The sequence below is a fragment of the Myotis daubentonii genome, chromosome 5 (genome assembly GCF_963259705.1).
Source record: "Myotis daubentonii chromosome 5, mMyoDau2.1, whole genome shotgun sequence".
In the NCBI taxonomy this organism is placed as follows: domain Eukaryota; kingdom Metazoa; phylum Chordata; class Mammalia; order Chiroptera; family Vespertilionidae; genus Myotis; species Myotis daubentonii.
Window position 1 is genome coordinate 28,264,935 of NC_081844.1, and position 144,179 is coordinate 28,409,113.

At 39.8% G+C, this 144,179-nt stretch overlaps 11 protein-coding genes and 1 pseudogene across 12 annotated transcripts; 4 read left to right on the plus strand and 8 right to left on the minus strand.

Moving 5' to 3' along the window:
- The first annotated feature begins 5,610 nt into the window (after window positions 1–5,610).
- Window positions 5,611–6,597, plus strand: LOC132234190 (olfactory receptor 7E178-like). The gene has a single exon (XM_059695232.1). The coding sequence runs from the start codon at window positions 5,653–5,655 to the stop codon at window positions 6,595–6,597; it is 945 nt and encodes a 314-aa protein (XP_059551215.1). The 5' UTR covers window positions 5,611–5,652.
- An 8,548-nt stretch (window positions 6,598–15,145) lies between these two features.
- LOC132234535 (olfactory receptor 7D4-like) lies at window positions 15,146–16,087 on the minus strand (annotated as a pseudogene).
- An 8,182-nt stretch (window positions 16,088–24,269) lies between these two features.
- On the minus strand, window positions 24,270–25,208 carry LOC132234191 (olfactory receptor 7D4-like). The gene has a single exon (XM_059695233.1). The coding sequence runs from the start codon at window positions 25,206–25,208 to the stop codon at window positions 24,270–24,272; it is 939 nt and encodes a 312-aa protein (XP_059551216.1).
- Window positions 25,209–33,804: 8,596 nt separating this feature from the next.
- Window positions 33,805–34,743, minus strand: LOC132234192 (olfactory receptor 7D4-like). The gene has a single exon (XM_059695234.1). The coding sequence runs from the start codon at window positions 34,741–34,743 to the stop codon at window positions 33,805–33,807; it is 939 nt and encodes a 312-aa protein (XP_059551217.1).
- An 8,589-nt stretch (window positions 34,744–43,332) lies between these two features.
- Window positions 43,333–44,271, minus strand: LOC132234193 (olfactory receptor 7D4-like). Its single transcript, XM_059695235.1, has one exon. The coding sequence runs from the start codon at window positions 44,269–44,271 to the stop codon at window positions 43,333–43,335; it is 939 nt and encodes a 312-aa protein (XP_059551218.1).
- A 6,277-nt stretch (window positions 44,272–50,548) lies between these two features.
- Window positions 50,549–54,942, minus strand: LOC132234194 (olfactory receptor 7D4-like). Of its 2 annotated transcripts, XM_059695237.1 has the most exons (2): window positions 54,008–54,942; window positions 50,549–50,570 (listed from the first exon to the last, which is right to left on the minus strand). In XM_059695237.1, exons 1-2 carry the CDS (start codon window positions 54,940–54,942, stop codon window positions 50,549–50,551), a joined length of 957 nt encoding a protein of 318 aa, XP_059551220.1. The 2 variants fall into 2 exon arrangements, with proteins under 2 accessions (XP_059551220.1, XP_059551221.1); XM_059695238.1 differs by lacking the exon at window positions 50,549–50,570 and having other exon boundaries at window positions 54,004–54,942.
- Window positions 54,943–62,394: 7,452 nt separating this feature from the next.
- Window positions 62,395–63,033, minus strand: LOC132234195 (cysteine-rich PDZ-binding protein-like). The gene has a single exon (XM_059695239.1). The coding sequence runs from the start codon at window positions 62,982–62,984 to the stop codon at window positions 62,667–62,669; it is 318 nt and encodes a 105-aa protein (XP_059551222.1). The 5' UTR covers window positions 62,985–63,033; the 3' UTR covers window positions 62,395–62,666.
- Window positions 63,034–71,048: 8,015 nt separating this feature from the next.
- LOC132234536 (putative gustatory receptor clone PTE01) lies at window positions 71,049–77,901 on the plus strand. Its single transcript, XM_059695484.1, has 2 exons — window positions 71,049–71,077; window positions 76,953–77,901. Exons 1-2 carry the CDS (start codon window positions 71,049–71,051, stop codon window positions 77,899–77,901), a joined length of 978 nt encoding a protein of 325 aa, XP_059551467.1.
- Window positions 77,902–84,334: 6,433 nt separating this feature from the next.
- Window positions 84,335–85,261, plus strand: LOC132234196 (olfactory receptor 7E178-like). The gene has a single exon (XM_059695241.1). The coding sequence runs from the start codon at window positions 84,431–84,433 to the stop codon at window positions 85,259–85,261; it is 831 nt and encodes a 276-aa protein (XP_059551224.1). The 5' UTR covers window positions 84,335–84,430.
- Window positions 85,262–106,321: 21,060 nt separating this feature from the next.
- Window positions 106,322–107,254, plus strand: LOC132234197 (olfactory receptor 7D4-like). Its single transcript, XM_059695242.1, has one exon. The coding sequence runs from the start codon at window positions 106,322–106,324 to the stop codon at window positions 107,252–107,254; it is 933 nt and encodes a 310-aa protein (XP_059551225.1).
- Window positions 107,255–109,581: 2,327 nt separating this feature from the next.
- LOC132234410 (olfactory receptor 7E178-like) lies at window positions 109,582–110,526 on the minus strand. Its single transcript, XM_059695398.1, has one exon. The coding sequence runs from the start codon at window positions 110,524–110,526 to the stop codon at window positions 109,582–109,584; it is 945 nt and encodes a 314-aa protein (XP_059551381.1).
- A 22,854-nt stretch (window positions 110,527–133,380) lies between these two features.
- On the minus strand, window positions 133,381–134,361 carry LOC132234198 (olfactory receptor 7E178-like). Its single transcript, XM_059695243.1, has one exon. It carries the CDS (start codon window positions 134,323–134,325, stop codon window positions 133,381–133,383), a length of 945 nt encoding a protein of 314 aa, XP_059551226.1. The 5' UTR covers window positions 134,326–134,361.
- Window positions 134,362–144,179: the final 9,818 nt, after the last annotated feature.

Below are 144,179 nucleotides of genomic sequence, written 5' to 3' on the forward strand. Positions count from 1 at the left end.
TGGATGACATGAACACATTCCTAGAAATGTACAATTTTCCAAAACTTAATTAGGAAAAAGAAATCTGAATAGACAGATTGCAACTAATGAAATTGAAGCAGTAACCAAAAACTCTCAGCAAACAGAAGTCCTGGACCGGATTACGTCCCAAGTGAATTTTACCAACTGTTTAAAGAAGAATTAAACCAATTCTTCTCAAATGATTCCAAAAAATTCAAGAAAAGAGAAGACTCCCTAGCTCTTTTAAAGAGGCCAGCATTATCCTGATTCCAAATCCAGATAAAGACTGTACAACGAATGAAAATTATAGCCAATATCCCTGATGAACAGAGATGTTAAATTCCTCAACAAAATATTAGCAAATGGAATTCAGAGACACATTAAAAAGATTATGCACTCCAATTTAGTGGAATTTATTCCAGGGATGCAAGGTTGGTACAACAGTCAGAAGTCAATAAACCTGGGACATCATATAAACAAAATGAAGGATAAAAACCGCATGATCCTGCCAATAGGTGCAGAAAAAGCATTCGATATAATGCTGCACCCTTTTATGACAAAAACTCAGTAAAGTGGGAATAGAGGGAACACACCTCAGCATGATAAAGGTCATAAAAACAAAAGAAATTTGCCGTAGCTGTGTGATTGAGTTGTTTGGAGCATTGTCCCATACACCAAAAGGTTGCAAGTTCGATTCCCTGCCAGGGTACATACCTAGGGTGTGGGTTCAATCCCTGGTCAGGGTGCATGCAGGAGGCAACCAACTGATGTGTCTCACATCAATGTCTCTCTCACTTTTTCCTGTCCTCTCTCTCTAAAATTAATAAAAATATACCATTGGTGAAGATTTACAAAAAACAAACAAGGAAGTTTTATCTCTTATGACAGAATGGATGAACCTGGAGAGTACTTTTTTTAAGCTTTTCCCTTTATTTTCTTTTATTATATATTTTTTAGCCTGGAGAGTATTATGCTATGTGAAATAGGTCAGTCAGAGAAAGAAAACTACCACATTATTTCACTTATATGTGGAATCTAATGAACAAAATAAATGGAAATAGACTCATAGATTCAGACGACAGACTGAGAGCTGTCAGAAGGCAAGGGTTTGGGGGGCTGTGAAAAAGGTGAAGGGATTAAGCATAAAAACCATAAATTAAAAAATAGAGAAAGAAAAGACAAGATGACTGCAGCCCTACATGCAGAACACAGACATCTGTGAAAACCCCCATAGGATTTAAGAAAATTGTCTATTTGGTATATCAAAATAGATGGTTGTCTAATGTACCAATATGCATAAATTCCACAGAAAAAGTAGAACTTTGATTGTCTTTCTAAATAACAAAAGAAAAAACACATCTGAACACATAAAATCCACAACCCCAAAGCTAGACTATAGAGAAAAAAGGAAGTTTCTCTTTAGGGGCATAAATATTAAATGAGAAAATAGAAATGAGATCATATTCTTGGTATAGAAAACATAATTATCCTTCCATGGAATGGTCAGTTCAATGAATGTGCAGACATACAAGTCACACATTGCTGCTTTTCAATTGAAAAAAATTGTTTAAATTTATAAAATTCCTGCAACTTGGAAGTGAGAAATACAGGGGAGCTTTCTCCTGAGAACAGGAAGGCCTCAAACCTGAAAAACTACATTCCCTTTTTCTCTACTATTAACAACAGCAAGTCCTCAGACATTGGGATAACTCGGACCCATTTGACTAATTATGAGCTCTGGGCATTGAGCTCCCAGGGCCATGCAGCAATAGATAACCAGCTGTGCCTCCAGCCCTTCAGGTTCCTGTCTCAGTCCAGGGGGCTTCACATCTGAGTCTTCTCCTCTCGCATCCACTGCATCAGGAGCCCATGACTAACTCTGACGTCCTGATGGAATCTGAACCTTCATTGCATGCCAGGCAGGACAATGGCAGTGGATTCCCACTCCTTGGTCAGACTCCAGCAGAGACAGAACTGCCCAGTGAGTACTGTGGAGGCGCTGGATGGAGAAGGGACTGTCAGGAGCTTTTCTTTTTTTCATCATTAGGACAAACAGGAGAGTTGGGACAAACAGCTGGGAGGGCACCAGTATGGAACGTTTCAGATATTTTTGTCCTTAAAAGGGTAGAATCTGAATAGCTGGAGGGAAACATCTGAGTCTCATTGTTCTGATCCCCCAGGGCCTATACTCTGTGTAGCAGAGACAACAACAGCCTCTGCTAAATACTGAAGAGACTCTTCCTTGGGTCTCAGAAACAGAGCGTGGGCGATAAGGCTTCCACAGCCCAGTGCTTTCTCTCCTGTACTCTCCCCCCTTCCAGCAATGCCTCCTCTCCTGGGGCTGGCAGAGGAGAAAACAGTGTTTGTGTGCATCTATGTGCAGATTTTCTAAGAAAACTTTCATTTCCATTTAGTAGAATCCACAGATTTAAATACAAAGAGAAATGGTGGAGATTTTCATAAAAATGAAAAAACAAAAAAAGAGAGGGAAAGAGAAAGGGAAGGAAATCCTGTTGTGTGGACTGAGGCACATTTCAGGATGTCCACTCATTCCATGAGTGAGTTACCTGGCACATGATAGGCTTTCATCTCTCTCTACCGTATCATAGAATAAAATGTCGTCCTTCAGTCTTTCCTGGGGTTGATTTTCATCAAAAAACCCACTCTTCCAATCTGATTTAAAGACCATCAGCGAATGTCTATAAGGGCAAACCTCTCTTTGGCACCACACATTTCGCAGAGACGGGTGCTGTTCTCCCATTTCTATGTAAGAGATACCAGCACAGACAGGTGGAAGGACTTATCCACACTTCCCATTTGTGGTGACAGCTGTGAGACTCAGACACAGGTCTCCTGATTCCCACCCCAGGCTCTGTCCCCTCCACTGCAGCACAATGATTGTTTCTTTCCAAACCAGCTTTAGTCTCAGATGAGCAAATGAAGGCATAATCAGCAGTTCTTTCCCTTGGGATTTGATGAGTTCATCTGTGAATTAGCAAAATGCACCAAGTGGTTTACTGGGACCTTTAATACATTAATGTTGTGGATCATAGGTTTCCTAGGAGGAGCAATGCATTTCTCAGCATATTTTGTTAAACCGAGATAAGAAAACGTAATTCCCTGTACAAGATGCGCATTTTCCTGGGGCTCTATCATGAAAACTCTTGCTAGTCAGACTTCAGGAAACTTTCTAACTTTATACCTTGGCAATCAGAGCATGTAGTTGATTTTGTCTCATTCTTCTATTGGGAAAACAAGTATAGGTAATTAATTGCAAAATGGCACATATATCAATTTTTACAACTCACTCAATTATATGTTTTTAAATATATCTTTAGAAAATTCTCACTTGTTTGATGTGGAAAGGAACTTAAGAATATTCTTAGCCCTGGCATAATAAAAAATTGAAAAAGAAAATGATTATCCATCAGGTAATACTAATCATCATTTAAAGTGCTGAAAGTGATGTATGCATTTCACAGAGAGACCTGAAATGCAATGCTGTGGTAAAAATGAAAACTCAGGGAACAATATGTGTAACATGAGAGTATTTAGATAAGTTTTAAAGGAAACTGCTTATGTATACATAGCATAAGGCTAACATCATAAAATATTGAAAAGATAATGCATCCAGCAAATCCATGACAATGTTTCCCTTCAGACAACTAAGTGCAGGAGAAGACCATGCAGAAGTAGCAAAATAACTTCAAGTTTTATCAATAATAAATATGAGTTCTTCAGCATGTATTATTAAATATTCGTATTTTCATATGGGTAATGGGTAAAATGGTATTGATAATAATTGATAACCTAATACAACATTTATAAATAGCCTGGCAATAGTTCCCTCCACGGGCTATATGTTAATATACCCAAAATACTTATGTGTAGAAATTCTGATTTATTTGGTTCTAGGTTATGGCCAGCCCATCATTAAGCTTAAAAGATCGATAGGTAATTATAATGATCAACTTGCATTGATAACCAGTGTTTAATATTTTATATTTATAATTCAGTGTTATTTCTTACAGCAACCCTATGAGGTCAGTTTAATTAATATACCCCTTTTACAGAGGAGCAAACTACCCAGGTGTTGGCAATAGTGGTCTTTGTTCTTTTCCCTTTTGATCATTCCCAAGTTACATCATTTTTTAATGCAAAAATAGTTTTTTATGATATAGTGAATGTAAATTTAGGCAGTGTTTATAAAATAGAAATGATCAGTTATACACATAGGAATCTAGTATGTCACAAAGGAATAAATATTGCGACAAAATAGCACTTCTGTTTTGACCTGTCAAGAGAAATGACCTGAGTTGCCTTCCGGGGACTAATTTAGGAGAAATGCAATCCCTCTGTAAGGGAGAACTGACTTGGAAAGCTCTGAAGCTGGTATAAGAAAGCCAACTTAAAGTTTAAGGAAACTTTGCCCTAAATTTCTCCACTGTTCATTGGAGGGTTGCTTTTGATGAGAAATTAACCCGTCACAAATGTTTCTGATTAGAGACAAATTTAAGAAGTGTTACCCATCCACTATAAAACTAAACAGTAAAGTGCAAACTGAACCTCAGATGTTTTTCTTGGTTTGTGTATCACTGTTAGAAAATAAATTTTCAAAAAAGAAAAGTAAGCAGAGTATTCATGAAAGTTAGTTGTTATTTAATCATTGGTGCATTGTAAATTACTATCATCTTCAGGATCAGTGATGTTGTATGATTTTGTTCACTTAACAAAAACATATTTTCCCCCATAGTTGGTTTGGCTTAGTGGATAGAGCATTGACCTGCACACCGAAGGGTCACCAGTTTGATTCTGGTCAAGGGCACATGCCCAGTTTGTGGTCTTGATCCATAGTAGGGGGTGTGCAGGAGGCAGCCAATCAATGATTCTATTTCATCATTGATGTTTCTATTTCTCACTCTCTCTCTGAAATCAGTAAAAATATATTAAAGATAACGAACAAAACAAAACAAAAAACACACATCTTTTTCAAAATATGTGGTCTACCAGACCAAATATTTATATATGATTTATATTTGAGGGACTTTTGTCAGACAATCCACCCATTTGAGTGAGCACTTATCTCCATGAAAGATGGATGTCAAAAAACAAATAAAGATGAAAACCCTTAAAGATATTTGCCATGTCAAAATGCTATCTCATTATGAACATTTTATTTTAGGTTAGAATAGAGTTAATGTGGTTTTAGCTCTTTCTAGACTACATTTTAAAATAAGGAAACTTCTTATACTGCATTTGGGTGAGATAAAGTACTTTCAACTGCTTCTTAGTTTCTTTCAATTATAATATTTGTCTTATAAAATAATATATCTCATTTCATGTCATTTTCTTCAAAAGTTGAGGGCTGATATTTTGATGTGCTCATGGACTTGTTACCTCAACATGTCCTTTCTTCTCTAATATTCTTTGACCCACTGACTCTAAAGTGTTTGTATATAGAAACAGATGAATAGCCCAGACATCAATAAGGAAAGAGTTCTAAAAAGAGTTCACAACTTAGTCATGTTGCTGAAGGTAATGAGTGAGGAGGTTCTATGGTCCTCAAGTGTAACTATTTGTGAATTGCTTGAATCCAAAATATGGGTGCCTCTACACTTGCTTCATTTATTTAGCGCTCTCTTCTTTTTCAAAATGTGTCCTATAGGCATAGAACCACAGAATCAAACACATAGCTCAGAATTCTTCCTCCTGGGACTCTCAGATGATCCAGAACTTCAGCCTCATCTGTTTGGGCTGTTCCTGTCCATGTACCTGGTGACCATGCTCGGGAACCTACTCATGATCCTGGCTGTCATGTCTGACTCCCACCTCCACACACCTATGTACTTCTTCCTTTCTAATTTGTCCTTGGCTGACATCAGTTTCAGCACCACGACAGTTCCCAAGATGCTGGTGAACCTCCAGACACACAGCAAATCCATCACCTATGCAGGCTGCCTAACTCAGGTTACCTTTTTTTCTCTTCTTGCATGTTTGGAAAGTCTACTCCTGGCTGTGCTGGCCTATGACCGGTTGGTGGCCATTTGTCAGCCCCTACACTACCTGGTCATCATGAGCCCCCGCCTCTGTGGCTTGTTGGTCCTGTTGTCATATTTCTTCAGCCTTTTGGACTCGCAGCTGCACTACTTGATGGTGTCACAACTTAGCTTCTGTGCAGATGTGGAAATCCCTCATTTCTTTTGTGACCCTTCTCAACTGTTCAACCTTGCCTGTTCTGACACCTCCACCAATGACATATTGATCTACTTTATTGGAGCCATCTTTGGTGGTGTCCCACTCTCAGGGATCCTTTTCTCTTACTATAGAATTGTGTCCTCCATTCTGAGAATCCCATCAGCAGGTTCAAAATATAAAGCCTTCTCCACCTGCGGCTCTCACTTGTCAGTTGTTTGCTTATTTTATGGAACAGGCCTTGGTGTGTACCTCAGTTCCGCTGTGTCATCTTCCCCATGGAGGGATGCGGTGGCCTCAGTGATGTACGCTGTGGTCACCTCCATGCTGAACCCCTTCATCTACAGCCTGAGGAACAGAGACATCAAAAGGGCCCTAAGGAGGATGATCAGAAGAATAGTCTGATCTCTACACGTGTGCTATTATTTTTGGTTTATAGACTGGAAAAAGCAGCAAAATCATACATGTGCAACCAGATATTCTGAATCTGCAGTCACACAATTCATAAGTATCTATATGGCTTTCTGCTTTCTGCTCACACAATGTTCCCTCTTAGAACAGCTATAATGGAATTGAGAGATTGTATTGGACTCGCAAATTATGTCATAACCCCTTCAGGATTATACATCATATTTCAGTCTACCCCTCTTACTTTTCTTATGCATTACCCAGGATTCTTGGTCATGAGCAGTCTTGTTTCTATTCTTAAAAAACAATGATAGCTCTCTCTTTGTTGTTATTTATTCTTTTTGTACTTTCCCCATGATTCTTCTCTATTTTTCCATATACTTCCTGATTCATGACCTTGGCCATATTTTTGAGAAAATAGGTTACCATTCAACGTCTTATCCATACAGGGTATTTTGAAATTTTAATGGGATGGTATTGATACTGAGTTTGAATAAGTAGTTACCAACTGGGACTTTCTTAGGATAATTGGATGTATGATTCTCAATTATCCAGATAATTTTTTCCATTCTATGTAACATCTCCTCCATCAAGTACATAGACCAAGATGAAAGGACAAATACTGTATAATTCCACTTATATGAGGCACCTAAAGTAGTCATATTCATAGAGACATAAAGTATAATTTTGGTTGCCAAAGGTGGGGGGAAAAGGGATAGAGAGTTAGTGTTTAATTGGGAAATAAAGTGTTTTATTTTGCAAGGTGAAAAAAAAAAGTTCTGGAGATGCATGTTGGTGATGGTTTCACAGCACTGTGAATGTACTTAACTTCTGAACTCAACACTTAAAATGGTTAAAATGGGCAGTAGCTGGGTTTACTCAGTGGATAGAAAATCGGCCTGCAGACCAAAGGGTCCTAGTTTGATTCTGGTCACCAGCTTGTACCTTGGTTGCAGGCTCCACCCTGGCCCGAGGCTCATGCAGTAGGCAACCAATCAATGTGTTTCTCTCACATCAATGTTTCTCTCTGTCTTTCTCTCTCTCTTCCACTAAAAGATCAATGGAAAAATATACTCTGGTGAGGATTAACAACAACAACAACAAAAATGGTTAAGATGGTAAATTTATGTTATGTTATTTTACCACAATAAAAAGAAAAGATATCCTTTTAGTTATGAGGGACATGTTGGTCCAAGTGTTTGGTGTACCACTTAGCCCTCAGCATCAGCCCCCATAGGGACCGGTCTCAGCTGCAGAGAGCCACGGTAACCAAGGTCATGCCTCCTTCTGAAGCATCTCACATGCCATGACATTTGGCATCTGGTCACCAATACCAGCCAACTCTAAGGGATCATCCTCAACCCAGACCTTCCTGGTGATTTTAGGAGGCCTTTGAGGGGCTTCAACTTGGCTTGACTTCATCCACTGCCCTTCCTTGTTACAAAGAGTTTGCATAAGCACAGCGTGTGAGGGAACAGTCCCTGCAAGACTGTTTTGACTTAAGACACCAGCCACAAGTTCAGAAGTCCCCAAGGCCACCCTCACTTCAGACCAGTAAGCCACAAACTCAGGGTCTCCTTCATATTCTATAATTTGCTCGGGTGACTCAGAATGAGGGCATTTCCTCAGGTTGAAGAATGACCAGCATGAGCCACAGAACTTAGGACAGTGTTGTATGTATGGTTACAGTTTGATTACAGTAGAGAAAGATAAATATCACATGATTTCCCTCATTTGTGGAATATGATGAACAACATAAGCTGATGAACAAAAACAGATCCAGAGACAGAGAAGCATTGATCAGAATGTCAAACCTCAGAGGGAAGGTAGGGGAGGGCGAGGGTAAAGAAGAGAGTTCAATCAAAGGACTTGTATGCATGTATATAAGCCTAACCAATGGACACAGACACCAGCAGGGGTGAGGGCATGAGAGGAGGGGTGGGGGGCAATGGGGGAATAAGGACACATATGTAATACCTGAATCAATAAAGAAAAAAACTTCATAAAACAAAACAAAACAAAAATGAATACAAATTAGGACTAGTGAAAAGAAGATAGACGTAGGGAATCCTGAAGCATTCCATATGTAAAGCCTCTTGTCCTCTCCCCATGAAGTCTGACACACTGTGACACAATACTCAGAGTCTTGCCAACCAGGTAGCACACCTGAGCTCCAGTATCCAGAGTTTTTAATGAGGCTTTGTTACCTAGATGTGATAAATTGAATTATTGCTCATTTGGTTGAACACAGTTTCCAGCTTTCCTCCACAGTGGGCTGACATCATTTGGCTTAAAGCCCTACCTCTTGATTTACCTGGTTAGTCTTTTTTGGCATGATCAATCTCCTTCTTTGATGACCTCATTAGCATAAATTATCATGTATGGTTGATCAGCTCCACCACAAATGTCCAATCAATGCTATCACTAGAGAAATTTAAAGGGCTTCATCATTTTGTTCCACTTAACATGTTTATTGTGGCTAAACTTATCTATATATATAAAAGCCTAAGCACTGTTATGACTGAGCGGCCAGAACAACTGGAACAACCAGTTGACAGGTAGCTATGATGCACACTGACCACCAGGGGACAGATGCTCAATGCAGAAGCTGCCCCCTGGTGGTCAGTGTGCTCCCACAGCCAACCTCCCATGGCCGGCTGGCGGCATCGATATCTGGCATCTGTTCCTGTCCCACCTGGCCCAGCGACTGTTGCCTCCTCTTCTGACCCTACTCGGGGTTGGGACTAGAAACCAGGGGTGGGTGGCAGCAGACACAACCCTTTACCCAGGGGAGCCAAGGGCTGGCTCCCCACATCAGCCCGGCCGTGATCACTGGCCTGGCCTAGGGATCCCCCCTCCCCCCGCCCCCGGCTGTGCAGAAATTCATGCACTGGTCCTCTAGCATATCATAAAATGTACTGTTACCAGTTTAAAAGTTAATGTGACCAACACTTCATAAGGCCAATATTCAAAATGACTGAGTTTGGAGTTAGGAAAGGTTTATTGATCAAGATGGTGCCCAATTGAGAAGATGGGGGCTTTAGAGGTTCCTCAAATCCATCCTCCCTCAGCCCCAAGTTGAGGCTTCTTTTAAATCAGGGAAGGGAAAATGGGGATAGGAGGTGATTGATGGCAGCAGGCATCTCTGGGCGCCTGCAGGGATCTGACTGAGAAAGAATAGAATCTCTAAATTTCTCTGTTGAGTCCTGCTGATGTTTGATAAACATTCACTATTTGGCACAAACTTCCCCATCTCCTTGGGAGAGGCACTTTCTGGCAAGGGACTATTCTTCCAAAAACTCAAGTCTCAAGCAGAATTCCTCTAATGAATTAGAATATCTATAGCAGGAGCTATTAGCCTGAAGACCATGGGGAGAAATGAAGGCTGAAAGGAAGACAGCCTCAGAAACCAAGTATTTTACTTTCTTACAGTAGCATTTTAACAATTTTTAAGTGTACAGTTTATACCCTTGGCATTAAGTACATTGGCAGTGTTATGTAACCATCACCACCGTGTGTCTCAAGAACTTTTTCCATCTTCCCAAAGGGAAACTCTGTACCCATTGAACACTAAGTTCCCATTCTTTCACTCTTTCAGAACCCTGACAAACTCCAGTCTACTTTCTGTGAATGAATTTTACTGCTCTTGGTAACGTATGTAAGTAAAATAATATAGTATTTATCCATTCAAAATGTCTCCATTTGGACATTTCAAAATGTCAACTCCTAATGTTCTCTTTCCTTCCCAATTTGCTCCACTCACAGACCTCCCTGTCTCAGTGGGTGCAATTCCATTCTTCCAGTTGATCAAACCCCACACCCTGGAGGCATTCTCGGCTTTTCCCCTCTCTCACACCCTGACTGACAACAAATTCTGGTGGCTCCTCCTTCAAAATGTAGCACAACTGACCACTTCCAACCCTTACACTACTATCCCTACCCTGGTCCTAACAACCGATATCACACCTGCATAGCATAAGCCAGTCCAAGCAGTCTGCCTCACCCTACCGTTCATGCTCAACCCAGCAGCCATATGATTTTTTAAAATCTTAAATCATCTTATGTGTCTGCTCAAATCCCTGCAGTGACTCCCCAGTCACTCAGAGTAATGAAGACAAAAGCCCTTCAGTGGCAGAGAAAGCCTCACAGGAAGACCCCTGATGCCTGTCCTCCTCTGAGCTGCTCTGCTCCCCTCACTGGCTATGCTGCAGCCACATTGCCTCCAGGCAACCTCCCACCTCAGGATCTTGGTATTAACCTCACCCTCTGCCTGGGGCACTGTTTCCCCAGATGTGTACTCACCTAAATCATTCAGCATCTTCACAAATATAACTTTCTCAGTGAGGTTTATGAAGACCACCGGTTTTAATATGACAGCCTCTCCTTCCCATACCCCTGATTCTCTTAATCCTGTGGCAGTTGAGCCCAAAATAATGATGGACACATAGTAAATAATCAGTAAATATAGGTTTGGTAAGTTGAGTAAACAAATGTGGTTCTGAAGGGTCTACCAGTAACATTGTCTCCTCACCACAGTATATTACTCAACGTGCAAAGAAGACATGCCTGTGTCAATTAGAATCATTTTCTAAGTATTTTTTTTTAACACAAAGGAGCTTAAATACATCTAGTCTCTATTAAGTAGTGAAGTTACCAGATGTGAGTAGTGAGAGCACCTGTTTCCCAGTCTCTTTTTATGTAGAGGTAACCAGTCTGAGAAAATAAAGCTGATAATCTGAAAGGAAACCCTCATGGTGTTTGAGACGCTGTGTGCAGTTGTGCCAGTGCACAGCTGAGCCTCTGCTCCGCTAGGTTCAGATGAATCAGGAGATTCTCTATCTGTCACTTGCCACCAAAGCTCACCTGTCCAGTGCGGCCTCATCTCCATGTGAGCCAGTAGCAGGAGATGGTCATGTCCAAGGAAAATCAGCAAGAGAGCTTTTCCACCTTCTCAGCTCAATACTTATGGGTCAAATGTTGGGAAATTTTATTTCACACACATGTCCTGTCATAGGTTGAATAACCTCCCAAAGATTTTCATGCATTAAGCTCTGGAACCTGTGAATATGTTAGCTTGGATGGGAATAGGCACTTCACAAAAGTGATTTAGTTAAGGATCTTCTGATTGGGAAAGTATCATGAATTATCTGAATGGGCTCAATGTAATTACAAGGGTCCATATCAGAGGAAGTTAGAGGGACTAGGGAGAGATTTGATGATGTTCTACTGTTGAGTTGAAAGATGGAGGAAGGCATCACAAGCTAATGAATGCAAGAGATTTCTAGAATTTGGAAAAGGCAAGGAGATTCTTCTCCAGAGTTCCCAGGAGGAAAGCAGCCCTGCTGATACATGTTACGCTTCTGATCTCTAGGGTTGTAAATCCTTTTAAGCCACTAGACTTATGGCAATTTGTTATAGCAGCAATAGGAAACCAATACACCTCTCTAAAAAATGTATGCATCTCATTGCCACTGGCTTAGATCAGCTCCTTATCATCTCTCTCCAAGACTATTTCAGTAGCCTCCTTATTGTTTCCTATACCTCAAATTTCTCCCAGTCAGGGAAATGATAAAGTCCTCACATTATACTAAAGATGATGTGGACAAAAGGGGCCACATGCTAACCTGACGAGTTCAGGGAAGGCCTGCATGGTGGTCTTGCAAACTCAGAGAACTAAAGTAACCACAAAGGATGGTCTGAAACTAAACTAACTAAAAGCAGTTATGGTGGGTAGTTACATTCTAGGCTGGTATCTACACTGACAAGGTCAACCTTTACCTTAACAGTCTACCTGTCTTTTTGCATCTATAATAACATACCCTTGAAATGTCTGGGTAACTTGTAACTTCCCTTTTTCTGGACCCCTTTGCCCAACCTAATGTGCCTGGGCGCCAGGACAAGTAACACAAATTATCATGTTAATTGTTCCTGCACTCACCTAAGTATGTGTCTATTATTTTGCTTTTTTATCCAATCTCAGGGGTTTCCCTACTTCACTTTCTCCCACCTCTCTAGTCTATCACCAATGGATTTCATGTAACCCACCTACATTCCTTCCTTTGATTGCAATGTATAAATACAGATATAACCCACCATTCTCCGGAGCATTAGCTTAATCTGTTGAGGTCCTGTTTCCCAGCAATTTTCAACAGTTTGGCTCAAATAAACTCACAAAAATTCTTTACAGGTTTGAATGTTTTTATGTTAACAATGACAACATAGCCCTGGTGCTAAATCTATATAATAAAAGTGTAGTATGCAAATTGTCCCCTCAACAGGGAGTTCTTCTGGGAGTTCTACCAGGGGGCAGGGCCGGCCAAGGGAAGGGAGGGAGGCCCTGGCTGGCAGCAGGAGGTCAAGGGAAAGGGAGGGAGTACCTGGCCAGCAGCCGGCAGCTGCTAGTGACCCTACCAGTGCACGAATTTAGTGCACTGGACCTCTAGTTTGCTTATAAAATCCTTAGTAGGTCAAATTATACTACTAACAGTCTGCCTCCCATCTATGTATCCAACCTTTTTTTTTTTAAAATATATTTTATTGATTTTTTACAGAGAAGAAGGGAGAGGGATAGAGAGTTAGAAACATCGATGAGAGAGAAACATCGATCAGTCGCCTCTTGCACACTCCCTACTGGGGATGTGCCCGCAACCAAGGTACATGCCCTTGATCAGAATCGAACCTGGGACCCTTGAGTCTGCAGGCTGACGCTCTATCCACTGAGCCAAACAGGTTAGGGCTCCAACCTTATTTTTAATAACTGACCTACAAGTTCCATATATTTTCTGATTTGCTTCACTCTTGAATGTCTCTTGAATATGACCCAAATCTATTCTTCATTAAATTTCTACTCATACTCTATTATTCAACATTCCAAGCATATTCTCTTAGTAGAATGTTTTCCTTCATACCAAGTGTTGGCAAAGATGTGGAAAAACTGAAATCTTCACACATTCCTGGTGGGCATATAAATTGGTTCAGCCACTTTGGAAAATAATCTGGCAGTTTATTTTTTTAAATATATTTTTATTGATTTCAGAGAGGATGGGAGATGGAGAGAGAGAGAGAGAGAGAGAGAGAGAGAAATATCAATGAGGAGAGAGAATCATTGATTGTCTGCTTCCTGCAGGCACCCTACTGGGGATCAAGCCCGCAACCCAGGCATGTGCCCCAGTAGGGAATGGAACTGTGACCTCCTGGTTCATTGGTCAATGCTCAGCCACTGAGCCATGCCAACTGGGGCAGTTTGGTAGTTTTTAAAAGTTAAATGGAGCTCCAGAGCACATGTCTGATTTTCCTGCTTGATCCCTGGCAGGGGGCCTGTACGAGGCAGCCAATCAATGATGCTCTTCCATCATTTATGTTTCTATCACTCTCTTCCCATCCCTTCTTCTCTGAAATCAATTTAAAAAATGTATGCTATTAAAAAAGAGCTTTCTCTGACAGGACATATTTCCCTGTCACTTCTACTACCATATATTGAAAAAGTAAGTTCCAGCTGGCTGGTGCTGGATGTTGGAAGTCATGCAATAGAGATGGTGAGAGAATCCCAGCGAATGTGGGGGGACTGTTGGCAGCATGTACTCCTCCATGCTTCCTTGCCAATTCAATTCTATCAACATTTCCCCCCCAAAGTGAATTAGGTTCTAAGCATGTTCCATATATCTGTAAGTAATATTCCTGAGGCACCACAAGAAAGTTCCAGAAATAAATTAAATCCCATGAGAAAACAACTCTTATTTTACTGTGTTCATTATTACTTGATTTTGGATCTTATAGCATGTATCTCAAAATTGAAATAAAGGAAAATATGTCATATAAAAAAGAAAAGGAAGGATGATGGATGGGAAGAATAATCACAAAGTATGACACATCTCAGTTTTTGAGGCAGGAAATACCTATATGTCATCTGAAGACAACATCTTTCAAATCTAGATTTCTACTCTGAACTTGAAAATCACATCACAGTTCCTGTGTAAGGTAGGATAGTGAAGTCAGTTTTCTAGGTTGTAGTCCAACTCAATCTCAGCCTCATTTTTATTTTTTTTTTTGAAAAGTGAAGTGAGAAAATAATCTCAAAGAAATGTTTTCAAAATGAAATTAAGTCATTCATGTGAAGAAAAAAGTAGAGTCCTGATATCATAAGCAGGTTGTTCTGATTACCGTATGATTTTAATATATTTCCTTCTGGAAAAAAAACAAGCAAACAACCCAATTAAGGTGAAGATCAGCAACATATGAAGACAACTTTTTGGGAAACTAAGTCAGCGCTTGATATGATAAGTGCTTTAAGTTTAAGAATTGCTGCAGGAATGCTGACTAAACATGGACATTGTGCACACCATATAGGGAAGAAAAGTAAAAAAGGAATTCACAAGGGAGTTGTTGAAAAGAAACTAATGCAAAAACAAACAAATGTAAAATTACACATGCTTTGAAAATAGAAGAAATCAAGCTTATTGTTGAGGAGTGAAAAAGAGCTAGGTATTTAAATTTGTAACATTTACCTTTGGGCACACAATGTACACTTAGTTCTAAGGCCAAAGCACTATCTCAGACAAGATGCTGCTAGTTTTAGGAGCCTTCTCAGGGCCCCTTTAACATCCTTGTTCCTCAGGCTGTAGATGAAGGGGTTCAGCATGGGGGTGACCAGGGTGTACATGACTGAGGCAACTGAGTTGTGTAGGGAAGAATGGGTCAGAGCAGAACTGAGGTAGACCCCCAGGCCTGTGCCATAGAACAAGGAAACCACAGAGAGGTGAGAGCCACAGGTGGAAAATGCTTTATATTTCCCTCCTGCAGAGGATAGTCTCATTAAAGAGGAGACAATCTTAGAGCAAGAAAACAGAATTCCAGTAAAAAGAAACACAACCAATAAGACAGTAGCTACCTACATGAAAATGTTATTGATGAGGGTGTCAGAGCAGGCCACCTTGAGGATCTGAGCCAGTTCACAAAAAAAATGTGGAATTTTTGTGCCCACACAGAATGTCAGCTGCCTCATCAATAGAATATGAAGGAGGGTGTCCCAGAACAGGATGAGCCAAGACACAAGAACCAGAAAACCACAGAAGCGTGGGTTCATGATGACCATGTAGTACAGAGGTTGGCAGATGGCCACATACCGGTCATAGGCCATCACAGTCAGGAGGAAGTTGTCCATTCCAGCAAAAATCATAAAAAAATACACCTGAGTGAGGCATCCGATGTAGGAGATGTTTTTGCTCTGTGCCTGGACATTCACCAGCATCTTTGGGACCGTGGTGGAGGTGAAACAGATGTCCACAAAGGACAGGTTGGTGAGAAAGAAATACATGGGCGTGTGGAGGTGGGAGTCAGAGCTGATGGCCACAATGATGAGCAGGTTTCCAAGCACAGTGAACAGGTACATGGACAGGAATACTCCACAGAGGAGGGGCTGCAGTTTAGGGTCATCTGAGAATCCCAGGAGCAGGAATTGTGACATTTCTGTGTGGTTTTCTGCTTCCATGCAGCTGTTGTGTCTTATAAAGAAAAAATCCAAGGCAACATTCAATAAACAGCCAAGTGGCATCTCCGTTATTCATCACATTTTGATTTCACCTTTGCATGAACATCTTACATGATCTAGTAGTCATTCCTATGCCAGTGATTCACTCATTTAAGTGGTAACCCATTTTTATGTAAAATTGTGTAATTACTCAAACTTTCTTAAATTTAGCAGAAATCTTTCTCTCTCTCTTCATTTTCTCCTCACTAATTCTATTTATGGACGTATACCAATTTCTTCTTTCATATGAGCCTTACAAAATAACTGAAGGCATTTAAGGTCTTTTCTTTCATAATATCTATATTTCTTTCATTTTGTAATAGTGATTAAAACATGTGTTTTCAACTCATGTAACCTTAATTCTGTAACTTGATGCTTTATATTGATGTCACAATTAACTCTATATGTACTTTCCTGTGTTTCTTTTTAAAATGTGGTTACTGCTATTACCATCTTTCTGAGGTATGAAAATGCCTTTAATCACAGTAAAAACTTGATAAAGTATAGCTGTTATTATCATTACTAGAGGCCCAATGCACGAAGATTCGTGCAAGAATAGGCCTTACTCCCCCTGGCTGCTGGCACCTGCTTCTTTCCGGCACCCAGGACCCAGGCCTTCACTCTGGCCGCTGCCTTCCACCTTCCCTCCAGGCTGGAGCTGCCTCCTGCCTGCTTAGGCCGACTCCGTGGACACCGCCCAGAGGCCGGCCCTCGGCAGCCGGCCAGGGCTTGCGGGAGGCTTGGCTTCCTTCATCGCTGGGGTGATGAAGGAAGCCAAGCATCCTACCCAAAAGAAGCCAAGCATCCCCCCAGCTCCGGCCAGCTCCATGGCTCCGGCCGGCACCGCCATCTTTGTGGCTATGAGCGCCGCCATCTTTGTTGTGGAGTGATGGTTAATTTGCATATTACCCTTTGATTAGTATAGATGGCCAGTGTACTTCGCGACAGCTCCTGCATTGAGCATCTGCCCCCTGGTGGTCAGTGCACATCACAGCTACTGGTTAGACAGATGGACACTTAGCCTTTCATATGTATACATTAATCCATTCCTTCATCTCAATTATTATTTCTTTGTTAAGCCTCATCTGAGGATATTTTTTCCCATTGATTTTTAGAAAGAGTAAAAAAGAAGGAGAGAGAGAGAGCAAGAGAAAAACAACAATGTGAGAGAGACACATTATTTGGTTGCCTCCTGCATGTTCACCTGCAACTGAGGTTCATGGCCTGGACCAGAATTGCACCCGTGACCTTTTAGTCCATTGGCCAACAATGTAATCATAGCCAAACTGGTGAGGGCTCAATTATATTTGATATATAACTCTTCCAAAGTACAGTATAAAGCTGTGATTTAGAAAGTAGGATCTTGAGTCAGAATTTGTGGAATAGAATTTGGTCTACCATGTTATATTTCTGTGACCTTGACAAAGTTATTTAATGTCTTTTAGCTACTGATACCTCACCTACACAATGACATTAGGAAATATTTTCCATATTGTAAGACAGATGAGTGATTAAATGAGGTGGTACATGTGTATAATTTTTCTAGTGTAGTCTCTGTGGCATACAGTGGACACTTGATAAAAGTGATTTCTGTTGTTAACATCACCATAAATCTGTCTTGCATGGTCACCATTTTTAGTATTTCTCTTAAACTGGGCAGTCATCATTATAAAACAACAGGTCTGCTATCTTTTTTTTTTTTTAATCACCACACAACACTTCTAATTAATGAAGATCCTTATGGCTTCTTATTTCAGAGACTGCCTGCCAAGTAGATTCTTCCAAGAAGAGGAAGATGCATACGGACTACATAAATACTAGGGAAGAACAAAAGCACACTACCTTAAAAAATAGAAAGCATGTGTGAGGTCATGTGTGCATGTGTACATGCTCTCAAATGGAGATGTGTTTATTAAAATCAGTGGAATTGAAAAAATAATGTAATTCATGTAAAAGTATTCAAAGTGCCTATACATGAAATCACCCTAAAAATTGAAAGGCAAATTTAAGATTTGAAAATAAAAGGCCATAATGATGAGCAGGTTTCTACCAGTCAAATGGTAGAAAATATTTGCAAACAATGCCTCCACTAAAGGGGCTAATATCCAACACATATAAAGAACTCATTCAACTCAACTATAACAAAAAACCCCCCAAGCAGTTCAATTAAAAAACTGGGCAGACAATTTTCCCAAGAATACATGCAAATAGCCAACAGACACATGAAAAAAATGCTCAACTTCACTAGCTAATGGGGAAATGCAAATAAAATCCACATTGAAATATCACCTCATACCTGTTAGAATGGTCATGATCAATAAGAAAAGAAATACATTTTTAAGACCATGTGGGACTTGGTATCAGAAAGGGTTTGAGAGAACCATGAGATTGAGAACAGGTCATTAGGGTCAGGAGGTACAGAATGTGTGAGTCCCACAGTTTGAGCATTCTATAATATTCCTTAAAGTGCCTCTCAGGTTGGTAATTTTAAGTTCATTTGTGGGTTATAAGTTGTAACTATTTTTGCTCACCATTGTCCTTTTAGGGGTCTATCTGGTGCCTGGCACATAGTAGGTGCTCAGTGTGTTAGATGTATAATAAAGTTTGAGACCAAAGTGTCAACTATAACACAAAAAGGAAATCTTCCAGTTCATCATGTAATTAATTGGTTTCCTCCTGCTAAATGAGGAAAACAGTGGCAATTTCTTAACTCAATAACAGCTGTTTTAAAACTGCAGACAATAGAAATCAACAGATAAAGAAACAAAACAAACTTATAAACATGGACAATAGTATGGTGGTTATCAGAATATTCTACATTAACTCACTAGAATAGTTGTGCTGAATTCATGAACAGACTAATGCAGTAAACTTCATCTTCAATCAGTTGATATTCTGCTGTACATCTAAAGAGATTGGTAAAATGAGGGGGAAAACTTGCCTGAGTATTGAATATCAGAAATAATTATATTAATTGTAGCTAATATTGTGGACACTAAGGTGAAACAACAATAACTTCAACAGAGAACTACTAAGTGATGTCAGTGAGTCAGATCTGCTGCAAAATAGATAAGTAATACATTAAAGAGACTCACTCACATTAGGAACAGCGTAGATAACACCTCATGCATAGATCTCCAGTGAGCATTTAATGAATAAATGGTTGAACACGGAAATCAAGAAGAGCCTACAATTATGGGAAAGATTAGAATAAAGCTGGAGATACTCGGGAAAACAATTCTCATTGTGGAGATCTCGATTCTGAAGAGAGAGAAGGAAACAGGCCAAAAGCTGGAAAAGACAGGGTTCAGTGGAAACTAAAATATCTTCAAAGTACAGCGACTTCATTGTAGTAAGCTAAATAATATAGGACTGTCCCAGTCTAATTATTCCAGAGGTAAAGCTCAGTACCCACTTGTCTCATTTCCTTTTCATTCCAACAGCCCTCACTGGAATACAAGGACCTTCTCTGCAGGATACTACTGATGCCTTCTGTTCTCCAAGGTCTGTCCCTGGGAAGCCCAGTTGAGTTTTTACTTGCCTGGGTTCAGAGAATTAAGGAACACAGCAAAAGGTACAAGTTTAAAATTTCCAGTACCTCAAGGGTTGAATTCTCAGAGCTCCTCATTAAGAAAATTGTTCTATTGTTGTTTCATCCTCCAAACAATTCAGATCCCAGGGGGAGCAAAGATGAAAGAATGGAAAAATTTTCTCTGATGCTGTGCCTGTACAAGCATCAAAGGGGGGAGATTACATTTATTATCTCTGAGGAGAAACACTTCTTTCTTTGATTTGACTGAAAAGTGGCAAGCTGTCTCCTAAGGAATGTTTAATGGTCTCACACACCAATTTTCTCTGATGTTCTTCCTTTGAAGAACATTTGGAGTTTCATGGATTACTTGGTGTCCACAATATCAACAAAGCAAAGAGGTCCTTTCAAAGGAGAAGCAGAGTTGTAAAATAGTTTGGTTCTGTGGAAAGGACCAGCCAAACAAGGACTGAAAAATGTTCTTGGCATTTCCCAGTGAGATGGACCTTCTGTGGACATTAATGAGGGCTCCACTTACTACCTCTAGAGAACCAGAGACAGAAACAATCCAGGTAGAGGGGTTTGAAGAGTGAGAATTGGGGGGAAATAGGTGACAAATATAAACCACTTATCATGTTTGTGGGAATGGGAGGAGAGAGTATAAAGCACAGTGTAAAGGCAGTGTGGAACATGAGAGGGTTTAAGAAAAATTTAACGGAACAGGTTCAGCTTAAAACAGAATGACCAAATTTAGTGCAGGCATTTGAATACACAGAAAGTGCTGACTACATAATCCACAGGATGCAGTCAATAGAAGTCACTGACAATCATAGTGTGCGTCCTCTTTGATTTACTTGGATCAACTTCTTGCATAAGTTTTTGAGAAGCTCTTCCATGGTTACAGTAGGTCTCTTTTAGGGGAGAGGTTGAGTGAGATGCATTAAAATACAGGATGATCAGTGGAAAGAATTATAGTTTCTGCTATTGTAGGGGGTATTAAAGCCACACTGATACTCAGTGTCTCTCTCCTCTGCTATCCATTCTCAACTCTCCTCAGCCTTGATTATTAATTGTGTTATGAATGACTTACCCGGTGGGGTGATCCTAACACTCACCCCCTAGGGTTAACAAGTGTCACCCTCATAAATTAAATTTAGAAAATTATTCATATACTTTTTATTCTTTTTGTTGAAATGACAAAAGGAATTGCTGTTTTTCATTTCATTCTCTTTTTTTGGTATGATCCCATTTATATGAAATGCCCGGAATAGACACAACTATAGGCAGGGCGCAGATTAGTGATTACCAGGGCTCCGCTCAAGGAGGGTGCTGGGAGTGACTGCTTCACTCCTGGAGTTTCCATGTGGGGTGATGTGGGGTGATGAAAATGTTTTGGAACTAGACAGAGGTGATGGTTTTATAGCACTTAAATGTACTAAATGCCACTTAATTGTTCACAACTGTTCATTTTGTTATTTAATTTTACCTCAATTAAAAAAATACAGGATTATAAAAGTTTCCAAACACTATCTTCTCACCAGGCCCCTGGGTGGTTTTCTTCCCTTCCACCCAATTCGAGTAGGCAGAGTAGGCCCCGCTGTTGGGGAGGCTAATCCAAGGCCCTGTGATGCCGATGCTGGTGTCCCCATTGTGGTCGTCACAGAGCCATCTCCTGAGCGGTAAGTCGTCCCCCAGGCTTCAGCAAGCTTGCTCATGGTGCTGGAGGTCATGGCACTGTCCCTCTCTGAAGACACATCCGCCCGATCTTTTTCTTCATTTCTTCATTTCCTTTGCATGTTGTTTGTTTCAGCTGTCAATCTTCATCTTGCAGGACATTATTTCCCATCTCAACTGATCTGTTATCCATTTTCCTACCATAGCTTTTAACACTTTTTGAAATTCTTCCTGCCTGCTCTTAAGTTGGCTTAACTGTTCCTTCTTGTCTATCTATAAACCTATCACGGTCGCAGCCATCGAAGTATCGCCGTTCTTGAACGCAGTTGGCGCAGATGAGCCGCCAGCAGGTGGCTTGCACAGCGGACACCGCTCCACCACGTACAGTCCCTCTGTGTCATCCACTGAGTCCACCAGGTACCTGGAGAGCAGTCTGAGCTGCAGCCGGGAGCCTCTGGCACCCTGTGTCCCTTCCCACTGGTAGAGGCCATGATAGCCTGAGAGCGGACTAGTCACTCATTTCCTTTTCTAATGTGTTATTATTAGTAAACTAGAGGCCCAGTGCAGGAAATCATGCAAGAGTAGGCCTTCCTTCCCCTGGCTTCCCTCTGGCACCTGGACCGGGCTTCCCTAGCAGCCCTGGTTTCGTCCAGAAGGATGCCCAGTCTAATTAACATGTTACACTTTTATTATTATAGATTAGAAAGCAATAGATTTTTATACATTGGTTTTATATCCTGCAAATTTACTGTATTTGTTTGTTGTTTCTAAAAGTGTTTGGTGGAGTCTTTAGGGTTTTTAATGTACAGAATCATGTCATCTGTAAAGTGTGACACTTTTACTTCTTCCTTTCCAATTTGGATGCCTTTTATTTCTTTCTCTTGCCTGACTGCTCTGGCTAGGACTTCTAGAACTATGTTGAGTGAATGTGGTGAGAGTGGGCATCCTTGTCTTGTTCCTGGTTTTAGAGGAAAAGCTTTCAGCTTTTCACCATTGAGTGTGACATTGGCTGAAGAGGTGCCATACATGGCCTTTATTATGTTCAGGCACGTTCCTTCTATTCCAATTTTATTTAATGTTTTAATTATAAATGGATGCTTTACCTTGTCAAATGCTTCTTCTGCACCTATTGATAGGATCATATGATTTTTATGCTTGGTTTTGTTATTGTGTACTACTGATCAATTAATGACAATGTTTGCTTTTGGGGGACAAGTATACAGGGCAATGACATCATACAGGGATTTAAGGAAAACAAATTCTAAAGTTTTAAATCTCTATAAAACATGAATTTGGAAGAAAATAATGTTAAATGCTCATATTTTAAATATTAATGATAGTTATAAGAGGTAAAGGTTAATTGAACAATTTCTAAATGCCTTGCAGTATTCTAAGGCAGTGTTACTACCACTAAGAACTATAGAAATTATTATTTAATTGCTTCTAGGCTGTGACGAGGCATCAGTACATTTTACAATATTCACAGGTAAACATGATAACCAACTAGGAATGAAATCTACTTGTTCAAATATTTTAGGTTTAATTTAATTTAATTTCTTAAAACAACCCAATAAGGTAAGTTCAATTATTATCCCCACTTTACTGATGTAGAAACTCCCTAGGTGTTTGTTACATCAATTTATTTTTCTCCTTTGTATTTTGTCCAAAATTAAATCATAGTGTGACCTGGCCAGAGAAATAAAGATCAGAGTTGGCTTTAGAGAGCTGATTTAAGGAAAATTGTCTTTAAGAAAAATTAATTTAAAATAGAATTGGGTTAGCACTGGCTGGTGTGGCTCAGTTGGAGCGAGTTTCATCCCAGACACAGAAAGGGTGCTAGTTGGATCCCAGTCAGCGGAAATAACCAGGTTCTGGGTTGGTCCCAATTCGGGTGCATGGGGAAGGCAACAGATCAACGTTTTACTCTCACATTGATGTTTCTCTCTCTCTCTCTCCCTCTCCCTTCCTCTTTCTCTGAAGTCAATAAAAGCATGTCCTTGCAAACTCAATTTATTAACATTCTTCCCCCAAGTGATTTAAGTTCAAAACATGTTCCACAAATGTGTAACTATTATTTCTAAGGCACCCCAACAGAGTTCCAAGAAAATTAAATATTGAGAAAACAACTCTTATTTTATTGTACTCATTATTACATGGGTTTGGATCTCAGAGGGTCTATCTCAAAATTGCAATAATAGGAAATAATGGTCAAATAGCAAAGAAAGGAAGGACGATGGATGGAAGGATCACAATGAATGACACATGTCAGTTTTCAAGGCAGTAAATTCCTAGCTGTCATCTGAAGACAACATCTTTCAAAGATTCCTACTCTGAAATTGAAAATCACACATCACAGTTCCTGTGAAAGGTAGGAGAGCAAAGTCAGCTTTCCAGGTTGTGGTTCAACTTTAATTCAGTCTCTTCTTTTGAAAAGTGAAGTGAGAAAATAATGTCAAAGAAATGTTTTAAAGATGAAATCAACTCATTCATGTGAAGAGACAAGTAGAGTCTTGATATCCTAAGCACATTGTTCTAATTACTGTATGATTTTCATATAATTTCATCTGAAAACAATAACAACAACAAGCATACAATCCAATTAAGGTGAAGATAAGCAACAGATGACACCAGAGGACAACTTTTTGGAAAACCAAGTCAGCACTTGATATGATAAGTGCTTTAAGGTTAAAGTTAGAAATCTTAAGAATAGCTGCAGGAATGATGATCAAACATAGAACATTGTGGAAACCATATAGAAAAGAAAAGTCAGAAAGGAATTTCTGAGAAAAAGTAATACAAAAACAAAAGTGAAATCACACATGTTTGGAAAAAGAAGAAATAAGTCTGTCTTTAAAGTGTAAAAAAAGAACCAGATATTTAAATTTGCAACATTTACCTTTGGCTACACAATGTACACATAGTTCTGAGGCCAGAGCTCCATCACAGACAAGATACTGGTAGGTTGAGGAGTCTTCTCAGGGCTCCCTTCACATCCTGGTTCCTCAGGCTGTAGATGAAGGGGTTCAGCATAGGGGTGACCAGGATGTACATGACTGAGGCAACTGAGTTTTGTAGAGAAGAATGGTTCAGAGCGGAACTGAGGTAGACCCCCAGGCTTGTCCCATAGAACAATGAGACCACAGAGAGGTGAGAGCCACAGGTGGAAAATGCTTTATATTTCCCTCCTGCAGAGGATAGTCTCATTAAAGAGGAGACAATCTTAGAGTAAGAAAACAGAATTCCTGTGAGAGGAAGCACACCCAGGAGGGCGGTAGCCACATACAAGACGATGTTATTGATGAGAGTGTCAGAGCAGGCCACCTTGAGAATTTCAGCAAGTTCACAGAAGAAATGTGGGATATCAGTACTGACACAGAAGGTCAGTTGCCTCATAAGAAGAGTATGAAGCAGGGAGACCCAGAACATGATGAACCAAGATATCAGAACCAGAATGCCACAGAAGCGTGGGTTCATGATGACCATGTAGTACAGGGGGTGGCAGATGGCCACATACCGGTCATAGGCCATCACAGTCAGTATGAAGTTGTCCATTCCACCAAAAATTATAAAAAAATACACCTGAATGAGGCATCCAATGTAGGAGATGTTTTTACTTTGTGCCTGGACATTCACCAGCATCTTTGGGACCGTGGTGGAGGTGAAACAGATGTCAACAAAGGACAGGTTGGCGAGAAAGAAATACATGGGGGTGTGGAGGTGGGAGTCAGAGCTGATGGCCACAATGATGAGCAGGTTTCCGAGCACAGTGAACAGGTACATGCACAGGAACACTCCACAGAGGAGGGGCTGCAGTTTAGGGTCATCTGAGAAACCCAGGAGCAGGAATTGTGACATTTCTGTGTGGTTTTCTGCTTCCATGCAGCTGGTTTATCTTATGAAGAAGGAGACAAAGCAACATTCAGTAAACAGCCAAGAGGCACCTAAGGGAGTCATCAACTTTTGATTCCACCTTTATGTGGACATCATTCATGATCTAGTAGTCATTCCAATGGCAGTGATTCACTCATTTAAGTGGTAACCCAATTTTATTTTAAATTGTAGTAATTATTCAGACTCTCATTAAGTTAACAGAAACTTTGTCTCTTTATGCTCTACAGACTGGTTCTAAATAAAAAGGCAACTTATCTGAATTTATGGACATTAGCCAATTTCTTCTTTAATATGAACCTTTCAAATACATAAATACATTTAAGTCCTTTTCTTTGATAATCTCCATGTTTCTTTCATTTCATAATAGTATTTAGAACATGTCGTTTCAACTCAAACATCCTTAATTCTGTGTGATCTGATGCTTTGTATTGATGTCACAGTTAATTCTCCATGTGCCTTATTGCATTTTTTCAAAAAAAACGGTTACTGCTCTTACCACTCTGTGTGGTTCAAAAATGCCTTTAATTTTCGTATGTTCTCTCTAAATACAGTAATTGTTATCATTTTAGTTTAATCTTTCATTACAATTGTTTTTTATATGTAACTTTGTCTAAATACAGTATAGAGGTGTGATTTAGAAAGTTGGATCTTGAGTCAGATTTCCTGGAATAGAATTTAGTCTACCATGTTACACATGTGTGACCTCGACAAAGTTATTTGATCCCTCTTACCTGCATATACCTCACTTACACCAGGGGAGTAGTAAATATTCCCTGCAATGTAAGGTGGGTGAGTAATTAAATGAGATGATGCATGTAATTTTTCTATTGTAGTTTCTGTGACATAAAGTGTACAGGTGACAAAAGGGAATTTCTGTTCTTAACATCACAATAAATCTGTCTTGCATGGTAATCAGTACTAGTATTTCTCTTAAAGTTTGGCAGTCATCATCATAAACTTAACTGGTTTGCTACCTTTATCTTTTATTGTCATGCAGGGCTTCTAATTAATGAAGATCCCGATGGCTTCCTCTTTCAGAGACTTCATGCCAAGTGGAATCTTCCAAGAAGAGGAAGATACATATAGACTACATTCATACTAGGGGAGAACAAATCACACTACCATTTTAATAAAATAGAAAGCATGTGTGAGGGCATATGTGCATGTTTAAATGCTCTCAAGTGGAGACGTGTTGCATTATAATCAGTGGCATAAACTTAAAAAAATAGGCTTCATTTAAAATTATTCAAAGTGTCTATAAAGGAAATTATCCTAAAAATTGAAAGGCAAATTTAAGATTTGAAAATAAAAAGGCAACTAGTATAATGGGAGAAGATATTTGCAAATAATACCTCTGATAAAGGGGCTAATACTCAAAGTGTATAAGAACTCATACAATTGAACAACAAACAGTACAATTAAAAAATGGGCTGCGGACCTGAACAGATACTTTTCCCAAGAAGACATAAAGATAGCCAATAGATATATGAAAAAATGCTAAACCGCACTAGCTATAGGGGAAATGCAAATAAAGTCCAAATGTGATACCACCTCATACCTGTTAGAATGGCTATTATCAATAAGAAAAGAAATAAGTTTTTGAGATGATGTGGAGAAAAGTGAAGGTTTGTGGGAAGGAAAATTGGTGCAGCTTCTATGCAAAACAGTAAAGAGATTTATAAAAACTATAAAGAATAGGTTACCTTATCACCCTGGAATTCCTTTTCAGAGTATCCAACTGAAAAAGTTGAAAAACATTTATTGATAAAGATATATGTATGTAGCTTTATGTTTATTGCAGAATTATTCACAATAACCAAGACATGGAACAACCTTAGTTTCCCTGGGGAGATGATTGGGTAAAGAACACGAGGTGCATATACTTCTCAGACATTAAAACTATGAAATACTGCCATTTGTGCCAACATGCATGGATCTTGAGAGCATCCTGCTAAGTGAAATAAATCAGATGGAAATCAACAAGAACCATGTAATTTACTCCTATGTTGAATATAAAACAGAAATCAACAAATGAACAAATAAATCAAACTCATATTCATAGATAGCAGTATGGTGGTTACCAGAGGAGGAGGAGATTGGGGGCAGGGGGGAATAAAGGAAGTAAAATGGAGACAAATATTTGGTGATGGACGGAAACTAGACATTGAGTGGTGAACACACAAAATAATATACAGATGATGTATTATAAGTTTTACACCTAAACTTATGCATTGTTATTAAGCAATATTATCACAATATTTTTAATTTAAAAAGTAAGTAAATGTATCTATTTTCAATGATAAAGGTGTTCCACTATTACTAACGTCTTGAGGATGCAGATTAAATAAGGAGAGAAAAAATATTACTGAGGATGCATTGAGTCTGTGGAGATGGGTAGAAAAGGCTTCCCTAAAATGCAAATACTTGAACCATTAGAGGAAGGATGGATAATTGTGAATGAGGAGAAATTCAAAAAGCACAAGCATTTTGGACTAAGAGAACCAAATTTCCAGTTGCACTTGGGTCAGTGAGCTTGCTAACAGAAGGGATTTGAGAGACCAGTGAGATAGCAAACAGATAATTGGGGTCAGGGAGGGCAGAGTGTGTGAGGCCCACAGTGGGAGTATCTTGTACTATTCTTTAAAGTGCCTCTCATGTTGGTCACTTTATGTTCATTTGTAGGTTATAAGTTGTAACTGTTTTTGCTCACCATTGTCATTCCAGGCACTTATCAGGTGCCTGGCACTTAGTAGGTGCTCAACATATACAAATGTTTGATGCGTAATACAGATTGAGACCAAAAGCATCAACTACAACACAAAAAAGAAATCTCCAAGCTCATCATATAGTTGGTTTCCTTTTGCTAAATGAAGAAACCAATGGCAATTTCTTAATTCAATAAAGAACAGTTGTTTGAAAGCGGCAGAGAACATGATATTATACATTAACTCACGAAAATATTTTTGTTAAGTTCACAAACAGACCAATACAGCCAATTCCAAATTCAATTATTTGATATTTTGCTGAACATTTAAGGAGAGTGGAAAATTGAGGCAAGGAAATTAGCCTGAAAGCTGAATGACAGAAATAATTATATAATTTGTAGATAATATTGTGGGCACTGAAGTGAAACAACAATAACAACGATATAGAACTATTAAGTTTTATCAGTAAGTCAAATCTGCTGCAAAATAGATAGGGAATGCAATAAAGACACGCAATCATATTAATAACAAAATAGACAATACCTCAGGCATAGTCGATCTCTGGTGAGTAGTTAATGAATAAATTGTTGAACATGGAAATCAAGAAGAGCCTACAGTTATGGGAAAGGGTAGAAAAGAGGTGGAGATTCTTCGGAAAATAATTTTTATTGAGGAGAGGCCCTGGGCTCCAAAGAGAGGGAGAAGAAATGAGAACAAAGACTGTACAAGAGAGATTTCATGGGAAACTAAAGTACCTTCAAAGTACAGGGACTTCATTGTCATAAACTATATAATACAGGACTGTCCCAGTCTAAGTAATCCAGAGGTAAAGCCCAGCACCCACTTTGTCCCATTTCCTTCTCAGCCCACCAGCGCTCTCTGGAATACAATGACCTTCTCTGAAGAATATCACTGAAGCTCTGTTCTCCAATGTCTGTCCCTGGGAAGCCCAATTGCGTTTTTATTTGGCTGTGATCAGGGAATTAAGGAAAGAGGAAAAGGGAGCAGGTTTAAAGTTTCTAGCATCTCAAGGGTTGAATTCTCATAGCTTCTCATTAAGTAAATTGGTCTATTCTCTGCACTCTCCAAACTTTTCAGATACCATGGGGCGCAAAGGTTTAAAAAAAAAAAGGAAAAACTTTTCTCTGATGCTGTGTCTGCATAAACAGCAAAAGCAGAAGATAAATTTATTTCCTCCAAGGGAAATCTTCTTCCTTGGATTTGACTAAAAAGTGACGAGGTGTCTCCTAAGGGATGTTTAATTGCGTCACGAACCAAAGTCAGAAACCAACTGTCTGTGATTTTCTTCCCTTGAAAAACCTATGAGGGCTCATGAATCACTTGGTGTCCACAGTGTCACCAAGGCAAAGAGGTCCTTTCAAAAGAGAAGCAGAGCTGTTCAATAGTTTGGTTCTGTTGAAAGGACCAACCAAATGTGGGCGCTGATTTTCACAGCCAGGTGTTATGTGTGCACCTCTTCCCGGCTCTGGCTCTCTGGGCTGCAGAGCCTGGCATGGGGTTGAGATCCCCATGATCCTCAGCAGGAACCTCCGAAGCTGAGAATTCCCTCCCAAATCTGAGCCTTTTCCCTGAGTGTGAGGACAGCCATTTTCCTGTCTCCACTCTTTTTCCCCAGTCTGGATGGAGCTTGTTCCCCTAAACCTTTGGTTATCAGACTTCTGAGCAGCTACACTTCAGGTGGTTATTCAAGTTGATTGTTTTCTATTTTAGTAGTAATTCCAGTCTGGTCCTGGGAGGGGGTGAGTGTACCTTGCACCTACTCTGCCCCCACCTTGACCCGATTACATTTTCATGTACCTCTTGTCCATCTGTATGCCATCTTCAGAAAAATGTCTATTCAAATCCTCTGCCCCTTTTTCAATTAGATCGTTTGGATTGTGCTATCAAGTTGTATCAGTTGTTAACATATTTTGGATATTACCCTCTCATAAGATATATGATTTGCAAATATATTCTCCTATTCTGAAGTTTCCCTGTTTATTTGGTTGAAGGTGTCCGTTGCTATACAGAAGATTTTGGGTTGGATGTGCTCCAATTTATTTATATTTGATTCTTTTGTTTTTGCTTGAATCAACTATTTTTCGTATAAATTTTGGAAGAACCACTTCCGTGATTTTTATTAGTCTTTTACAAGGGGAGAAGGTGAATGAGGTGCACTAATAAGAGGAGGATCAGTGGGACAATCTATAGCTTCTGCTTCTGTAGGTGGTCTTAAGGTCACAACTGATACTCAAATGTGCATTATATTATCCTAAAAGCAAAACCACTCCTGGAGGAAAACTACTCATCTCCATTATCGAGATGATCCAAAAATGGAAAATGCAGATAAAAATGGAGTGAGGGTGCCGGGAACCAATTCCAGCATGTCATAATTTCAAGAGTTTCATCAAAAGGTTGGTGGACTTGGGGACTCAACAGGGTTGAGTCCCACATGTAGTCAGCTGTGGGAATAGCTAAAGGCATTCCTCACACCTGAAAAGGGATTATAGATTGTGGCTGCCAGACAGTTACAGGACATCTTAATCTACATGTTATTGCCTCCTATTGGCCAAACTCCCAAATAGCCATAGGCTAATTCTCCCATTCTGACAATGTTTCTGTACCCTTTGAAGTGTGTATCCCTGTCTCGCCTCAGGACAAGTTGTTAATAAAAAGCATGGGGTCCTGGGGATGGGGAGAACCTAAGACCTTAGACTTAAGATCTTGGATCTTAGCTCCTTTAGCTAAGCTCCTCTGACCCTCAATGCCTTTCAAAATTATATTTCGTCTCCGGACTCTTTATTAGTCCCCAGATTCCTAGGTCATCTACTTATGGCCTTCTCCAGATTCCTGAACCCTCCTAGATGCCGGAATAAGAACCCCGGCATGAGGGAAATACCCTGGTTTTCCTCAGGTTCAGAGAAAATGAACCTAAACAGCAACCTCTAGTCAAGAGAGTCTTTGCATGGAGAAGAAGGCCTTAGGGCTGGGAAAGAAGCAATAATGTCATTTGTTGTATAAACAAATGAAAAAATTATAATGACCTCAATGGTCTGATGTCCATCTATGTATCTAACCTATTTCTAGTAACTCAGCCATAGCTCCATATATCTCCTTATTGTCATACTCTTGAATGTCTCTTGAATGTTACCTAACATATCTGCAAGTTACACTTCTTCTCATTTTTATTCATTGCTCAAGCATATTCTTCTATTAGCAGTTTTTCATGCATACTAAGTATTGTGAAGATGTGGAAAATATGAAACCTTCATGAATTCATCATGAGAATTTAAACTGGTGTAGCCACTTTAAAAGGTACCATGGTAGCGTCGTAAAACGTTAAACATGTATTTACCGTATGACCCAGTAATTGCACTCCAAGGTATCTACCCAAGACAAATGAAAATGTCCAATGTTCACAGCAGCATTATTAATATCTCCAAACTGGTAATACCTAAATGTTCATGAACTGTAAATGGAGAAGCAAAATGAGGTATAAACATACAATAGAAGCCTATTCTGCAATAAAAGAAATAAAATATTGACACATACTTCTACATAAATGACCCCAAGAATTCACAAAACAGAAGAAGCCAGATACAAAAGGCCACATATTTTTATGATTCAATTTATATAAAATATGTAGGAAACACAAATGTATTAAGACAGAAAGTAGCCAGGGATTTCCTAAGGCGAACGTGATCGTGGTAATTAACTTTAAATGGGTAAAAGGTTATTTTTAAGGTGATTAAAGATTGTAAAACTGAATTTTGTTAATGATTATATAACTCTACAAATTTACCAAGATAATTGAACTTATTACATCAATTGAAGAATTTTATGTGTGTAAACTATATCTCAATAAAAATATTAACACATAAATGTTAAAGAGTTATTCCTAGAATTACTCAATGTGAGTTAAAAACTTTTCTTTTAACTGGACCTGATACGCAGCAACATTCTTATGCTCACCACTCCACAGTGCAATCATTTGTATCTCTCTAGTTCCTCCCTCAATTTGTAAAGTAGACAATAAATACACATTGGATTAAATTAAATGAAGATGAATTAAGTCTCATCAGGTAAGTCTTTCCTCTATATATAACAAATTATAGCTTTTGAGTAATTTTACAGTCCTTCCTGAATCACCAACAATTAGTTTCTGTTTTTTCTCCAAAGTCCCTAATTTCTTTCATGATATTATCTTAATTGATCACATTATTATCCCCTGTGTTGATTATTGTTCACGCAGAAAGCAGATGCTGAGTCAAGGATTTATGGCAAACATTTTATTGGAAGGAGCCAGGAAGATAGATGAGAGAGAGGGGAACTGATACACAAAAGAAAATACATCAAATTATCAAAAGAAGCTTGCATATAACACCTACCACTGTAAGTAAGCAGAGATTTCATCTTCAGGGGAAATTCTGGTAAATGGTAAAAAAAACAAACATAAACCTCAGCATTATTCCAGATAAAGGAGGAAAGACATGCTATACTCTACACCTCTCCATCAAGAGCTGTCTCTGATAGGACATAATTCCCTGTCAGTTCTGCTACCACATATTGGGCAAAATAGGTTCCAGCTGGTACTGGATGTTGCCAGTCATGCAATGGAAATGGTGAGAGGATCTCAGGGAATGTGGGGGAAATGTTGACAGCATGTACTCTTCCATGCTTCCTTGCAGACTCAATTCTGTCAATATTCTTCCCTTAAAGAATTAAGTTCCAAACAAGTTCCACTTAAGGGTAACTCTTCTTCCTGAGGCACCCCCACAGAGTTCCAGAATAAAATGAAATCACATGAGAAAGCAACTCTTATTGTATTGTACTCATTATTACACGGTTTGGGATCTTAGAGGTCTATATCAAAATTGCAGTTATGGGAAAATATAAGTCAAATAAAAAAGGAAATGAAGGAAGATGGATGGAAGGAAGGATAATAAAGAATGACACTTCTCAGTTTTCCAGGAGGTAAATTCCTATAGGGTATCTGACGAAACCATCTTTCAAATCTAGATTCCTACTCTGAACTTGAAAACCACATCACAGTTCCTATGTAAGGTCAGATAGCAAAGTCAGCTTGCCAGGCTGTAGTCTAACTTCATTGCAGTCTCTTCTTTTGAAAAGTGAAGTGAATGAGAGAAAATATCTGAAAGAAATGTTTTTAAGATGAAATTAAGGCATCCATATGAAGAAACAAGTAGAGTCCTGATAACATAAGCATGTTGTGCTAATTACTGTATGATTTTCATATAATTTGATCTGGAAAAATAGGCATACAATCCAATTAACTTTAAGATCAGCAACATATGAGGACAACACTTCAGGAAACTAAGTCAGCACTTGATATGATAAGTGCTTTAAATTTGAACTAATAATTCTTTTTAAAAAATACACATTTTATTGATTTCAGAGAGTGGAAGGGCAAGGGAGAGAGAGGTGGAAACATCAATGATGAGAGAGAACCATTGATTGGCTGCCTCCTGCACGCCCCCTCCGGGGATCATGCCCACAGCCTGGGCATATGCCTTTGACTGAGTTCAACCCTGGGATCCTTCAGTCCGCAGGCTGATGCTCTATCCACTGAGCGAAACCTGCTGGGGCTTAAAATTAAAAATCTTAAGAATAGCTGAAAGAATGTTGATGAAACATGAAATATTGTGGTCAGCATAGAGGGAAGAAAAGTAAAACAGGAATTTTTCAGGGAGTAGCTAAGAAGAAACTAATACAAATACAAACAAAAACAAAATCACACACGTTTTGGAACTAGAATAAAACAAACCTGTCTTTTACAAGTAAAAAAGAACCAGATATTTAAATTTGCAACACTTACCTTTGGATACACAATGACACTTAGTTCTGAAGCCAGTGATCCATCACAGACAAGATGCTGGTAGGTTGAGGAGTCTTCTCAGGGCCCCCTTCACATCCTTGTTCCTCAGGCTGTAGATGAAGGGGTTCAGCATGGGGGTGACCACGGTGTACATGACTGAGGCAACTGAGTTGTGTAGGGAAGAATGGGTCAGAGCGGAACTGAGGTAGACCCCTAGGCTTGTCCCATAGAACAAGGAGACCACAGAGAGGTGAGAGCCACAGGTGGAAAATGCTTTATATTTCCCTCCTGAAGAGGATATTCTCATTAAAGAGGAGACAATCTTAGAGTAAGAAAACAGAATTCCTATGAAAGGAAGCACAGCCAGGAAGGCAGCAGACACATACAAGACGATGTTATTGATGAGGGTGTCAGAGCAGGCCACTTTGAGGATCTGAGCCAGTTCACAGAAGAAATGTGGGATTTCAGTGCTGACACAGAAGGTCAGTCGCCTTATTAAAAGAGTATGAAGCAGAGAGAACCAGAAAATGATGAACCAAGATATCAGAACCAGAATGCCACAGAAGCGTGGGTTCATGACGACTGTGTAATACAGGGGGTGGCAGATGGCCACATACCGGTCATAGGCCATCACAGTCAGAAGGAAGTTGTCCATTCCAGCAAAAATCATAAAAAAATACACCTGAATGAGGCATCCGATGTAGGAGATGTTTTTGCTCTGTGCCTGGACATTCACCAGCATCTTTGGGATCGTGGTGGAGGTGAAACAGATGTCAACAAAGGACAGGTTGGCGAGGAAGAAATACATGGGCGTGTGGAGGTGGGCGACAGAGCTGATGGCCACAATGATGAGCAGGTTTCCGAGCACAGTGAACAGGTACATGCACAGGAACACTCCACAGAGGAGGGGCTGCAGTTTAGGGTCATCTGAGAAACCCAGGAGCAGGAATTGTGACATTTCTGTGTGGTTTTCTGCTTCCATGCAGCTGGTTTATCTTATGAAGAAGGAGGCAAAAGCAACATTCAGTAAACAGCCAAGAGGCATCTAAGGGAGTCATCAACTTTTGATTCCACCTTTGTGTGGACATCATTCATGATCTAGTAGTCATTCCAATGACAGTGATTCCCTCATTTAAGTGGAAACCCAATTTTATTTTAAATTGTAGTAATTATTCAGACTCTCATTAAGTTAACAGAAACTTTGTCTCTCTTTTTATGCTCTACAGACTGGTTCTAAATAAAAAGGCAACTTATCTGAATTTATGGACATTAGCCAATTTCTTCTTTAATATGAACCTTTCAAATACATAAGGACATTTAAGGCCTCTTCTTTGATAATCTCCATGTTTCTTTTATTTCATAATAGTAATTAGAACATGTCGTTTCAACTCAAAAATTCTTAATTCTGTGTGACCTGATGCTTTGCATTGATGTCACAGTTAATTCTCCATGTGCCTTATTGCATTTTTTTCAAAAAATATGGTTACTGCTTTTACCACTTTGTGTGGTTCAAAAATGCCTTTAATTTTCATATGTTCTCTCTAAATACAGTAATTGTTATCATTTTAATTTAATCTTTCATTACAATTGTTTTCGATATGTAACTCTGTCTAAATACAGTATAGACCTGTGATTTAGAAAGTTGGATCTTGAGTCAGATTTCCTGGAATAGAATTTAGTCTACCATGTTACACATGTGTGACCTCAACAAAGTTATTTAATCCCTCTTACCTGCATATACCTCACTTACACCAGGGGAGTAGTAAATATTCCCTGCAATGTAAGGTGGGTGAGTAATTAAATGAGATGATGCATATAATTTTTCTATTGTAGTTTCTGTGACATAAAGTGGACATATGACAAAAGGGAATTTCTGTTCTTAACATCACAATAAATCTCTCCTGCATGGTGATCAGTACTAGTATTTCTATTACAGTTTGCCAGTCATCATCATAAACTTAACCGGTTTGTTACCTTCATTTTTATTGCCATGCAGCGCTTCAAATTAATGAAGAACCATATGGCTTTCTCTTTCAGAGACTTCATGCCAAGTAGAATCTTCCAAGAAGAGGAAGATACATATAGACTACATTGATACTAGGGGAAAACAAAAACACACTACCATTTTAATAAAATAGAAAGCATGTGTGAGGGCATGTGTGCATGTTTAAATGCTATTAAGTGGAGACGTGTTGCATTAAAATCAGTGGCATAAACTTAAAAAAATAGGCTTCATTTAAAATTATTCAAAGTGTCTATAAATGAAATTATCCTAAAAATTGAAAGGCAAATTTAAGATTTGAAAATAAAAAGGCAACTAGTCAAATGGGAGAAGATATTTGCAAATAATGCCTCTGATAAAGGGGCTAATATTCAAAGTGTATAAGAACTCATACAACTGAACAACAACAAACAAACAGTGTAATTAAAAAATGGGCTGCGGACCTGAACAGATACTTTTCCCAAGAAGACATAAGGATAGCCAATAGATATATGAAAAAATGCTCAACTGCACTAGCTATAGGGGAAATGCAAATAAAGTCCAAATGTGATACCACCTCATACCTGTTAGAATGGCTGTTATCAATAAGAAAAGAAATAAGTTTTTGAGACGCTGTGGAGAAAAGTGAAGTTTGTGGGAAGGAAATTTGGTGCAGCCTCTATGCAAAACAGTATAGAGATTTATAAAAACTGTAAAGAATAGGTTACCTTATCACCCTGGAATTCCTTTTCAGAGTATCCTACTGGAAAAGTTGAAAAACATTTATGATAAAGATATACGTATGTATCTTTATGCTCATTGCAGCATTAGTCACAATAACCAAGACATGGAACAACCTTAGTTTCCCTGGGGAGATGATTGGGTAAAGAACATGAGGTGCATATGCTTCTCAGACATTAAAACTATGAAATACTGCCATTTGTGCCAACATGCATGGATCTTGAGAGCATCCTGCTAAGTGAAATAAATCAGATGGAAATCCACAAGAACCATGTGACTTTACTCCTATGTTGAATATAAAACAGAAATCAATAAATGAACAAATAAATCAAAATCATATTCATAGATAGCAGTATGGTGGTTACCAGAGGAGTAGGAGATTGGGAGTGGGTGGGAAATAAAGGAAGTAAAATGGAGCCAAATATTTGGTGATGGGTGGAAGCTAGACATTGAGTGGTGAGCACACAAAATAATATACAGATGATGTATTATAAGTTTTACACCTAAACTTATGCATTGTTATTAACCAATAGTATCCCAATATTTTTAATTTAAAAAGTAAGTAAAGGTATTTATATTCAATGATAAAGATGTTCCACTATAACTAATGTCTAGAGGATGCAGATTAATTAAGGACAGAAAAAATATTACTGAGGATCCATTGAGTCTGTAGAGATGGGTAGAAAAGGCTTCCCTAAAATACGAATACTTGAACTATGAGAGGAAGGATGGATAATTGTGAATTAGGAGAAATTCAAACAGCACAAGCATTTGGGACTAAGAGAACCAAATTTCCAGTTGCACTTGGGTCGGTGAGCTTGCTAACAGAAGGGATTTGAGAGACCAGTGAGATAGCAAACAGATAATTGGGGTCAGGGAGGGCAGAGTGTGTGAGGCTCACAGTGGGAGTATCCTGTACTGTTCTTTAAAGTGCCTCTCATGTTGGTCACTTTATGTTCATTTGTGAGTTATAAGTTGTAACTGTTTTTGCTCACCATTGTCATTCCAGGCACTTATCAGGTGCCTGGCACTTAGTAGGTGCTCAACATATACAAATGTTTGATGTGTAATACAGATTGAGACCAAAAGCATCAACTAAAACACAAAGAAGAAATCTCCAAGCTCATCATATAGTTGGTTTCCTTTTGCTAAATGAAGAAACCAATGGCAATTTCTTAATTCAATAAAGAACAGTTGTTTGAAAGCGGCAGAGAACATGATATTATACATTAACTCACGAAAATATTTTTAAGTTCACAAACAGAACAATACAGCCAATTCCAAATTCAATTATTTGATATTTTGCTGAACATTTAAGGAGAGTGAAAAATTGAGGCAAGGAAATTAGCCTGAAAGCTGAATGACAGAAATAATTATATTATTTGTAGATAAAATTGTGGACATTGAGGTGAAACAACAATAACAACTATATAGAACTATTAAGTTTTATCAGTAAGTCAAATCTGCTGCAAAATAGATAGGGAATGCAGTAAAGACACCCAATCATATTAATAACAAAATAGACAATACCTCAGGCATAGTCGATCTCTGGTGAGTAGTTAATGAATAAATTGTTGAACATGGAAATCAAGAAGAGCCTACAGTTATGGGAAAGAGTAGAGAAGAGGTGGAGATTCTTCAGAAAATAATTATTATTGAGGAGAGGCTCTGGACTCCAAAGAGAGGGAGAAGAAATGAGAACAAAGACTGTACAAGAGAGATTTCATGGGAAACTAAAGTACCTTCAAAGTACAGGCACTTCATTGTCATAAACTATATAATACAGGACTGTCCCAGTCTAAGTAATCCAGAGGTAAAGCCCAGCACCCACTTTGTCCCATTTCCTTCTCAGCCCACCAGCGCTCTCTGGAATACAATGACCTTCTCTGAAGAATATCACTGAAGCTCTGTTCTCCAATGTCTGTCCCTGGGAAGCCCAGTTGCGTTTTTATTTGGCTGTGATCAGGGAATTAAGGAAAGAGGAAAAGGGAACATGTTTAAAGTTTCTAGCATCTCAAGGGTTGAATTCTCATAGCTTCTCATTAAGTAAATTGTTCTATTGTCTGCACTCTTCAAACAATTCAGATCCCATGGGGCACAAAGATAAAAAAAAAATGGATAAACTTGTCTCTGATGCCTTGTCAGCATAAACAGCAAAAGCAGAAGATAAATTTATTTCCTTCACGGGAAATCTTCTTCCTTTGATTTGACTGAAAAGTGACGAGGTGTCTCCTAAGGGATGTTTAATTGCGTCACGAACCAAAGTCAGAAACCAACTGTGTGTGATTTTCTTCCCTTGAAAAAATCTTGAGGGCTCATGAATCACTTGGTGTCCACAGTGTCACCAAGGCAAAGAGGTCCTTTCAAAAGAGAAGCAGAGCTGTTCAATAGTTTGGTTCTGTTGAAAGGACCAACCAAATGTGGGCGCTGATTTTCACAGCCAGGTGTTATGTGTGCACCTCTTCCTGGCTCTGGCTCTCTGGGCTGCAGAGCCTGGCATGGGGTTGAGATCCCCATGATCCTCAGCAGGAACCTCTGCAGCTGAGAATTCCCTCCCGAATCTCAGCCTCTGCCCACGAGTGTGAGGACAGCCATTTTCCTGTCTCCACTCTTTTTCCCCAGTCTGGATGGAGCTTGTTCCTTAAACCCTTGATTATCAGACTTCTGAGCAGCTACACTTCAGATGGTTATTCAAGTTGATTGTTTTCTATTTTAGTAGTAATTCCAGTTTGGTCCTGGGAGTGGGTGAGTGTACCTTGCACCTACTCTGCCCCCACCTGACCCAATTACATTTTCATGTACCTGTTATCCATCCGTATGTCATCTTCAGAAAAATGTCTATTCAAATCCTCTGCCCATTTTTCAATTAGATCGTTTGGATTGTGCTATCAAGCTGTGTGAGTTGTTAATATATTTTGGATATTAACCTCTCATAAGATATATGATTTGCAAATATTTTCTCCTATTCTGAAGTTTCCCTGTTCATTTGCTTGAAGGTGTCCATTGCTATTCAGAAGCTTTATGGTTGGATGTGCTCCAATTTATTTAAATTTGATTATTTTGTTTTTCCTTGAATCAACTATTTTTTGGTATAAATTTTGGGAGAACCTCTTCCGTGATTTTTATTAGTCTGTTATAGGGATAGAAGGTGAATGAGGTGCACTAGTAAGAGGAGGATCAAAGGGATAATCTATGGCTTCTGCTTCTGTAGGTGGTCTTAAGGTCACTACTGATACCCAAATGTGCATTATATTTTCCTAAAAGCAAAACCACTCCTGGAGGAAAACTACTCATCGACCATGACCAAGAAGATCCAAAAATGGAAAATGCAGATAAAAATGGAGTGAGGGTGCCGGGAACCAATTCCAGCATGTCATAATTTCAAGAGTTTCATCAAAAGGTTGATGAGACTTGGGGACTCAACAGGGTTGAGTCACACATGTAGTCAGCTGTTGGGAATGGCTAAAGGCATTTCCCCAGTTCTGAAAAGGGATTATTGATTGTGGCTGCCAGACAGGTACAGGGCATCTTAATCTACATATTATTGCCTCCTACTGGCCAAACACCTGAACAGCCATAGGCTAATTCTCCCATTCTGACAATGTTTCTGTATACCTTTTGAAGTGTGTATCCCTGCCTCGCCTCAGGACAAGTTGTTAATAAAAAGCATGGGGTCTTGGGGATGGGAGAACCTAAGACCTTAGACTTAAGATCTTGGATCTTAGCTCCTTTAGCTAAGCTCCTCTGACCCTCAATGCCTTTCAAAATTATATTTCGTTTCCGGACACTTTATTAGTCCCCGGATTCCTATGTCATTTACGCACGGCCTTCTCCAGATTCCTGAACCCTTCTAGATGCCGGAATAAGAACCCCGGCATGAGGGGAAAACCCTGGTTTTCCTCAGTTTCACAGAGAATGAACCTAAAACAGCAACCTCTAGTCAAGAGAGTCTTTGCATGGAGAAGAAGGCCTTAGGGCGGGGAAAGAAGCAATAATGTCATTTGTTGTATAAACAAATGAAAAAATTATAATGACCTCAATGGTCTGATGTCCATCTATGTATCTAACCTATTTCTAGTAACTCAGCCATAGCTCCATATATCTCCTTATTGTCATACTCTTGAATGTCTCTTGAATATTACCTAACATATCTGCAAGTTACACTTCTCATTTTTATTCAATGCTCAAGCATATTCTCCTATTAGCAGTTTTTCATGCATACTAAGTATTGTGAAGATGTGGAAAATATGAAACCTTCATGAATTCATCATGAGAATTTAAACTGGTGTTTCCACTTTAAAAGGTACCATGGTAGCCTCGTAAAACGTTAAACGTATATTTATGATATGACCCCGTAATTGCACTCCAAGGTATCTACTCAAGACAAATGAAAATGTCCAATGTTCACAGCAGCATTATCAATATCTCCAAACTGGTAATATCTAAATGTTCATGAACTGTAAATGGAGAAGCAAAATGAGGTATAAACATACAATAGAAGCCTATTCTGCAATAAAAGAAATAAAATATTGACACATACTTCTACATGAATGACCCCAACAATTCACTAAACAGAAGAAACCAGATACAAAAGGCCACATATTTTTATGATTCAATTTATATGAAATATGTAGAAAACACAAATGTATTAAGATAGAAAGTAGCCAGGTATTTCCTAAGGCGAACGTGATTGTGGTAATTAACTTTAAACGGGTCAAAGTGTATTTTTAAGGTGATTAAAGATTGTAAAATTGGATATTGTTAATGATTATATAACTCTACAAATTTAAGATAATTGAACTTACTACATCAATTGAAGAATTTTATGTGTGTAAACTATATCTCAATAAAAATATTAAAACATAAATTTTAAAGAGTTATTCCAGGAATTATTCAATGTGAGTTAAAAACTTTTCTTTCAACAGGACCTGCTACATACCAACATTCTTATGCTCACCACTCCACAATAAAATCATTTGTATCTCTCTAGTTCCTCCCTCAATTTGTAAATTAGACAATATATACACATTGGATTAAATTAAATCAAGATGAATTTAAGTCTCATTAAGTAAGTCTTTCCTCTATAAGAAATTATGGCTTTTGAGTAATTTTACAGTCCTTCCTGTATCCCCAACAATTAGTTTCTGTTGTTTCTCCAAAGTCCCTAATTTCTTTCATAATATTATCTTAATTGATCACATATTATCCCCTGTGTTGACTTTTGTTTACGCAGAAAGCAGATGCTGAGACAAGAATTAATGTGCTAACACTTTATTGGAAGGAGCCCGAACCATAGATGAGAGAGAGGGGAATTGATACACAAAAGAAAATATATCAAATTATCAAATGAAGCTTGCATATGGCACCTACCACTGTGAATAAGCAGAGATTTCATCTCCAGGGGAAATTCCGGTAAATGGTAAAAACATAAACCTCAGCATTATTCCAGATAAAGGAGGAAAGACAAGCTATCCTCTACACCTCTCCATCAAGAGCTGTCTCTGATAGGACATAATTCCCTGTCAGTTCTGCTACCACATATTGGGCAAAATAGGTTCCAGCTGGTACTGGATGTTGCCAGTCATGCAATGGAAATGGTGAGAGGATCTCAGGGAATGTGGGGGAAATGTTGACAGCATGTACTCCTCCATGCTTCCTTGCAGACTCAATTCTGTCAACATTCTTCCCTCAAAGAATCAAGGTCCAAACATGTTCCACATAAGTGTACCTCTTCTTCCTGAGGCACCCCCACAGAGTTCCAGAATAAAATGAAATCACATGAGAAAGCAACTCTTATTGTATTGTACTCATTATTATACAGTTTGGGATCTTAGAGGTCTCTCAAATTGCAATAATGGGAAATATTAGTCAAATAAAAAAGGAAATGAGGGAAGATGGATGGAAGGAAGGATAATAAAGAATGACACTTTTCAGTTTTCCAGCGGGTAAATTCCTATAGGGCATCTGAAGAAACCATCTTTCAAATCTAGATTCCTACTCTGAACTTGAAAACCACATCACAGTTCCTATGTAAGGTAGGATAGCAAAGTCAGCTTGCCAGGTTGTAGTCCAACTTCCTTGCAGTCTATTCTTTTGAAAAGTGAAGTGAATGAGAGAAAATATATAAAAGAGATGTTTTTAAGATGAAATTAAGGCATCCATATGAAGAAACAAGTAGAGTCCTGATATCATAAGCATGTTGTCCTGATTACTGTATGATTTTCATATAATTCGATTTGGAAAAATAAGTGTATAACCCAATTAAGGTGAAGATCGGCAACATATGAGGACAACTTTTTGGGAAACTAAGTCAGTATTGATATGATAAGTGCTTTAAATTTAAACTAATAATTCTTTTTAAAAATATACATTTTATTGATTTCAGAGAGTGGAAGGGCAAGGGAGAGAGAGAGATGGAAACATCAATGATGAGAGAGAATCATTGATTGGCTTCCTCCTACACGCCCCCACCTGGGATCAAGCCCACAGCCTGGGCATATGCCTTTGACAGGATTCAACCCCGGGATTCTTCAGTCCCCAGGTTGACCCTCTATCCACTGAGCTAAACCTGCTGTGGCATAAAATTAGAAATCTTAAAAATAGCTGAAAAATGTTGATGAACCATGAAACATTGTAGACAGAATAGAGGGAAGAAAAGTAAAAAAGGAATTTTTCAGTGAGTAGCTAATATGAAACTAATGCAAATAAAAACAGAAGCAAAATCACACATGTTTTGGAACTAGATAAAACAAACATGTCTTTTACAAGTGAAAAAGAACCAGATATTTAAATTTGCAACATTTACCTTTGGGCACACAATGTACACTTAGTTCTGAGGCCAGAGCTCTATCACAGACAAGATGCTGGTAGGTTGAGGAGTCTTCTCAGGGCCCCCTTCACATCCTTGTTCCTCAGGCTGTAGATGAAGGGGTTCAGCATGGGGGTGACCAGGGTGTACATGACTGAGGCAACTGAGTTTTGTAGGGAAGAATGATTCAGAGCGGAACTGAGGTAGACCCCCAGACTTGTCCCATAAAACAAGGAGACCACAGACAGGTGAGAGCCACAGGTGGAAAATGCTTTATATTTCCCTCCCGCAGAGGATATTCTCATTAAAGAGGAGACAATCTTGGAGTAAGAAAACAGAATCCCTGTGAGAGGAAGCACACCCAGGAGGGCGGTAGCCACATACAAGACGATGTTATTGATGAGGGTGTCAGAGCAGGCCACCTTGAGGATCTGAGCCAGTTCACAGAAGAAATGTGGGATTTCAGTGCCGACACAGAAGGTCAGTCGCCTTATTAAAAGAGTATGAAGCAGAGAGTCCCAGAACATGATGAACCAAGATATCAGAACCAGAATGCCACAGAAGCGTGGGTTCATGACGACTGTGTAGTACAGGGGGTGGCAGATGGCCACATACCGGTCATAGGCCATCACAGTCAGAAGGAAGTTGTCCATTCCACCAAAAGTCATAAAAAAATACACCTGAATGAGGCATCCGATGTAGGAGATGTTTTTGCTCTGTGCCTGGACATTCACCAGCATCTTTGGGACCGTGGTGGAGGTGAAACAGATGTCAACAAAGGACAGGTTGGCGAGAAAGAAATACATGGGCGTGTGGAGGTGGGAGTCAGAGCTGATGGCCACAATGATGAGCAGGTTTCCGAGCACAGTGAACAGGTACATGCACAGGAACACTCCACAGAGGAGGGGCTGCAGTTTAGGGTCATCTGAGAAACCCAGGAGCAGGAATTGTGACACTTCTGTGTGGTTTTCTGTTTCCATGCAGCTGGTTTATCTTATGAAGAAGGAGACAAAAGCAACATTCAGTAAACAGCCAAAAGGCATCTAAGGGAGTCATCAACTTTTGATTCCACCTTTGTGTGGACATCATTCATGATCTAGTAGTCATTCCAATGACAGTGATTCACTCGTTTAACTGGTAACCCAATTTTGTTTTATTTCTTTTAAATATATTTTATTGATTTTTCACAGAGAGGAAGAAAGAGGGATAGAGAGTTAGAAACATCAATGAGAGAGAAACATCGATCAGCTACCTCCTGCACACGCCCTACTGGGGATGTGCCTGCAACCAAGGTACATGCCCTTGACCGGCATCGAACCTGGGACTCTTCAGTCCGCAGGCAGATGCTCTATCCACTGAGACTAACCAGTTAGGGCCCCAATTTTATTTTAAATTGTAGTAATTATTCAGACTTTCACTAAGTTAACAGAAACTTTCTCTCTGTTTTTAATGCTCTACAGACTGGTTCTAATTCACTTATCTAAATTTATGGACATTACCCAATTTCTTCTTTAATATGAACCTTTTGAAATACATAAAGACATTTAAGGCTTTTTCTTTGATAACCTCCATGTTTCTTTCATTTAATATTGGGAACTAAAGCATGTATTTTCAACTCAAACATACTTAATTCTGTGTGACCTGATGCTTTATATTGATGTCATAGTTAACCCTCTATGTGTCTATTTCATTTCTTTCTAAAAATATGGTTACTACTCTTATCACTTTGTCTGGTGCAAAATGCCTTTATTTTAGTAAGTTCCACTAAATACAGTAATTGTTATCATTTTAATTTATTCTTTCATTACAATTGTTTTTGATATGTAACTCTTCTAAATACAGTATAGGGCTGTGATTTAGAAAGTTGGATCTTGAGTCAGATTTCCTGAAATAGAATTTAGTCTACCATGTCAAATATGTGTGACAAAGTTATTTAATCCCTCTTACCTGCATATACCTCACTTACACCAGGGGAGTAGTAAATATTCCCTGCAATGTAAGATGGGTGAGTAATTAAATGAGATGATGCATATAATTTTTCTATTGTAGTTTCTGTGACATAAAGTGAACACGTGATGAAAGGGAAATTCTGTTCTTAACATCACAATAAATCTGTCTCACATGGTGATCAGTACTAGTATTTCTATTACAGTTTGCCAATCATCATCATAAACTTAACTGGTTTGTTACCTTTATTTTTTACTGCCATGCAGCGCTTCTAATTAATGAAGATCCCGATGGCTTCCTCTTTCAGAGACTTCATGCCAAGTAGAATCTTCCAAGAAGAGGAAGATACATATAGACTACATTGACACTAGGGGAGAACAAAAACACACTACCATATTAATAAAATAGAAAGCATGTGTGAGGGCATGTGTGCATGTTTAAATGCTCTCAAGTGGAGACATTTTGCATTATAGTCAGTGGCATAAACTTAAAAAAATAGGCTTCATTTAAAATTATTCAAAGTATCTATAAATGAAATTATCCTAAAAATTGAAAGGCAAATTTAAGATTTGAAAATCAAAAGGCAACTAGTCTAATGGGAGAAGATATTTGCAAATAATACCTCTGATAAAGGGGCTAATTTTCAAAGTGTATAAGAACTCATACAACTGAACAACAACAAACAAACAGTGTAATTAAAAAATGGGCTGCGGACCTGAACAGATACTTTTCCCAAGAAGACATACAGATAGCCAACAGATATATGTAAAAATGCTCAACTGCACTAGCTATAGGGGAAATGCAAATAAAGTCCAAATGTGATACCACCTCATACCTGTTAGAATGGCTGTTATCAATAAGAAAAGAAATAAGTTCTGAGATGCTGTGGAGAAAAGTGAAGGTTGTGGGAAGGAAAATTGGTGCAGCTTCTATGCAAAACAGTATAGAGATTTATAAAAACTGTGAAGAATAGGTTACCTTATCACCCAGGAATTCCTTTTCAGAGTATCCTACTGAAAACGTTGAAAAACATTTATTGATAAAGATATATGTATGTAGCTTTATGCTTATTGCAGCATTATTCACAATAACCAAGACATGGAACAGATGATTTGGTAAAGAACATGAGGTGCATATACTCCTCAGACATTAAAACTATGAAATACTGCCATTTGTGCCAACGTGGATGGATCTTGAGAGCATCCTGCTAAGTGAAATAAATCAGATGTAAATCAACAAGAACCATGTGACTTTACTCATATGTTGAATATAAAACAGAAATCAACAAATGAACAAATAAATCAAACTCATATTCATAGATAGCAGTATGGTGGTCACCAGAGGAGGTAGAGATTGGGGGGGGGGGAGATAAAGGAAGTAAAATGGAGTGAAATATTTGGTGATGGATGGAAACAAGACATTGAGTCGTGAGCACACAATATGATATACACATGATGTATTATAAGTTTTTCACCTAAAACTTATGCATTGTTATTAACCAATATTATCCCAATATTTTTTTAATATATATTTTTTTATTTTTTACAGAGAGGAAGGGAGAGGGATAAAGAGTTAGAAACATCAATGAGAGAAAAACATCAATCAGCTGCCTCCTGCACACCCCCCACTGGGGATGTGCCCGCAACCAAGGCACATGCCACTGACTGGAATCGAACCTGGGACCTTTCAGTCTGGAGGCCGACGCTCTATCCACTGAGCCAAACCGGTTAGGGCCCAATATTTTTAATTTAAAAAGAAAGAAAATGTTTATATTTTCAATGATAAACATGTTCCACTATTACTAATGTCGGATGCAGATTAAATAAGGAGAGAAAAAATATTACTGAGGATCCATTGAGTCTGTAGAGATGGGTAGAAAAGGCTTCCCTAAAATACAAATACTTGAACTATGAGAGGAAGGATGGATAATAGTGAATTAGGAGAAATTCAAACAGCACAAGCATTTGGGACTAAGAGAACCAAATTTCCAGTTGCACTTGGGTTGGTGAGCTTGCTAACAGAAGGGATTTGAGAGACCTGTGAGATAGCAAACAGATAATTGGGGTCAGGGAGGGCAGAGTGTGTGAGGCCCACAGTTGGAGCATCCTGTACTATTCTTTAAAGTGCCTCTCCTGTTGGTCACTTTATGTTCATTTGTGGGTTATAAGTTGTAACTGTTTTTGCTCACCATTGTCATTCCAGGCACTTATCAGGTGCCTGGCACTTAGTAGGTGCTCAACATATACAAATGTTTGATGTGTAATACAGATTGAGACCAAAAGCATCAACTACAACACAAAAAAGAAATCTCCAAGCTCATCATATAATTGGTTTCCTTTTGCTAAATGAAGAAGCCAATGGCAATTTCTTAATTCAATAAAGAACAGTTGTTTGAAAGCGGCAGAGAACATGATATTATACATTAACTCACGAAAATATTTTTGTTAAGTTCACAAACAGAACAATACAGCCAATTCCAAATTCAATTATTTGATATTTTGCTGAACATTTAAGGAGAGTGGAAAATTGGGGCAAGAAAATTAGCCTGAAAGCTGAATGACAGAAATAATTATATTATTTGTAGATAATATTGTGGACACTGAGGTAAAACAACAGTAACAACGATATAGAACTATTGAGTTTTATCAGTAGGTCAAATCTGCTGCAAAATAGATAGGGGATGCAATAAAGACACGCAATCATATTAATAACAAAATAGACAATACCTCAGGCATAGTCGATCTCCGGTGAGTAGTTAATGAATAAATTGTTGAACATGGAACTCAAGAAGAGCCTACAGTTATGAGAAAGGGTAGAAAAGAGGTGGAGATTCTTCGGAAAATAATTTTTATTGAGGAGAGGCTCTGGACTCCAAAGAGAGGGAGAAGAAATGAGAACAAAGACAGTAAAGGACAGTTTTCAGGGGAAACTGAAGTACCTTCAAAGTACAGGCACTTCATTGTCGTAAAGTATCTAATACAGGACTGTCCCAGTCTAAGTACTCCAGAGGTGAAGCCCAGCACCCACTTTGTCCCATTTCCTTCTCAGCCCACCAGCGCTCTCTGGAATACAATGACCTTCGTTGAAGAATATCACTGAAGCTCTGTTCTCCAATGTCTGTCCCTGGGAAGCCCAATTGCATTTTTATTTGGCTGTGATCAGGGAATTAAGGAAAGAGGAAAAGGGAGCAGGTTTAAAGTTTCTAGCACCTCAAGGGTTGAATTCTCATAGCTTCTCATTAAGTAAATTGTTCTATTGTCTGCACTCTCCAAACAATTCAGATCCCATGGGGCGCAAACATTTTTAAAAAAAAGAAAAAACTTTTCTCTGATGCTGTGTCTGCATAAGCACAAAGGCGGGAGATAAATTTATTTCCTCCAAGGGAAATCTTCTTCCTTTGATTTGACTAAAAAGTGACGAGGTGTCTCCTAAGGGATGTTTAATTGTGTCACAAACTAAAGTCAGAAACCAACTATCTGTGATGTTCTTCCCTTGAAAAACCTTTGAGGGCTCATTAATCACTTGGTGTCCACAGTGTCACCAAGGCAAAGAGGTCTTTTCAAAAGAGAAGCAGAGCTGTTCAATAGTTTGGTTCTGTTGAAAGGACCAACCAAATGTGGGCCCTGATTTTCACAGCCAGGTGTTATGTGTGCACCTCTTCCTGGCTCTGGCTCTCTGGGCTGCAGAGCCTGGCATGGGGTTGAGATCCTCATGATCCTCAGCAGGAACCTTTGCAGCTGAGAATTCCCTCCCGAATCTGAGCCTTTTCCCTGAGTTTGAGGACAGCCATTTTCCTGTCTCCACTCTTTTTCCCCAGTCAGGATGGAGCTTGTTCCCCTAAACCTTTGGTTATCAGACTTCTGAGCAGCTACACTGCAGTTGGTTATTCAGGTTGATTGTTTTATATTTTAGTTGTAATTCCAGTTTGGTCCTGGGAGGGGGTGAGTGTACCTTGCACCTACTCTGCCCCCACCTTGACCAGATCATATTTTCATGTACCTATTGTTCATCTGTATGTCATCTTCAGAAAAATGTCTACTGAAATCCTCTGCCCATTTTTCAATTAGATCCTTAGGATTGTGCTATCTAGTTGTGTGAGTAGTTAACATATTTTGGACATTAACCTCTCATAAGATATATGATTTGCAAATATTTTCTCCTATTCTGAAATTTCCCTGTTCATTTGCTTGCAGGCGTCCATTGCTATGCAGAAGATTTTGGGTTGGATGTGCTCCAATTTATTTATAGTTGATTCTTTTGTTTTTCCTTGAATCAACTATTTTTCCTATAAATTTTGGAAGAACCTCTTCCATGATTTTTATTAGTCTTTTACAAGGGGAGAAGGTGAATGAGGTGCACTAATAAGAGGAGGATCAAAGGGATAATCTATGGCTTCTGCTTCTGTAGGTGGTCTTAAGGTCACAACTGACACTCAAATGTGCATTATGTTTTCTTAAAAGCAAAACCACTCCTGGAGGAAAACTACTCATCTACCATGACCAAGAAGATCCAAAAATGGAAAATGCAGATAAAAATGGAGTGAGGGTGCCGGGAACCAATTCCAGCATGTCATAATTTCAAGAGTTTCATCAAAAGGTTGTTGAGACTTGGGGACTCAACAGGGTTGAGTGACACATTTAGTCAGCTGTTGGGAATGGCTAAAGGCATTTCCCCAGTTCTGAAAAGGGATTATTGATTGTGGCTGCCAGGCAGTTACAAGGCATCTTAATCTACATATTATTGCCTCCTACTGGCCAAACTTCTGAACAGCCATAGGCTAATTCTCCCATTCTGACAATGTTTCTGTACCTTTTGAAGTGTATATCTCTGCCTCGCCTCAGGACAAGTTGTTAATAAAAAGCATGGGGTCTTGGGGATGGGAGAATCTAAGACCTTAGACTTAAGATCTTGGATCTTAGCTCCTTTAGCTAAGCTTCTCTGACCCTCAATGCCTTTCAAAATTATATTTCATCTCCGGACTCTTTATTAGTCCCCGGATTCCTATGTCATTTACGCACGGCCTTCTCCAGATTCCTGAACCCTTCTAGTTGCCGGAATAAGGACCCCGGCATGAGGGGAAAACCCTGGTTTTCCTCAGTTTCACAGAGAATGAACCTAAAACAGCAACCTCTAGTCAAGAGAGTCTTTGCATGGAGAAGAAGGCCTTAGGGCTGGGAAAGAAGCAATAATGTCATTTGTTGTATAAACAAATGAAAGAATTATAATGACCTCAATGGTCTGATGTCCATCTATGTATCTAAACCAGTGGTTCTCAACCTTCCTAATGCTGCAACCCTTTAATACAGTTCCTCATGTTGTGGTGACCCACAATTTCATTGTTACAAATTGAACATAATAAGCATAGTGATTAATCAGTAAAAGAATATGTAATTATATATGTGTTTTTTGATGGTCTTAGGCGACCCCTGTGAAAGGGTCGTTCGACCCCCAAAGGGGTCGCGACCCACAGGTTGAGAACCAGTGATCTAACCTATTTCTAGTAACTCAGCGATAGTTCCATATATCTTCCTTATTGTCATACTGTTGAATGTCTCTTGAATGTTACCTAAACATATCTGCAAGTTACACTTCTTCTCATTTTTATTCAATGCTCAAGCATATTCTCCTATTAGCAGTTTTTCATGCATACTAAGTATTGTGAAGATGTGGAAAATATGAAACCTTCATGAATTCATCATGAGAATTTAAACTGGTGTAGCCACTTTAAAAGGTAGTATGATTGCCCTAACCGGTTTGGCTCAGTGGATAGAGCGTCGGCCTGCGGACTGAAAGGTCCCAGGTTCGATTCCAGTCAAGGGCATGTACCTTGGTTGGGTGTACATCCCCGATAGGCAGCTGATTGATCTTTCTCTCTCATTAATGTTTCTAACTCTCTATCCCTCTTTCTTCCTCCTTTAAGAAATCAATAAAAAGTATTTTTTTAAAAAAATAAATAAATGAAGGTACCTGGCAGTGTCATAAAAAGTTAAACATATATTTACCATATGACCCAGTAATTGCACTCCAAGAGATCTACCCAAGACAAATGAAAATGTTCAATGTCCACAGCAGCATTATTAATATCTCCAAACTGGGAATATCTAAATGTTCATGAACTGTAAATGGAGAAGCAAAATGAGGTATAAACATACAATAGAAGCCTATTCTGCAATAAAAGAAATAAAATATCGACACATACTTCTACATGAATGACCCCAACAATTCACCAAACAGAAGAAGCCAGATACAAAAGGCAACATATTTTTATGATTCAATTTATATGAAATATGTAGAAAACACAAATATGCTAAGACAGAAAGTAGCTAGGGATTTCCTAAGGCTAATGTGATTGTGGTAATTAACTTTAAACGGGTAAAAGGGTATTTTTAAGGTCATTAAAGATTGTAGAGCTGGATTTTGTTAATGATTATATAACTCTACAAATTTACCAAGATAATTGAACTTACTACATCAATTGAAGAATTTTATGTGTGTAAACTATATCTCAATAAAAATATTAAAACATAAATTTTAAAGAGTTATTCCTGGAATTATTCAATGTGAGTTAAAAACTTTTCTTTTAACAGGACCTGCTACACAGCAACATTCTTATGCTCACCACTCCACAGTGCAATCATTTGTATCTCTCTAGTTCCTCCCTCAATTTGTAAAGTAGACAACAAATACACATTGGATTAAATTAAATCAAGATGAATTTAAGTCTCATTAAGTAATTCTTTCCTCTATAACAAATTATGGCTTTTAAGTAATTTTACAGTCCTTCCTGTATCCCCAACAATTAGTTTCTGTTGTTTCTCCACAGTCACTAATTTCTATCATAATATTATCTTAATTGATCACATTATTATCACCTGTGTCAATTTTTGTTCACAAAGAAAGCAGATGCTGAGTCAAGGATTTATGTGCAAACACTTTATTGGAAGGAGCCAGGAAGATAGATGAGAGAGAGGGGAACTGATACACAAAAGAAAATACATCAAATTATCAAATGAAGCTTGCATATGGCACCTACCACTGTGAATGAGCAGAGATTTCACCTCCAGGGGAAATTCTGGTAAATGGTAAAAAAAAAACCGCATAAACTTCAGAATTATTCCAGAAAAAGGATGAAAGACATGCTATCCTCTACACCTCTCCATCAAGAGCTGTCTCTGATAGGACATAATTCCCTGTCAGTTCTGCTACCACATATTGGGCAAAATAGGTTCCAGCTGGTACTGGATGTTGCCAGTCATGCAATGGAAATGGTGAGAGGATCTCAGGGAACGTGGGGGAAATGTTGACAGCATGTACTCCTCCATGCTTCCTTACAGACTCAATTCTGTCAACATTCTTCCCTTAAAGAATCAAGTTCCAAACATGTTCCACATAAGGGTAACTCTTCTTCCTGAGGCACCCCCACAGAGTTCCAGAATAAAATGAAATCACATGAGAAAGCAACTCTTATTGTATTGTACTCATTATTACACGGTTTGGGATCTTAGAGGTCTATATCAAAATTGCAATAATGGGAAATATAGGTCAAATAAAAAAGGAAATGAAGGAAGATGGATGGAAGGAAGGTTAATAAAAAATGGCACTTCTCAGTTTTCCAGGAGGTAAATTCCTATAGGGTATCTGACGAAACCATCTTTCAAATCTAGATTCCTACTCTGAACTTGAAAACCACATCACAGTTCCTATGTAAGGTCGGATAGCAAAGTCAGCTTGCCAGGCTGTAGTCCAAATTCCTTGCAGTCTCTTCTTTTGAAAAGTGAAGTGAATGAGAGAAAATATCTGAAAGAAATGTTTTTAAGATGAAATTAAGGCTTCCATATGAAGAACAAGTAGAGTCCTGATAACATAAGCATGTTGTGCTGATTACTGTATGATTTTCATATAATTTGATCTGGAAAAATAGGCATACAATCCAATTAAGGTGAAGATCAGCAACATATGAGGACAACTTTTTGGGAAACTAAGTCAGCACTTGATAAGATAAGTGCTTTACATTTAAACTTAGAATTCTTTTTAAAAAATATACATTTTATTGATTTCAGAGAGTGGAAGGGTGAGGGAGAGAGAGATGGAAACATCAATGGTGAGAGAGAATCATTGATTGGCTGCCTCCTGCATGCCCTCTCCTTAGATCAGGGGTGGGCAAACTTTTTGACTCGAGGGCCACAATGGGTTCTTAAACTGGACCAGAGGGCTGGAACAAAAGCATGGATGGAGTGTTTGTGTGAACTAATATAAATTCAAAGTAAACATCATTACATAAAAGGGTACGGTCTTTTTTTTTTTTTTTTTTTTTTTTTTTTAGTTTTATTCATTTCAAACGGGCCGGATCCGGCCCGCGGGCCGTAGTTTGCCCACGACTGCCTTGGATCAAGCCCACAGACTGGGCATATGCCTTTCATGGGAACCAATACTGGAATCCTTCAGTCTGTAGGCTGATGCTCTATCCACCAAGCTAAACCTGCTGTGGCATAAAATTAGAAATCTTAAGAATAGCTGAAAGAATGTTGATGAAACATGAAACATTGTGGTCAGCATAGAGGGAAGAAAAGTAAAACAGGAATTTTTCAGGGAGTAGCTAAGATGAAGCTAATACAAATACAAAGAGAAGCAAAATCACACATGTTTTGGAACTAGAATAAAACAAACATGTCTTTTACAAGTGAAAAAGAACCAGATATTTAAATTTGCAACATTTACCTTTGGGCACACAAGGTACACTTAGTTGTTCTGAGGCCAGAGCTCTATCACAGACAAGATGCTGGTAGGTTGAGGAGCCTTCTCAGGGCTCCCTTCACATCCTTGTTCCTTAGGCTGTAGATGAAGGGGTTCAGCATGGGGGTGACCAGAGTGTACATGACTGAGGCAACTGAGTTTTGTAGGGAAGAATGGGTCAGAGCAGAACTGAGGTAGACCCCCAGGCCTGTGCCATAGAACAAGGAGACCACAGACAGGTGAGAGCCACAGGTGGAAAATGCTTTATATTTCCCTCTCGCAGAGGATATTCTCATTAAAGAGGAGACAATCCTAGAGTAAGAAAACAGAATTCCCGTGAAAGGAAACACGCCCAGTAGCACCGTAGCCACATACAAGAAGATGTTATTGATGAGGGTGTCAGAGCAGGCCACCTTGAGGATCTGAGCCAGTTCACAGAAGAAATGTGGGATTTCAGTGCCTACACAGAAGGTCAGCCACCTCATCAGTAGAATATGAAGCAGAGAGACCCAGAACATGATGAACCAAGATATCAGAACCAGAATGCCACAGAAGCGTGGGTTCATGATGACCATGTAATATAAGGGGTGGCAGATGGCCACATACCGATCATAGGCCATCACAGTCAGAAGGAAGTTATCCATTCCAACAAATATTGTAAAAAAATACACCTGAATGAGGCAGCCAATGTAGGAGATGTTTTTGCTCTGTGCCTGGACATTCACCAGCATCTTTGGGACCGTGGTGGAGGTGAAACAGATGTCCACAAAGGACAGGTTGGCGAGAAAGAAATACATGGGCGTGTGGAGGTGGGAGTCAGAGCTGATGGCCACAATGATGAGCAGGTTTCCAAGCACAGTGAACAGGTACATGCACAGGAACACTCCACAGAGGAGGGGCTGCAGTTTAGGGTCATCTGAGAAACCCAGGAGCAGGAATTGTGGCACTTCTGTGTGGTTTTCTGCTTCCATGCAGCTGGTTTATCTTATGAAGAAGGAGGCAAAAGCAACATTCAGTAAACAGCCAAAAGGCATCTCAGCTAGTCAGCACCTTAAGTTTCCATCTTTGTGTGGGCATCCATCATGATCTAATAGTCATTCTAATTCTGGTCATTCACCCATTTAAGTGGTTACCCAATTTTATTTTAAATTGTGTAATTATTCAGACTTTCTTTAATTTAGCAGAAATCTTTCTCTTTTTATCTTCAACTCACTGAATCTAATTCACTTATTAAAGTCTATGAACATGGCCGTAACCGGTTTGGCTCAGTGGATAGAGCATCGGCATGCGGACTGAAGGGTCCTGGGTTCGATTCCGGTCAGGGGCATGTGCCTTGGTTGCGGGCATATCCCCACTGGGCAGTGTGCGGGAGGCAGCTGATCGATGTTTCTCTCTCATCGATGTTTCTAGCTCCTTGTCTCTCTCCCTTCCTCTCTGTAAAAAATCAATAAAATATATTTTTTTTAAAAATCTATGAACATGAAGAAATTTCTTCTTTCATACAAGCCTTCCAAAATAACTAAAGACATTTAAGGTGTTTCTTAATCTCCACACTATTTTCATTTCATAATAGTGAAGAAAACATGTGTTTTCAACTCAAACAACCTTAATTTTGTGACCTGATGTTTTATATTGATGTCACAGTTAACTCTCTTTGTGACTTATTGTGTTTCTTTCTAAAATGTGATGACTGCTATGACCATCATTGTGAAGTATGAAAATGCCTTTAATCACAGTAAGATCTTTCTAATTTATAGCTATTATTATCATTATTAATCTATTCTTTCATCACAATTATTTTTGCTATATAACTCTTCCAAAGTACAGTATAGAACTGTGATTTGGAAAATAGGATGTGAGTCAGACCTCCTGGAACAGAACTTGGTCTACCATGTTACATCTCTGTGACCTTGAAGAAGTTATTTAATCTCCCTCAGCTACAGATACTTCACCTCCACAATGAGAGCATTAAATATTCCTTACATTGTAGGACAGATGTGTGATTAAATGACATGATGCATAACATTTTTCTAGTGTAGTTCCTGTGATATACACTAGACATGTGATAAATGTGAATTTCTGTTCTTAACATCACAATACATGGTGATGATTTTCAGTATTTCTCTTAAACTTGGGCAGTCATCATTATAAACACAACAGGTCTATATATATTTTTTATCACCACACAGCACTTCTAATTAATGAAGATCCTTATGGCTTCCTATTTCAGAGACTTCCTGCCAAGTGGATTCTTCCAAGTAAAGGAAGATGCACATTGACTACATAGATAATAGGGGGGAACAGAAGCACACTACCATCATAATAAAATGGAAAGCATGTGTGAGGGCATGTGTACATGCTCTTGAGTGGAGATAGTTGTATTAAATTTAGTGGCATGAAATGAAAAAATTAATATACTTTATTAAGAAATATTCAGTGTCTATACATAAAATCATCCTAAAGCTTCCAATGAAGTGCTAATATCCAAAATATATAAAGAACTCATACAAATAAAAAACAAACAGTTCAATTAAAAAATAGGTAGAGAACCTGAACAGACACTTTTCCCAAGAAGACATACAGATAGCCAACAGATATATGAAAAAATGCTTAACTTCACTAGCTCTAGGGGAAATGTAAAGAAAATCCACAAGGAGATATCACCTCATACCTGTTGGAATGGCTATTATCAATCAGTCAAGAAATAAGTTTTTGAGATGATGTGGGAAAAAGGGAACCTTTGTGGGAACAAAAATTGTTGTAGCCTCTGTGGAAAACAGTATGGAGGTTCATAAAAAAATTAAGAATAGATTACCTTATCACCACTGTCATTTGCTCACCACTGTCATTCCAAGGACCTATCGGGTACCTGACAAATAGTAAGTGCTCAACATACAAATGTTAGATGTATAATAAAGATTGAGACCAAAAGAGTAACTATAACACAAAATAGAAATCTTCCCATTCATCATATAATTGGTTTCCTCTGGTTAAATGAGGACACTAATGGCAATTCCTTAATTCAATAAATAACAGTTATTTTTAAACTGCAGGCAACAGGATATTCTACATTAATGCACTAAAATATTTTTGTTCAATTCATGAACAGACCAATGCAGTCAACGTTTACTTCAATCACTTGATATTCTGCTGAATATTTATAGAGATTGGTAAAATGAGGAAAGAAAATTCTCCTGAGTACTAAGCATCAGAAATAATTATATTATTCACAGATAACATTGTGGACACTAAGGTGAGAGAACAATAACATCAATATAAAACTATCAAGTGTTATCAGTGAGTCCAGTCTGCTGCAAAAGGTAGGAAATAAAAAACCCAACCACATTGCCGAAACCGGTTTGGCTCAGTGGATGGAGCGTCGGCCTGCGGACTGAAAGGTCCCAGGTTCGATTCTGGTCAAGGGCATGTACCTGGGCGGAGGGCACATCCCCAGTAGGAGATGTGCAGGAGGTGGCTGATCAATGTTTCTCTCCCATCGATGTTTCTAACTCTCTATCTCTCTCTCCCTTCCTCTCTGTAAAAAATCAATAAAATATATTAAAAAAAAAAAAAACCAACCACATTAGGAACAACACAGGCAATACCTCATGCATAATAGATCTCCAATGAACAAATTGTTAAACATGGAAATCAAGAAGAGCCTACAATTATAGGAAAGAGTAGAAAAGAGGTGGAGATTCTCCAAAATACAATTCTTATTGTTGAGATCTCTAGATACCAAAAAGAAGAGAGAAGGAAACAGAACAAATACTGGAAAAGACTGGTTTCAGTGGAAACTAAAATACCTTCAAAGTACAGGGACTTCATTTTCATAAACTATATAATACAGGATAATCACAGTCTAATTATTCCACAGGTAAATCCCAGTACCCACTTTGTCTCATTTCCTTTTCACTCCACTGGAATACGATGACCCTCTCTGAAGGATGTCGCTGAAGCTCAGTTGAGTTTTTATTTGGCTGGGATCAGAGAATTAAAGAAAGGAACAAAGGAACACATTTAAATTTTCCAGCATCTCAAGGGTCGAATTCTCAGAGCTCCTCATTAAGTAAATTGTTCTACTGTCTTTTCACTCTCCAAACAATTCAGATCCTCTGGGGTGCAAAGATTTAAAAAAATGGAAAAAGTATGATGCTGTGACAAGCATCAAAGCGGGGAGATACATTTATTTCCTCCTAGGAAGAACACTTGTTCTTTGATTTGACTTAAAAGTGACAAGGTGTCTCCCAAGAAATGTTTAATTGTCTCAGAAAGCAACTTTCTGTGATGTTCTTCCCCTGAACAAGTTTGTAGGTGTCATGGACCCTTGGTGTTTACAGTGATACTGAGGCAAAGAGGTCCTTTCTAAAGAAAAGCAGAATTTGGTTAAATAGTTTGGTTCTGTTGAAAGGACTAACCAAATGAGGGCTGAAAAATATTATTGACATTTTCTGGTGAGATGGATCCTCTGTTGACATTCATGGGGGCTCCACTTATTACCTCTAAATAGAAGAGTAGAGGCAGAAACAATCCTAGTAGAGGGGGTTGAAGAGTGAGTATTGGGGAAATATAAGTGACAAATATAAACTACCTATCATGACTGTGGGAAGGAATAAAAGGCATATTATAAAGAGAGTGTGGAACATGAGGGGGTTTAAGAAAAATTTTAGTGGAAGATATAGCATAGGTTTAGTTTTAAAGAGAATGACCAAGTTTAGTTCAGGCTTTTGAATACACAGGAAGTGCTGTCTATATAATCCACAGGATGCAGTATCCACTCCAAGTCACTGACAATCATAGTGTGCTGTCTCTTTGATTTATAGAATATTTTGTCCATAAATCAAGGGTTCAAAGTAGAAGTGGCCCCTTCTAATGGCACTTCCATTGAGCCACTTGGGAGTTCATGCTTCAGGTCTCCACAGCTCTCGCCTCTGCCGTCTTGACATTTAAAGAGATACACTTCCAGACATATGGCAAAAGTCCCATTGAACTTCAAGATCTACTGCTGCCTGACACTTCAGGTCCTCATGGCAAGAAGAGGATTCACCATTCTGGGAGGTGTAAGTGATCCTGGTCATCAGTGTCATTGTGTGACCAGGGCAATGGGCATGCACTGGCTTCTGCTGTTCTCAGTGAGTGGTTGGGAGCAGCTCAGGAGCAACCACAGTGCACATACAGTGGTGAATGAAATGTCAAGAGATTTGAGTGAGGCAGCTTCTTTCACTGATGGGTCTTTGCAAAGAGGCCTGAATGCTGTTAGATGGCTGCCCTCCCTGCACCTACATCATAAGCCCTTAATTCTGAAGGGGGATATGGGCAATAAGCATAGCATTCTGTAGTCCAGTGGTACTCAACCTGTGGGTCGCGACCTCTCTGGGGGTCGAACGACCCTTTCACAGGGGTCGCCTAAGACCATCGGAAAACACACATATAATTACATATTGTTTTTGTGATTAATCACTATGCTTTAATTATGTTCAATTTGTAACAATGAAATTGGGGGTCACCACAACATGAGGAACTGTATTAACGGGTCGCGGCATTAGGAAGGTTGAGAACCCCTGCTCTAGTCCATCCCTAAGGACATTTGAATCAACCTTTTTGTTTTTTAAGCCTCAACAGATTTTTAATAATTCTTTAAGCCATTCAGAGAAAGATAAGTATCACATGATCACACTCATATGTGGAATCAAATGAACAAAATAAACTGATGAACAAAGTAGATCCAGAGACACAGAAGAATGGAATAAACTGACGAAGAAATTAACCAAAGATCAATTTATGTGCATATATGCTTAACCCATGGACACAGACAATAGTGCAGTGAGGTCAGGGTGAAGGGGGTCAATGGGAAAAAGAAAGAGACATCTGTAATAGTTTCAAAAGTAAAGATAAATTTTAAAAAACGGCATTTGAAGAAAATAAAATAAAGCATTTTTTTGCAGAAAATTAGATTAGATTAAATTAGATTTTATATGTGTTTGTTCATACTGTATTTCTAGACATGTATTGTCAATGCAAGAACCACCAGCTACATGTAGCTTTTGAGCACTTGAAATGTGACTAGTACAAATTGCCATGTGCTGTAAGTATAAAATACACATTAGATTCTGAACTTAATATAAAACATCCATGAATAAATTTTATATTGATTACATGATAAAATGATAGTATCTGGATACCCTGGGTTAAATAAAATAAAATATATTATTAAAATTAAAAGAAATTTGTTTTTAATTTTTCCATTACAGTTAACATTCAATATTATTGTATATTAGTTTCAGGTGTATGGCATAATGATTAGACTTTTAAATAATTTATGAAGTGATTCACCTTATTAGTTTAGTACCAACATGGCACCATACATACTAGTAATTATTACAATATTGTTGACTATAATCCATATGCTGTTCTTTACATTCCCGTATTTTTTTCAAATATATTTTATTGATTTTTTACAGAGAGGAAGGGAGAGGGATAGAGAGTTAGAAACATCGATGAGAGAGAAACATCGATCAGCTGCTTCCTGCACACTCCCTACTGGGTATGTGCCCACAACCAACGTACATGCCCTTGACCGGAATCAAAGCTGGGACCCTTCAGTCTGAAGGCCGACGCTCTATCCACTGAGCCAAACCAGTTAGGGTATTCCCGTATTTTTTAACTACTAAGTTTTACTTCTTAATTCCATCACCTTTCTCATCCAGTCCCCGAAGTCCCCCTCTTATGTTGCAACCATCAGTTTGTTCTCCATATCTACGAGTCTGTTTCTGCTTTGTTTTTGTCTTAATTTTGTTTAGATTCCACATGTAAGTGAAATATGGTATTTGTCTTTCTCTGGCTGGCTTATTTTAGCATAATACCCTCTAGGTCCATGCATGTTGTCACAAATGGTAAGACTTCATCCTTTTTATGGCTGAGTAATATTCCATTATATATATATATATATATATATATATATATATATATATATATATATATATATATATATATATATATATTTTCACTTCTTTATCCAGTATATATATCATCACTTCTTTAATCATACATTGATGGGTATTTAGGTTTATTTCATATCTTAGCAATTGTAAATAATGCTGCAATGAACATAGGGGGTACATATGTCTTTTCGAATTAGTGTTTTGGGATTCGTAGGATATATTTCCAGAAGTGGTATTGCAGTAAAAAGGCAGTTTAATTTTTAATTTTTTGAGAAACTTTCATATGTTTTTTTTTCAGTGTCTATACCATCTATATTCCCACCAATAGTGCACTAGGGTTCCTTTTTCTGTACATCCTCACCAGCACTTATTGTTTGTTGATTTATTGGTTGCATCCATTTGGCAGGTGTATTCATGTCTTTTGACCATTTTTTAAATTGGATTATTTGTCTTCCTGGTGTTAAGTATTATAAGTTCTTTTTTTCACTTTTTTTAAAAAATATCTTTTATTGATTTTTTACAGAGGAAGGGAGAGGGATAGGGAGTTAGAAATATTGATGAGAGAGAAACATTGATCAGCTGCCTCCTGCACACCCCCTACTGGGAATGTGCCCACAACCGAGGTATATGCCCTTGACTGGAATCGAACCCGGGACCCTTGAGTCCGCAGGCCGACGCTCTATCCATTGAGCCAAACCAGTTAGGGCAGTTCTTTATAAATTCTGAATATTAGTTCCTTCTCAGATGTATCATTGGCAAACTCATACAGTGGGTTCCCTTTTCATTTTGTTGATGCTTTCTTTTGCTGTGCAGAAGTTTTTTTTTTTTTTTAGTTTGATGTAACCCCATGTTTATTTTTTGTTTCCCTTGCCCTAGAAGATATATAGGCAAAAATACTGCTATAAGAGATGCTTGAGATTTGACTCATATTTATGTTCTCCTCTCCTCCTCTTTTTCTTTCTTTTTCTTTTTCTTTGTTTGCTTTGAGGGGAAGGTTAAAGAAGTTTCATTTTTGCTTCAAAAACTTTCCCAAAGAGTAGTGATTCATTTATATTATACATCATCATAATGAACACTGCTCTTCTGGCTTTCATAATAGTGTAAATTCAAGGTCATGTGTGTAACATGTGTTTTCTGAAATCCAGTGTATTCATTTGGATATGTATGGGGTATCCCTTGTGTTCTTATTCTCATATGAAGGTACTAGCACTATGGCTTCAATAACACATTTTTTTAAATCATAAATCGAACTTGTGTTTGATTTGGGTCTTGGTTAATTTCTAAGGAACCATTCAGCAATTGTGGCCTCAGATAATTAAATACCCGGTGAAGCTGCAATTAATTAAAGGCCTGCTGATTCTAAGAACAAGGGAATGAGGGGGAAGTTACAAATCCTAATGCCAAGTTCTGAGGAAATATCAATAATCCCCTTTTCACTTTTGCAATATATATGTAAGTATAAAGTAGAGGGAGAGGATAAGAATTATATGAATATTGTTAAATAAAAAGTGCTACAGAACTGGGACAATATTTTGTTGTTAAATTTGCCTCTTATTCTAGTTCAGTAAGATGCTTGTAAGGCAGATTAGTTCCATTGTTGCTATTCAAAACTGCTAGAGAGCAAAAGAATGAATCAACTTCCCTGGTTTAACCTTAATAGTCTTAAAGCATGTTAATTTGTAACTTGAACATCTAGGATATGTCTTGAAAATATAAAGCAGAAATCAAAATCATACAGAAAGACAGAATCCTCATCAATACATATAGACAAACATTTGCTTGTAGTTTTTGGTATCCCATACCTTTTCCCCACGCATTGCACAGATGCCCTTTTTGTACGCACAGCTCTGGAAGTAATTAGAACCTGGTTGGTGCACAGAACTTTTGAAAATTCTGCAAGTGAAGAACTTATTCTTTCCATGTGGATCGAATCTTGCTTTGTGTGTGTGTGTCAAAGCTTTATTTTCATTCAGTTTTCTTCCACCACTTTCTGTGGTATTCCTTGCACCATCTTCCCATGTATCTGGAGTGATAACAGTACCAAGTTTCTTTTCACATTTTTCGCACACCATCCTTCTGTGATGGTTCCCTTAGATGCAGTAGCAGGAGCAGCTTGAAAACAGCAATCTCCCCCTCTTTTTCTTAAAGAAGTCCCTTTAACATTTCCTGGAATACTGATTTGATGGTGATGAATTCTTTTAGATTTTTCTTGTCCGGGAAGCTCTTTATCTCTTCTTCAATTTTAAATGTTAGCCTTGCTGGTTAGAGCAGTCTTGGTTTAGGTCCTTTCTTTTCATTAGTTTGCATATTTCTTGCCAATCCCTTCTGGCCTGCAAAATTTTTGTTGAGAAATTAGCTGATAATCTAATGGGAGCTCCCTTGTAGGTAACTAACCACCTTTCTCTTCCTGCTTTAAGATTTTCTTTTTAGTCCAGCTGGATTTAGCTCAGTGGTTGAGCATTGACCTATGAACCAGGAGGTAGGTCACAATTTTATTCAAGGTCAGGGCACATGCCTAGGTTGTGGGCTCAGTACTCAGTAGAGGGTGTGCCGGAGACAGCCGATCAATGACTCTTTCTCGTCTTTGATGTTTCTATCTTCCTCTCCCTCTTCCTTCCTCTCTGAAATAAATAAAAATATTTTTAAAAGATCTTAACTTTAACATTTAGCATTTGAAAAATATAGTAGCACTTATTTTTATTTATTTTTAATTGATTAATTTTAATGAGAAAAAGGAAGGGACTGAGAGATAGAGATGACAGATAGATGATACATAGAAAGATGATAGATAGATAGATAGATAGATAGATAGATATTGATTTGTTGTTCCACATATTTATGCATATTTATGGGTTGATTCTTGTATGTGCCCTGACCCAGAATCAAACCCACAATCTTATTGTATTGGGGTGAAACTGTAACCAACCTTTGGCTTTTTAAAAAATGTATCTGGGTGTGAGCTTGTTTGGCTTCCTCTTTTTGGGACTTTCTGTATTTACTCAACTTTATGCAGAACCTTACCTGTCTGACACTTTCAATAATAACATAGTCATGCATTTTGTTGCTGCCATCTCTGGTTTTCTCCTTATCTCAATTATCTTTTTCTCTTTCTATCATCAGGTGGGAAGTATAAAGCCTTCTACACTTGTGGGTGTTACCAGTCAGTTGTTTGTTCATTTTATGCAACAGGCCTTGTGGCTACCTCAATTCCACTGTTTCACTTTCTCCAAGGAACGATGTGGTGGCCTTGGTGGTGTACACTATGGTTACCCCCCTATTGAACCCCCTTATCTACAGTCTAAATAATAAGGATATCAAAGGGACCATGCAGAAGCTCCTCAGCAAAATAATCTGATTTCAATATTTGTGCCATCCATTTGAAGTGCAGGCTGGAAAATGCAGAAAAACTAAACATCAAGACCTGCAAATCCTACCTCTCTTATCACCTCACTTTTGTGCCGCTTATGGCTTTTATTCCTCTCCTTGCTTAACATCTGAATATTGCTTGTTTTGGTATGTCTTTAATGGGACTTGGAAGCATTCTGGAATCCTTTGTATACCATAATCACTGCCTGACTGCATCTTATTATATAAATGGAGACTTCTATAGTTTAACATTGGTGACTCAGGCATGCCAGAATGATGAACAACTCGTCAATATATGTAAAATTTACATCTTTTCTAAAGCTCTGTGTATATTCCATACAAATTTATCATCTATCAATCCTGTTTATGAAGGTGTGGGTGAGATGCCTGCCTTTGGTTTTCAACCTTAGCTTTTATTGAAATCATCTGAGAAGCTTAAAACTACTAACTGGGTCTCATCACCATTTTTCAATATATATAAAAGCCTAAGCAACCATCTGATCTTTCAACTGGTAGCTGTGACATGAAATGACCACCAGAGTGCAAATGCTCAATGTACAGGCATGGAAACATGGAACAGACTGATGACTCTCAGAGGGAAGGGGGAGGGGGGAGGATGGAAAGAGATTAACCAAAGATCTTACATGCATACTAGAGGCCTGGTGCATGGATTTGTGCACCAGTGGGGTCCCTCATCCTGGCCTGCAGGGATTGGGCCAAAACTGGCTCTCTGACATTCCCCAAGGGGTCCCGGATTGCGAGAGAGCGCAGGCTAGGCTGAGGGGCTCCACTGGTGCACGAATCTGTGCACTGGGCCTCTAGTTCTGATATACAAGGGTGGGCAAAAGTAGGTTTCTAGTTGTAATACAAATAAATAATACAATAATTAATAAATAATAATACAAGAATAAACTCTGTTTCTCATACTCACAATTTTGCTCTCCCCTATAACTGGACTGGGATATGGCCAGAGCATGAGGATTTTTAAAAACATCCTGGTGGTGGTAGTGTTCAGCCCACTTTGAGAACTACTGATCTGAATCTGATCTTTCTTTCAAAAATGGCCTTTATGGCTTAGGTTCTAACTGCTCATGGATAAATGCTGAAGATCCTAAAGAGATCAGAGCTCAAAGGGGTGGTGGTGTGAAAGATACAAAAAGCCCACAGTAGCAATAGGCAATGTGTTTTTCCAGTTATTACTGATAATGTTTCTTCCAATACTCTCTCTCTATTCCATACAGCTGGGCATATGAGCTTATTATGAAGCTATTTTCTCTCTGCTCCAAACTCACAGTTTTATGCTTTCTGATGCTGAAATGAGGCTCTTGAAATTGCTGCACTATTTTCCATCGTGTTCATCTTCTATACTTTCAATAGTGGTTGCAAAAGTGAGTGTGTTCTAAAAACTCAGCTTTCCAACTTCCACTGGACAGAGAGGCCCTATAGCCTCAGAGGCCAACCCCAGAACACTGCCACCCAGAGGCTGACCCACAAACTGACTCTTTGCTAAACACAAAATAAGGCAGTCTGGGAAATAAATGCGGCATGCTTTAAAATAAGGACTGTGGTTTACAACACAGAGGAACAGTATATCGCAGGGAAACTCAACACTCTCCTGAATACCTGGAAGGTCTAAGGCGAGCCACACTGAGGAATAGAAGAAATGAAGGACCTTCACTACTGCAATTTTTTTTTCTTTTTTCACTTTTTAACTAAGAAACCAATTTTTTTTTCATTCTTTTTTTTCTGTTATTTTTATTTATTTTTTTTTTCTTTCTTTTCTTCTTTTTCCATCACCTGATTTTACCCTTTTAATTACTACCTTCTTATTTTTAACCAGTATTATTACTGCTACCATTTTACCATTTTTTAAAGTGCCATTTTATTTTTTTCTTTATTTTATTTTGGGATTAGTGTTCACCATTCTATTTTCATCGTTATATTATTGGTTGTTTCTAGTTTGCATTCATATCCAGGGATCTGTTGCTGGAATTTGTTGGGATTAATGGCTGTTCTATAGGAGTATTCTCCTCATATAAAAAGTCTCTTCCCTCTTCCACTTCATTCTCTCTTTTCGCTCTTTTTTTTTTTTTTTTCTTTTCTCGCTTTTATTTTCCCCCTTCCTTTTTCCCAATTTCATTTTTGCACTCCCTTTTTTTGGTCCCTACTTTTCTTTTCCTTTTTCTCTTTTATCTTTTTCTCTTCCTTCTTCCTTATCCCCTAATTCTCTTAATTCAGGTGGTCACCTTTAATTGGGGTTATTAATATTGTGAATATATTTGTGTATAGTGCCTGGTACGTGGTGCCTTGTTGTGTTGTATTTTGTGCCTTTAAATCAATGCAGCAGATCCAAGCAACAGCAACCTCCTGAGCACCTCATCCTCTGCTGAGGAACAACAGCTGTACGTGAAACCTCGCCCCACCAGCCGGAAGAGCCACCACAGCTGTGAACAGCACCCACCAGAGGAGCTGCTGACAACTGAAGAGCAGCTGCTACCGCAACCGCCCGAAGAGCAACCACAGACCAAGGAGTCACTGCCACCAAGGGAGCAACCACTGAACAACTCAACGTCTAGATATGTCAGTGAGATCAAACATGGGTAGACAAAGAAACCCCCAAAGGAAAGAGAAGGAGGACTCTCCAGAAAAGCAGCTAAGTAATACAGAGGCATGCAACATGACAGATAAAGAATTCAGAATAAGGATCCTAGAGTGCATAAACCGGATGGAGGAAAAAATCGACAACCTCTGCAAGAAGCAAGAAGAAACAGATGAAAAAATCGATAACATATGGAAGAAGCTAGAAGAAACAGATGAAAAAATCGATAACATATGGAAGAAGCTAGAAGAAACAGATGAAAAAATCAACAACCTAAGTAAGACCCAAGAAGAAATGAAGAGTGATATAGCTGCAATGAAAAACTCCATTGAAAGTATCAACAGTAGACTAGGAGAAGCGGAGGACCGAATAAGTGAATTAGAAGACAAGGAAGCAAAACACACCCAAAATGTACTGCAATTGGAGAAAAAAATTAAAAGACAGGAGGAGAGCCTAAGGGAGCTTTGGGACAACATGAAACGAAACAACATACGAATAATAGGAGTACCAGAACAACAGAAGGATGAACAAGGATTAGAAAACCTACTCGAAGAAATAATATCAGAAAACTTTCCTGAGGTGGGGAAGAAAAAAGTCACACAAGCCCAGAGAGTCCCAAACAAGGTGAACCCGAAAAGACCCACACCAAGACACATCATAATCACCATGGCAAATGTTCAGGACAAAGAGAGAATCTTACAGGCTGCAAGAGAGAGACGGAAAGTTACATACAAGGGATCTCCCATTAGATTGTCAAATGACTTCTCAACAGAAACACATCAGGCCAGAAAAGAATGGACTGAAATTTACAAAGTGATGCAAAGCAAAGGACTGAATCCAAGAATACTCTATCCAGCAAGGCTATCATTCAAACTTGAAGGGGAAATAAGAAGCTTCACAGACAAAAAAAGACTAAGGGAGTTTGTTACCACCAAGCCAGCAATGCAAGGAATGCTAAAGGGACTGGTATAAAAATAAGAAATAAAAAGCTCAGAAAGAAAACAGCCACACAAAAAAAGAAATGGCTACAAACAAGTACCTTTCAATAATAACTTTAAACGTAAACGGACTAAATGCTCCAACCAAAAGACATCGAGTGGCTGAATGGATAAAAAAACATGACCCATACATCTGCTGTCTACAAGAAACCCACCTCATTAGAAGGGACTCACACAGACTGAAAGTGAAAGGATGGAAAAATATCTTTCAGGCAAATGGAAAGGAAAAGAAAGCTGGGGTAGCAATACTTATATCGGACAAAATAGACCTCAAAGTGAAGGCCTTAACAAGAGATAAGGAAGGCCACTTCATAATACTAAAGGGATCAATACAACAAGAAGATATAACCCTGGTAAACATATACGCACCCAATGTAGGAGCACCCAAATTCATAAAAAAAACTCCTGGAAAATATCAAAGGAGAGATCGACAACAATACAATCATAGTAGGGGACTTTAATACACCATTGACAGCACTGGATAAGTCCTATAGACAAACAATCAGTAAAGATACAGCAATCCTAAATGACTCACTAGATCAGATGGACTTAATAGACATCTTCAGAACACTTCACCCCAAAGCCAGAGAATATACGTTCTTCTCAGGTGCTCATGGGACATATTCAAAAATAGACCACATATTGGGTCACAAGCAAAGTATCCCCAAATTCAAGAAGATTGAAATCATAAAAAGCGTCTTCGCAGACCACGATGGCATAATATTAGAAATAAACTACAATAAAAAAAAATAATAAAATAAAAAAAAATAAAAAAATAAAAACTCAGCTTTCCTTTAACATCCCTTAGTGTGGGGTACCACCTTGGTGTGATATCTTTGTACTTCACCTGTGATTGTTATGTTATTGGTTTTGTTTTCTTTGCCTTCCAGTCTTCTAATAATTACTGAAGCAATTCCCTATATTAAATTTTCTTCATCAGAATGCCTGATTGGTTTTTATTTTATTGACTGAACCCTGACTGGTATTGTGGTATGGGGTATAAAAGTATTTTGTGAGTTGTCTGCAACTGGAAGATTGCAAAATGTGCTTAGGAAGAAAAGGGTTTCTAAATGAAGTGTCTTGGCTATGGATTTACAACTGGAAAATCAGTGGTGATAACATATTTATAGTTGCCGTGTTCTCTAGTGGTGCCTGTGGATCATGGATTCAACAAGTCATCACATTACATTATCTTCTTTTACATTAGAGTTGCAAAGGACCATGTTGACTACAAAGGGGAGTTCTCTTCTCCCCCTAGTAATGGTCTGGTTAAGACTTCACTTTATTACCATGCTTCCCTGTCTTCTGTCATAATAACCCAGTCTTTGGATCTCTTTTGAATTCTACAAAATAGTATCTACAGTTTTCTTTATATCACTTAACAACAAACCAATCTCCACATTCCTCACAGAGAGATCTCTGAATCAGGAAGCCTGCAGGATGGAATTTAGAAGGCTACAACACACTTCTATCCACATAGATCCCACTCTACCCACTAGGGAAAAAAATGCAGAGAGACACCAGAACCACATTTTATTATAGTTTTCAAGAGATGAGAACACAAAGAAATACATAGAGAATAGATCTGGAGTGAGTGTACTCATTTCTAGTAGTAGCATCAGCACTGCTGGGACATGGTTAGTGTGGCTATAGAATGGGGCTGTGATTACTGTGGCTGTGGGATGGGGACGTGGTTAATGTGGCTATGGACAGCTGTACGTGGGCCTTATGCTGATGGAGAAGCTCTCCTGGTGGAACAGAAACCAAGGGTACGCTGGGGATTGTGTGACAGAAGGAGTAGATGAGGTCTGCTGAGGTTTCTAGTGGAGAGGAAGTTCTACCCCTTTGTCAGGTTGTCTCCAGTGAATTTTTGTTGAGTTTTTGTAGTGTGATGAATTTGGGGCCATGCTGGAAAGCAGATGAACATGGTCTGAGTCTGGAAGAGCCTGAGCACAAAGCCCTTATAGAGATGAGGCGTATGTGGTGGGCAGCATCTGAGAGGCTCCCAATGACCCCCAAATCCTGATTTCCATGTGCTTATCTATTTCCTCCCATGGAGGTTGACCTGGACATAGAGACTTGCTTCCAACAATGAAAATGTGAAAAAATGATGGAAAGTCACTTTTGAAAAAGGAGTGAAAAAAATCTGGCTCTCTTCCTGCTGCCCCTCTTTTGCTCTTCAGGTTGATGGAACCCAACTACCATGCTGTGAGCTGCACTGTCAAGAGGCCCACTTGTCAAGGAACTGAGGAGTTTCTCTGGCCAATAGCCTGCAAGCACGGGAATTCTACCAACAGCCTTGTGATTGAACTTGGAATTGGGCTTGGGCCAGTCAAACCTTGAGATGACTGCAACCCTTGGCGAAACCTTGATTAAAACCTTATAAGAAGCTCCCTGAAGGAGTTAAGTATTAGTTAGGAAATAAATATATAAAAATCAATAGAATCATAATATATTAATATGAATCAATCAGAGAAAAAATTAGAACTCACTCAATTTAGCAAAAAAAACAAAATAAACACCCCCTAAAGAAAAACCAAAACACCTGTAAATCTCCAAAATACAAAATGCCAACCAACAACCAGGCAATGAAAATAAGAAGCTGTCCTTAGAGACAAATGTTAATTGATAAAATGGAAAAAGTATCACATACTTGGTATAGAAGAGCTAGTTCTGTATAGGTTTCATGATTAATACAATGCATTTACAGGTACCAAAATCACACAGTAAGTGGTTAAATAAAAAAAAAAGTTTGAATTTTAATTAAGATCCTGAAACTTGGAAGTAAGAAGCAAGGAGTACAGGTGACCTTCCTTCTCGGGAGAGAAAGGACCAAGATCCTCCAGGGACATTCACTTTTTTTCCTTTTTTCCCTTCCATTAATACTGGCAAGTATCCAGAGATTAGGACAACATGGACCAATTGGCTAATTAGGAGATCTGTGCAATGAGCCCCTACGATCATAACATAGTAAATAATTGGCTGATTCCTCCAGCCCTTATGGATGCTAATCCTACTGGATTGGCTACATATCTGTCTCCTTCCTTTGTGGGCATATACATCAGAGGGTCCCAGCCTGAGTCTGTTTTCCTGCCACCCCTGAGGAGAAACCCCAAGCCCTTGTCACACACAAGGCAGGAGAGGGGCAGCAGATCCATTGATACTCCTTGTTCATGCTCCAGCAGAGATGCAGCTCAGCCCAGTAAGTGCTATGGGAGATGGTGATTGCAGAAGGAACAGATTGGAATAGATTGATGAGAGGGCACCAATATGCAAAATTTCAGATCAGAACCCTACGAAGTTTGTGTTCTTGGTTCTGGTGGGGGTGTGAGACTTTCAGAGTTCACCTTCCATCCTCATTGGTTCTGGCTCTGGTTGGCATCTTCCTCAGCATAGCAGAAAGTGAATCTCTCTAAACTTGCCCCTGAGCACCCCAAAAGGATCATGAAGGTGATGATGAGAAGGATGACATTAACCATAACATCAAGCACTCTTATTGAGGGCTTCCTAAGTGCCAGGCTCTGAAATATATGTTTTATGTATTTTGTTTGGTTTCATCTGTATAATCTCTTCTGAATTATAAGTGCAAACATTATTATTCTTTTACATAGAAAGAAAGGAGCATAGTGTTTTATGTAACTCGAAACAGATCATGAGTTAGTCAGAACTGCAGCCAGGTTTGTATCTGGGCAGTCTGACTCCAGATTCAGGACACCTGGCCAGTTTTCTCCTTGGCCAATCCAAACAGTCCTTTCATTTCCTCTCAATCCTGACAGGAACCCCCTACTTACTATTATCTTCCCTGTGGAGTCTTCTGGTAGGCCACAGTGGAGAGCAGAGGCCACATTTGCTGCATCAACTATAAACAGGATGGCTGAGACCACAGGCAAAGGTCATAGAAAGAATTGACACATGATAATTTAGGGCAGACCACTGTCTTGTCCTTGCTCCTGGATTTCACGTCAACTGTCCACTTCTTCCTCCATTCTTATAATCAACCTATTCAATTTCAAAAGGAGACAAAATCAGAGTCTTTTTAAAAACATATTTTTATTAATTTCAGACAGGCAGGGAGAGGGGAAGAGAGATAGAAACATCATTGGTGAGAGAGAATCATTGATTGGCTGCCTCCTGCATGCCCCCTACTGGGGAGGGATTGAGCCGGCAACCTGGGCATGTGTCCTTGGGACCCTTCAGTCTCTATCCACTGAGCAAAACTGGCTAGGGCCAAAGTCAGAATCTTTGGGTCCATTCCTATTCAGGATACTCAAAGCAGTTCAAAATGTACCTCAGAGGTATCTGAGGTTAAGATCTCTGTAACTCTGCTTAAAATTTCAGAAAGTTGGGACACAATGAAGTTTAGTGCATGAGACTTCAGAGACTAATAATTTAATTTTGAATCCCTTCTGCTCTACTAATTATTAGTGTGCTATGGGGAAGGTTCTTAATGTCTTTGAAACATGGGATTGTCCTCTGAGTTGATTCTCAGTTGACACAACTTCACTAAGGATTAAACAAATAATTGATGCCCTCTATGTAATAAATATGTGATGGATGCATACAGTAAGGGTGAGCTGAAGTTATGATTTCCCTACATTCCTGACATGACCTTTCATTTTTGTTTTTACAAGTACATCCTTAGTATATTGAGGGAAGTGACTGTGTGTCATTTATTTCTGATCCTCTACCCCAAGCTTATACCTTGTTGGCAGACAGGAGGCATCAAAAACAAACAACCTCACGTAAACATTGAATAGATTCTTCTATTATTTATAGAAACAAAGTGGTCAATATGAATTCCCCGCATTTGACCATACATGCCAGTGTTTCCTTCCATTTCTAGAATGTCCCATAGGTATAGAGAGAAGATAAAACAGTGTTTGTTTGTGTCTATGTCATGGGCTTTTTATGACACCTGTTAATTTCCATGTAATAGTATCTATAGTATTCAAATACTGAATATGCATTGCAGTGGGTTTTCATAAATATAAAAATAGAGGCGGGAAAGAAGGGGGAAGTAAATCTTACTGTTGAGCTGAGGTACATTTCAGGATTTCATGTCATTCCATGCTCTAGTGCCTTGATTGAGACAGAAGTTTCACCCTTTCCATCATAAAATGGCATTACATTTTTGGAATTGTCTTTTATTAGTCAGCACACTATCCTAATAATGATTGAAATTCTTTGTTAAAAAAATGAACAAATCTTTCTGGAGTTCCAAACTCCTCTTAGGTTCCATACATGGTCTAGAGATGAATGTTAGATGGGCCATTTCCAAAAAGGAACACAAGCACAGAGATGCAGAGATTTTCATGCACTCTACATGGAGGGCATGAAAGATTCAGGACTCAAAAATCGATCTCCTTATTCCCGCACCAGGGCACTGTCACCTCCACGTTAGCTAACGAGTGATTCTTTCAAACCTACTTTGGTCCCAAATGGGAAATGGAGGTAGAAGAACTGATTTATCCCCTTTTGGTTCATTGAGTTCACCTGTGAATTAGAAAACGTGTCAGCGATTTACAGGGGCCATAATGTCACAAACATTGTGGATTTTATGGTTTTTCTATAAATAGTCATGCATTGTACAGTCCAGTTTTGAAATCCAAAGTGGAAAATAAATTGCTAGGAAGATGACAATTTCATGTGGAGTTCTCATGGAATGGTTATTATAAAACAGATTTCAAGAATACTTTCAAATGCCTACCCTTTTAATAAAAGGATGTAGTTAATAGAAAATTGTTTTTGTATTGGAACAAGAAATATTGTCAATTAGGCATTAGTAAAATTGCACATGTACCAATTTGTAGGGGAGCACAAGGGACTTGGTTGGAAAGTTGTAAGGAGGGCCTTCTGATAAAAGGGACGTGTGTGGAAGGCCGCCTGCCCTGTGTATTGGAATTCTGACTTAAGGGAGACTTAGGAGAGTGTGGAAGGTGCCCCTAATTATTCCTTGACCTTTCCAAACAAGTCTGTGTACGTGAAGACCCCCGGATGTTTACTGGAATCCTTAATCTTAATCCCTGGATGCCCTTGCCTAGAGTACAATGTAAACACATGTGTCCTCCCAAGATTACTCACCCTACTGCTTGTATCTAAAGATAAAAATTCCAATAAAGGCCTAACGAGGCAGGCAACAGAGGCTGCTCTGGCCACTAGAGCCAGGGAGCCCCTTAGCCCTCTCTTTCATAGTCAAACTGTGTCAGAGTAATCTGTTCATCCGTTGTTCAGGGGCTGCTGGTCAGCCCGGCACCAATTTTCAGAAGTTGAAATATTAATCACCATTAACTTATCAATACAAATTCTCACTTGTGTGAAATCAAGAGAGGTGCAAGAATTTTCATGAAATTGTGGTATGGAGAAACTGATATAAATAATAATATAATATAAATATTAAATATATAATGTAAAATAAATATTTAATATGAAAATAAAATACATTACATTATATATATATTTTACATTTGTCAAATTTATACTAAAGTATATAGATATAAATTTATAAACCAAATAAAATGAAGTCTTCCCTCACATAATAATGTGCATTAGTAAAATGTTTAAGGTCAGTGTATGTACTGCATAAAGAGACTTAAACACAATGTTGTGGTAAGGAAGTACTTTTCAGTGATAATGTATATAGTATACTGGTTAGGCAAGGTTTTAAGAAAACTGCTTATGGATACATAAGTCAACATTGACAAAAAAACATGCCCACCAAATCGATGACACTGGTTGCCTTTGGGCAATGAGTATATATAGAAATGGGATTGAATTAAGATGCCAAGAAAAAATCAAAATTTATCAGTAACGTTTCAAATCTCTCTACAACATGAGATCTGAAGGAAACATTGTTAAATGTTTATATTTTTAATGTGGGTGGTGGGTATTAATGACAGAAATAATAGGTAATATCAATGGAGTTTTACCTAAGTGTTGGGCAGTATTGTAAGGCAGTGTTTCTCAATCCCGGCTACACACCAGGACAACCAAGAATCTCACATGTAGAGATGCTGCATAAATTGGTTCTAGGCTGAGACCACAGTATCTGTATATTTTAAAATAACCACAGGCAAACATATCAGTCAGCTGGAAATAAGAATCACTGGTTTAAGCAACTTAAGTGATTTTTTTAAAACTTTCTTACAATAATCCTTAAAGGTAGCTTCAATTATTATCTCAATTCTACACCAGAGCAAACTGCCCAGATATATTTACATTGTCCTATTTTGCATTTTTCCTCAATTAAATCATAGTGTGATCTGCCAAAATAATAAGCTTTCTGGTAGCTGAAGAAAGAGAATTTCAATCACTGTGTCAGAAAGGATTGATATGAAAATCTATTACGCACTAGAGGCCGGTGGGGTCCCTTGGCCTGGCCTGTGGGGATCTGGCCAAAACCAGCTCTCCAACATCCCCAGAGGGGTCCCAGATTGTGAGAGGGTTCAGGCCAGGCTGAGGGACCCCACCGATGCATGATTGGGGCTAGAGAGGGACTGCAGGAGGGCTCTAGGGTGTGTCTGGCCCATCTCACCCAGTCCGGATCGGCCGGACCCCAGAAGTAAGCTAACCTACCAGTCAGAGTATCTGCCCCCTGGTGGTAGTGCGTGTCATAGTGACTGGTCGAATGAACAGGCGACACTTAGTATATTAGGCTTTTATTATACAGGATAAGATGTCTCGGTCTTAAACCTGGCAGTGGGACTTCCTCAATGCTAAACTCCTCAACTATAAATAGGAGGGATTATGATCAGAAAAACAAAACTAATAGTCATATATGAAAAGGTGCTCAATATCACTAACCATCAGGGAAATGCAAATAAAAATCACAATAGTACAATCATCTCACACCTATCAGAATGGCTATTATAAAAAAGAAAAGTCTCATATGTGGTATCTAATCAACACAATAAACTGATGAACAAAATAGATCCAGAGACATAGAAGCATGGAACAGACTGATAAATCTCAGATGGAAGGTGAGGGTGGGTGGGGTGGGTGGGGAGAGATTAGCCAAATAATGTATATGCAAATATGCATAACCTATGGACACAGACAACAGTTCAGTGAAGGCCTGGGTAGGGGGAGAGGGGTCTGGGGAGGAGGGGGTAAATGGGGAAAAAAGGGTGACATTTGTAATACTTTCAATAATAAAGATAAATTAAGAAAAAAAAAAGACACATGTTGGCGAGGATGTGGAGGAAAGGGAACCCTGGTACACTGTTGGTGTGAATGAATATCCTTCAGGCATTATAATCAACAATATGGAGGCTCCTCAAAAAATTTTAAACTAGTACTAATTGAAAAAGAACTTCCAAATGACTTTTGAAGGACAACTCTCATGCTTGAGTAATCACTTATTTCTATGAAGGAGAGACAGAAAACCAAAAAAAAAAAAAAAAAAAAAAAATGATAAAACCCATGAAGATAACTATCACATAAAAATATTTTCTGATTATGAATATTCAATTTTCATTTAGAATCCAGATTACACAATCCTGTCTTTAATACAGTGCTGAAAATACTCTAAATAAAGGAACTATCTAGTTAGCATCGTATTTGAATAAAAGAAGGTATATTTAGCTATTTCTTAATTTCTTAAAATTAGAATGATTTTTTCCTTAAAAGGGATGGGTGTTTCTTATTCTATATATATTTTAAAGCAGTAGCTGTGTTTTCCTGTGATTATGGCTTTGTTATCTCTAATGTTCTTGCTCCTCTAATACTTTTCAATGGAGTTTCTGGACAATAAAGTGTATATAGAAAGAGGTGAATAACATGGAAACCCAATAAAGAAAGACAATAGTGTGGTGAAGGCCTAGGGCTGGGGGCGGGGCAGGTTGGAAGGGTCAATGGGGTGGAGAGGGTAAATCTATAATACTTTCAACAATAAAGGTACATTTGAAAAAAAAGAAAATAAAGAAGAGAGAGTTCTAATTAAATAGGATTTGCCATACTGAGAAATACTGGTAAAGGTACTGGGGTATATGACCTCATGGGTGAACAGCTTGAATACAGAATATGGATACAATGCTGTGTGCTCATTTACTTATTTTCGTTTTGCCAATCCTCTTCTAAAGGTGTCTCAGCCCCATGGAACTAAAGAATCTAACACGTGTCTCAGAATTCTTCCTCCTGGGTCTCTCAGATGACCTGGACCTGCAGCCTCTGCTCTTGGGGCTCTTCCTGTCCATGTACCTGGTTGCCGTGTTGGGGAACATGCTCATCATCCTGACTGTCAGCTCTGACTCCCACCTCCACACCCCCATGTACTTCTTCCTCTGCAACCTGTCCTTGGCGGACATCTGTTTCATTTCTACCACTGTTCCAAAGATGATTGTGGACATCCAGACTCACAGCAGAGTGATCTCCTATGGGGGCTGCCTGACACAGATGTCTTTTTTGATCCTTTTTGGATGTATGGATGGCATGCTTCTGACTGTCATGGCCTATGACCGGTTTGTGGCCATCTGTCACCCTCTGCACTACTCAGCCATCATGAACCCATGCCTCTGCTGCTTCTTAGTTTTGATGTCATTTTTCATCAGCCTTTTGGACTCCCAGCTGCATACTTTAATTGTGTTACAACTTACCTGCTTCAAGGATGTAAACATTTCTAATTTCTTCTGTGATCCTTCTCAACTCCTTCATCTTGCCTGCTCTGACACCTTCACCAATAACATAGTCATGTATTTTGTTGGTGCCATCTCTGGTTTTCTCCCTATCTCAGGGATCTTTTGCTCTTACTATAAAATAGTTTCCTCCATTCTGAGAGTTCCATCGATAGGTGGGAAGTATAAAGCCTTCTCCACCTGTGGTTCTCACCTGTCTGTTGTTTGCTTATTTTATGGAACAGCTATTGGAGGTTACCTGGGATCAGCACTGTTGCCTTCCCCCAGGAAGGATGTGGTGGCCTCAGTCATGTACACTGTAGTTACCCCCATGCTGAACCCTTTCATTTACAGTCTGAGGAACAGGGACATTAAGAGTGCCCTATGGAGGCTCTACAGCAGAACAGACTACTCTTAATATCTCTGCAATCCCTTTTGGAGTGTAGTTGGAAAATCTAGCAAAACCAAACATGTAGACCAGTGACTACTGTTTCCTTAATCATATTGTGTTTAGTTTCATGGTTTTCATTCCTCTCCATGCTTCACATATGAACTTTACTTCTTTTGATTTGACATTATTTGAATTGGCAGAGTAACCTGGGGTCCTTTGTGCATCATCATAATTCCATAATAAATGCATTTACTGTGGTATCCAGATGAAATGTACAATTCTCTTAGTACATACTTAAACTTTATATCTTTCCCCATGGTTTTACAGTAATTTCCATACACATTTTGCATTTGTCAAATCTATGTATTCAGGTAATTTCTGAGGGTGCAGTTCACTGGTTTTTAATTGTGGATTTTATTGGAACTCTCTGGGGAGTTTTATAAATACTGATGACTGGGTCAATTGAAGTTCATCAAGATGTGACTGCCAGTGGACCCAAGAGCTGGGCCTGGGGAATCAGAGACTCCTACCCTTCCCCTGTCCTTGGAATGTTCATTTCACTTGCCTACCCTTCTCTAGAAGCTGGCCCAAGGATATGCCCTTAGCTAGTTATGTTTTGTTGAAACCATCTAGATGTTATACATCACTGAACCCAGTTAAGGCTTTTATTGTATACTAGAGGCCCGGTGCACAAAAATTTGTGCACTGGGGGGGGGGGATCCCCTCAGCTCGGCCTATGCCCTCTCACAGTCTGGGACCCCTTGAAGGATGACCACCTGCTGGCTTAGGCCTGCTCCCCGGGGGATTGGGCCTAAGCTGGCAATCAGACTCCCTCTGGCAGCCTGGCAGCCCTTGGGGGATGTCCACTTGCCAGCGGGGAGCAGACCTAAGCTGCAGTCAGACATCCTTAGAGCTGCTGAGGAGGCAGGAGAGGCTCCCATCACCACCGCTGTACTGGCAGCCATCAGCCTGGCTTGTGGCTGAGCAGAGCTCCCCCATGTGGGAGGGCACTGACCACCAGAGGGCAGCTCCTATATTGAGCATCTGCCCCCTGGTAGTCAGTGTGTGTCATAGTGACCAGTCATTCCCAGTCTTTCTGCTGTTAGGGTCAGTTTGCATATTATCCTTTTACTATATAGGATAGAGGCCTGGTGCACGGGTGGGAGCCGGCTGGTTTGCCCTGAAGGGTGTCCCAGATCAGGTGGGGGTTACGCTGGGGTGCGTGGCCAGCCTGGGTGAGGGGCTGATGGCTGTTTTCAGCTGGTCACACCCCCTTCAGGGTGGGGGTCCCCACTGGGGTGCCTGGCCAGTCTGGATGAGGGGCTGATGGCTGTTTTCAGCTGGTCACACCCCCTTCAGGGTGGGGGTCCCCACTGGGGTGCCTGGCCAGCCTGGATGAGGGGCTGATGGCTGTTTTCAGGCTGGCCTGTGACTGAAGCTCCCAGCTTCTCCTTTTTTTCTTTTTCTTTTTTATTTTGGGATTTATTTACCTTCTATAATTGAAACTTTGTTGCCGTCACTGGAGCTGAGAGCCGGCTTCAGCTCCGTGGCCACGGCAGGCTGAAAGCAAGTATCTGGGGTTTGTTTAGCTTCTATAATTGAAACTTTGTTGCTTTCGGAGCTCAGAGCCAGCCGCGGCAGGCAGGGAATCTTGGCTTCCTCCATCACTGGAGCAAGCAAGCCTCCTGCTCGCTTCAGCTGCGTGGCTGCTGGCCGCCATCTTGGTTGGGTTAATTAGCATATCGCCCTGATTAGCCAATGGGAGGCATAGCAAAGGTATGGTCAATTACCATGTTTGTCTATTATTAGATAGGAGGATAAACTTTTAAGATTTGGTAGGCAGGTGTATTGATCTACTTGTCTTATGGCCGCCCAAGACAAGCCTTACTATAAATTCACTGGTTTATGAAAACTGCCACCTCCTGATCTGTAGTGAGCTTCTTTTGGTCTCTCCCTGCTTTCCATGAATGGAGGGCTTGTTCAGATTTCACCTGAAAGTTCCTTAGATTGAGAACCAATGGAGTCTCCCTTATCAAATATTAGTTGCCTGTGTATGCAGTGGTTTATTTCTGGGCTCTTGATTCTGTACCATTGGTCTCTTTGTCCATTTTTAATTCATTCCTACATCCTATTGTGGCAATCCATTATCTTATTTTTTGCTTTTAGCTGTGTCTTTATGTCTAAGCTTTGCCATTCTCTGTGTGGAGTGAAAATAAAACAGGTCTTTCCTAAGAGGCACTAAAAGCCTTGGTAAACTAGTTGCTCACTCTACTCTCCCTCCTTCCACCAGGTTAACAACTCTTTCTAGCTTGGAGTTTCCTGTTGTTGCTGAGTAGCGAGGCCTGGGCGATGGCATGATGCAGGAACTATGAAGCTGGTCTTTGTTCCTTTTGTGTGGTTCTTCTCAGGTGTTTTGTTCCACTGTGTTGCTGACGTTCCATAAGTGGACTCTTGAGCTCTCCCAGAGCTGTTTTTGTTCATGGATGTAATTGTTGATCTTTGTGGGGCAACAGAAGTTGGTGTCTCCTACATCACCAACTAGGTTTTGCCACATTTTTTTCCCTATCAATTAATGACAGACCGATCTCTAAATTCCTCATCCAGAGTTGTCTGAGGCAGGAGGACTGCATGAGTAGGATGTGGGAGGTTGTGAAGTACCATCATTCCCATACTCACTTTATCAATTGGAAAAAAAACAACACAACAACACGAAATAGGCCCCAAACACACTTATTTAAATTTTAGGATCTGTGGACACAAAGCTAAAGGAAAATTCATCCTGGAATAGGATAAGCTCTTTTCAAGGACAAAAATCAGAAGCCATTGGAGACATTTGTTGAATCTGGGCACAGAATGGCTGCATCTTGATGTGAGGGATCCTGGTGATGGCAGGGAAACCATGTTGGCTTTTTTGGACTGTGTGTCCTGAGGGAACATGGTAGGGCTTGCAGAAACACCAAAATAGAGGCAATTTCTACTCATATGCCAGTATATCCGCAGGGAAATTTTGCTAAGAGCGTTGTGGTGTCATGGATTGCGGGTGAGGCTGGGAAGCAGAGTCATTTCTCCAGGGTTGTGGTCCTTAGAGACCAGTGTCCTGAGGGAGGGTGAGGCCTGTATGGTGGGCAGATTCCAATATGCTCCCAATGACCTCCGCTCCTGTATTCAAGCTATTGTGGAGACCCATCCTCTGGAGTGTGTCTTGGGCCTACTGACCTGCTTCCAACCAACACAATATGGCAAAACTGATGAGATGTCACTTCTGATATGAGGGTGCCAAAAGGCTTTATATTCCTGGTCCTTTTCTCTTGTTACCTGTCCTATGGGAGCCACAGCCATGCATTAGCTTGCCTGTGAGAGGCCCATTAGGCAGAGGAGTGAGGAAGGCCTCTGGCCAACAGCCCACAAGGAACTCCCTCCTTCCAAAAGTGAGTGGGCTTGGAATAGGTCAACCCCAGTCAAACTTTGAGGGGGCTGCAACCCTAGCTAACACTGTTGGGTACCCTTCTTAATTTAAGAGAAAGTCAGTAGTTTTTTAGTGTACCCAAAACATCAATGAACGAGAAAAATCAGAACTTGGATTGTCATGTAAATAGCCAAAAAATCCCTTACTTGACTTGGGGTGCTGAACGCACAATACAAGATACAGGTGACATATTATAGAATAGTACATCTAAAACCTATATAATTGTATTAATCAATGTCATCCCCAGTAAGTTCAAGAAAAAAGAAGTGAAAAAAGAGATCATAAATATATAGTGCTGCAAAGAGCACCTTGCACACAGTAAACCCTCAATATACAATACTTATGTCTATTAAAAATAAAACCTAAAAAAGGGAAATAGACTTTTCCCTTTAAAGACAGAAGTCTTAACAAAGAAAATGGAAATAGTTATAGGTTTTTGTCAGAGATGTCTAATTGCCCCTAATTCACATGATTAATACAGTGATTTTGCAGATGTCAAACTCAAAAAGTCATAACTTGTGAAAAGACTGCATTCTATGTTAACATTCTTGAAACTGGAAGTCAGAAGCAAAGTGTACAGATGCTCTTTCTCCTGAGAAGAGGAAAGTCCCAGCCCCTTCTAAGTACATTCACTATTCTCTGTTTCCTCTTCTGTTAATATTAGGAAGTCCCCAGAGGTTAGGAAAACATGGACCAATTTCACTAATTATTAGCTCTGTGCATTGAGCTCTCAAGGCCATACAGGCTGCCAGTCCCAGTCAAGAGTCATATGTGTGGCTCTTCCTCCCAGAATTGAGACCTGCATCCAGAGATCCATGCCTGAGTCTGCCTTCATGCCAGTCCTGAGAACAGAGCCTCAGCCTTCTCATTACCAGGCAGGAGAGGGCAGTGGATCCAAACTCCTAGGTCATGACTCAGCGGAGAGACAGCACAAACCAGTGAGTGGCAAAGGATATGGTGGATGGAGGAGGAATTATGGAGAAACTGGTTTTCTCATTATCAAGGCAGCAGGACAGCTGAGATAGCCAGATGGGAGGGCATTGATAAGCAAAGTTACAACTCAGAGGCTTATGAAGTTTATGTTATTTTTTCCATTGGGGATTTTAGAACTCTCATTCGGAATTCTGCTCTTCTCCACTACCATTCTTACCTTCCAAAGTCATTGCCCATACAAGAGCGGGAACCGGACTTCTTCATTCCCTTAGCATTCCAATAGGATCATGAATGCTATGGTTATGGTCATGACAGTGATGAGGAGAGTAACCATAATATTACAAAACTCCACTGAGGGTTTTCTCATGCCAGATTCAGAGCTCTGTGTTATGTAGCTTCCATTTTCACCTGCAGAATGCCCTCAAGACCAGGGTAGACAACTAGTGTTATTTTAGAGTTGAGGAAAGGAGCAAAATATTCCTATTTAATTTGTACCCAGGTACTTGGGTAAAAAGGGTGGAGTCAGATTTGGATCTGAGCAGTGAAACGCTATTCACAGGACACAGGGGGCAGAACAACGTCTTTCCATACTACTTAGGTTCACATGGCTATTGAGCTCTTGAGATGTGGCTAGTCCGAACTGAGATGTGCTGCCCATATAAAACACCAGATATTGAAGACGTATAAAAAAAGATCATAAAATATCTCAGTTGTGTATATTGGCAAAACTATGTTTTTGGTATAATGGGTTAAATCAAATATGAAAATTACAATAAACCAAAAAACTTCCCAGCCAACCTACTCAGTCTGTCCTTTCTCTTTCCAGGTAACCCCAGGCAGCAGGCCTGTGGGGAAGCAACTGAGTCTCATTTATTTCTGATTGCCCAGCACCCACACTGTGGTTGGCACAGAGTAGGCAACTAAAACAAACAAAAACATATATGCACTCTCTTACATATTGATTACAAGTTGTTAGTGTATAATAACACAGCATAATCCATATGGCTGACCCACACTGGCGGTTTTTCTGCCTGGGTTTTCATCACTTCCAGGGATGTTGTGTGACTAAGGAAATGAATGAGATTCATCATTTTCCTCCAAGCACCCTTCCCTGAATGGCTAATTGAAACTGATGATGGGGCTTTGAAAACTGATTTGTGGCTAAGTTGGACTGAAGTCTGTTTTTATTTTGTTTGTTTGTTTTGCTCTTTAGATTCTACATACTAGTGAAATCATATGGTATTTGTCTATCTCTGTATGACTTATTTCACTTAGTATAACTCACTCTAGGTCAGTGGTTCTCAACCTTCTGGCCATTTAAATACAGTTCCTCATGTTGTGACCCAACCATAAAATTATTTTCGTTGCTACTTCATAACTGTAATGTTGCTACTATTATGAATCGTAATGTAAATATCTGATGTGCAGGATGGTCTTAGGCGACCCCTCTGAAAGGGTCATTCGACCACCAAAGGGGTCGTGACCCACAGGTTGAGAACCACTGCTCTAGGTCCATCTATTCTGTCACAAAAGGTGAGATATTCTTTTTTACAGACAAAAAATGGACTCAGACAGTTTATTACATAGTTCTTATAGCATGCTTATGAATACTACAAATCAAAGGAATTAATCATGCTGCATTTGGATATAACAAATTACATTGAACTGCTTATTAGTATCCTTGAACTAATAAGGACACTAATAAAGAGCATTTTGTTAAGAGAGACGAATAGTTCTCATTCCATTTTTTCCTTCATAGGAGGGTACTGATAGGCGAGTGTGTCTGTGGATTTATAAAGCTCTAAATAACCTTGCTCCTCTCATTTATTCAGCCCATTCTTTCCAGAGTGATGCATGCAGTAATAGGCTCATGGAGCAAAATGCAATATGAAAAGATTTTTAAGAAGAACGTTTGTCATAAGCAAGAAATATCACTAAAGGGCCATGGTCCTCAAGTGTGAAAACTATGAATTGCTTAAATTCAAAATATAGACACACTAATGTGCTTGTTTCCCTTATACCAGCTCTCATGTATTTTCTAAAAGCTGTCTCTGCTATGTGGAGCCACAGAATCTAACAGGTACATTGCAGTTCATCCTCCTGGGCTTCTCAGATGACCCGGAACTGCAGCCTCTGACGTTCAGCCTGTTCCTGTCCATGTACCTGGTCACTATGCTGGGGAATCTGCTCATCCTCCTGGCCGTCGGCTCTGACTCCCGTCTGCACAGCCCCATGTACTTCTTCCTCTCCAACCTGTCCATGGCTGACATTGGCTTTTCCTCTACCACCGTCCCAAAGGTGATTTGGGACATTCAAACTCATAGCAGAGCCATCTCCTATGCTGGCTGCCTGACTCAGGTGTCTTCTTTAAATTTTTTTGGCTGTTTGGACAGTGCACTCCTAACTGTGATGGCCTACGATCGGTTAGTTGCTATCTGTTATCCCCTGCACTACCTGGATATCATGAACCCCCATTTCTGTAGCCTGCTGCTTCTGGTGTCTTTTTTGATCAGCCTTTTGGACTCCCAACTGCACTGCTTGATGATATCACAGCTTTCCTTTTGCACAAACACGGAAATTCCTCACTTCTTCTGTGACCCGCCTCAACTCCTCAAGCTTGCTTGTAATGATACCTCTACTAATAAAATATTAGTCTATTTTATTGGGGCCATCTTTGGTGGCATTCCAGTCTCAGGTATCTTGTTCTCTTACTACAAAATTGTTTCCTCCATTCTGAGAATCTCATCGTCAGGTGGAAAGTATAAAGCCTTCCCCACCTGTGGCTCTCACCTGTCAGTTGTTTGTTTATTTTATGGGACAGGCCTTGGGGTGTACCTCAGTTCCACTGTCTCACATTATCCCAGGAAGGCTGCAAGGGCCTCTGTGGTGTATGCTGTGGTCACCCCTATGCTAAACCCTTTCATCTACAGTCTGAGGAACAGGGACATCAAGAGGGCCCTGCAGCGATTCCTCAACAGAATAGCCTAGTCTCAATCCATGGGCCGTTGTAGATTTTTTTCTTATTTCCTATTCTTCTTCTTATTATTATTATTATTATTATCATTATTTTAAATAAATGTTTCTAATTATAAACATTCTAATAGCAATGTAGTGATAGCTCATTGTACTTTGAATTTGTGTTCCCTAATGGCTAATGATATTGAGCATCTTTTCATCTAATCTTTTTGATATCAGTATATCTTTTTGAAAATATATTTTATTGATTTTTTACAGAGAGGAGGGGAGAGGTATAGAGAGTTAGAAACATCGATGAGAGAGAAACATCGATCAGCTGCCTCCTGCACACCCCCTACTGGGGATGTGCCCACAAGCAAGGTACATGCCCTTGACCAGAATCGAACCTGGGACTCTTCAGTTCACAGGCTGAGGCTCTATCCACTGACGCAAGACTGTTCGGGCTCTTCTTCTTCCTTTTCTTCTTCTTCTTCTTCTTCTTCTTCTTCTTCTTCTTCTTCTTCTTCTTCTTCTTTTTATTATTATTATTATTATTATTATTATTATTATTATTATTATTAACTTTGTCTGTGGATTAGAAATGACTCAAAATCAAACATTTGGAGTTCGCAAACATACCTTTTTGGTCAGACAATTTTTGTAGCTTATAGTTTTCATTCCTCTTGATCTATTATGTCTAAAAATAGTTTATTTGGGCACACCCTTGATGGGATTAAGGGAGTATCCTAGGATCCTTTGTATGTCAAAATCACCACACAATTGAATCCTATTACAATATGGAATTTTCTGTATTTGTTACCTATGACCCAGGCATCCTGTAGAAATTCACAACTCTTTTTTATTGTGTATGTTATATATGATTCTCAACCATTTTTGCTGTCCATGTTATTTTTTTTTTTGTCCATGCTATTTTTCATAAAACTTTGGCTTTAATCAAATCTATTAGTGCAGGTGTGTGAAAGAATGTGTGTCACTGATCTAGAAAGCATCTGATGAGCTTTAAAAATCTTCATGCCTGAGTCCAATAATCATACATTAAGATTTAACTGAATTGGAGAGTGAAAAGAGTATAATGTTTTTTTAACAGTACCCCAGGTGGGCCTAATGTGTATTTAGACATGGCCGAGAACTACTGAATTTTATCTGACCTTTTATTATAAAATGACTTGTATTTCTTGGGTTCTTTACTGTTCATGATCAGATACTGAAGACCTTAAAGTGATCAGAGCTCCAAAAGAGCAGGTATGAAAGAGCTTGCCTTAGTGACAGCCAACATGATTTCCTCCACTCACATTCTGGGTAATATTTTTTTTTTACATTTCTTCTCCCTCCACACTCCACAGCTATCTCTCTGTACTTGATATTAAGCTATAGATGTTCTGCTCCAAATTTACCTTCTACACTTTCAGTTGTTACGCTGTGGTGCGGCCTCTGATTTTCCACCTGGCTTCTCTTTAGATCTTCCAGTAATTGTCAGTAAGAGGAAAGGTTCTTCCAACCATTTCCCTTTCCCCTTGGCCTATGTGTTGTCACTACATCCTGCAGTTATGACACTGTATTATCATATTTTTTTCTTTTATGCCTTACATCTTTCAAAAACTGTTTAGTCATACCTATATTAAATTATCTTCATTAAAAATAACTAGTGTGGCTTCTCTCTCCTCAACTGAACCTTCACCGATAACTCATAATATGGGGAATAAAGCTATGGTGTGATATACAATTAGAAGAATTTAAAGTGAGCTCAGGACTAAAAGGTGATTGCAATGATATGTCTGGGTCAGGGGCATACAATTGAGGTTTAAAATAGTGCTATGATATCTCCAGTGGCTGTGTGATTCTAATCATGCCTATAGATTGTTAAGTCTCCCAAGTCATTATGAATGAACTTAACTGTATTTTCATTTTCATTACTCAGGGATAGCAAAGGACCATGTCCTTAGCAAAGGGGACATTTTTCCTTTCACTGGTACCTGCCTCATTAGGATTCCACTTTGTAACCATCATTCCTTCTCTTTTCTATCATGGTCAATCTGTCCTTGACCTCCTATTGTCTCATGCTATACTAGAGGCCCAGTGCACGAAATTCCTGTATTGGTAGGGTCCCTAGCAGGTGCTGGCTGCTGGCTGGGTACTCCCTCCCTTCCTCTGGCCACCTGCTGCTGGCCAGGATCTCCCTCACATTCCCCCAGCTGGCCCTGCCCACTGGTCGAACTCCCAGACGAACTCCAGGTCAAGGGGGTAATTTGCATACTACGTTTTTATTATATAGGATACTCAAGTATCTTTGTACATATCAATTTTTCCTTAAAAGATTTTATACATATTTTCGGAGGTAGAAGTCTGGGCTTTCTGAGAAACTGTCCAATAACTCATTTAATTTAACCACTAAACTGTATAGCCTACCAGTTTCACTACAGTGATTTGAGTATCTAATTGGCTCAGTTTACTATTACACTTTTCCTGCTGCCCTAGCATTCTAAAATATGCCAACACTCATATCCCCTTCTTCACTTTCCTATACTCCTGCCATTTGGTCATTTGGGATCCCCAAAGTTTTCCTCTACCATTTAGGAACACACACATAATTAGCATACTTTATCCCATATCAAACTTAACTTGGCAAGTATTTAAGTTTTCTTTTATATCAATGAAATCACTCTCTGAGCTCCTCATACAGAGAAATCTGAGCCAGGATGTCTACCAAAGATAGGGATTGTCACAAATTAGGATTACCATACATCTCACTTTCACTCACCATCTAAGGCAGAATCACATTTTAAAGACTTCAAGAGTTAAAATGTAAAGATTATAAAAGAAATTATATTTGGAGAGAGATTAGTCCTTATTAGTGGAACAGAAATCAGAAGCCTGTAGGAACATGTGTTGAATTAATCCTGAAATGGCTGTGACTTCTGGCAAATAGGAAAGGACTCTAGGTATAAGAGAAACCAGGGAGACTTCTTTTCATGGCATGGCAAGAAGCAGCATTGTGGGATCTGCAGAAATACCTAAAACAGAGAAAGATCCTGCATGTGCTAGTTTTTATTTGTTTTGAGGAGATGGTGATGTGAAGGGCTAGAGACTGTGCTGGAAAGCAAAGAGACAGCTCTAGTGTCTTGTGCTCAGAGCCCAAATTCTTATTAGAGATTGAGGCCTTTGTGGTGGGTGGCTTCTAAGATGCTTCCAGTATCCTCTGCCTTCTGTATTCATGCCCTTGTATATACCCCTCTCCCTCTGGTCTGGATCTTGTGACTTACATGAAATGAATAAAATATCAAAAAATGTTGGGCTGTCACTCCCACATTAATATGTAAATAGACTCAGGCTTTAAACTACCAGCCTTATTTTACTCTCACACCAGCTCACTCTGATGGAAGATAGCTGCTATGTTGTCAGCTGCCAACTGGAGAAGCTTATGTGGCAAGGAACTGGGGATGTCTATGGGCAACTTATCCTATATAATAAAAGGCTAATATGCAAATCCACCAAATGGCGGAACAACCGGTTATGATGCACACTGACCACCAGGGGGCAGACGCTCAATGCAGGAGTGGCCCTGTGGTAGTCAGTGCACTCCCACAGGGGAGCTCCCCTCAGCCAGAAGTCAGGCTCACAATTGGCAAGCGCAACGGCGGTGGTGGGAGCCTCTCCCTCCTCCGCGGCAGTGCTAAGGATTTCCGACTGACAGCTTAGGCCCGCTCACCAGATCGAGCAGGCCTAAGCCATCAGTCAGACATCCCCCAAGGGCTCCTGGACCATGCAAGGATGCAGGCCGGTCTGAGGGACCCCCTGAGTGCATGAATTTCGTGCACTGGGCCTCTAATTCATCTTATAACTGGAAGTTTGAACCCTTTTTTAACATCTCCTAATTTCCTCTACCCCACACCTTGGTAACCACCATTCTACTCTCTATTTCTGAGTCTTTCTAAGATTCCATATATAAGGGAGGTCATACAATATTTGTCTTTCTCTGACTTACTTCACTTAGCATAATTTCCTCAAGGTCCATCTGTGTTGTTGCTAATGGCAGGATTTAGTTTTTTCTTGTGGCTGAATAACATTGAAAGTTTGAAATTATTATAAAACTGTATCACTACATGCTTTGGCCCAGTGTGGCTCAGTGGTGAGAATGTCAGCCCACACATATAAGGGTCATGGGTTCGATCCCCACCCCTGGTAAGGGTGCGTGCAGGAGGCAACCAATCAATGTGTCTCTCTCACATTTATGTTTCTTTCCTTACCACTCCATCACTCCCTCCCATTCTCTCTAAAAAGATATGGAAAAATTATCTTTCAGTGGGAATTAAAAAACAAAGCAAAACAAACATACAAAAACTATATCACTATAGAAATTTATTTAAGCATATTTTTACCAATTTTGTACTTTCTCCCTATATTATTAATTCATTTCTAATTTCTTGGTTAGTTACAAAATTTACAATTTTGAGAGAAAAAAGGTCTGATATCCTTGAGATTTTCACATTTTAAATGGGCACATAATTAAATTGGTTAACCTAGTCAATTTGGTTCTTTTTAATATATATTGATTTCAGTGAGGAAGGGAGAGGGAGAAAGAGATAGAGACATCAAGGCTGAGAGAGTATCATTGATCAGCTTTCCCTTGCAGCCCACTAATGCGGATCGAGCCCACAACCCGGGCATATGCCCTGATCAGGAATCAAACCATGACCTCCTGGTTCATAGGTTGACAGTCAACCACTGAGTCATGCTGGGTGGATGCAACTTTGGTTCTTAATTTACTCATTTCTATTTTTACCTTGATTATTTTTTAATGCTTTTTAAAACATTAGAGTTAAAATTTTCTTCTTTTTAAAAAATAAATATTTTTTTGGTGGTATTGATGCTGTTTAACAGGAAAGGAGGAGAGGGAAGGCTAGATAATATAGACATGACATTTATACAGCTTTACCAAAAAGCTGCATCGAACACTCTCCAAGTCTGTTCCCCCGCTGATCTATGGGGGAAGAGACTGGACAAAGGCAGATTTAAGGCATGCCCAGAAAGGTCTGAGTGACTGGGAAGGTGCCTGTCTTCCACACCAGGGAACAAATTAGTGCCCAGGATGGGCATGGCCACTGTAAAGGCTTGAAACCTAAACATTTAAACTTCTAAATAAAGAAGCATGCTCTCTTGGTTTTTGTGCTATCTCTATCTCTATCTCTATCTCTATCTCTATCTCTATCTCTATCTCTATCTCTATCTCTATCTCTACCTCTCTGTCTCTCTCCACCTGCTGGATTCCTGGTTCCCCTTGGCCCACGTGGCTCATGGCCATGTGTGACCCCCACAATGGACTAACAGACTTTAATTAGCTTGAATGCTGAACTACACCCGGGTGGAACATGGAACGGAAGTTCTGGACACTGGCCTTGCTTTTGGTTCTGCTGAGACCCCCAGCTACACTTTTTCCAGGACTGGCTTAAGGGGCAGTGGACTTTGGAGCCCCAAGAATGTAACTTCATGCAAATAAAGCCTTTTCCCACATCTCATCCTTCTGTGAAGGCTTCTGAAAATTCTTATTTCAGCAGTACCCCAAGAACCACCCTCCCACTCCCACTAGTGAGGGAGGAATTTGATTCTCTGGTAACAGTATAATAAAAGTCAGTGGATAGAGTGTTGGCTGTGGGTCCCAGGTTCGATTCTGGTCAAGGGCACATTCCCAGATTTAGGGCTCGATACCCAGTAGAGGGCATGCAGGAGGCAGCTGATCAATGATTCTCTTTCTCATCATTGATGTTTCTACCTCTTTCTCCCTCTTCCTTCCTCTCTGAAATCAATTAAAAAAAATATTTTTTTAAAAGTATTCATTCATGAAAATTAGAAACACAAATATATTTAAAATAAAAGTAGAAATTAGTTTTAATTTTTCTATTAAAAATAACCATCATTATTATTTTATCTCTTTTCTTCTTTTACCTTGTATGAATATTTAGAAAAATCTTTATATGCTGAAATTTTGTATTAATTATACAGTAGAGTAGAGGAAACCAAGATGGCGGCATAGGTAAACACCGGAGATTGCTGCCTCGCACAACCACTTCAAAAATACAACTAAAAGATGGAAGGGACATCACCCAGAACCACAGGAAGGCTGGCTGAGGGGAAATTCTACAACTAGAAGGAAAGAGAAAAGCATACCGAGACTCAGAGGAGGTGCGGTGCGGAAGTAAAATACAAAGGTGCAGAGGTACATGCAGAGCGGGCTGGCGGCTGAGGGTGCGGTTGTCTTTTTCAATCGGGAGGGAGTCTCAGGCTCTGGGTTCCAGTTCTGGGTGAGTCTCTGGGTACCCAGACTCAAACAGGAGAAGCGGGACTGTCTGGCATCGGTCGGAACTCGAGGGCAGCTTTCTCTCCAAGGGGCTTGCAGAGGTGGCTGGGACACTGAGAGGCAGAGCCTCTGGGGACGGGACTGGGAGCAGCCATAACTGCTCGCTCCTGCCTGCCCTGCTGATCCCCTAGGACCCGCCCTGCCCAAGCCTTGCACAGAGGCATTTGCTGGATAGCCTCAGGCCACAGCCAATGGCCTGGAGGTCAAATCCCCCCCAGTGTTACCTAAAACAACCAAGGCTTAACTACAACAAGACTGTACACAAAGACCACTAGGGGGTGCACCAAGAAAGCATAAAAAATGCGGAGACAAAGAAACAGGACACAAATGACAGAAATGGAGGACAGCAAAATGCTGGATATAGAGTTCAAAACCACACTTTTAAGGTCTCTCAAGAACTGTCTAGAAGCTGCCCATAAATTTAGTAAGGCCCTTGAAAAGACTGGTGAGACCGCCTATAAATATAGTGAGATCTTCAAGAAATCTAATGAGACCCTCGATGTTGTAATAAAGGACCAACTAGAAATTAAGCATACACTGACTGAAATAAAGAATATTATACAGACTCCCAACAGCAGACCAGAGGAGCGCAAGAATCAAGGCAAAGATTTGAAATGCGAAGAAGCAAAAAACACCCAACCGGAAAAGCAAAATGAAAAAAGAATCCAAAAATATGAAGATAGTGTAAGGAGCCTCTGGGACAGCTTCAAGCGTACCAACATCCGAATTATAGGGGTGCCAGAAGAAGAGAGAGAGCAAGATATTGAAAACCTATTTGAAGAAATAATGACAGAAAACTTCCCCCACCTGGTGAAAGAAATAGACTTACAAGTCCAGGAAGCACAGAGAACCCCAAACAAAAGGAATCCAAAGAGGACCACACCAAGACACATCATAATTAAAATGCCAAGAACAAAAGACAAAGAGAGAATCTTAAAAGCAGCAAGAGAAAGAAACTCAGTTACCTACAAGGGAGTACCCATACGACTGTCAGCTGATTTCTCAACAGAAACTTTGCAGGCCAGAAGGGAGTGGCAAGAAATATTCAAAGTGATGAATACCAAGAACCTACAACCAAGATTACTTTATCCAGCAAAGCTATCATTCAGAATTGAAGGTCAGATAAAGAGCTTCACAGATAAGGAAAAGCTAAAGGAGTTCATCACCACCAAACCAGGATTATATGAAATGCTGAAAGGTATCCTTTAAGAAGAGGAAGAAGAAGTAAAAAGTTAAAGATACAAATTATGAACAACAAATATGCATCTATCGACAAGTGAATCTAAGAATCAAGTGAATAAATAATCTGATGAACAGGATGAACTGTTGATTATAATAGAATAAGGGACATAGAAAGGGAATGGACTGACTATTCTTGGGGGGGAAAGGGGTGTGGGGGATGCGGGAAGAGACTGGACAAAAATCGTGCACCTGTGGATGAGGACAGTGGGTGGGGAGTGAAGACAGAGGGTGGGGTGGAACTGGGAAGAGGGGAGTTATGGGGGGAAAAAGAGGAACAAATGTAATAATCTGAACAATAAAGATTTAATTTAAAAAATAATTCCATACATATGGTGATAGTTGTTAACTAAACTTACTATGGTTATCATTTTGCAATATATACAAATAATCAAATCTTTATGTTGTACACCGAAAATTCATATATTGTCAATTATACCCCAATAAAAGTAATTAATTAAGAAAAAAATTATACAGTAGAGTAAGAGTGTATTGTTTACTTTTTTATGGCCAGAAAGGAAGATCATTATATTACAATTGTCTTACTGATTGTCTCTCTAGAAATAGCATCTTATTATATTTTGTTTTTACCTCTTTGATTATTAATAAATCTGAACATTTTCCCTATGTTCTTATATGAGCTGTATGTTTAAAAACTTTGCCCATTTTCAACATTAGTTATTAAAGACCTTAACACTTTTACTTATATAAAAATGTAAAGTTATCAAACCTCAAACTTGTCTTTTTATTATGATGTATTGACAAAAAAGCATTTTATATATTTATAGTCCAATCTATCAATCTATTACTTAATAATTAATCCCATTAATTTTATGGTTATATTATACTTCCCCATACAATACTTGAATCTGATTATTCTAACTATTGTATTCTTTAAAATTTTTTTAAACATATTTTTATTTATTCCAGAGAAAGGAAGGGAGAGGAAGAGAGATAGAAACATTAATGATGAGAGAGAATCATTGATTGGCTGCTTCCTACACAGCCCAACTGGGGATTGAGCCTGCAACATGGGCATGTGTCCTGACTGGGAATTGAACCGTGACCTCCTTGTTCATAGCTCGATGCTCAACTGCTGAGCCATGCCAGCTGGGCAGTATTCTTTATTTTTGTGTTTTTATCTTTTTAGTCCATTTGTGTTTCCCACAGCCTAAATTGGATTAACATAATCCTGGTAGGAATTTTCTGAAAGTCTGCGATTGGTATTTGAATTATATAAAACCAGAGGCCCAGTGCATGAATTTGTGCACCAGTGGGGTCCCTTGGCCTTGCCTGTGGGATCGGGCCAAAACCAGCTCTCTGACATCCCCTGAGGGGTCCCAGATTACAAGAGAGTGCAGGCCAGGCCAAAGGACCCTACGGCTGCACAAGTGGGGACAGGGAGAGACACGGGATGTTGCCCAGCTGGGGAGGGAGAGGCTTGGTGCACAAAATCGTGCACTTGGGGGGGGGGTGTCCCTCAGCCCGATTGCAAGAGGGTGCAGGCCAGGCCGAGGGACCCCACTGGCGTACCATCAGGGCCTGGGAGGGACACGGGAGGTTGGCCAGTCGGGGAGGAACTGCAGGAGGGTTCCAGAGTGTGTCCAGCCATCTTGCTCAGTCCCAATCAGCCAGACCCCAGCAGCAAGTTAACCTATTGGTAGGAACGTCTGCCCCCTGATGGTCAGTGCATGTCATAGAGAGCAGTTGAGTGGCATTAGCATATCATTAGCATATTATGCTTTGATTGGCTGAATGGACGACCGGGCACTTAGCATATTAGGCTTTTATTTTATAGGATTGCTGCATGGAGATCAAAGGAAGTAATATACATGCTGTCCTTGGTAGTGATCAAAGTTCTATCTATTGATATTGACAAACTCAAGCACAGTAAGGCAGGATTACCATGATGGTAATAGTAATAGTCAATATTACAGAAATCATACTAAGAACATCACATGCATTATTTTAATTGCATCACAGTCCTATGTTGTTAGGTAGAGTGTTAGAGAATAGTATTATGCCTAATTTAGAGGTTACTGAGACCTATTCAAATAAGTCAGATAAGGGAAAAAGGTTAAGACTTAACCCTGCTTTCAAGCTAACACATTAGCTTCACAGGAGTCATAGACGCCAGCAGAAGGCACAATACTCCTGGGTCAGAGACAAAGGACTTTACTACTCCCACGCTGTGTGAGCTTGATGTCTGCGGGAGTTTCCTGTTCCCTCATGCCCATGGGAGTGAAACCAAACAGGCCCACGTGGACACTGTGCGTGAAATGCGTTTGTCACAGCTGAGGAACCCCAGGCTTAGGAAACCACAACCTTTAAAGGGGCCACAAACATACCTGTCTAACTTCTGCCTCTGGAGAGAGACATTATCTTTCATATATCAGGAAAGAAACAAATTTGCCCTCTGCTCTGTAGAGAAATGCTATTTTTTATATATATATTTTATTGATTTTTTACAGAGAGGAAGGGAGAGAGATAGAGAGTCAGAAACATCGATGAGAGAGAAACATCGACCAGCTGCCTCCTGCACATCGCCCACCGGGGATGTGCCCGCAACCCAGGTACATGCCCTTGACCGGAATCGAACCCGGGACCCTTCAGTCCACAGGCCAACGCTCTATCCACTGAGCCAAACTGGTTTCGGCGAGAAATGCTATTTTTATCTTCCCAGACTATTCACTATACAAATGTCCAGAAAAGATGTCTAGGGTAGAAAAAGAAAAAAAGCTACCAGTGCTTTGCTCACAAGATGTGCAGAAACGGCAGAGAACTATGCAGTACTGTCTTCCTATAGACAGCTGTGGTGGCCACCAGTCTGCAAACTCCCCTGAAAAACAGAGACAGCAACTAGATATCAAAACTAAAATCCCTTTCTTTTTTTTCTTTATTGATTAAGGTATTACATATGTGTCCTTATCCCCTGGAAACATTTGCAACTAAACTAAATGACAGCTATTTTTAGAAACCCAAAATATAAGTGAACAAGGACAAACCACCCCAAACGACAAGACCCACAGCAGTAAGAAGCAGCAGCAGCAACAAGGCAGCATTTGATTGACATGATGAATAGAAGAAATGCAGAATGGCCAACTGGCATTCACTGGAATGGCACTTGAAACTGGGAGGACTTGTGTGTACCCCAATATCCAGGAAGTACTAGAGGTCCATGGTAAGAAGGATGAAAAGGGCTAGTGCAGTGTAGCCCCTGTGAATTCTAAAAACTAACTCAGCAGGGCTCTATTCCCAGCCAGGCAGAACATTTTACTGAGAAGATATTGCTTGAATAGAATAAAAATTGAGTTGCAAAGAGCCAACAGAGATAAGTACCTGTGTCATCCAATATGGTAGCATTGGATATTACCTTATTTGATCCTCAATCAAAAAACAACAACAACCTACTAAATTGGCCCCATTTTACAACTAAGAAACTGAGGTTTTGAGAGGCTGGATAAGTGATCCAAAGCTTGCAGAGGTAGTAAGTAGTTCAAGTGTAATTCAGACTTAGCATCACAAGTTAAGATTCAAGATAGGGAACATGGACTCAACTCTCATGAGAGGAATATAAAAGAATTTGGAGGCTATGTTTTAAAACTGCCACAACTGGAGTCTATATGATTTTACTGAGAGAACTGCATAGCGAATCACAGTGTGCCCAAGTAGCTTTTAAATTGGTAAGACATTGCACAGCTCGTGTGGCTCAGCAGTTGAGCATTAATCTATGAACCAGGAGAGGTCACAGTTTGATTCCGGGTCAGGGCACATGCCCAGGTTGGGGGCTGGATAATTCTCTCTTGTCATTGATGTTTCCATCTCTTTCTCCCTATCTCTGAAATCAATAAAAAATATATATATTTTTACAAAAATTGGTAAGATATAGAAGGAGACAGACAGACAGAAAGAAAGAAACAAAGAAAAATGGTGTTAAGTCTTTGGTCTTTTCTACAAGGCGGTCACCACATTCCATTGTTCTTATCTTCTATCCTTGGAGCATATGGCACTCCATGTTCCTGTACACTATGTTTCCCACTTGAATCTCTGCTCCTTCTCTACCTGTGTCCCTGCAGTTGTGCCCAAGGCCACAGGGCTTAGCTTTATTCTAGTCCAACAGTCATCAATTATCCACCCCCCACTCACCCTCTAACTGGCAGTCCTGACCTTCCTAGGGCATTGCATCAGAGAAAGATACATCTTCACATCTCACAACATCTAATTCCCTTTTTTCTCTGCTCAGTCCTAAGAGACAAAACTCTTGGGGGGATACAGGAAACAGATAAATCCTCTGTTTCATATACTTGCAACCTATCCTCCTTTTGGCACCAATTATACTTGGCACCAATTATACTTCATCTAGCCTGAGAACATTTTCTGTCCTTTCAAATATAGGGTGTCCCAAAATTCACGCAAGAAGTACGTTTGATAGAAAACACAGGTTTATAATTAAAAATTGTAAATGTTTTATTGATTCATAAAGTATACAGTATAGGGTTATGTATGGAATAGCGTATCAGGTAAATGGCCTCCACAGCTTTGCTGGCACATATGCAAAGCCGTGGTTTTCATTGGTCTTCATTGTCCCTGCTCCTGGGCCATAATTGGTACTTGGTAATGCTTATCAAATTGAAGGGATTGAAATCAAAGGGCAATAGATATTAGAATCTGATTCAATAAACCAAGTAAAATTAGGCTTTTATTTTTTGTTGTTGTTGTTGTTAATGCTCACGCAAGATTTTGGGACACCCTATACATAAACCTATAATCACAGAAAATGTGTAGTTTTGTACTGTGATTTTTAAACAGATGGGATCATATTGGTTATACTGTTTGCTATTCTTCCTTATCAATGTGCTACATAGGATTCCATAGTATGAATTTTCATGCTTTATTTAGTTATTTCCCTATTGATAGGCATGTAATAAAAGATTAATTTGCAACTGGTCTTCAGTAGCTCTAAATCAATTTCCAGAGTTACTTGAATTATGATATTAACTTATATCCAAAATAGAAATTAAATAGAGCTATGTAAAAATTTATAATGTGCTGTTTAAAGTACAGAAATACCCCCCAGAAGCCCCTTGTTTCAGACTATTTATGTAGTTTATTGAAAATTTATAGATTGATGTTCTGCAATTGATTTACATAGCCTGGGTGTTGGCTCTGTGAACAATGAGGTATAATTTTCTTTTTAGTAAACTTATGCCTTTGTTTCCCCAATTCCAAGATATCTGCACTTATCCTGATGGTTTGTTATTGGAAGGTCACACATTTTGGGCTTCTGAGAGAAGTACTTAGACATGCCTGAGTATCTTGGATCCCTGTGATATGTACCAATGTTTCCTCTCTCTCATTTTAAAGTCTACCATCAGTATATATTTTTGCTCACTTTTATAATTTTAATGTGATTTAATAAAGAAAAGTATCTATCTGACATCTACTAGGGGAATTGCCATTTCAACCCTAATTACTCTTTGAAAAACATATCTGCCACTCTCTCATGGCATTAGCCAGTGATCTGTTTTGATTTTGTGGTAGAATAATATGGTGTCTTATTTACCATTAAACACTGGGATCTTCCACAATACTTGGTCTAAATCATTCAGTAAATATTTGACTAACTAATGACACCTAGGTGAAAGGTGCCTATCAAAATCTTTCAGATTCACTAATCTAATAGTCTCACTCTTTACCTCTTCAGTTTTCTCCTAAGGACAAGACAAGGGCAAAATAGGGATCACTGGGCCTTTCCAGGATTTGTACTCAGATTTTTTAAAGGAATAAAATTCTGCCGAAACCGGTTTGGCTCAGTGGATAGAGCGTCGGCCTGTGGACTAAAAGGTCCCAGGTTCGATTCCGGTCAAGGGCATGTACCGTGGTTGCGGGCACATCCCCAGTGGGGAGTGTGCAGGAGGCAGCTGGTCGATGTTTCTCTTTCATTGATGTTTCTAACTTTTTTTTTTTTTTAATTAAATCTTTATTGTTCAGATTATTACATTTGTTCCTTTTTTTTTCCCCCCATAACTCCCCTCCTCCCAGTTCCCGCCCCACCCTCCGCCCTCACTCCCCACCCACTGTCCTCATCCATAGGTGCACGATTTTTGTCCAGTCTCTTCCCACATCTCCCACACCCCTTTTCCCCCCAAGAATAGTCAGTCCATTCCCTTTCTATGTCCCTGATTCTATTATAATCAACAGTTCATTCTGTTCATCAGATTATTTATTCACTTGATTCTTAGATTCACTTGTTGATAGATGCATATTTGTTGTTCATAATTTCTATCTTTACCTTTTTCTTCCTCTTCCTCTTCTTAAAGGATACCTTTCAGCATTTCATATAATACTGGTTTGGTGGTGATGAACTCCTTTAGCTTTTCCTTATCTGTGAAGCTCTTTATCTGACCTTCAATTCTGAATGATAGCTTTGCTGGATAAAGTAATCTTGGTTGTAGGTTCTTGGTATTCATCACTTTGAATATTTCTTGCCACTCCCTTCTGGCCTGCAAAGTTTCTGTTGAGAAATCAGCTGACAGTCGTATGGGTATTCCCTTGTAGGTAACTGAGTTTCTTTCTCTTGCTGTTTTTAAGATTCTCTCTTTATCTTTTGCTCTTGGCATTTTAATTATGATGTGTCTTGGTGTGGTCCTCTTTGGATTCCTTTTGTTTGGGGTTCTCTGAGCTTCTTGGACCTGTAAGTCCATTTCTTTCACCAGGTGGGGGAAGTTTTCTGTCATTATTTCTTCAAATAGGTTTTCAATATCTTGCTCTCTCTCATCTTCTGGCACCCCTATAATTCTGATGTTGGTGCGCTTGAAGCTGTCCCAGAGGCTCCTTACACTATCCTCGCATTTTTGGATTCTTTTTTCATTTTGCTTTTCCGGTTGGATGTTTTTTGCTTCCTCGCATTTCAAATCATTGACTTGATTCTTGCGCTCCTCTGGTCTGCTGTCGGGCGTCTGTATAATATTCGTTATTTCAGTCTGTGTGTGCTTAATTTCTAGTTGGTTCCCCAATATAAGATCGAAGGTCTTATTAGTTTTCGTGTAGATCTCATTAAGTTTATCGGCAGCTTCTAAACAGTTCTTGAGAGACCTTAAAAGTGTGGTTCTGAACTCTATTTCTTCCATTGACAATTTTGTCCTGTTTCTTTGTCTCCGCATTTTGTTATGCTTCCTTGGTGCACCCCCTAGTGGTCTTTGTTCGCAGTCTTATAGATAAATCTTGATTGTTGTAGCTAATTCCAGGGAGGGTTTGACCTCCAGGCCAAGTGGCTATGAGAATCAGCTGTGTCAGCAGTGAGAGAACTTCTGTTCTCTAGGGAGGTGCTAATCTAGCCTTTGCCTGAGGCTATCCGGCAAATGCCTCTGTGCAGGGCTTGGGGAGGGCGGGTCGAACAGGATCAACAGGGTGGGCCGGAGAGAGCAATTATGGCGGCTCTCAGTCCTGTCCCCAGGGGCTCCGCCTCTCCGAGTCCCAGCACCCGCTGCAAAGCTTGGAGAGAAAGCTGCACTCGCTCTGACCGAAGCCAGACAGGCCCGCTTCTCCCGTTTGAGTCTGGGTCCCTAAAGACTCGCCCGGATCTGGTGCTCAGAGTCTGCGACTCCCTCCCGATTGAAAACAACAACCGCGCACTCCGCACCTCAGAATTTGACTTCAGCACTGCGCCTCCTCTGAGTGTCCGTATGCGTTTCTCTTTCCTCCTAGTTGTAGGACTTCCACTCAGCCAGCGTTCCTGTGGTTCTGGGTGATGTCCCTTCCGTTTTTTGGTTTCACTTTTGAAGTAGTTGTTCAAAGCAGCGAACTCCGGCGTTAACCTATGCCGCCATCTTGGTTCTCCTCTCTTTACTGATTATGTTTCTAACTTTCTATCTCTCTCCTTTCCTCTCTGTAAAAACTCAATAAAATATATTTAAAAAAATATATAAATAAAGGAATAAAATTCTGATACATGTGCAACATGGTTGAAACTTGAAAATATTATGCTAATTCAGATAAGTCAGACACAAAAGAATAAGTATTCTATGAGTTCACTTATGAGGTACCTGTAATAGGCAAATACATAGAGACAGAAATTAGAATAGAGGTTTCAATACGCTGGGGGAAGAGAAGAATGGGCAGTTGTTGTTTAATGGGTATAGAGCTTCTATTTGGGATGATGAAAAAGGTCTAGAAATGGATAGTGTTGAATGTTGGATGATATTGTTAATATACTTAATGCCACAAAACTGTATATTAAAAATGAATAAACTGGCATATATATATATATATATACATATATATATATATATATATACATACATATATATAATAAACATATAAATAAAATAAAGTAAAACCATTGCCATTTTCTTTTAAAGGTAGATTTTCGGACTCTCCGCCTGGAGTTGTTAACTAGATGAGTTGAGGAGAAGTATAAGTTTGGGAAGATATATATATTAACAAGGGCCTCAATTGATAGTTTTGATAAAGCTAAAATTATGAAACATTACTCATAATGGGCAATGGGTCTCAGTGGATTGTCATAGGGACCAGCAAAATTTGGTTGTGAAAATTTCTAATTATCAGATCCAAACTCAGGTCTACCAAGACAGATATTGGGGAATGGGACTCTGAAATCTGTTCTAACAAATCCTCAAGGTCATCTTAGTGCAAGCTAATGATTGAGAACCATTACCCTAGTGAATCCTGGGACCCGTTGCTACTCAACCATCTCTCCAGTGAGGCAACGACAAGTCCGAAAATGATGACACTTGTTCCCAAGAGGAGATCCAAGAAAGACTAGAGTGACTCTTTCCAGACAAAAGAGATCCAAATGGGAAAAAAATCACAGCTGGTCCATTTGTTTGTCTCCAGGGACAAGGAATTGGCAAGACAGAGACCTTTTCCTTTGTGACCCCTGTCCCTGAGGAGTCAACCTGATAAGGGAATCACAAATCCATTGATCAATTTGTCTAACAAGCTTCAGAGGGGATTCTGGCCCCAGGGCAACAAACCTGTAACATCAGCTTATAGTAACCAAGGCTCTCATGTGCCACACCCAAGACACTCATGCCTTCTCCAGAAGAAATCCGCAAATCTCTATACCATATGCCTGGTTCTGTATCCCCGCTCTTTTGGTGGACAGACCTTTCTTCATCACCAACTTCCATGAAAGAACAAGATTCAGGGAAGTTGGCCCCTACGGTGGGTCCACATTGCCAAGCCTGCAGAACCCAGTAAGTGTTGCAGGAAAGAGGGAAATGAATGGTGGAGTGAATAGTGTATTGACTGTTGTTAAACAAAGGGCAGGGGAAACCCTATGCTGTCTATGGAGAATGAGCTCTAGAGGGTACTTGCTTGAGAAGGTGAATGGCTAGACTCCTTGTTTGAAGTTACCATCGCATGAGGAGTGTTTATTTCTGTTATATAGTATTTGATTAGATGGTTGGTGGAAATTATGGGAAGGGGGAGGAAAAGGCTAAAACCCCAGTCCACTCTGACACCATAGCACTTTCCAGAAACACACTATATATTGGTATAGTTACCAGTGTTTGTTTTACAAATGGATGCCCCAGGTGCTGATAGAGAGTTAGGTCCTTTATAGTTTCTAGATCTCTTCTTTTCTCTTGTTACCTGGTCCAAGAGCTCCAGAGCCTCCATCTTCACTCAACCTAGACAAATCTTTCATAATTCTTCTTTGCCACCTCCTTTACTTGGGAACATCTCCTGTTTCTAAAAAATTGTATTTCCTTCCCATCCTCCTGCATGCACCCTTATCCTTGTTGTTATTAGGGACCTTCAAGAGGGAAGGGTCTGAGGTCCCTGGTATCTGGGACCACAGTGTATACAGACTGGGGTATGGTGGGTGAGACAGGAAAAGGAAAGGATGTAGGAAAGTCCAACATCTAGTCCCTTATTGACATCTTACACTTTTGCTCTGGGAATTCTAGGAAACATTAAAACTCACAAGTCCCTTTCCCATAGTTCCCCTTGATTCCATTTGGGTGTCAGGTCTCATCCTTAATCAGGGATGTGGAAACATTAGCAAGATCAGAATTATTTCTTCACCCCTTTTGGTCTTTGTTCCTCTTTAAAACAAGTGAGTTGGCTCTTCAACTCTAATGATGTGAGAGTTCCCCATCCTATTCCCTGTGCTCTTAGTTTTGTTGGCTTTAAATCCATCTTTCACTCAAGACACAAAGGAAAAGTGTGCTACAAATCACATCACTCCTTTGGTTGCAGTTCCCCCACAACCCCCATTCCTTATTCATTCTTCTTTTCAAGGTTCCCAGGTCACCTCTCTAACCTAATTCTTCACCGTTCCCATCTCCCACTGAATGCTTCAGAAAATGGTTAAAAGCACTCTGTCCCATGCTGCCTCTTGCTTATAGACTTTCCCCTTTGCTCTCTTCTCTGCAAGGAAGGACCCTACTCAGTAATCCACCTGTATAACTACTTGCCCAGCGATCTCTTCCTTCAGGAATTCTTCCCTGACTCCATCAGTCCAGGCTGGATTTGGTGCTCCTCTAGGTACTATACTCTCCTGATGCCTTCATCTTACCATTTGATTCACTGTATTACGATGACCCGTTTGTGCATCCATCTCTGGAAGGCGGGCTCCCTGGGGATAAGGACCATGTCCCAAAGAAGCCCTCCTTGCCAAGTGGCTTCCAGAAGTTTTTCTGTGCCTGACAAACAGCCTGGTTCAGTTCTCTACTTCCCAGCATGACTCAACAGAATTGCTCACTGACATTAGATTCTAGGAACAGAATAGGACATATGTACTTGGTGCATGGGTAAAGAGGAACACGTGACAAATAACTGTATTCTCCACTTCTGATTTCTAACCTCTGGTCATAAGGTAAAAGGTTTCTATTGTGTGGGAAACTCTTTCTTAAGATGAATGTGATTACTCATTTCATGACCCATTTAAAGCATAACTCAGTTGCTTCTGCAACTCCAGGTGGGACATATGGGGGGAAAATCATTGCAGATTTAAATTCCAAGAACCTAAGAAAAAACCCTGCAGTAGCCAGGCCCCCAGTTTTGTCCATTAGAATAAGATGCAGTCTCATTAATTTCTCTCCCTCATGCCCATGATTTTTTTCATTGAATATTTTTCACTGTCTCAATCTCTTTATTTGGCTCAAGAAAGCAATATTTTATAATCCTAGGCATAAAATAATCTCTTTGGCCAAATAATTACATTCCTCCCTTCCTTAAACACACATCTTTCTTAAACCTGGAAGGTTCCTATGGGCCATTCATCTCTTCCTCCGAGGAAGCAATGAGCATCTGAGAACACATTCTGCTTCAGAGGATGACCCCTTCTTTAACCATTCCTCAAATCAGCAAAGATCATGGAAAGAATTTTAATACTACCCTCCATGGTGCTCATGAAATACACTAAGTCCTCTCTTAATTTCCTCAATAGGTTCCTGGACTGTGAAGAAGCAACATGTAACAACACCAATTTTACTATAGGCTAATCTAATTGTACAAACAAGAGTTAAGTTCCTATGCATCTCATCAATGTTATAACAAAACAACATTGAATGAAATAATGTTATCTGAGGACTTGGTGTACTTGTAAGAAGAGAGAAAATGCACCAGGATGTTTGCATATTAGTCCAAAAGGATGAGGGTCAGGCATGAGGTAATGCTTAAAGCAGCACTGAGGAGATGGAGAGAGGGGGCATTTGCCAGTGTCTGCCTATCTTCTGGCTCTCTCATTCCCAGGCCCCAGGGGTCCTGTACCAGAGGTAAAAGAATGGGTATTGTTATTCACTTTCCTGTATAGCTCTCTCTTGCCAAGTTACAAACATTCTTTTGTGTGTCTGTGTGATGGGAACTTTTAAGATCTACTCTTTTAGTAAATTTCAAAAATGCAGTACAGTAAGTTTGTCCCTTTTAAACCCCTACCCTCCCACTTTGATTTTTATACTAAAGAAGACTGACAGTGATGACAGCCAATGGTGGTCTCTCTTGTGGGTAGGGGAATTACAGAATAGCAAGTGCCGAAAAATACTTATAACAAGGTAAAACGGAACACTGAAGATCCATGTATGCTGTTATGCTGTTCCTTGTCCCTGGTTATAGGACCCATTCCTTGGTTACAAGACCCTTAGGACTTGGAGTGAAGAGAGTCAGAGGGTAGATGGGCTCGGGTTGAGTGTCCCCATGCTCCCAGCCCATTCTAAGCGTCACCCACATGTGTGTGCCAAATCTGAATCTCATTCTTTCAGGCTCATATGTGAAAATCCTGGTGCAATTTATCCTTCCCCTAGAATTCAATGAATAGTAGAAGTGACATGACTCAAAATTGTGTATTGCATGACCTTTGTAGTTGTGCCTTAGGGTCCTGCAATGGTTTAAGCCTTGAAATCTGCTCTTTCCTTGGGCATTTTTTTTTTAAATATATTTTTATTGATTTTTTACAGAGAGGAAGGGAAAGGGATAGAGAGTTAGAAACACCGATCAGCTGCCTCCTGAACACCCCCTACTGGGGATGTGCCGCAACCAAAGTACATGCCCTTGACCAGAATTGAACCTGGGACCTTTCAGTCCACAGGCCAATGCTCTATCCACTGAGCCAAACCAGTTAGGGCAGCGGTTCTCAACCTGTGGGTTGCGACCCCTTTGGCGGTTGAACAACCCTTTCACAGGGGTCGCCTAAGACCATCCTGCATATCAGATATTTACATTACGATTCATAACAGTAGCAACATTACAGTTATGAAGTAGCAACGAAAATAATTTTATGGTTGCGTCACAACATGAGGAACTGTATTTAAAGGGCCAGATAGTTGAGAAGAACTGAGTTAGGGCTTTCCTTGTGAATTTTAACCAATCTCTTAACTTCACAGATGAAGGGTATTTGGTCAAATGACAAATGTCCAGGAAGCATCTGGCCCTGTTCCTACAAGGAGTGACTGGTCCCTGGTAGATTAAGCGTTAAGCATTTGTGAATGTGGTTTCTTATTTGGTGAAAATATTTTCTTTTGTTTTTCTTTTTTCTTTTCCTTGAGAAGTAAACCTACATTCTACTCATCCTCCAATACTCTGTCCAGATATTTGAGATACTGTCAAATTTTCCTACCTCTGAGACATGGACCCTTTTCTGAGTCCCAGAGAAGGCAGACAACCCAGATCAAGTTACTGAGCTTCACCAGACCTCATGCTCCACATTTGTGTTAGAGTGAGTACAACCATTTCTTCTCTGAGGCCCAAAGTTGCTCTTAGCTGTTTAGAGATAATGCTAAGCCAGAGATGAAGAAGATGTATGAGTGTTCCAGAGGATAATGGGCAAGGGTTGATCAACATTACAAAATATTGCATATAACCAATAGCAGAATAATGAATTCCTAAATTTTGTAGTTAAGGCTTTTATGCCCAGTGATTGACTTCAAATTTTTTAAAGTAGAAGTAATCTAGAGTCTGCCCAGTGTCTATTTCATGTTATTTTCTTTCCTCAAACATCTAGCTGATGTGTCAGCAACATGGAACCAGGAAATCAAACAAGTGTTTCAGATTTTTTACTTCTGGGATTTTCCCAAGACTCGGGGCATCAACCCATCCTGTTTGGGCTGTTCCTGTCCATGTTTGTGGTCATCATGCTCGGGAACCTGCTCATTATCTTAGCCGTCAGCTCTGACCCCCACCTCCACACGCCCATGTACTTCTTCCTCTCCAACCTGTCCTTTGTTGACATCTGTTTCACCTCCACCACCGTCCCGAAGATGCTGGTGAACATCCAGGCACAGAGCAAAGCCATCACCTATGCAGGGTGCATCACCCAGATGTATTTTTTCATGGTTTTTGGAGGTATGGACACTTTTCTCCTCACTGTGATGGCCTATGACCGGTTTGTGGCCATCTGTCACCCCTTACACTACCCAGTCATCATGAACCCCCGTCTCTGTGGCCAGCTGGTTCTTGTGTCCTGGTTCATTAGCTTCACGTACTCCCTGATCCAGAGTCTGTTGATGTTGCGGCTGTCTTTCTGTACCAACTGGGCGATTTCACACTTTTACTGTGAACTTGCTCAGGCCCTCACGCTCGCCTGCTCAGACACACTCATCAATCACATCGTGTTGTATATGGTGACTGGCCTTCTGGGCATTATTCCCTTCTCAGGCATCCTTTTCTCCTATATTCAAATTGTCTCCTCAATCCTGAGAATCCCATCAGCAGATGGGAAATATAAAGCATTTTCTACCTGTGGGTCCCACCTTGTCGTGGTTTCTTTATTCTATGGGACAGGCCTTGGTGTGTACCTCAGTCCTAATGCATCTTCCTGGAGGGGCATGATTGCCTCGGTGATGTACACTGTGGTCACCCCAATGCTGAACCCCTTCATCTATAGCCTGCGGAACAGGGACATGAAGAGGGCCCTGCAAAAAGTTCTTTGGAGAACATTCTATGTTCAATAAATGGGAACATTTGTCTGGGGATTTTAGGCTGACAGTGGTAGTAGTAGTTGGCTAAAGAAATCCCACCTCTTAATCCCATTGGATTTTGCCTCTCATCCAATTCTCTGTAAGTGACTTTGGGTACAATTGCCTTTTAAGCTCTGTCTTAACCTCTTATGGTGAATCCCCTGTTATGCTCAGTTCTACTCTCCTCATACTTTCCTTTTACTTATCCATTATTGCACCTCAGCTTGGATTTCCAGCCCTGCAGGTCGAGACCAGCCACTTCAAGAATCAGCTTGGAACAGCTGAATAAGAATTATGACATAGTGCATTTTATTGGGAACCATTGTTACTTCTTACTAGAGTCACTTATTCAACAATAATTATTGAGCACTTTTGGTGTGCCATGCTGTTGTAGGTGTTGGGAATACAGCAGTGAAGAAGAAAACAAGATTAAAACTTTGCCCTCACAGGACTTAAATCATGTCTCAGAGTTTATGATGTAACATTATATGTCCGATAAAAAATATTCTGGTGGATTCATTATTTATTTGGTTATTAGTGAGATTGGACTTTTCTCCATATGTTTGCTTAGTTTATTTCCAAAATAAGCTATAAAAATGTATCAGTGAAGAAAGGAAAACTATAGGACTCAGAATATTATATTTGGTCAGGTGCTAGTAAGTTATTCAGTCTAGTCTACTTTTGTAGGTGAATTCACCAAAACTCAAATATAAGAGTCCAAACAGTGACAAAATCTGGCTGAAAGGGACATATCTCTAAGTATGATTTCAGGACAGAGCATTGTATTATAATTCAGAAGAGCAATAATTGAGCCACAGAATTGCCACTCTATGTATATGATGCTGAGAGGCTTTGGGGGATACAGGGTATGTTAGGACATCTGGATCTCCTGATATGTCATGTTTATTTGCATATCTTCTTCACCATAAAGAAATTGGATGTTTTAAGTGTTTGGGTGGCGGTATTTGCTAAGGAATGCAGACAGGAAAAACAAACATAAATTTGTAAATATTCATCTCGGTAAAGATGAATCACTGCCCACTCCCTGGAATCATCCACTAATGGAATCATCTTACCACCAAGTGGTGTTCTTGAGGGATAGTACCATTTCAAAGAACCATATAATTGGCTTCCAAAAAGCAGGAACGGAATTCCCATTGATCTCCAAGATCTGAGTAGGAAAACAGACTTCGGGTTGGAAATTGGAAGATGAATAAATGGCTTTCAATTGTGGTAGCTGACAAATGACTTTTTCTAACTTGCCCTTGATATGTTTGATTCTTTCAAGTTAAGCAATACTTTTGATGTCTGCTCCTTTATGGTATGTTGCCACCACCACGGATCCCTGTAGTTCTTCGACCCCAGTTGCCATTGGGGATTTGTTGTTCAATCATCTATCTACCTTGCCTCTCACAGTTATTGCTGCCACCTGACAACCACTATTCTACTTTATGTCTCTATGAATCTGACTACTTTAGGTGCCTCATATAAGTGGAATTAAATAGTATTTGCCCTTTCATGCCTGGCTATGTAATTGATGGCGAAGATGTTAAATGGAATGGGAAAAAGAATTATCAGGAATATTGGGAATCATATATTTCAGTTTTGCTAGGAAAGTCCCAGTTGATAACTATTTATTCAAACTCAGTACTGATGCTGTCCCATGTCAATTTCAAAATACCCTGGTCTGGACAAGAAATTAAATAGACAACACAGTTTTCTCAAGGATCTGACCAAGATCATGATGGAGCAAAAATATGGAAGAGAGAAGAATCATGAGAAAAGTATAGAAAGAATAAATAACAAGAATGAGAGAGCTATTATTTTTCCTTTTTCATTTCTTTTATTTTTCCCATCAGCATTCATCCCCCATATGCACTCTATCATCTCCATCCATACCCCTCCACCCCATAATTTCCACACTGTTGTCCATATCAATGAGTTCTCCCTCTTTATTGCTCAACCCCCACACACACTGCCAATATGCCCCCCCATATCTGTCTACTTGCTCTCTATTTATAATGATAGAAACAAGACTCCTCATGGCCAAGAGTCCTGGGTAATGCATAAGGAAAGTGAGAAGGGTATACCAATGTACTATGCATAATCTTGGAGGGGCTATGACTTAAGTAGGAGTCCAAAGTAATCTCCCAATTTCAATACAGCTGTGCTAAGAGGGAAAAATCTGTAAACAGAAATCAAAGACTCATATAGGCACATCTTCACTGTGTGACTGCTGATTCAGAATTTCTGGTTGCATATGTTTGATTTTGCTGCTTTTCCCAGTCCTATGAACAAAAATGATAGCACAAGTATTGAGATCAGCCTATTCTTTGAACCATCCTCCATAGGGCCCTCTTGATGTCTCTGTTCCTCAGGCTGTAGATGAAGGGGTTCAGCATGGGGGTGACCACAGTGTACATTACTGAGGCCACCGCATCCTTCCTTGGGGAAGATGACACAGCGGAACTGAGGTAGACACCAAGGCCTGTTCCATAAAATAAGCAAACAACTGACAAGTGAGAGCCGCAGGTGGAGAAGGCTTTATATTTTGAACCTGCTGATGGGATTCTCAGAATGGAGGACACAATTCTGTAGTAAGAGAAAAGGATCCCTGAGAGTGGGACACCACCAAAGATGGCTCCAATAAAGTAGATCAATATGTCATTGGTGAAGTTCTCAGAACAGGCAAGGTTGAAGAGTTGAGAAGGTTCACATAAGAAATGAGGGATTTTCACATCTGCACAGAAGCTAAGTTGTGACACCATCAAGTAGTGCAGTTGGGAGACCAAAAGGCTGAAGAAATATGACAACAGGACCAACAAGCCACAGAGGCGGGGGCTCATGATGACCAGGTAGTGTAGGGGATGACAAATGGCCACTAACCGGTCATAGGCCATTACAGCCAGGAGTAGACTGTCCATACATGTAAAAAGAGGAAAAAGGGTAACCTGAGTTAGGCAGCCTGCATAGGTGATGGATTTGCTGTGTGTCTGGAGGTTCACCAGCATCTTGGGAACTGTGGTGGTGCTGAAACTGATGTCAGCCAAGGACAAATTGGAAAGGAAGAAGTACATAGGTGTGTGGAGGTGGGAGTCAGAGATGACAGCCAGGATCATGAGTAAGTTTCCAAGCATGATCACTAGGTACATGGACAGGAACAGCCCAAACAGAAGAGGCTGCAGTTCTGGATCATCTGAGAGTCCCAGGAGGAAGAATTCTGATTCACCTGTTTTATTCTGTGGTTCTATGCAGTTAGGACACATTTTTGGAAAAAGGTAGAGAGAGAGAGGGAGGGAGGGAGGGAGGGAGGGAGGAAGAGAGAGAGATAGATAGATAGATAGAGAGAGAGAGAGAGAGAGAGAGAGAGAGTTAAATAAATTAAACAAGTCTACAGGCATCCATATATTGGATTCAAGCAATTCACACATTAATTATTTATAATTAAGGTTCATATTCAATTGCCCCATTACCTTCAGCAACAAGTCTCAGTCGTTAATTCTTTTTAGAACTCTTTCCTTATTGATGTCTGACCTATTCACCTGTTTCTGTATACACCCACTTTAGAGTCACTGGGCCAAAGAATATTAGAGAAGAAATGACATTTTGAAATAACAAATACATGAACAGAATAAACTATCACCCTTCTACTTTTGAAGGAAAATATAGGATGAGAAATATTCTTTTCTAAGAAACAAATCATTTTATTTAAAAGACACTAAGAAGCAATTGAACATACTTTATCTCACCCCAATGCAGTATAAGAAATTCTCTAATTTGGAATGTAATCAAGAAGAATTAAAAGCACATTAACTGTATTCTAACTTAAAATAAATGGTTTGTAATCAGACTAGTGGCCTGGTGCATGAAATTTGTGCACTGGGGGGGGGGGGGAGGCGGGTGTCCCTCAGCCTGGCCTGAACCTGTCAAATCTGGGACCCCTCAGGGGATGTCCAACTGCCAGTTTAGGCTAGGTATCTGTGGCCCAATTTTGAATTGCTGTCCCCTAACTGCTCACCTGCCTGCCTGCCTGATTGCCTCTAACCACTCTGCCTGCAGACCTGTTCACCTCCACTGCTCCCCCCCCTCCGCCCCCAGCCGGCCTTCTCGCCGCCCCCGACTGTCCCCTCTTGCTGGCCTGCTCAACCCCAATTTCCCCGACAAGCCACAAAGCAACCCTCCCCCAACAGCCTGCTTGCCCCAACTGCCCTCCCCTCCTGGCCTGATCACCCCTAACCACCTCTGCCTCCGCCCTGCCACCATGGCTTTGTCCTGAAGGTCTGCCAGTCTAATTGGCATGTTACTCTTTTATGAGTATAGATAGAATTTTACATGGCAATTATCTTTAAGGGTTTACATCTTTATTTGGTTTTATGACATCAATCTTCCATGGAGATAAGTGCTCACTCAAATGTGTGGGTTGTCTGGTCAAAGCCTCTCAAATATAATTCAAATTATAAATAGTTGGCCTTGGTAGACTTCATATTTTGAAAAGTATGTTTTTGTTAAGTGCACAAAATCATAAAGCACCACTGATCCGGAAGATGGCATTAATTTACAATCACCAATGATTAAGAATTAATTAACTTAATGAGTACTTTTATTTTTGAAAGGTTATTTCCAATAAGTGATACACAATCTCAGAGAGACATCTGAGTTTGAGTTTGTACTCTACTGTTTTGGTTTGTAGTGGATGGGTAACACTTCTTAAATTTGTCTCTAATCACAAACATTTCTGAAGAATTGATTTCTCATCAAAACCAACCTTCCAATGAACGGTTGAGAAATTGAGAACCAAAAAAGGCCTCAAACCTTAAGCTGTCCTTCTTATGCCACTTTAAGAGCTTTCCAGCTCAGTTCTTCCTTACGGAGGGATTCCATTTCTCCTAAATCAGTCTCCTGTAGGCAACTCGGGTCATTTCTCTTGACAGGTCAAAATATGAGGCAATTACTGAGGAATTATTTGTCAAAATAGTTATTCCTTTGTGTGACATGCTAGATTCCTATGGATATATCTGATCATTTCTATTTTGTAATACTACCTAACTTTACATAAGCCATAGCATAATAAACTATTTTTTTGCATAAAAATGATGTAATTTGGGGAAAATCAAAAGTGAAAACAGAACAAAGACTACTATTACAAACACCTAGGCAGTTTTTGCATCTGTAAAATGGTTATATTAATTAAACTGACCTTATAGGATTGCTATAAGAAGTAAAATTAAATTATAAATATAAAAATACTTAAACATTGGTTATCAATACTAGTTGATTGTTATAATTACCTTTTAAAATGCATCCTTTAAAATTTAATGATGGGCTGGCCATAACTGAGAGCCAATTAAATCAGAATTTCTACACATAAGTCCTTTGGGCCTACTAACACATAGCCAATGCAGGGAACCATTGCCAGGCTATTAATAAATGGTATATCAATGTTATCAATTTCTATCAATACCATATTACCCACTACCCATATTAAAATATGAATATTTAATAATATGTGCTACAGATCTTATTTATTATTGATAAAACTTGAGGGTATTTTGTTATCCCTGCATGATCTTCCTCTGCACTCAGTTGTCCAAAAGCAAACTCTGTCATTTGATGGATGCATTTTCCTTTCAATGTTTTTATAACATTAGTATTGAATATGTACTCATGAGCAGTTTTCTTAAAAACTTACCTTTCCCAAGAAACTAAAAACACCAATCAGAAAGGATATATGCACCCCTATGTTCATAATGGCACAATTCACCATAGCTAATATTTGGAAACAGTCTAAGTGCCCATCAGCAGATGAGTGGATAAAAAAACTGTGGTACATCTACACAATGGAATACTACACTGTGGTAAAAAATAAGAAACGTTTACCATTTGCAACAGCATGGATGGATCTGGAGAGCATTATGCTAAGTGAAATAAGCCAGTCAGAGAAAGATAAATGTCACATGATCTCACTCATTTATGGAATATAATGAACAACGTAAACTGATGAACAAAAACAGATCCAGAGACAAAGAAGCATTGAACAAACCGTCAAACCTCAGAGGGAAGGTAGGGGAGGGTGGAGGAAAGGGGAAGAGATCAACCAAAGGACTTGTATAAATTCATAAAAGCCTAACCAATGGACACAGACAACAGGGGGGTGAGAGCATGATTGGGGGTGTTGGGGGGACAATGGGGGCATAAGACACATATGCAATACCTTAATCAATAAAGAAATTTTTAAAAATTTAAAAAAGAACTTACCTAAATACTCTCATTCTACATATACTATTCCCTAAGTTGTCATTTACCACAATATTGTTTTCAAGTCTCTGTGAAATACATACTTCAATTTCAGCACTTTAAGTGATGCATAGTATTACCTGAGGAATAAACTTCACTTTATTTTCAATTTTTTTTATTATGACAGCACTAAGAAAATTCTAAAGCCTCTTCTCCATATCACACAAGTGAGAATTTTCTAAAGACATATGGATAAAAGATAATTGTTTAAGTTGAAAAAATTGGTATATGGGCAACTTTACTATTAATTATCTACGCTTGTTTTCCCAATATAATAATTACACAAAATCAACTACATGCTCTGATTGCCAAGTTATAAAATTGGGAAGATCCCCAGAAGTCTGACTAACAATAGTCTTTTCATGATAGAGCCATGAAAATACCCATCTTGTATAGGGGATGATGTTTTCATATCTCAGGTTTACAAAAAGTGCTGAAAAATGCATTACTATCCATAGGAAACCCTACAATCCACAATATTCATGCAAAATAGGTCCCTGCAAACCACAGATGAACTTGCCAAATCCCAGGAGAAGGAATTGGTGGTAGTGCCCTTGTTTGGAAAGAAACAATCATTGTGCTGCAGTGGAGGAGACAGAGCCCTGGGCTGGGAATCAGGAGGCCTGTGTCTGAGTCCCACAGCTGTCACCCACTAGATGAGAAGTGTGGGTAAGTCCTTCCACCTCTCTGCTGGTATCTCTTACATAGAAATGGAAGAACAGCACCCTTCTCTGTGAAATGTGTGGCGCCAAAGAGAGGTTTGCCCTTAATAAACGTTCAGTGACGGTTTTAAAATCAGATTGCCTGGTGAAAGACAATCCCAGGCAAAGCTGAAGGATGACATTTTATTCTATTACTAGAGGTGTGATGTATGAAATTCATGCAAGGGTAGGCCTCCATAGCCCCGGCTGCTGGGGCCTTCGCAACCCTGGCTGCCTCGCAGCCCGGCTCCCTCCTGCACCCGCCTTGTTCTGGCACTGCCAGAGCCCGCCGCCACACACCCTGGTTCCACAGAGCCACCGATGATTGCCCCACAGAGCCCACTGATTGATCACCCCCCGGCCAGTGGCCTGGGCCTCCCTCTGTTAGGCGATTGATCTCAGAGCCATCTCCCCATCGGTCACCCCGCAGAGGATGGCCTGGGCCTCCCCCTTTGGGGTGATCGCTGAGCCCCCTGATTGTTCACCCCACTGGCCAATGGCCTGGGTCTCCCTCTGAAGGGGCATTGTGGGGCGATGGCAGACCCCCCGACCAATCACATTGCACCTGCCTTGGCTGATCTGGGGCAGGTGCGTGTCATAGCGTGGTCTTCCGGAAGGTTGCCCAGACAGTCATTCTGCTGTTCGGTGGTTCGGTCGATTTGCATATTATGCTTTTATTATTATAGATACGGCAGAGAGAGGTAGAGCCTATCATGTCCCAGGTTACTCACTCATGGAGTGAGTGGAAATCCTGAAATGTGTCTCAGTCCACACAATAAGATTTACTTCCCTTTCTCTTTTCCTCTCTCTTTTTTTTTTTTTTATGAAAATCTCCACCATTTTTATTTGTATTTAAATGCTGTTGATTCTATTAAATGGAAAATGATAGGTTTCTTAGAAAATCCCTGACATAGATGCACACAAACACTGTTTTGTCCTCTGCCAGCCCCAGGAGAGGAGGCATTGCTGGAAGGAGGGAAATTACTGAAAAGACAGCACTGGGCGTGTGGAAGCCTTACCACCCACGCACTGTTTCTGAGACCTAAGGAAGAGTCTATGCAATACTTAGCCGAGATTGTTGTTGTCTCTGTCAAGCAGAGTATAGGCCCTGGGGGATCAGAAATGAATGAGACTCAGTTGTTTCCCTCCAGGTATTCAGATTCTACCTATAAGGTCAAAAATATCTGAACCTTTCTATATGGGTGCCCTCCCAGCTGTTTGTCCCAACTCTCCTGTTTGTCCTAATGATGGGGAAAAAAAATTGTCCTGGCAGTCCCTTCTCCATCCAGCGCCTCCACAGTACTCACTGGGCAGTTCTGTCTCTGCTGGAGTCTGACCAAGGAGTGGGAATCCACTGCCCCTGTCCTGCCTGGCAAGCAATGAAGGTTCAGGTTCCATCAAGACTGGAGTGTGGCAGAGTTAGTCATGGGCTCCTGGTGCAGTGGATGCGAGAGGAGAAAACTCAGATGTGAAGCCCCCTGGACTGAGACGGGAACCTGAAGGGCTGGGGGCACAGCTGGTTAGCTATTGCTGCATGGCCCTGGGAGCTCAATGCCCAGAGCTCATAATTAGTCAAATGGTTCGGCATTATCCCAGTCTCTGAGGATTTGTTGTTGTTAATAGTAGAGGAAAAGGGAATGCAGTTTTTAAGGGTTTGGGTCCTTCCTCTTCTCAGGAGAAAGCCCCTCTGTACTTCTCATTTCCAACTTCCAAATTGCTGAGATTTTATAAATTCAAACAATTTTTTTTCAATTAATAAAAGCAATGTGTAATTTGTATGTCTACACATTCATTGACTTGATCATTCTATGTAGGGATAATTATGTTTTCTACACCAAGGATAATATTTAATTTCTAGTTTGTCATTTAAGATTTATGTTTCTAAATAAAATCTCCCTCATTTTTTCTATAAAATCTTTTAGATTTCATGTGTTGAGATGTGGTTTTTCTTTTCTTATTTTGAAAGACAGCCACAGTTCTACTTTTTCTGTAGAAATTATGTATGTTGTTACATTAGACAACCACCTATTTTGATATACCCAATTGACAATTTTCTTAAATCCTACACGGAATTTCAGATGTTTGTGTTCTAAATGTAGGGCTGCAGACATTATGTCTTTTTTCTTTTTAAAAAATTGAATTTATTGGGGTGACATTTCTTAATAACATTACATAGGTTTCAGGTGTGCAAATCATCATCTGTATATTGAATTGTGTGCTCACCACCCCAAGTCAAGTCTCCTTCCATCACCGTTATGCCGGAACCCTTTATCCTCTTCTACTTCCCCCCACAACCCTTTCCCTCTGGTAACCACTATTCTGTTGTCTGTGTCTATGAGGTTGTGTGTTGTTGTTTTTTTTCTTAATCCCCTCACATTTTTCACCCACCCACTGATCCCCCTCTCCTTTCACAACTGTCAGTCTGTTCTCTGTATCTATCAGTATGTTCCTAATTTGTTTGTTAGTTTATTTTGTTCATTAGATTCCACATAAAAGTGAAATTATATGATTACTTGTCTTTCTCTGACTTATATGGTACTTTTTTTCCACTTAGCACAATAAGATTGTTTAATTTGTTGCCATACAGTTGTTTGTAATATTGTCTTATTATGTCTTGTATTTCCATAGAGTCAGTTGTTACTTCTTGTCTTTCATTTCTGACTTTCTTTATTTGGGTCCACTTTTTTTTCTTGATGAGTCTGGTTAAAAATTGTCAATCTTTATCTTTTCAAAGAACTAGTTCTTGGTTTCATTGGATTTTTTGTATTTTTTTACCCCATTTCATTTATTTTTACTGTGATCTTGGTTATTTTCTTTCTTCTACTCATATTAGGCTTTTTTGTTTGTTGTTCTTTTTCTGGTACCTTTAAGTGTAAAGTTATATTGTTTATTTGAGATTTTTATTTTTGCTTCAGGTGGGCCTGCTATGAATTTCCTCTTAGGACTGCTTTCGCTGGGTCCCATAGATTTTGGGTTGCTTTGTTCTCATTGTCACTTGTTTCAAGGTATCTTTCGATTTCTCCCCTGATCTCATTGTTAATCCATTGTAATTTAGCCTCCACGTCTCCATTTGTTTTTCAGTGTGTTTTTTTTTAATATGTTTCTAGTTTCATACCATATAGACAGAGAAGATGCTTGATGTGATTTCATCTTCTTAAACTTATTGAGACTTGTTTTGTGTGTAACGTGATCTATTCTAGAAAATGTTACATATGCACTTGAAAAGAATGTATATTCTGTTGGTTTTGGGTGAAATGCTCTGAAGATATAAAAAAAAATCCATCTGGCGCCCAGCTGGTGTGGTTGAGCATTAGCTGCTAGTGTATTCTTCTTTCAGATATTGCATTTCTCATTTCTGACTGTTTCATTTTCATGGTTTCTATGTCCTTTTTCATGCTATTGAAGTTCTCACTAAGTTCCTTGAGCATATTTATAACCATTTTTTGAACTAGAACTGGTATATTGCTTGCGTCCATTTCATTCAGCACTTTTCCCAGCAACTTCTGTTCTTTCATTTGGGGCATGTTCTTTGTCTTCCCATCTTGGCTGCATCTTTGTGTGTTTTTTTCCTATGAAAGGTAGATCTGCTATGTCTCCTAGTATTGGCAGTGTAGTCTTATGTAGTAGGTGTTCTGTGGGACCCAGTGTCACAGTCTTTTTGATTACCTGAAGTGGGTGCTCCAGAGAACTCCCTTGTGTAGGTTGTGGGAGCTCTGCTGTTGTAATTGAGTCTTGATTTCTATTGGCTTGTGCCTATGTGGAGGACCCTCAGGCTGGCGGGCTGTGAGGATCAACCATGTGTAGGAATTGCTGTGCAAATGCTGACCACACAAAGCAGATTTTGCCTCAGCAGGGTCTGGTGCCTGCTGAGATCTCCCATTGGATATGTAGCTTGTGAAGCTAATTGGATCCTGCTCAGTTGGATATTGCCTGAAGCTGGCCATGGGTGTGTCTGTTTGACATCTCTTGGGAGGGACTCTGTTGCAGGTCATTGTCAGATACTGTCTGTGACTGTCCCTGGGCAACTTGTTTGGAGCTACCAAATGATCCACAGTTTGTAGCTGCCCCTCCTGGGCCTTTGTGTGCATGATAAAGACCAAGTTGCACATCAAGGCCAGATTTCACCAGCAGTAAGTCCAGCGGCTGGTCAGTAGAAGGCTCAAGGCTCCCTGAGATCTGCCCTTGCCTATCTCTACCTGCCAGATTTCTGTTATGCTCAGTCACTGAAAGAGTTTTTGGCAATACTTGAATTGCATGAAGTACGTACTCAGTCACCACGTAGGAACAAATGGTGTGCACCAGATTGATGCAGGCCATACTCGGTGCTAGTGCTCAGTCTGAGGCCACTCAACAAAAGTCCCAGGGTATACCAGGTCTAGCTGTCTCTTGACGTATGCCCACAGACCTTGGTGGGATAGAATCTTATGGAGTCATCAGGGTAAGACCAGCAAAGTTCACACAGGCTTACACAGACCAAAATTTTGCCGTGTAAAGGGAGGGTTCTGCACTGGTTTGGCTTGCAAAGAAAAAAATAGCCCCATTCCTAGAGCCACACAACTCAATCCATGCCAGATTTAGTCAGAAGCTCAAGCTCGAAGGTCGGGGTCATTAACACTATGAGTATTAGTAGGGTGGGGCTAGTGGATGTCCCATGCAGTGAAGGTGCCAGTCAGGTTCGCGGGAAAGTGTGGGCTGTGGTCCCACCCCCAAGACCACACAACTAGTCACTGACACCTTGGGTTTCTGCTAGACCTATTACTCCAGCCCAGCAGATAACATCTCAGCAGGGTGTGACCTCCACAGGGTGAGTCCAGAGGATGCAGGCGATTGCTTTTCCCCATGCTAATGCCACATGGAAGGGCATGCTCCACTCTAGACAGATGGTGTCTAAAGTGTAGGAGAGTGACTCAGTACAGGGGTTCCAGCTGCTATCCCATTAATTCTCTTCCAGAGCCACAAAGCCCAGTCTCTCCTCATATGCCTCTACTCCAATCTGCTCTCCCTCCTCCACAGACCAGGGTGAATGTCTATGAATGAGATTTTGTGTATTGGCCTTTTTAGAGGGCACCTGTAAAACTCTCATCTCTCCCTAGCCTACAGAATCCCTGATGATTTCCATAGCCACTTGCTATGTGTGAACCTCTTCCAAGCTCTGGTTCTCTGGGCTGCAGAACCTGGCATGGGATTGAGATCCCCATGATCCTCAGCAGGAATCTTTCCAGCTGAGATATCCCTCTAGAATATCAGCCTCTGCCCATGAGTGTGAGGACAGCCATTTTCATGTCTCCACACTTTTTTAACAGTCTGGATATAGCTTGTTCTTCAAATTCTTGGTTATCACACTTCTGTGCAACTAGTCTTCAGTTGGTTATTCAGGTTGATTGTTTTATATTTTAGTTGTAATTCCAGTTTGGTCCTGGGAGGAGGTGAGTGTACCTTGCACCTACTCTGCTGCCATCTTGAACAGATCACATTTTCATGTACCTCTTGGCCATTTATATGTCTTATTCAGAAAAATGTCTATTTAGATCCTCTGCCCATTTTTAAATTAGATTGTTTGGATTCTGCTATTGAGTTGTGTGAGATTTTAACATATTTTGGATAATAACCCCTCATACGATATGTGATTTGCAAATATTTTCTCCTGTTCTGTTAGTTTGCCTATTCATTTGGTTGATGGCTTCCACTGCTGTGCAGAAGCTTTTTACTTGGATGTGGTTCAATTTATTTATATTTGATGATTTTGCTTTTACTTTGGTCAACTTTTTTTGTATAAGCTTTGGGAGAACCTCTTCTATGATTTCTATTGGTCTTTTGTGATGGCAGACAGTGAATGAGGTACACTAATAAAAAGAGGGTCAGTAGGACATTCCATAACATCTGATACGTAGGTGGTCTTAAGGTCACAACTGATACTCAAATGTGTGCTATATTGTTTTAAAAAGAAAAACTACTCCAGGATGAAAACTACTGATCTACCATGACCGAGAAGATTCAAGAAAAAGAAAATGCAGATAAAAATGGAGTGAGGGGAACACCCTGGTTTTCCTCAGGTTCAGACAGAATGAACCTAAAACAGCAATCTCTAGTCAATAGAGTCTTTGCATGAAGAAGAAGGCTTTAGGGCTAGAATAGAAGCAATAATTTCATTTGCTGTATAAACAAATGAAAAAGTTATAATGACCTCAAGGGTCTGATATCTATCTATGTATCTAACCTATTTTTAGTAACTCAGCCATAGCTCCATATATCTTCCTTATTGTCATACTTTTGAATGTCTCTTGAATGTTACCTAACATATTCCTCAGTTAAATTTCTTCTCATTTTTTTATTTAATACTCAAGCATATTCTCCTATTAGCAGTTTTTCATGAATACTAAGTATTGGTAAATATGTGGAAAATATGAAACCTTCATGAATTCATCGTGGGAATGTAAAACTGGTGTAACTACTTTAAAAAAAAAACCTTAGCAGTTTCTTTAAAAATTAGACATAAATTTACCATATGACTTAATAATTGCACTCCAAGGTATCTACCCAAAACAAATGAAAATGTGTATCAGTACAATAAAATGTGCACATCACAGCAGCATTATTAACATCTCCAAACTGGAAATACGTAAATGTTCATCAGCTGTAAATGGATAAGCAAAATGTGGTATAAAAATTCAATAGAAGCCTATTCTGAAATTAAAAGGAATAAAATATTGACACATACTTCTACTTGAATAACCCTATAAAACATACACCAAATAGAAGCCAGATACAAAAGGCCACATATTTTATGATTCAATTTATATGAAATATGTAGAAAGCACAAATGTATAAAGACAGAAAGTGATCAGGGGTTTCCTATGCTAAACTGGAAGTGTAATTAGTTGTTAGTGGGCAAAAAGATAGTTTTGAGGTGATAAAAATATTGTAAAACTGGATTTTGTTAATGAATACATAACACTAGAAATTTACTAAGGTAATCGAACTTAGTAAATTATCTTAGTAAGTGTGTGTAAACTATCTATATATATAAAAGGCTAATATGCAAAGTGTCCCCTCGGGAGTTCGACTGGGAGACCCGGAGTTTGATCGCTCACTATACATGTGCTCACCACCAGGGGGTGGTGCGGAATGAAGGAAGGCCTCAGTGGGCAGTTGGCCCCAGCCAGCAGCTGGAAGGGAGGCCCTGGCTGGCAGCCGGAAGGCCCGGATCGGCCCTGATCGGCCCTGATCACCGGCCAGGCCTAGGGACCCTACCCATGCACAAATTTTGTGTACCGGGCCTCTAGTATCTCAATAAAAGTATTAAAACATAAATTTTAAAGAGTTTTTCCTGGAATTACTCAATGTGAGCTCAAAACTTTTGTTTGAACAGGATCTGCTATATACCAACATTCTTATGCTCATCACTCCACAGTGCAATTATTTGTGTCTCTCTGGTTTCTTTCTCAGTTTGCAGAGTAGACAATAAACACACATTGAATTAAACAAAATGAAAATAAGATTAATTAAAGTCACATCAAATAAGTCTTTCCTTTATATAAAGTTTTTTGAGTAATTGTACAGTCCTTACTATGTCCCAATTAGTTTCTATTTTTTCTCCAAAGTCCCTAATTCCTTTCATGATATTATTTTAATACATCACCTTATTAGCCCCTGTGTTGATTATTGTTCATGCAAAAGCAGATGCTGAGCCCAGGGTTTATGTTCAAACACTTTATTAGAAGGGGCCAGGAACATAGATGGGAGAGAAGGGAACTGATACACAAAAGAAAATATATTGAATGAAGCTTGCATATGGCAACTACCATTGTGAATAAACAGAGATTTCATCTTGTGGGGAAATTCCTGTAAATGGTACAAAGCATAAACCTCAGCATTATTCCAAATAAAGGATGAAAGACGTGCTATCCTCTACACCTCTCCATCAAGAGCTGTCTCTGATAGGACATAATTCCCTGTCAGTTCTGCTACCACATATTGGGCAAAGTAGGTTCCAGCTGGTACTGGATGTTGGCAGTTATGAAATGGAAATGGTGAGAGGATGTCAGAGAACATGGGAGGAATGTTAACAGCATGCACTCCTCCATGCTGCCTTGCAGAATCAATTTTGTCAACATTCTTCCCCACAAAAAAGAATTAAGTTCTAAACATGTTCCACAAATGTGTAACTATTCTTCCTGAGGCATCCCTACAGAGTGCCAGAAAATAACTAAATCACTTGAGGAAAACAACTCTTATTTTACTGTACTCATTATTACATGGCTTTGGATCTGAGAAGGTGTATATCAACATTGCAATAATGTGGAATATAAGTCAAATAAAAAAAAGAAAGGAAGGAAGGATCACCAAAAAATGACACTTCTCAGTTTTTGAGGCAGTAAATTTCTCTATGTTATCTGAAAAAAATCATCTTTCAAATCTAGATTCCTACTCTGAACTTGAAAATCACATCACAGTTCCTGTGAAAGGTAGGATAGTAAAGTCAGCTTTCCAGGTGGTAGTCCAACTTCAATTCTGTCCAACTTCAATTTACTTTTTGAAACATAAAGTGAATGAGAGAAAATATCTCAAAAAATATTTTTAAGATGAAATTAAATCATTCATGTGAAGAAACAAGAAGAGTCCTGATAGCATTATCATGCTGTTCTGATTACTGTGTGATTTTCATATAAATTAATCTGGAAAAAAAAGGATACAACACAATTAAGGTGAATATCAGCAACATATAAGGACAACTTTTTGGGAAACTAAGTAAGCACTTGATATGATAAATGCTTTAAGTTTAAATGAGGAATCTTAAGAATAGTTGAAAAAATGCTGACCAAAGATGGAACACTGTTTACTGCATATAAGGAAGAAAAGTAAAAAAGGAATTTCTGAGAAAAACTAATACAAAAGCAAACAAAAGCAAAACCACACATGCCTTGGAAATAGAAATCAAGCTTGTCTTTGAGGAGTGAAAAAGAACCAGATATTTAAATTTGCAACATTTACCTTTGGGCACACAAGGTACCCTTAGTTCTGAGGCCAGAGATCCATCACAGACAAGATGCTGGTAGGTTGAGGAGTCTTCTCAGGGCTCCCTTCACATCCTTGTTCCTCAGGCTGTAGATGTAGGGGTTCAGCATGGGGGTGACCAGAGTGTACATGACTGAGGCAACTGAGTTGTGTAGGGAAGAACTGAGGTGGACCCCCAGGCCTGTCACATAGAACAATGAGACCATGGAGAGGTGAGACCCACAGGTGGAAAATGCTTTAAATTTTGCTGGGAACCAAGATCAACAGTAATTAATATAAATGCGAGAAGCCTGGTCAGAAGGATGAATGGGGCTCTTTGATATTCACAGGGCGGAATATCTGCATTTTGTTGCCTACTGCGGACTCAATGGCCTAAAGCAAACTCCCCCAACCTGATAATCGTACTGTTTACTAAACATTATCATTGGTATGTCTATTTGCATTCCTAAAAGGCAATTGTGTATTCTAGTAAATAAAAACAGATGGGAACAGAGACTCAGTGGAACTTGGTCCCTTGTACCAAGCTCACAACTGGCTTCCCCCATAATTTCCAAATTTATATTTCTTGTCTTGTGTATTAATTTGTGTGTCAGCCCTTTCTCCAAGTCTTTGAACCAAGGCCATGTGAGCCATGGCTTCACATTTGGCGCCCTTGAACTGGGACTTGGAGAAAAAGTATGCGCCAGAGGGGAAAAACAAATCACCGATCAGTGGTGGAAGAATAATTGCATGCAAAACTCATGTCAGATATGAAGCCCACAGATCCGTAAGTGCTCGGGTAATTTCTTTTGTTTCAGCCAGATCATAATGGGACAGAATTTGTTGAAAGGGGAGAGACTTGCTTGTAGACTTTTGGCTTGCATGCTCAAGGATAAGGGACTTGCAATGTCAGAAGGTCCTCTTTTACAATTTCTACTGATTATTATAGAATATAATCCATGGTTTTCTGCCGAGGGTACATTGGATGTTGTATGTTGGGAAAGAATAGGTCAGAACTTGAAAGAAGCTCAGCAGCAAGGGAAAAGTTTGCCCCCAAATTGTTTCTCCTTGTGGAAAATGGTATTGCATTTGCTAGAGCCTCTCAGAGAAGAAAATCCTCCTCCCTTTGCACCCTCCGCTCCTAAGGAGGAGCAGAAAGATAAATTGGAGGAGTGGCCTTCATGTCCTGATCCTGAAACACTTAAATCGCCTCTAATAGAATCACCTATGCCAAGAGCTATCCGAGAAGGATTAAAGGACATGACAGTGGAGGATAGACTTGCTTTTCCTATTATACAGGTAGCTAACCCACAATTCCCAAATCAAATAATAAGACAGCATGAAGGATTTGACTTTAAAATGATAAAGGTCTTGCGTGATAGTGTGATACAGAATAGCCCCAATGCTCCATTTACTAGAGAAATCATAACTAACATTTCTGATGCATTCCTAGCTCCTCGTGATTGGTATTCTCTGGCCTGTGCAACTCTGGATGGAGGAGATTATTTGCTATGGAAGGAGAATTTTTAGAGAAATGTCAAGAACAAGCTTCTTCAAATCTCAGACAGAATGTTCCCATAACCTTTGAAATGCTTGCAGGACAGGGGCAATTTAGTGACGTCCAGAATCAGCTCCAATACGTCCAACAGGCATATGAGCAAATTAGACTTTGTGGAAGAAAAGCCTGGTGGACTTTACCAGCAAAAGGGGAACCTGAGGGAGCCTTCAGTAAGTGCATGCAGGGGCCCACTGAATCATTCTCTGATTTTGTAGCTCGCCTCACTCTATCAGTGAGATGGCAGATTCAACATGAGACAGCAGGAGACATTTTGACTCGGCAATTAGCTTATGAAAATGCCAAATGCTGATTGTAAGAAATGTCTAACGCCGCTAAGAAAAAATAGTACCATTACAGAAATGATTCAAGAATGTTAGAATGTGGGATCAAATTTTTTTCAAGCAAGCTTATTAGCTGGCGCAATAACAATGAAAAATAAAAATTGCTACAATTGCGGACAAGGACATTTTAAAAAGGAATGCAAGCAACCAAAAAGGACACAAGGTGGCACTCTAGGAGAAGGCGTGAGCATTTCGCCTCCCAATTTAGGTAATGCAGGTCTATGTCCCAGATGTCAGAAGGGGAATCATTGGACTAGCCAGTGTAGATTTCTATTTCATAGAAATGGCCAGCCATTAAATCAAGACATAGGAAATGGCCAGCCGCAGGGAAATGGCCAGAGCGGGGGTCCCCCACCCTGTTGTTAAATAAGGGAAATTTCCACCCTGCCAGGCCCAAAGTAGATTCCTTCCTTCAACTCACTCCAGGAAGTGCAGGCTTAGATCTCAATAGCACAGTAACAATCACCCCGATCCCTGATATAGCTAGACAAGTTGTTCCTACAGGAATTTGGGGACCTGTGCCACTAGGAACATCAGGCTTCATCTTAGGGAGAAGTGAAAATACTCTAAAAGGATTTACTTTTTCCTGGAGTCATAGATTCAGACTATGAGGGAGAAATCAAGGTAATATTAGAATCCAAACATAATACGCTAATTACTCCAGGACAAAGAATTGCTCAGCTCCTTCTTTTACCTTATATTCAGCAAGGTGAAGTTATAAATAGGAAGCGAGGAACACAAGGATTTGGAAGCTCAGATATATATTGGATACAGAAAATTAGCAAGGCCCATCCTATGTTCAATCTAAGAATAGAGGGAAAACTGTTTAAAGGTTTGGTAGACACTCGAGCAGATGTTATTGTTGTCAGTCAAGAATTCTGGCCTCCAAGTTGGTCCTCGGTAGAAGCTATGGGCTCTGTTATGGGAGTTGGAATTCCTGATAACACGCAACGCAGTGCTGCAGTGTTAAAGTGGCAAGATGAGGAAGGACAAATAGGATGGTTTCAGCCCTAGATAGTCTCTGGAATTGCAGTCAACTTATGGGGCTGAGATGTTTTAGAAGGTTTACAAGCTTGTATTATTGCCGGCAAGAAACAACAGTTAATAACTCAGATGGGATATCAAGCTGGTCAAGGTTTAAGAAAAGATAATCGGGGGATTAAAGAACCCATTCAATCCAAAGGCAACACGGGAAGACAAGGATTAGGAGATCAGCCTTTTTAGGAGTGGTCACTGCTCAATCTCCTCATGCCCATGCTGATCCTATACAATGGAAAGATGATAGATGTATATTGGTGAATCAGTGGCCATTAACCAAGGAGAAATTAAGTCATATTCATGAATTAATACAGGAACAAGTAGAGGCTGGTCATATAGAACCTTCCAATAGTGCTTGGAATACCCCTACATTTACAATCCCTAAGAAGGCAATAGGAAAATAACAACTGTTACATGATCTTAGAGCCGTTAATGCTACTATGCACACCACAGGAGCTTTACAGCCTGGACTCCCAGCACCTTCACAAATCCCTCTAGATTGGTCTCTTATAGTAGTAGATCTTAAGGATTGTTTCTTCACCATTCCCTTGGCACTGCAAGATAAACAAAGATTTGCCTTTTCAGTACTATCTATTAATAATATAGAGCCTATGAAAAGATATCAATGGAAAGTTTTGCCTCAATGAATGGCCAATAGCCCTACTTTATGTCAAAAATATGTAGCTCAAGCTATTCAGCCTTTAAGGGACAAATATTCCCAGTGTTATGTTGTCCATTACATAGATAACTTGCTCCTAGCAAGTCCATGGGAAGAACAGACTTAAGCAATGTTTTCTCAATTAGAAAAAGAATTTCTTAAATTGGGGCTTTAAAATTGCTCCAAAAAAAGTACAGAAAAAAATGCCTTTCAAATATCTAGGAACCATAATTGAAAACCAATGTATTAGGCCTCAAAAGGTAGAAATACGAAAAGATTGCCTTAAAACCTTAAATGACTTTCAAAAATTATCAGAGGACATTAATTGGTTAAGACCTTATCTAAAAATCTCTACAGATGACAAATTTATTTAATATACTTAGAGGTAACGCTAATCTTTCCTCACCCCGAGTTCTGACAGATGAAGCTAAAAAGGAGTTACAAAGAATTGAGCAGGCAATCTCCTTAGCCCAAGTGTCACGAGTACTGCCTGAATTGCCTTTATTGGGACAGATTAATCCTACTGCAAATAGTCCCACTGGAGCCATCTTCCAAAATAAAAACTCTCTTGTTATTATTGAATGGGTCCACCTAGGACATCAATCCTCTAAAAAACTGCAGTTACATATATAGAACTTATGGCTCAATTGATATTTCAACTTAGAAAGCTCTGCAGACAGCTTAGAGGAGAAGAACCCCAATGCATTTACCTTCTCCTCACTGGGAAGCAGTTAGAAATGTTATTTCAGACTGATTTAAATTGGCAAATTGGACTGAGTGGATATTCAGGGGAACTTAGTTGTCACCTACTAAAAGACAAATTATTACAATTTCTATATTATACCCTTATTATTATACCAAAAAATACTAGGCAGGAACCTCTTCCTGGAGCATTAACTGTTTTTACTGATGAATCATCTAACAGCAAAGCTGCTTATCATACAATGAATTTTGACTGAGTCACCCAAACTAGTCATACTTCTGTACAAAGAACTGAATTAGAAGCTATTAAGGCTTCATTACAGAATTTTCAAAAGCCTCTTAATATTATCTCTGACTCTTCTTACGCTGCAGATTTAGTAAATAGAATTGACACTGCTTGTTTAAAATGGCTCAATGACCAAAGTTTATTTTTACTATTTAAACAAGTTCAGCAGATTGTACAACAGAGACAATATCCTTTTTATATTACTCATATAGGGGCTCACAGTTTATTACCCAGCCCATTAACTAAAGGAAATGCACATGCTGATCATTGGTTGCTTTATTAAAAACAGGCCTCAGAGTCTCATCAGCTTTACATCAGCCTGCCAAAATGCTACTAGACAATTCTCAATCTCTCAACAGCAGGCAAAACAGATTATCAGAGAATGTCCCACTTGCATGTTACATCTACCTCAAGGGCTAACACAGGAGTCAACCCTAGAGGTTTACTAAGGGACCATATCTGGCAAATGGATGTAACACCTTTGGATGCCTTGGGGCATTGCATGTCTCTGTAGACACCTTTTCAAAAGTCCTATGGGCTACTGCATCTACAGGGGAAATGGCAAAAGAGATTATTAATCATTGCCTAGCTGCTTTTGCCATCATGGGAATTTCAAAAATTATTAAAACTGATAATGGGCCTGCTTACACAAGCTGTCATTTCCAGCAATTTTGAAAAAAGTGGAAAATTCAGCACATTACAGGAATACCATATAATTCCCAGGGAGAGGCCATTATTGAATGCCAACATCAGCAGCTAAAATACACTTGGCAGGAAGTCTCTGAACTAGGAAACCATAAGGATCTTCATTAATTAGAAATGCTGCATGGTGATAAAAAAAAATAACTAAATAATAGGCCTGTTGTATTTACAATGATGACTGCCCTAGTTTTAGAGAAATACTAAAAATGATTACCATGTAAGACAGCTTTATTGTGATGTTAAGAACAGAAATTCACTTTTATCACATGCCCACTCTATATCACAGGAACAACACTAGAAAAATTATACACATCATGTCATTTAATCACACATCTGTCCTACAATGTAAGGAGTATCTGTAGTTGAGGGAGATTAAATAACTTCTTCAAGGTCACAGAGATGTAACATGGTAGACCAAGTTCTGTTCCAGGAAGTCTGACTCACATCCTATTTCTAAATCACAGCTCTATACTGTACTTTGGAAGAGTTATATAAAAAAATAATTGTAATGAAAGAATAGATTAATAATAATATTAATAGCTATAACTTTCTCACCTGAAAATCTGAGCAGCAATATGCTAGTGAATGTTAACAGTGGAAACAAGAAGAGAGTTAAGTACGATGTCTGCCAGCATGAGTTAAAGTTCCTTCCACTAGTTGATGCCACCTGTCTGTGTATCTCTATGTTCTAATAGATAAGCCTAGGAATGTTCCTTGATTGTTCAGAAACCTTCTCTTCTCAGAATGACAGGAATAATTTTAGTATTACACAGTGTCATTAACCCTGTTCTCAATGCCTTCCAAATCTAAACTACAGAGGAATCAAGGGAACCTGGTCAAACTTGTAACAAAAATCAGGGGCAGGCAGGTGCTTATGATTGGGCCACAGGGCATCTAGAAGTTTGAAGAGGATGACAGAGGCCAAATAAATTATCATTCTTGACTCATATTTTATTTACACCCTAGGCCAGTGATGGTGAACCTTTTGAGCTCGGCGTGTCAGCATTTTGAAAAACCGTAACTTAACTCTGGTGCCGTGTCACGTATAGAAATTTTTTTGATATTTGCAACCATAGTAAAACAAAGACTTATATTTTTGATATTTATTTTATATATTTAAATGCCATTTAACAAAGAAAAATCAACCAAAAAAATGAGTTTGCATGTCACCTCTGACATGCGTGTCATAGGTTAGCCATCACTGCCCTAGGCCCTAAGTCAGCAAACTGCGGCTCGCAAGCCACATGCGGCTTTTTGGCCCCTTGAGTGTGGCTCTTCCTAAGCCTTAGGAGTACCCTAATTAAGTTAATAACAATGTACCTGCCTATATAGTTTAAGTTTAAAAAATTTGGCTCTCAAAAGAAATTTCAATCATTGTACTATTGGTATTTGGCTCTGTTGACTAATGAGTTTGCCGACCACTGCTAGGGTTTCCTATTATAAAATAAACTTTTTGAAGTATTATACTTATTCAGATATGTTACCTAATTATTTCAAACTCTCACTCCCTTTCTTTCTAATATCTTTGAGTTTGGATTTCTAGATTCATTAAGATTTTCTATGGGTACCTTCCTAATGCCCAAAATTCAATACTTCATCTCTTCTCCTTGAAATTTCCCATTTCTGACCCAATCCTGGGTTTGAAATTTGCAGATCATTGCTGAATATTTAAATAATTCATTGGAATTGTCTTTAAAAGTTTCCCAAATAATTTTATTAGTAAGAAGATATCCCCAGTTGGCTTCCCTGCAAAGCAGACTCTGTGACAGTGATTAGCATGCAGGGTGTTTACCAGCCAGTGCTCCTGGAATCAACACCTGTGGAAGAGCAGATCAGTTGTCATGAATATGGCTTCACTTACAGAGAAATATGACCTTTGTCTTAGGTCCTGGGAAGTAACCTTTAAGCCCTTGAAATTTCCCTAGTGATGGGAGTCATCGATTGCTTATTTGTGGTGGGCCCTATGGACCATATCTGATAGTTTTATGCTAATGAGATGACTCAACAAGGGGATTGGTCATGCCAAAAAGGCCAACCATGTAAATCGAGAGATGGAGCTTTAGGCCAACTGACATCAGCCCTGGGCAGAAAGACTGGAAACTGAGTTCCACCAAATGGGCAATAATTCAATTTATCACAACTCCATAATGAAGTCTCAATAAAACCTCTGTCTGCTCTGGCCAATGTGGCTCAGTTGGGTGGAGTATATAGTCCCATACATTAAAAGGTCATGGGTCCAATCCCTTGCCTGGGCACCTATGGAGGCAGCCAATCAATATTTCTCTCTCTCTCTCGCTCTCTCTCTCTAGCTCTCTCTTTCTCTCTCTCTTTCTCTTCTCTCTCCATCCGCTCTCTCAAATCAATAAATATATCCTCAGGTGAGGATTAAAATAAAATAAAACCTCTGGCCACTAGTGCTCAGGTGTGATACCAGGTTGGCAATTCTGTGAGTGTTATCTCATATTGTAGCCAGGACGAGGTAATGGACCAGAACTTCATGGGGTGAGAACAGCAAGAAGCTTTATACATGGAACATTTCAGATATTTCCAGATGTGCATCTTCTTTAGACTAGTTCTAACTTGTACTTTTTTGCTATAATAAAACTGTAATCATAAGTGTAGCACTGTTCTAATTTCTGTGACTCATTCAGGTGAATTATTAAACTTGAGGAAATTGCCCTGCTGTGAGTCATTCTAGCAAATTATTGAATGTGAGGGAGTCCCTGAATTTGTGGCCAAATGGTCTAAAGTGAGGGTGGCCCTGGGGACTCCCGAACTTGTGGCTGTTGTCTGAAGTGAAAACAGTCTTACAGGGACTCTTCCCTCAGTCTCTGTGGTTATGCAAACTCTTTGAAGCAAGGAAGGGCTGTGGAAGAAGTCAAACCAAGTTGAAGTCCATCAAAGGCCTCTAAAATCACCAAGAAGGTCTGGGTTGAGGATGATTTTTTACTGTTGGCTGGAATTGGTGCCAAAATGTGGACTGCTTCAGAAGGAGGCATGACTTTGGTTAACATGGCTCTCTGAAGTTGAGGCAGATCCCTATGGAGGTTGATGCTCAGGGGTAAGTGGTACACCCAACATTTGGAGCAACTGGTCCTTCATTCCTAATAGGACATCTTTTATTTTATTGTGGTAAAATAACCATACGTAAAATTTATCATCAAAACCATTTTAAATGTCCAGTTCAGTGGTATTGAGTACATTCACATTGCTGTTCAACCATCACCACCATCCATCTCCAGAACTCTTTTCATATTGCAAAAATGAAACTCTTTATTTCCCAATTAAACACTAACTCCCTATCCCTCTTCTCACAGACCCTGGAAACAAAAGTTCTATTTCATGTCTTTATGAATTTGACTACTTTAGGTGCCTCATATAAGTGGAATTATACAGTGTTTGTCTTTTTATGTTGGGCTGTAAATGTTTCCCTCCACGTCCTGCGTGGTTCAGGGTTCAGGATCTGGAAGAGGAGCCACACACAAATGAAAGAGAAGAGACAAGAGATAATTTGGAAATACTGGGGGGGGGGGGGGGGGGGAGGCAGGTGGGCAAGTCCAACTCAAGAGGAAGGACTTCCACTGGTGCTCAGGCCGCACCAACCTTTTATTGGTTTGGGATCCACCCATAGCCCTTAGGCAGGCAATTTCCAGTGACAGGCAGACTAGCCCATCAGCAAGGATTTACATAATAATAAATGGGGAAGTTGCTTCAGCTACCATTGTCTGGACTAACAATGGGTGCACAGCCCTGACCTTTGCCAGAGCTTCAAGGGTCACTAGCCTTCCGGGTTCTCTGTCTACACTTCTCTGCCAGTGAAGACAGTAGGCAGTTTCCCACATTGGGCTATGTAATTGATGGAGGAGATGTTAGATAGAATGGAGAAAAGAATTATAAGGAATATTGGGAATCATATATCCCAGTTTTGCTAGAAAACTCCTGTTGATAAGAACTTATTCAAACATTTTATTAAACTATTCAATTTCAAGATATTCTGGTTTGAACAAGAAATAAAATAATCACCCCATTTTCTCAAGAACCTGACCAAGATGATGAAGGAGCAAAAATATGAAAAAATAGAGAAGAGTCATGAGGAAAGTATAGAAAGAATAAATAACAGAGAGAGCTATGATTTTTCTTTTCTTTTTTCCATCACCATTTATCCCCTCTATGCAGTCTTCCACCTCCACCACCACCCAAATCACCACATTGTTGTCTATGTCCATGAGTTCTCCCTCTTTTGTTTTTCTTTCCTCTTCAATCCCTCTACCCACTACCACCCCAACACCCTCCAACAAAGCTGTCTATCTGTATCTATTTATAATGATTGAAACAAGACTGCTCATAACCAAGAGTCTTGGATAGTACATAAGGAAAGTGAGAAAAGTATACTGATGCCCTATGCATAATCCTAGAGGAGCAATGATTTAAGTAAGGAGTCCAAGTTAATCTACCAATTCCATTACAGCTGTGCTAAGAGGAAAAATTATGTAAACAGAAAGCAAAGAGCCATATAGGTACATAGTATACACTATGTGACTACAAATTCAGAATTTCTTTTTTTAAAAATATATTTTTACTGATTTCAGAGAGGAAGTGAGAGAGAGATAGAAACATCAAAGATAAGAGAGAATCTTGATCGGCTGCTGCCCGCATGCCCCACACTGGGTATTGAGCTGTCAACCCAGACACATGCTTCAACTGGGAATCAAACCATGACCTTCTGGTTCATAGGTCAACACTCAACCACAGAGCCACACTGGCAAGGCCATATTCAGAATTTCTTGTTGTTTTATTTTGCTCCTTTTCCAGTCTATGAACAAAAATGATAGCACAGGTATAGAGATCAGACTAGTCTTCTGATCATCCTCCATAGGGCACTCTTGATGTCTCTGTTCCTCAGGCTGTAGATGAAGGGGTTCAGTATGGGGGTGACCACAGTGTACATCACTGAGGCCACCGCATCCTTCTTCAGGGAAGATGACACAGCGGAACTGAGGTACACACCAAGGCCTGTTCCATAAAATAAGCAAACAACTGACAAGTGAGAGCCACAGGTAGAGAAAGCTTTATACTTCCCACCTGCTGATGGGACTCTTAGAATGGAGGACACAATTCTATAGTAAGAGAAAAGGATCCATGAGAGTGGAACACCACCAAAGATGGCTCCAATAAAGTAGATCAATATGTCATTGGTGGAGGTGTCAGAACAGGCAAGTTTGAAGAGTTGAGAAGGTTCACAAAAGAAATGAGGGATTTCCACATCTGCACAGAAGCTAAGTTGTGACACAAGAAAGTAGTGCAGCTGGGAGTCCAAAAGGCTGATGGAAAATGACAGGAGGACCAACAAGCCACAGAGGCGGGGGCTCATGATGACCAGGTAGTGTAGGGGCTGACAAATGGCCACCAACCGGTCATAGGCCATAACAGCCAGGAGTAGACTGTCCAAACATCCAAAAAGAGAATAACAGGTAGCCTGAGTTAGGCAGCCTGCATAGGTGATGGATTTGCTGTGTGTCTGGAGGTTCACCAGCATCTTGGGAACTGTGGTGGTGCTGAAACTGATGTCAGCCAAGGACAAATTGGAAAGGAAGAAGTACATAGGTGTGTGGAGGTGGGAGTCAGAGACGACAGCCAGGATCATGAGTAGGTTCCCGAGCATGGTTACCAGGTACATGGACAGGAACAGGCCAAACAGAAGAGGCTGCAGTTCTGGACCACCTGAGAGTCCCAGGAGGAGGAATTCAGAGTCAGCTGTCTGATTCTGTGGTTCTATGCCGATAGGACACATTTTGAAAAAGAAGAGAGTATTAAATAAATGGAACAAGTGTACAGGTGACCATATTTTGGATTCAAGCAATTCATAAATAAAGTATTTACAATTGAGGAGCATACACCCTCTCCTTTTATTACCTTCAGCGACATTTCTCAGTTGCTAACTTTTTTAGAACTCTTTTCTTATTAATGTCTGGGCTATTCACCTGTTTCCATATATGCTCACTTCAGAGACACTGGGTCAATAAATATCCTATCTAATAAAAGAGAAACATGGTAATTAGCGCACATCCGCTACCCTTCCCATTGGCTAATCAGGGCGATATGCAAATTAACTGCCAGCCAAGATGGCGGCCGGCAGCCAGGCAGCTTGAAGCTAACATGAGTGACGGAGGAAACCAACGTTCCCGCCTGCCTTGCCAGCCTCTGAGCTTGCAGTTTGAAACATTGTTACAAATATAGAAGCTAAACAAAACCCCAGAAACCTGCTTTCAGTGAGCTGGGATCTCAGAGCTGGAGTTGATACAGTGTTTCGATTATAGAACCCAAACAAACCAGATACCTGCTTTCAGTAGCAGAGGCCTCAGAGCTGGAGCCAGAGCTAAAGCTGGCCCAGAATAAAGAATAAAAAAGAAAAAAGAAAAAAAGGAGCAGTTGGGAGCTTCAGTCACCCGCCAGCCTGAAAACAGCCCTCAGCCCCTCACCCAGACTAGCCAGGCACCCCAGTGGGGACCCCCAGCCTGAAGGGTGTGTGACCAGCTGCAAACAGCCATCATCCCCTCACCCAGGCTGGCCAGGCACCCCAGTGGGGACCCCCACCCTGATCCAGGACACCCTTCAGGGCAAACCAGCCGGCCCCCACCCACGCACCAGGCCTCTATTCTATATAGTAAAGGTGTAATATGTCTCCCAGCACCGGGATCAGCGGAGCCGCGAGGCCTCCTGGCACCAGGATCAGTGTGACAGGGGTGCAGCGCCCAAACCCCCTGATCGCCCTGTGGCTCTGTGTGTGACAGGGTGCGGCGCCCCAACCCCCCCCCCCATGGGCCCTGCTCTGTGTGTGACAGGGTAGAGCCATAACCTCCCCATGGGCCCTGCCCTGAGTGTGACAGTGGCGGCGCCCCAACCCCCTGATCTGCCCTGCTCTGTGCGTGACATGGGGGAGCTCCCCAACCCCCTGTTGGGCCCTGCTCTGTGCGTGACAGGGTACGGAACCCCAACCCCCCTGATGGGCCCTGCTCTGTGCGTGACAGGGGGCAGCGTCCCAACCCCCTGATTGGCCCTGTTCTGTGTGTGACAGGGGGTGGCGCCGCAACCTCCCCATTGACCCTGCCTTGAGTGTGGCAGGGGGCGGTGACCCAACCCTCCAATCGGCCCTACCCTGAGCATGACTGAGGGTGGCATCACAACCTCCCGATCCGCCCTGCTCTGTGCATGACAGGGGGCGGCGCCCCAACTCCCCAATCAGCCCTGCTCTGATCCCGACCAGGGGCTGCACCTAGGGATTGGGCCTGCCCTCTGCCACCCAGGAGCAGGCCTAAGCCAGCAGGTCGTTATCTCCCGAGGGGTCCCAGATTGCAAGAGGGCACAGGCCGGGCTGAGGGACCCCCCCCCCCCCCCCCCCCCGCCGAGTGCACAAATTTTTGTGCACCGGGCCTCTAGTTAGAGATAAAAGAACATTTTGAGACTATAAGTCCATGAACAGAGTAAAATATCAGCCTTTCACTTTTGAAGGGAAAATATGGAATGAGAAATATTCTTTTCTAAGACAAAAATCATTGTAATTGAAAGACACTAAGAGATTGAATGTACTTTATATCACCCAAATGCAGTATAAGAAATGCTTTTAACTTGGATGTAGTATAGAGGAGCTAAAACCACATTAACTGTATTCTAACTTAAAATAAAATATTCATAATCAGATAGCACTTTGATATGGCAGTCATCATTAAGGTTTTCATGTTTATTTGGTTGTATGAAATCCATTTTCCACAGAGATAAGTGCTTACTTAAATATGTGAATTGTCTGGTCAAAGTCCCCTCAAATATAACTCACATAATTATTTGTTCTTGGTGGACTTTACATTTTGAAAAATATGTTTGTGTTAAATGCACAAAATCATACAGCACCACTGATCCTGAAGATGGTATTAATTTAGAATGCATCAATTATCCTATATAATAAAAGCCTAATATGCTAAGTATCCCGTTATCCGATTGTCTGTTCAACCAATTAAAGCATAATATCCTAATGATATGCTAAGGCCTCTCAACAGCTCACTATGACGTGCCCTGACCGCCAGGGGGCAGACACTCCAACTGGTAGGTTAGCTTGCTGCTGGGGTTTGGTCGATTGGGACTGAGCGTGATGGGCCAGACAAGCCATGGAGCCCTCCAATGGTCCCTCCCCAGCTGGCCAACCTCCTGCATCCCTCCCAGGTCCTAATCATACACTGTTGGGGTCCCTCGGCCTAGCCTGCACCCTCTCACAATCTGGGCAAAGGGACTCCCCTCCCCGCCACTCTGCTGAGTGCATGAATTTTGTGCACCGGGCCTCTAGTTAAATAATAACTTTCATGAATACTCTGTACTTACTTTTCTTTTTTGAAAGGTTATTTTCCATAAGTGATACAGAATCTCAGAGAAACATCTGAGGTTGAGTTTGCACTTTTTTGTTTTGGTTCGGAGTGGATTGGTAAAACTTCTTAAATTTGTCTCTAATCACAAACATTTGTGAAGGCTTGATTTCTCATCAAAACCAACTCTCCAATGAACAGTTGAGAAATTTAGGACCAAAGTCAGGCCTCAAATCTTACGTTGGCGTTTTTATGCCATTTTAAAAGCTTTCCAAGCCAGTTCTTCCTTAGAGAGGGATTGCATTTCTCCTAAATTCAGCCCCCTGAAGGCAACTCAGGTAATTTCTTTTGTCAGGTCAAAATATGATATAATTACTGAAGTATTACTTTGTCAAAATATTTTTTTAATACATTTTATTGATTTTTTACAGAGAGGAAGGGAGAGGGGTAGAGAATTAGAAACATTGATCAGAGAGAAACATCAATCAGCTGCCCCCTGCACACCCGCTACTGGGGATGTGCCCACAACCAAGGTACATGCCCTTGACTGGTATCGAACCCGGGACCCCTTAGTCTACAGGCCGACGTTCTATCCACTGAACCAAATCAGTCAGGGCCTTTGTCAAAATATTTATTCTTTTGTGTGACATGCTAGATCTCTATGGATATATCTGATCATTTCCATTTTGTAAATACTACCTAACTTTACATAGTAAGCAATATTATAATAAACTATTTTTGCATTTTTAAAATGATGTAATTTAGGAAAAATTAAAAGGGATAAAAGAACAAAGACTACTATTGCAAACATCTGAGTTGTTTGATCATCTGTAAAATAGGTATATTAATTGAACTGACCTTATAGGGTTGTTGTAAAAAATAAAATTAAATTATAAATATAAAATACTTAAACATTGGTTATCAATGGTATTTGATCATTATGATTATCTATCCATCTTTTAAAATTTAATGATGGGCTGGCTATAACCTAGAACCAATTAAACCAGAATTTCTGTACATAAGTCCTTTGGGCATATTAACATATAGCCAGTGTAGGGAACCATTGCCAGGCTATTAATAAATGTTGTATTAATACTAACTACTATTATCAGTACATTCTTATCCAGTTATCACGTTAAAATGTAAATATTCAAAATATGCTATAAAACTCATATTTTTAAAATATGTTTGTATTGGTTTTTTAGAGAAAGAGGAACGAAGAGAGAGAGAGAGATAGAAACATTGATGAGAAATATTGATCCACTGCCTCCTGCACACCTCCTACTGGGAATTGAGACTGAAACCCTGGCATGTGCCCTGACTGGGAATTAACCGTGATCTCCTGGGCCTCTAGTTAAATAATCCACTCAATCCACTGTGCTACACAGGCCAGGCAGAACTCATACTTATTATTGATAAAACTTGAGAGTATTTGGTATCCCTGCATGATCGTCCCCTGCACTTCAGTTGTTAAAAGACAAATACTGTCATGAATTTGGTGGATGCATTTTCATTTCAATATATTTATAACATTAGTATTGAGTTATGTATTCATAAGCAGTTTTCTTGAAAACTTACCTAAATATGCTCATACTACATATACTATTCCCTAAGTTCTCATTTACCACATCATTGCACTTCAAGTCTCTCTGTGACATACATAAATCGATTTCAGCACTTTAAATGATGTTTGGTGTTACCTGAGAAATAGACTTGATTTTATTTTCAATTTTTTTATGATGACAGCACTAAGAAAATTCTAAAGCCTCTTCTCCATATCACACAAGTGAGAATTTTCTAAAGACATATGCATAAAAGATCATTGTTTAAGTTGAAAATTTTTATATATGAGCAATTTTACTATTAATTACTTATACTAGTTTTCCCAATAATTAGACAAAATCAACTACATGCTCTGATTGCCAAGGTATAAAATTAGAAAGTTCCCTGAAATCTGACTAGCAATAATCTTTTCAGAATAGAGCCATGAAAATACCCATCTTGTATAGGGAATGATGTTTTGATATCTCGGGTTTACAAAATGTGCTGAAAAATGCATTACTATCCATAGGAAACCCTACGATACTACATTCAAAAAGGTCCTTGCAAACCACAGATGAACTCACTAAATCCCAAGAGAAAGAATTGGTGGTGGTGCCCTTGTTTTGAAAGAAACAATCATTGTGCTGCAGCGGAGGGAACAGAGCCCTTGGCTGGGAATGAGGAGGCCTGTGTCTGAGTCCCACAGCTGTCATGCACTAAATGGGAAGTGTGTGTAAATCCGTCCACCTGTCTGTGCTGGTATCTCTTACATAGAATGGGAGAATAACACCCATCTCTGGCACATATGTGGCAGCAAACAGAAATTTGCCTTTAAGTAAATGTCCAGTCATGTTTTAAATCACATTGAAATAGTGGGTTTGTTGATGAAAATCAATCCCAGGAAAGGCTGAAGGACATTTTATTCTATTATGCGGCAGAGAGAGGTAGAAGCCTATCATGTCCCAGGTAACTCACTCATGGAGTGAGTGGACATCCTAAAATGTGTCTCAGTCCACACAATAAGATTTACTTCCCTTTTCCTATCTTTTTTTATTTTTATGAAAATCTCCACCACTTTTCTTTGTATTTAAATCTGTGGATTTTATTAAATGGGAAATGATAGGTTTCTAAGAAAATCCCTGACATACATGCACACAAACACTGTTTTATCCTCTGCCAGTTCCAGAAGAGGAGGCATTGCTGGAAGGAGGGAAATTATTGAAAAGAAAGCACTGAGGGTCTGGAAGACTTATCACCCAGAGATGACACGCGAACTCATTTTTTGGTTGATTTTTCTTTGTTAAATGGCATTTAAATATATAAAATAAATATCAAAAATATGTCTTTCTTTTACTATGGTTGCAAATACCAAAACATTTCTATATGTGACACGACACCAGAGTTAAGTTAGGGTTTTTCAAAACGCTGACACGCCGAGCTCAAAAGGTTCACCATCATTGACCTATAAGGTAAAAAATATCTGAACCTTTCTATATGGGTGCCCTCCCAGCTGTTTGTCCCAACTCTCCTGTTTGTCCTAATGATGAAAAAAACGCTCCTGACAGTCCCTTCTCCATCCAGCGCCTCCACAGTACTCACTGGGCAGTTCTGTCTCTGCTGGAGTCTGACCAAGGAGTGGGAATCCACTGCCCCTGTCCTGCCTGGCAAGCAATGAAGGCTCAGGTTCCATCAAGACTGGCAGGACGTCAGAGTTAGTCATGGGCTCCTGATGCAGTGGATGTGAGAGGAGAAGACGCAGATGTGAAGCCTCCTGGACTGAGACGGGAACCTGAAGGGCTGGAGGCACAGCTGGTTATCTATTGCTGCATGGCCCTGGGAGCTCAATGCCCAGAGCTCATAATTAGTCAAATGGTTCGGCATTATCCCAGTCTCTGAGGACGTGCTGTTGTTAATAGAAGATGAAAAAGGAATTTAGTTTTTAATGTCTGGGGCCTTCTTCTTAGGAGAAAGCTCCCCTGTGCTTCTCACTTCTAAGTTGCAGGAATTTTATAAATTTAAACAATTTTTTTTCAATTGAAAAGCAGCAATATGTCTTGTATGTCTGCACATTCATTGAATTGACCATTCTATGGAGGGATAATTATGTTTTCTATACCAAGAATATGATATTATTTCTATTTTCTCATTTAATATTTATGTCTCTAAAGAGAAACTTCCTTTTCTTTCCAATAGTCTGGCTTTGGGGTTTGGGATTTTATGTGTTGAGATGTGGTTTTTCTTTTGCTATTTATAAAGGCAATCAAAGTTCTACTTTTTCTGTGGAATTTATGCATATTGTTACATTAGACAACCATCTGTTTTGATATACCAAATTGATAATTTTCTTAGATCCTATCAGGGGTTTCACAGATGTCTGTGTTCTGAATGTAGGGCTTCAGTCATCTTTTCTTTTTCTATTTTTTAAATTAAATTTATTGGGGTGACATTTTTTTAATAAAATTATATAGGTTTCAGTGTACAATTCTTTTAAAATATATTTTTATTGATTCAGAGAGGAAGGTAGAGGGAGAGAGAGAAACATTAATGATGAGAATCATTGGTCAGCTGCGTCCTGCACACCCCCCACTGGGGATCGAGCCCACAACCAGGGCATGTGACATTGACCAGAATCCAACCCAGGACCCTTCAGCCAGCAGGCCGATGCTCTATCAACTGAACCAAATTGGCTAGGGCTCAGTGTACAATTTTATAATACATTATCTGTATACTAGAGGCCTGGTGCAAAAAATTCATGCACTGGTAGAATCCCTTGGCCCCGCCGGTGATCAGGGCTGATCTGGGACTTCTGGCTGCCGTCCAGGGCCTCCCTTTCCCAGCTGCTGGCTCCCGGCCTAGGCTTTCCTTCGTTCCATGTCACACCCTGTTGGTCAGCGCACGTCATAATGAGCGATTGAACTCCCGGTCTCCTGGTTGAACTCCCAAGGGGACAATTTGCATATTAAGCATATATATATATTTTAGAGGCCCGGTGCATGAATTCGTGCATGGGTGGGATCTGGTGGCCCTGCCCAATCGGGACCCATTGGGCCAGGCTGGTGGGGGGAAGGGGCCATGGGCAGTTGGCTGGCCAGCCCCAACCCACCCCCAATCAGGGTGGGGGTGGGGGGGAGCGATCGGGGCCCAGATCAGGATCGTTGGCGTCTTCAGTGAGTGTCATAGCCACTGGTCGTTCTGGTTGTTCTGCCATTCCAGTCGCTGGGCTTTAGATAGATAGATAGATAGATAGATAGATAGATAGATAGATAGATAGATGATAGATAGATAGATAGATGATAGATAGATAGATAGATAGATAGAGATCGTATTGTGTCCTCACAACCCCAAGTCAAGTCTCTTTCCATCACCTTTTATCCTGAGACCCTTTACCCTCATCTACCGGCCCCCACACCCTTTTCCTTCTGGTAATCACCATCCTGTTGTCTGTGTCTATGAGGGGGTTTTTATGCTTAATCCCTTTACCTTTTTAACCCAGCCCCCCAAACCCTTGCCCTCTGACTGCAGTCAGTCTGTCGTCTGAATCTATGAGTCTATTTCTATTTTGTTACTTTATTTTGTTCATTAGATTTCACATATAAGTGAAATAATATGGTAGTTTTCTTTCTCTGACTGGCCTATTTCACATAGCATAATACTCTCCAGGTTAAAAAGTATATAATAAAAACAAAATAAAAGAAAAAAAATTTAAAAAATACTCTCCAGGTCCATCCATTCTGTCATAATAGGTAAAACTTTTTCTTTTTTTTTCTTAAATCCTCACCAAGGGTGTTTTTATTGATTTTAGAGAGAGGACAGGAAAGAGTGAGAGAGACATTGATGTGAGATACAGTGATTGTTTGCCTCCTGCACACACCCTGACCAGGGATTGAACCTACACCCTATCTATGCACCCTGGCTGGGAATCAAACTTGCAACTTTTGGTGTATGAGACAATGCTCCAAACAACTCAACCACCCAGCTATGGCAAATTTTCTTTTCTTTTTTTTTGTCTTGAGGTGTGTTCGGCACTGCTGCATCCCTTGGGGGATGTTGGACTGCCAGTTTCAGCCCAATCCCCGCAGGCCAATATCCCCTGAAAGGTCTCAGATTGTGAGAGGGTGTAGGCCAGGCTGAGCAACCCCACCCTGCACAAATCCTTGCACCAGGCCTATAGTACAGGATAATATGGCATGTAAACTGTAAGTGAAAAATGAAAAAATATGTAGGAACTAGCTAGAAAGAATTGAGAAATAGTGGTATGATAGAGCAAGTTCTAGGAAAAAGAAGCATATTATCACATAAGAATTTAATATTTATGCATGTACACAAGTTCTTGCTGTACTTGCCTCCATAAACTTTGTACCTTTATAATAATTCATGTTACTGGTTGCATAATTACAGATTTAATACTCAAAATTATGAGCATTGTTTAGAGAAAAAAATGTACATAATCTAGCTTAATTCCAATAGTCCACTTTGTAAATTAGAATAACATTATTGAGCTTTTCTATACTGTTCATGTTATAAATATATTTGCAAATAAAATTCAATGATAAAATTTAAAAGTGCTATATTGCATATTTGAAAGTTACTAAGAGAATAGATCTTAAAAGTTCTCATGACAAAGAAATTTTATAACTATGTATGGTGACAGATATGAACTAGACTTGCTGTGGTGATTATTTTCCAATATATACAAATATTTACCCATTATGTTGTACACCTGAAACTAGCATAATGTTATATATCAATCATACCTCAATTTTATAAAGGCTGGATCCTCCCTTTTTTGGCAACAAGGAGAGATTTTTCATAAGCAGGAACTCTTACTCTGAACTCACATTCTAACCAGAATTTTTAAAAGGCACTTTCCTTGACATCTCATGCCATTTGAAACCAGTTTAGAAGGACTGCTATGCTCGCTACAGACATGGAGATCGTCATATGAGGATTAAAAACAAACCAAATTTTGGGTGGGAATTCATCCTATCTCTGCAGCATGCCCACTGCACTTGATACTGTGAGTGAGGTATGGAGACAATGGCCACCACCATCGGAGTCTTGCACTGGCTTGACTGATGATGGTAACCATGCACTTGGAGTTACTGCCAGCTGCAGGCTTGCATTTTAGACAGTGCTGCATTTGTTGGGACTTTCCAATTCTTACTTATAGATATAACTGACCTAACTTAGAAGTTTCTATAATTACTTGGCGATTAGAGACAAGAGGATGGAATTGGATCTTTTGCTAACGTGCCTCTGGACCTTGTTTCTTGGCCCAGACCTATCTGTATGTCTTACAATGAAGATATGAATGGCTTTGGGTTCAGGGGAAAGATTCTTAACCTGATTGGTTGTGTTCTTCAACCAGGCATTGGCCTCTATGGGTGCTCAGGAGGAAAGGTATAACCTGTATGCAACATAGGTCCATTGGGTAGTTGATCACAAAAGATTCGTCATTTGGAGAGAGAGGGGGGAAGGGAAGGGGAGGGGAGGGGAGGGGAGGGGAGGGGAGGGGAGGGGAGGATGGAAAGTGAAAGAAAAAGAAGAGACGGGGAGGGTCAGGATGGGAGAGGAAAGAAATGCAGACATTATGTGCCATGTTGAGGTCTGAACTAAAAACAGAAGGCTCACCAGGGCCTTTCAATATGTCTGCTACTACTGTTGCCCATGTGTTTGTCTCAACCAAGATATAAATCCTCAGAGTTTTAAAGAGAAACATGCATGGCACCTCTGTGGCACAATAAAGAGATTA

Excerpts from the sequence above, each read along its gene's own strand:
- LOC132234196 (XM_059695241.1), top strand. The coding sequence starts at position 84,431 with ATGTACCTGGTCACTATGCTGGGGAATCTGCTCATCCTCCTGGCCGTC.
- LOC132234191 (XM_059695233.1), bottom strand. The coding sequence starts at position 25,208 with ATGGAAGCAGAAAACCACACAGAAATGTCACAATTCCTGCTCCTGGGT.
- LOC132234190 (XM_059695232.1), top strand. The coding sequence starts at position 5,653 with ATGTGTCCTATAGGCATAGAACCACAGAATCAAACACATAGCTCAGAA.
- LOC132234410 (XM_059695398.1), bottom strand. The coding sequence starts at position 110,526 with ATGTGTCCTAACTGCATAGAACCACAGAATAAAACAGGTGAATCAGAA.
- LOC132234192 (XM_059695234.1), bottom strand. The coding sequence starts at position 34,743 with ATGGAAGCAGAAAACCACACAGAAATGTCACAATTCCTGCTCCTGGGT.
- LOC132234193 (XM_059695235.1), bottom strand. The coding sequence starts at position 44,271 with ATGGAAACAGAAAACCACACAGAAGTGTCACAATTCCTGCTCCTGGGT.
- LOC132234194 (XM_059695237.1), bottom strand. The coding sequence starts at position 54,942 with ATGGAAGCAGAAAACCACACAGAAGTGCCACAATTCCTGCTCCTGGGT. Across the intron at positions 50,571-54,007 it reads AACCTACCAGCATCTTGTCT|ATTGTGGGTCACCACAACAT; the intron begins GTGATAGAGCTC and ends TGTAACAATGAA.
- LOC132234198 (XM_059695243.1), bottom strand. The coding sequence starts at position 134,325 with ATGTGTCCTATCGGCATAGAACCACAGAATCAGACAGCTGACTCTGAA.
- LOC132234195 (XM_059695239.1), bottom strand. The coding sequence starts at position 62,984 with ATGGTGTGCGAAAAATGTGAAAAGAAACTTGGTACTGTTATCACTCCA.
- LOC132234197 (XM_059695242.1), top strand. The coding sequence starts at position 106,322 with ATGGAACCAGGAAATCAAACAAGTGTTTCAGATTTTTTACTTCTGGGA.
- LOC132234536 (XM_059695484.1), top strand. The coding sequence starts at position 71,049 with ATGCTCCAGCAGAGATGCAGCTCAGCCCA. Across the intron at positions 71,078-76,952 it reads CAGAGATGCAGCTCAGCCCA|GTGTCTCAGCCCCATGGAAC; the intron begins GTAAGTGCTATG and ends CCTCTTCTAAAG.